Genomic DNA, 143,790 nt, shown 5'->3' on the forward strand with positions numbered 1-143,790 from the left:
GAGGAGAACAGCAGGACTAAGCCAAATATTCAGAGAAGGACCCTTTCAGAGATAATATAACTTTGAGCCTAATGAGGGATTAAGATATCTGGATGAGAGAGTAAGTAATTAAATTGTCAGGAAAAATCATATAGAAAATGGAGATCAAGAAGACTATAAAAATAGCTGACCTATATGGTTCCTATTTCTATAACATTTTTACAATAATAATCTATATGTGTATTGTGGGCATTCTTGATGAAATATATTTTATATATTTAGACAGGATATAAATTAACTATAAATTATAAATTTAGACAGAATATAAAATAAAAATAAGCATGCTTTTGTAAATGACTTTTATATTTTAAAAAAGCATTTGATTCTATAAAATGTAACTGTAAAAGCACATCTTCAATAGAGTGCAGCCCTTCCATAAATTAACAGGCTACAATGATTTTTCGAAAGAGATATTACTCAATAATCCCTTGCTTATTAATATCAATTGAGGAATAAAACAAGCAGCTATATGCTCAACAAGAGTATCCTGCACTGTCATGCATGGAAGATATGCAGTACAGTTCAACAGAGATTCATTGTAATGGAGCTTCTCTATTCTCCTAGAGATTACAATGTGCTGATTCCATCAAACTTTGAAACACTAGAGAGCCCCCTAAATATAAATCAGGACTACTCAGAAATGTTCAATGTAACAATCTACACAGGAAAACCAAGTGCTTGAAGAATACTTATTGTCTAGAATACAATATGAAGTTAAATTGGCCAAATCACCAATTTGGCCTGTAATAACACATATGTTGGACAAACACTAGAGATGGACAATGACCTGGGCAGAGAATTGAATAGGAGAAAGAGAGAGGACTGGCATGTATTTGGAAAACTATGACATGCTTCTAATCTCCAATTTATTCCTAATTCAAAAAAATTTATCATGTTATTTTATTTTATTTTATTTTTTCCTATTACATACAAAGACAGTTTTCAACACTCATCTTTTTTTGTAAGCTTTTGAGTTCCATATTTTTCTCACACCCTCCCTTCTCAATCTGATATGGATTGTACATGCACAATCATAAAAACCCATATTTTTAACACCATTATTCTTCTAATGATATGACCACAAATACGAGAACACTAAGGTCTCTTAAGAATCAAAATTAAAGCAATGAACATGATAGGTTGTAATTATTATATTATATAGACTTGTATGCAAGAAGTGCTATAGAAGATATCATTAAAGAAATGTATGTTCATAAAAAAGGGGAGCAGCTAAATGGTGCAGTGGATAGAGGATGGGTCCTGTAGTCAGGAGGACCTGAGTTCAAATGTGATCTCAGATTCTTAATAATTGCCTGTAGCTGTGTGACCTTGGGCAAGTCACTTAATCCCATTGCCTTGCAAAAAAAAAAAGAGTCAAAGAAATGTATGTCCAAAAATGTGACTGTCAAGTGAGAAGGAAGATGGAGAACTTATATACTCAGGCCAATATAGTGATTTAGGCATAGGACTGGAATAAAATGAGACATTTGTAGATAATATGACATTTATTATGAAAAGGATATCCACAACATAGACACAGTATTGATTCAATTTGGTTCACCTCTGCATTTGTTACTGTAGCACACCCAGGTAGGTCAAATCTGAGAGGCTCCTGGGAATCAACTGTTAGAGAGATTCAGTCCTGTCTAGACCAACTAAGTCTTTGGAATAGTTTCCTTGCCTCTTTTTTTTAGTTTTTTGCAAGACAATAGAGTTAAGTGACTTGCCCAAGGCCACACAGCTAGGTAATTATTAAGTGCCTCTGAGGTCGAATTTGAACTCAGGTACTCCTAACTCCAGAGCTGGTGCTCTATCCACTGAGCCACCTAGCCGCCCCACCTTTTTTTAAAGGAAAAATTAATTTAGGCTATCTGGAGGATCCTATGACATTAGCATTATCATTTTAGTCATGTCTGACTTTTCATGACTTTATTTGGAGTTTTCTTGGCAAAGATACTAAAGTGGTTTGCCATTTCCTTCTCCAGATCATTTTACAGATGAGAAGCTGCATTTAACTGCATTAAACTCAGGTTTAAATGACTTACCCAGAGTCACATAGATAGTAAGTGTCTGAGGTAGATTTTGACCTCAGGAAGATGAGCCCTCCCAACTACAGACCCTGCACTCTCACTCTTTCCATTTCACCGCCTAGCCCATGATCCTATGTAATGTTAAAAGACTTCGAGGAATGCCCCTCACTGAACTAGTTGGTAAGTTTATGGAAGATTTATGGGAAGTCATAAAGAAAATCTGTCCATTATAAGAAGGAATGGATGCACTGTACTCTACAGTGTTAAAGAGAGCACACACTTTGATGATATCGCTGATAGTAACAACTCATATTTTCAAGGGCTTGTTGGTTTGAAAAACACCTTCTTCATAACAAAAATGTGAGTAATATGAGTTCTATTATGCTCATTTTATGGTATAGGAAACAAAGACGAAAGCATAATGCAGAAGTTCTCTAAGAAAAATTCCAATCTAGGTCTGGAATCTGGAGACTCCAAATTCTATATCATGTAGATGTTAGCAAACTATAGTTCCAAGGGTCAAATCCTGCCTGCCCCCTGTTTCTGTGCAGCAAAGGAGATAAAAATAGTTTTTACAATATAAAATTGTAAAATTAAATAGATTTGGTCTTTAGGTTGTAGTTTGATGAATCTTGTAAAATCTCATCTGAGAATCTATTTGAATTATTGTTGTTGCTGATGTAATCCTTATCATCAAAAGCACCACCATCTGTCAATCCGTAAGCACTAAGTCAATCATATTTCCATAGCCCTGTCAATATCTTATTGTACATGGTTTATAGAATTCTGGTTATATGTGTAAGGCTGATATCTATAAGCCTATGGAAAGTAGATATAATATATGCCTAGGTATAGATAGATAGATAGATGATGATATAGATAGAGATAGAGATAGAGATGTAGATGTTTTTCCAATGAATTATAAACTAACTATATATAACTAAAATTCTATACTGTAATCAATAGACTATTAGAGCTAAGGCCATGGAAATGTGTTTCCATTGATTTATGATGATGAAACTAATCAAATTAACAAAAATTTAACAAACCTTACAAAAGATTCAGTGTTAGCCATTCCATCACTGCTTTCACCTTTTCTTTGTTGTCACTACCCCTATAACAAAGCAGCAGAGTGAAACTGCTTCAAAGTTTCAAGGAGAGTTTTATAATCTCTTTAGATAATGAATAATACTTTTTCAGAGACTAAGGAGTGCTTTTTTTTCTTTTCTTCATTCAAATATAGCAAATCATGTCCTGTATAGGGAATTTTTGCCTACTGATGAATTAAAGAGCTCTGTGAAGTTAAAGGATAGGTACTAAAAGGTTTCTTTTTACTCAGAAGTTCCTACACTTGGTTATTTTTCAGGAAATTCTCTCAGCAGGCCTAGCTGTATGAGATAACATGTTTCTATTTGCCTGAGATGGAAACCTGAAATATTTACAAAATAAGAAATAAGGTTTGGTTTCTAAGATACCAAACTGCTTTGGTAAAGAAATTCCTTCTAATCAGATGCTATATTCAAGTTGATGGAGACTGAATCCTTTAATTTCACTTGAAAATGGGCAAAAACCAAACCTAAGATGAAATAGAAAAGAGGAATCACACAGCTGGTTTTATGATGAGAAGGACTGAAGTCCTGGTTTTCATAGGTTTATAAGTATAACTACTCCAAGCAGCTCCAGAGATGTTATAGGACCCATGAAACAAAAGAGCTCTTCATGGAGAATGGTGAGAGACTTTCCTAAACTAATTGATTAAAGTTCTTATATAAATTTTAGAATTTTGACTTTAACTTTGGCTTGATAGAATGATCCACTGAATCCTTTCAGAAAAAAAGGAAAAGAAAAGCAGGTATGGCTAGACCACATCCCAATCAAAAGCAGTAAAAGGTCACTTTGAGAGAAGCAACCTAAATGGATGGGAATTGCTCTTTTTATTTGTTCTAAAAAAGAGGAAATGCAAACTTGCAGAGAGTCACTGAGAAGCAAGGAGGTTGATTCTTTCCATAAAAACTATTCATGGAAACCAAGTTTAAGTAATTTTTTCTTGAGTATTTAATATTGTACTTCCTAGGAAAATTTTATTAATAGAAACCAATTGTGCCCAACATTAAATTTTTACCTTAAGCATTTTCATTTAAGCCAATGTTATTTTCCCCCAGAAGGTTAAGAAGCAAGTATATCTTTCTCTCAACCTGTTCAAAACTTGTATGCCTAAAGACTGTGCATAGAAAAAGAGGAGGACTTCAAAAAATTACCACAGGATAGGGAAATTCAACTTCTTTTTATAATAATAAGAAAATAAAATAGGAGGTAAAAATGGTAAAACAGTAGTGCCAGTCAAAGTTTGCCTGGGACTGACTCCTTTCCCTCAGAAGAATATGAACCTTTTGAGCTTTTGACAGAAAACAAAATGCTACTGATAGTATGTGTAAAAACTTAGCAAAGTTTCAAGTGATCTGCTTCTAGAACAGATATGTTCAAGTTTGAAAGATCACTATAGACCATTACTTTTCTAATGTTTTAGATACTCTTAGAAAAATTGGATTATTCTAATTATGGGTTAGTACAGTCACTGCTAGTAAATCAACTTGCAATAAGCATTTATATGTCCAGGTAGAAAGGCTTTGCTTGTTTATTTGCATATCAAAAGACAAAAATGATGACTGAATATTTGCCCTTCATTCTAGAAGAGGCCTATGATATAAGGGAGGTGATGCCATAACATGCAAGTGAATTGTATTTAATTGAGGAAGCAATGTACAAGGATACCAATCTCACTTTCTTTTCCAATAGTGGTCCAATATAGAACAGGATGACTGGAGAAGGCCCCAGTTGCAATGGGAGACCTTGGTTTTTTAAGATGAGGGTTTTTTTTAACAGATCTCAATTTGACTGAGGCAACACCCATTCAATGATTAAGGCTAGGTAAGAAAGAAGTAAAGACCTATTGGGCTGGCTAAGGAAAAGGAAATGATCAATGTTGGAGGAGCTGTGGGAAAACTGGGACACTAATGCACTGTTGGTAAAATTTTGAAATGCTTTAAGGATTCTGAAGAGCAATTTGGAATTATACCCAAAGGGCAAAAAAACTGTGCATATGCCAGCAATACCACTACTAGGTCTATATCCCAAAGAGAGCATATAAAAGGAGAAAAGACCTACATTTACAGAATATTCATAGCCCCTCTTTTGTGGTGGCAAAGAAGAAATGGTATGCCTATTAATTGGGAAATGACTGAACAAGTTAGGATATATGACTATAATGGAATAATATTGCTCTATAAAAAATGATGAGCAGGTAGATTTCAGAAAAATCTGGTAAGACTTACCTGAACTGATGCTGACAGAAGTGACCAGAACCAGGAAAACATTGTATACCTTAACAACAACAATATGTGATCATCAGCTATGATAAACTTAGCTCTTCTCAGCAATACAGCAATCAAAGACAATTTTAAAAGATCATCAATTGAAAATGCCATTCATATCCAAGGAAAGAACTATGGAATTTGAATACTATTTTCACCTTTTTAAATTTGTTTTTTGCTTTTTTTCCTCTTCTTGGGTTTTCCTTTTTTGTTTTGTTTCTTCTTTCACAGTGTGACTAATATTGAAATATGTGTAATACAATTATAAATGTATAACCAAATCAGATTATTTGCTACCCTAGTGTGAGGAGAGGGAAGGAAGAAAACTTTACAGAAATGAATGTTGAAAAAAAGTTTTTTCATATAATCAGAAAAATAAAAAAATAGTAAAGAAAAATAAGGAAAGAAGTGAGGTAAAAAAAATGGCCTCTTTTGCCTAACCAACAATGGGATAAAGAAGAAGGGAAACAAGGGTCTTTGTCCTTTAGTTTTAGCTTTCTTCTGAAGTCTTTCTCCTGACCACTTATTAGAACAATAATAATAACAACAAGCATTTCTATGGCACCTACACCATGCCAAGTACTGTATAAACATTTTCTTGTTCAATCTTCACAACAGCCCTGTCAGGTAAGTGCTATTATTATCCCCATTTTACAGAGAAAGAAATTGAGGCGAACCTAGAAATTCAGTCATTTCCCAGGGTCACACAGCTAAATGTCTAAGGTCAGATTTGAATTCAAGTTAGAACTCAGATCTTCTTGACTTCAAGGCTCAGTACTCTAACCACTTCACCTTACCACCTCACCCCACCCTTCCCCTGCCAATTTCCTATCTGAATTGGAGTGTAAAATTTGGGTTGTAGAACTGAAAAACTGGGGCACCCCAGACAGAATAGCAATTTTCTTAAAGACGGTCACTTCAAGGGGGGGTGTGGATAGAGTGCTGAGTTCAAATCCAACCTCAGATACTAAACATTTAGCTGTGTGACCCAGGGCAAATTATTTTACCCTATTTGACTCTGTTTCCTTATCTGTGAAATGAGCTGGGGAAGGGAATGGCAAACCACTCCAATATCTCTGTCAAGAAAAATAACAAATAGAGTTGGCTAGGTGGCGTAGTGGATAAAGCACCAGCCCTGGAGTCAGGAGTACCTGGGTTCAAATCCGGTCTCAGACACTTAATAATTACCTAGCTGTGTGGCCTTGGGCAAGCCACTTAACCCCATTGCCTTGCAAAAAAAAAAAAAACCCTAAAAAAAAGAAAATAACAAATAGACTCATGAAGAGTCAGACATGACTAAAAAATTACTGAACAGTCACCACCTAAATGTTAAGAGATTGAAAGTAGTTTAGCATATAGAAATTAAGCTACAATTTATATAGATTTTCCTGACCCTAAGCTAAAAGGAGCACTATAAGGCTAGGGTTGCTTGCTCTGTGTTCCTAAAAGTTTGGTGCCTAAGACAAGGAATGTCTTCCTGGAAAATAAATGGTCAAGTTCATATCCTTTGATCCAGCAATTCCACTATTAGGTCTGTATCCCAAACAGATCACAAGAAAGTGTAAAACCTCACAGCTACACAAATATTTAAAGCACCTCCTTTTTGTAGTGCCAAAGAATTGGAAATTGAGGGGTTGCCCATCAATTGAGGAATAACTGAACAAACTATGGTATATGAATGTGATAAAGAACTATTGTTCTGCAAGAAATTATGAATGAGTGGTTCTCAGAAAAGACTGGAAAAACTTACATGAATTTATGCTGAGTGAAGTGAGCAGAACCAGAAAAACATTATACACATTAACAGCAACATTGTGAGATGATCAGTATGAAGAACTTGCTCATTTCAGCAGTACAATAATCAGAAACAATTCTAAAGGAATTGTGATAGAAAATGCTATCAACATCCAGAGAAGGAGTCTAAATGCAGGCCAAAGCTTACATTATCAATATTTAAATTTTGTTTTATGTTTTATGGATTTATTTTCCTCTCATGGTGTTTTTTTTTCTCATTTTTGTTCTGATTCTTCTTTCACAACATGATTAATATGAATATATGTTTAATACAGTTATAATATATAACCTATATTAGATTGCTCTTTGTCGGGGGGGGGAAGGGGGGAGAAAGAGAGAAAAAGGTAAAACTGAAAACCTTACCACAAAATGATTGTTGAAACCTATCTTTGCATGTAGTTGGAAAAATAAATTAAAAAAGAAAAGAAATAGTCAATAAAATGGGTCAAGACTCAGAAAAAAACAGGAAAAAACAAAAAAAGAGAGAACTACTAGGAAAAAAAGTAAGAACTTTCTTAGGAAGTATTTTTGTTTTGTAACCTAATGACTATATTAAATCTTCTACTTTTTAAAAGATATAGGGGAAAACTAAGAAACTATATACATTATCTCTAACTTCTGGACCCCCAAAGATCCTGAACTCCTATTAGTTAGATCTGATTCTGAGAACTTGAATCTAAAAGATTAATTTCTTAGTTCACTCTTCTACATCTAGAGTTGTCTCAGGAAAATATAGTATACTCATAAGTAGGTTATCATCTAATTATCCAGATATGGGTAAAAGAGTCCCCTGTTTCTAAAATGCAATATGATTAGTATGAGGAAGTCTTTATTTCACCCCATCAAAAACAAAAAACAAAAAAGAAAAAAGAATCCCAGAAGTTGATGAACAGATAGAGAAAACACAAAAGACCTAGTAGCATAACTACTCCCAGAACATGAGGAGGCCATTGGAGTAATACTATGATTCAAGCAAAATTCTTCTCTCCCAGTCACACAGTCCTCAAGACTTATAGTTACACCTGTTGTTTAGACTTGACTCATAATTTAAACATATCTGGGTGCTGCTGAACAAGCAAGTAATCCCCTTCCCTGAGGACCTGCACTATCCAAATAACTCACTGATTTTCTTCCCCAAGTAAGATGCACTAAAGAAACTGATTCTCTTCTTTTACATGCTAAACAAGAAAAGCCTCTTCTTCCTCATTCTGCCCCTGCCCCCACACTCTTCCCTCCTCTGTGGCCCTGCCTGGCATTCTACCTACACACTTGGGAGTGGCATCAACAGCATATAGGCTGGACTGGTTCTTTAAGTGGGTAGCAAGGCCATTTGGCTTCCTTTCCACCTGAGGAATGAAAGAGAATTGGGGTCAGGTTTTTCTGAAGTGCCTATTGGCCTGAGGAAATGTCTTCCTGACCAAGTTGCCATGGGGAGGAAAGTAATATTTTATGTGATTCAGTGCTATTTTTTAACTTTGGAAATTGTTTTCTTTTAATCTGTTATCAGTAAAATTGCTTTTTATTACAATTAAGGTCCTCAAAAGTGCTTCACAGCACTCTAATTCTTGAAGTTGAAACAAAGGATTGACTTAAATTAGGCCTTAATGAAAAAGTTTGGTGAGATCAGCACTGATGATTTTGCAGTGGCATTGTGGTTAAATAAATTTACATAGAGGAAGAATGTTGTAGAAGAAAAGGAGCATTAGGTGATGGGTTAGCCAGACAAACCTTTGGTCTCCTGTAGTTAAAATATTGGTTGGAGTACACTAGAAGCCCTCTCAATGGAACAAGGGAAAAGTTCTCATTTATCTTGTGAGATTGGCATAATTGTGACTAGAGGATCTTGGTAAGGAAAATAAAAAAAATAAAGTGGAATGGCATATTTCTTGACTTTTCATCACAGCTTTGAAGAAACTGAATTGCCTCTATAAAGATAATGAAGATAAATTGTCCTGATATACAGGTACACAGATCTTTTAAGATAAATGTAAGCATATTTAAGATAAATGTAGGCCTGGAAAAATGTTTTTATATGGAGAGATTTATATTATCAAAGAATATAAGATATTCTACTGTTTAAACATTTTCATAGTTTCATAGCTTTATTTTAATATACACTGTTAAGATATGTATGAAGAAACAGTTTTCAGAAAGGATTTGGATAATTTTTGACTGGAATGATCTGTAGTGCAAATGTGAAGTTCCAGAGAGCTTCATTAACAACATGTAGGAGGGGGCAGCTAGGTGGCACAGTGAATAGAGCACTGGCCTTGGAGTCAGGAGCACCTGGGTTCAAATCCCACCTCTGACATTTAATAATTACCTAGCTGTGTGGCCTTGGGCAAGCCACTTAACCCCATTACCTTGAAAAATCTAAAAAAAACCCAAACAAACAAAAAAAACCAGTATGTGGGAGGGCAGCTAGGTGGTACAATGGATAGAGCACCAGCCCTGAAATCAGGAGTATCTGAGTTCAAATCAGACTTCAGACCCTTAATAATTACCTAGCTGTGTGGCCTTGGGCAAGCTACTTATCCCCATTTGCCTTGAAAAAATCCTAAAAAAAAAAATATGTGGGAAGAGTTTGTTATAAAGTGATAAAGATCTTTAATTTATTAACTGGAGAAACAAATACAACTGTAAAGAGTTTCAAAAACACTAAAGAGCTGGAAGACCAGGTTGAAGCCTTCAAAAGTCGTAATGGGCACCTCAGCTAATTTGCATATACATGTTTTGTGACTGAAAGTAAAACTAAAAAAATAAGAAGTCATAAATATTTGAATTTTTATTAAAGATATTAAAAAAGGGATAGGGAAATTTGGAGATATGTGACTTTTTAAGTGAAACATATCACTGAAAGTCAAGAGGCTCTCAGTTGAGCCACTGAAAGGGAGGGGAACCAAGTTGTAGAAGACCATGACATGTAACCTGAGAAAATTAAGGGTAGGGGAAGGGCAGGAGTTGCTTAGTTAGAGCTGTGGCCAATCAGCAGCAGTCAACTGATAAAAGGCTTGAGCTGAGTGATCCCTGATTGGTCAGTGAGAATTGATTTCATTGCTTTAAGAGCTACAATAACAGTTATTGCCCTTTAGTGACATCTAGAACTAAAGATGAAGTTTTTCATTAAGGTGATTGCTCCCTACTGCCACATCTGGCTTGAGAAGGGAAAGCAAAGGAGCTTTAGAACCTTCCTATCTATTTGGGTATCCTAGACAGGTGGCTTAATGAGTCAACTTGATCACTGTGTTGATGAGCTCTGTTCAGACTGAATGATGTTTCATCTAGGTGAATTAATAACTAACTGGTTTGGATTGTTTCACCAAGAGATAACCAATTTGATAAACATTCAGTTCTCTAACTTAAATGCTATTTTTACTAAAAGCCACTATGGTTCTTCTCTGCCAGGTTCTACTAAATTATTCTTCATCTTAGCTACCAAACACATTGTTGGAAGATCAAGTTTATATATGTATTATGGTGCATTTTAACTAAAGTATTTGTTTTAATATTAGTATCTGAAATATTGTTTCTTTTGCCTTATTACTGAGAGATTATATTTAAGATCTAAAAGTAGCATTATTGTGAATGGCTGTTTATATAAAAATTACATACTTTGTGGATACAGTGCCTTTTTTGTATATATATATATATATATATGGAAAATTGGGTGAATAGAAGTTCAAGAGCTAGAGTGGCAAAATAGGGGAAATACCCTTTAAGAAAATTAGCCTAGGACCCTGCAAGAGTTTAAATATAACCATTTCACAGTCTCCTCTGGAAACTGAGACCTAATTAGTCTGAGAGTCTTAGAATTAGATCAAAATCTAGATGAAAGAAACTCATTTTTTTTTTGTTTTTGCTGACAATGGGGTTAAGTGATTTACCCAAGGTCACATAGCTAAGTATGAAGTTTCTGAGATAGGATTTGAATTCAAGTCCTCCTGACTCCAGAGCCAGCACTCTAACCACTGTACCACCTAGTTGCCCCAAAAGCCACTTTTCTAGATGTTTTGACACAAACAGCTAGAAAATTCTCAAGAAGTTTTCTACATTAGACATTTAATACTTTATATATTTTCTTAGATAACTCAGGAAGCAAAGTCTTTGTCCTAGTATTTAGGAAGTTCTTGTGAAGTAAAAGTTTTGTTCTTTTAAAAACCAAAGCCTAAAATAAAACTTTATTTTAGTTCTAATAAGGGACTTCAAGGTCACCTGACCAACATGAGAAAAAAAACTATACATTTTTTCCAATTCTCATGAACTCTCAAACCCTCCAACATGAGAATTTTGTGCAAGAGGTAAAGTAACTGAAGTAGATGCCTACAAGTCTAATGAAGTAACCACCTGATGAGTTAATTTCAAATAAGGATAATTTCTAATGCCAGCACTCATTCAGTATCGCCCTTCCCTAAACAGCTCCTGCACTCTGGAAGAATGACACAACAGGTCCCATAAGCTTGTGGGTCAATAGTTTCATTATTGTACCTGCAGCCTTTGCCAGAAAAACCCTATCCCTATACTCACAATTCTGGGGCCATAAGGAGTGGAACTCAATTCTTTCCACCTTCATCCCCAAAGAGAAGCTGAAAGTATAGAAAAAAGGAAGAGTGCTTTTGAGGGAGATGTAGATGTCAGCATGCCTTACACAGAAGCACTCATCCAGAATACTAAAGAACAGAGGGCAAAATGCCAATTTATGTAGAGGGATGCATCAGGCCTAAAGGAAAGGGAACTGAAATCCAGCTGAGGCCAATTCTGTCCTCCCCAAAGTCCCATGGAGAAGAAAATGGTGAAAAGGAAATTCCCTAATGTGGGAGGTTTAACATCCAGTCTTGAGGATCTGCTATCAAAGAAAGAGGAGTCAGGGGCAGCTAGGTGGCACAGTAGATAGAGCACTGGCCCTGGAGTCAGGAGGATCTGAGTTCAAAGCTGGCTTCAGAAACTTAATAATTGCCTGTGTGACCTTGGGCAAGTCACTTAGCCCCATTGCCTTAAATAAGTTAAAAAAATTTTTTTTAAAAAGAAAGAGGAGTCAAAGAATGATGATGGGGGAATATAAAAAACAAGTCCAAATACCTATAAATAAGTACTGCAAAACAAATGAAAAAGAATCAACAAATGATGGGATGAAAGGACTCAAGAGAACATGGAGTCACAGCAGAATGTTCCAAAATGGTTCAAGAAGAAATAAGAATCATGAAGACAGAATGTATGGCCTGCACAGAATTTTTTTTTTCAAATGGCAGAATAGAAAACCTGGAACTCACAGTGATAAGTCTCTCAAAAAACCAAGAGAACAATTTTTTTGGAATACATATATTCATGATCTTTATACAAGCAAAACATATCTATCTTGAAGATGGGATGCAGAGAGTTAATTTATTCAATAAAAAGCTGGCCTTGAAGGGAGGACAAGTGTTTAGCCTTGTGGGCTGTCTAATATTTTTATTAATGAGATAAATGGAAATGCAGAGATGTCACATTCATCAATTTTGTACAAAACTGGTACCAACATGAGCTAACCTACTAGATAATAGATCTTGACATATAAGATAAATGTAAAATATTGTACATGGGTTAAAAAAATCAATTCCACAAATTTGTTCCCAAAAGGGTCTGGAAATTTTAGGGGACTACAAGCTCAATATGAGTCAAGTGTGATATGGAAGTCAAAAAAGTTAATTAAATTTTGAGCTACATTGAAGGGTATGATTTTCAAGAACAGGAAGTTTTCATTGCATCAGATCTTGTATGGAGTACCATGTTCAGTTCTGGGTGTAACAGTTTAATGCAATTGATAAGCTGGCAAATGTCTAGAAGGCCACCAGGACACAAAGAGTTCAGGGACTGCTTTTGCCTTTCTCCATATCCCTGGTTCTTAGGACAGTGCTGGCAAACATTAAACCAGGAGTGGAGAAAGATCATTTGTATATTTATAACATCATTTGAGTACTATATTTGGCCAAACATTTAATTGACTCACCCCTAAAACCCTAGATTTATTAAATTTCCAGTCTTACCAATGGTTGCCTTGGTAATACCAGACCAATCAGGCCTGGGGGTGGAGGTTCCCCACCCTTGAATTAAACACTTAATAAATACTTGTTGACTGAAATAAAAGGATTAGTTGACAAGTATCTTCTGAAGAGCACTCCTGGAGAAGGGATCAGACTTGTTCTATTGGTATCAGAAGGCATAACTAGAAACAATTGGGTGGAGGTTACAAAGAAGTTCCAAATCTGCAGTCAGAGGTAGAGGCTTAATGTTAGTTTAAAAAAAATCCTAATAATTAGAATAGTCTCAAAGCAGAATATATTGCTTCAGAAGGTTTCCCTTTCTTGGAGATTTTCAAGCAGAAGTTGTTAGCTATTTTTCAGTGGGTATTCTTTTCGTGTATGATCGGTCCAGTGATATGAAGTATCTTCTAACTCTCAAGATTTAAGTAAAAACATCAAGTTAAGTGCAATAGGAAGAAACAGCTACATGTTATCCATCTTTTAAATGTCATAGCATAAATGTGGAAAATCAAAATTTGTTGGATTTACCAACTGACTCTCTGTGACCCCATTTAGGGTTTTCTTGGGAAAGATTTCCTTCTCTAGCTCATTTTACAGATGAGGAAAATGAAGGAAAGAGGGTTAAATAATTTGTCCAGGGTTCCTCCTTAATATGTGTATACAAGGCTATATTTGAACTCAGGTCCTCCTGATTACAGGCCTGGTGCTCTATCCACTGAACCGACTAGCTGTCCCAGAAAACCAAAATACTTTCATTTTTAACTAAGTAATAGTGTAGGAACCAAAATCACATGTAAAATTGTCCCTCATTTAAAAAAAAATTGTCTAGATCCATGGCAAATCCAGAAATGGTTTGGAGTCCTGAAAATCATGCTTAATAGAAGAATGCAGTCTGGAATAGATGTACAAAGAGGTACTATTATGCTTGTCTTTGTGATGGTGTATATTGTCACAGGATCTGAGAATTTTAAACTAGAAAGGCTCTTAAAGATCATATAGTTCATTCATATATATAAAAATTAAAAGACTTGGTTTCTTGTACCTGGCAATGACACCAGGAAACAAAGCTGTTAAATCTTAAAAAGCCATCACCTTGCTGGAAAGCCATTAAAACAAAAAGCTGGTCATTAGCATAGCCTTACAAAGAGAAAATGTCTCTTACTAAATTTTTAAGACTGGCATAAAACTGATCTCCCCTAGAGTTTGGAAACTGCTGAGGTCATGGGGGCTAAAGACAGTGAAGGATGACCAGAGCAACTAACAAAGCTAAACTGATGAAAGGTGAGCTGGGCAATTCAAAGTTCTCTGGCAGAATTTGCTAAGGTTGGGGTGTGCCTGGAACAATAGAACAGCAGTTACAGAGCCAAGTTCCTTGGCTTTGACTTTTCCTTTGCCCCAACTGGGCTAAGCCAACATTAAATCTGGCAACACTATTCTGGTATAAAATCCAAACCATACATAATCTGTGTGGTCTAATAGGAAAAGAAAAAAAGCAATACTGTAGAAGTAGAGGCTCCAGTTTTCTTAACCCCTTTGTGCCATAATTTCTTTATCTGCATATAAGGGGATTCAAAAAGATGCTGAGATTCCTTCCGGTTCTAAAAGAACTGTTTTATAAACATGTATAACAGTAAATTATTTGAATGCCACTCTCTCAATTATAAAAATTAGCCCATAACATATCTACTTGTTGGGTGGCACAGTAGATAAAAATGCCAGGCCTGGAGTCAGTAAAATTTAGCTTACTGAATTAAAATATAGTCTCAGACATTTATTAGCTTTAGTTCAAACCCAGTCTCAGATACTAGCTTTGCCTTAGTTTCCTCATCTGTAAAATGAGCTGGAGAAGGTAATGGCAAACTACTCCAGTATCTTTGTCAAGAGAATTCAAATAGGGTCATGAAGAATTGGACCCTACTGAAATAAATGAATAACATTCCAGAGCTATTTTGAGTTGATTACTATAAGTATTTATTAAAACAGAGCATCCTCTTCACTGGACAATGAGAAGATAACTTGGACAAATTCTTACCTTCCTTCTCCTTTGTCTATACTCCACAGAGACCACCACTCTTTCGTTATTGCCTTGTACTAAGTTCTTAGGATCTAGATCTATAATTGAAAGAGATCTTAGAGACCACCATCTAGTCTAACTCCTCATTTGATAGTGAGGAAAAATGAGATCAAGGAAGTTAACTGATTTGCCTAAGGCCACAACTTTGGCTATATTGCCTAATGAACCATGTGGTACTTGTTTATTTTCCATTGAATATATTTTAGATATATTTAGATATATTTTAGATATATTTGGAAATTTGGGAAGCATTTTAGCTTTTTATGATTTGGAAAATTCTAGTCTCAATAATTTATTATTAAGACCTTAAAGTAAATGAACTTAATTAAAAGTAATTAAAAGGTAGCTAATCTCATCTATGCTAAATCCATTTCAAAAGATTTTTTTTTGACCTTATCACTACATTCTGATGGTGCTCTATGAGCCCTCTCTGTACTGCCACAATTCACAACTTCCAAGGAACAGGTCTAAAACAATAGGCTCAGTTCAGTATTCTGACTAGTTCTAGTGACACATCCTTTATGCAGCCTTCTTGATTCCCTACTTCTCTAGCTATTAATTAGTTATCCCTGCCTGAAACTCTCATAACCAGAGTCAAAGACCCTGGATAAGCTTTACAAAAGTACAAAATTATATAGGGATATGCTCTCAACTTAACTTTTTAAGACAAATTCAGTTGAAGATAAATTGAGGTTAGTCTACCAAAGCAAGGTGGGAGTACAGTGTGAAGGGCACAAAGCTCACCTGTGACACATTAGAAGTCAGAGGTATGAATCACCTGACACTTTCCTATTTTAGCTCATAATGCAGACTAACTAATCAACAAAGCAAGTAAATAAGTATTTAAGTATGTTATAAGCCAAGCACTGTGCTAAGAGGTGCTAGGGAAATAAATGAAACAATCCATGCATTCAGGGTGCTTATATAGTAAGGGGGAGGTAAGTACATAAGTTTAAACAGAATGTAAGATAGAGAGGGAGAGTATTAGCAGTGGGGGAGTTCAGGAAGTTCATTTAAGCATAACCTATTTTTTTAATTGAAATTTTATTTTATTTTTCCAATTACATGCTATGTAGTTTTTCAACATTCATCCATTTGCAAATTTATGAGTTATACATTTTCTACTACCCTCCCTTTCCTGCCTCTTCCCCATGTCTGTGAACAATCTGGTGAAGCCGATTCTTTTTTTTTTACACAATATTTTTAAATTTCTAAAATGCATAGAATTACAATGGAAATTAATTATATTGAAAGTTAGCAAAAGGTACTTTTGTTTGATAAAAATACTTTAAGTTCACAGACCTTAGGTTAAGAACTCCTAATATTGGTGGCTGAACTGCCTTTTTTTTCTAAAACAGAATTTTATTTCTTTTGTTTTTTACATCACCTAAATTTCTTCTAGTATCCTTCCCTTTCCCAGAGGGTCATCCCATATACTAAAGAATATTTTTTTTAAAAGAAAAAGAAAATGAGGTAAACAAAAATAAAAACAAAAGCAATCTAGCAAAACCAATCAATACATTTTTTTTAAATCTGGAAATATATACAATGTTCTAAACCAGTGGACCTCCTATGTGTGCAAAGAAGTAAAAGGAGGTGTCTTCTCATTTCTCTTTTTTTTTTGAGGGCAAAGCTTATTCTTTGTAATTGTGCGATATTCACTTTTGATTATTTTATAGTGATTGCTCTACCTACATTGTCAAAATTACTGCTGTGTATTATTTTCTTGACTGTTTACTTCACTCTGCATCTGTTCATATAAGTCATTTCATGCTTCTTTGTAATCATAATTTTTGTCACTTTTTACAGTATATTAACTTCCATTACATTCATGCACTATAATTTTTTAGCAATTCCTAAAAGAATTACTGCTATAAAGCTCTGTGCATCAATGTAGGCCCATGGATATATGCCAAGAAATAGACATTTTAGTCATTTTACTTGCATAATTACCTTCCAAAATGATAATTGTGATTCAGTGTTCCACTAACAATGCACTAGAGTGTGCTTATCTTTCCACAACCCTTCCAACAGTAACTACTCTTTTGTATAAGTGATTTGGAATAAAAGTATCAAAAAACCTATGGGCCTACAACACTTCTGAGAATAGCCAGAACCAGATTAAAATGTAATTGGACAATATTTAACACATAAATAAAAATACAATAAAACAGATAATATTCATATGTGGCTTTCAAAGTCAATATGTCATCTTCTAGGGATCCACACGGTGGTTTAGTGGCCCTGTTTTTATGAGTTTAACAACACAAACTTTCAAGTGTTGGCAACTGTTGCAAATTTTTCATGTTAAAAATGTGATTATTTTGAAAACTGCTTGTGTATATTCTTTGATCTATTGAAAAATGGTTTTTGTTCTTAGCAGGGTTTCCCAAAAAGTCTTAGTGCAGTTTTAAGCTTTAGCAGTTTACAAACAGTTGCTATAGACTTGTGTATCTGGGGACTTTCTTCTTATCTTTGACTTCTATGAGATAAATGACTAGATTTGGATTTTGAAGTATGTGTTTAAAGCTGCACCAGGACTTTTGGGACATCTTACAACTCCCTAATCTGAAAAATGATACATTTTTTTCTCTCTTTTTTCCTATTAAGTCACTTCCCTTCTCCTAGATGCACTGAAGTTGAGCTTCATTTTGAAAGAAGAAAGGAGGCTATGAGATGAAAGTGAGGAAGAAGTGTATTTCAGTAAGGGAACATGGCCAGGGCAAAGACAGGGGTATTCAAGGAGAAAAGGCTAATTAGGCATGGATAACATAAATTATTAAATTAAATGAATATTAAATATTAAATTAAATAGGATAAATTATTTTTATTTATTTATTGGGGGGGCTTGGATAGTTTTAAAGTCCTGGGGGGGGGGAAAGCAGGATTTAAAGGAGAAGTTGAAGACAAGGAGATGACTCAAGTTATAATTTAAAAAGCATATAAACAGGGAACAATACAATCATCAAGTGCACACAGAGGTTAGCCTTGGCAAGAAGAATGACTCTCTCATTGACAGACTGCAGGAGAGAGTGGGATGAATCAAGAGATTTTCACATAAAGAGAGGGAAAGAGAGAACACACATCAAATAGCCTCAATCTTCTCAGTAAACAGTCAAAGTCCTTAACCGAGAGGTTTCTCAGTGTTCCTTCCAATTGAAGGTGTATAAGCACAGTTAATATCCTTAAAATTTTGGCACCCTGACCCAGGGCAAGGCCAGCTGCTCTAGCCTAGTTCTGCTCTGCTTTTTTTATTCTCTTACCATATAATCTGTACTTTGTATATTTGTCTTATCTCCCTCTGTTCCCTACTCCGTTAAATTTCTTGAAGGAAGAAACTATATTTTGTTTTGTCTTTATATCTCTAGGGGATGGTACACTGTATATGTCAGATACTTAATATATACTTATTGAATTTAATGTTCAATCAACGCCCTAATCAACCCCACCTAGGTGATTTTAGTGTACAGGAGCAAAATCGCAACTTAATTAATGGCATTAAAAGTGAACAAAGCAAGCTCCTACCCCAGAGGAACCACTGCACATCACTATAAAAAGGAAGAATAATGAGAGAAATCTAAAGTAGCAATGGAACCAATCCTGGGGTCAAAAGGTTTAAGTAATTTTAAGTCCTGCCTCTGACACAAACTGGAAATATGATCTCTGGTAATTTACTTAACCTCACAGTAAAAGAGACAACTCTCTAAAGTTGAAAGTATAGAAAAGATACAGATTTCCATTTGTCAAGAGAATTTCCTCAATAGAAATTCCTTGTACCAAAAAGGTCACATGTATGGATTGATTTATTGATTAAAACTCCTTTCCCACAAATTACATGTAAAAACAATTTTTAATATTCATTGCTTTGTTTTTAAAGTTTTGAGTTCCAAATTCTATCCCTCCTTCCCATATCTACCCCTCCCTGAGAAAGTAAGCAATCTAGTGTAGTTTATACATGTGCAATCATGCAAAACATTTCCATGTTAGTCATTTTGATCAAAAAGAAAGACAGAAGGAAAGAGGAAGGAAACAAGGGAGAAAAAGGAAGGGAAAAAGGGAGGAAAGGAGAAAGGGGAAAATAATATACTTCAGTCTGTATTCAGAAAACATTAATTCTTTCTCTGGAGGTAGACAGCATTTTCATCATCAGTCCTTTGGGATTGTTTTGGATCATTGTATTGCTGCGAATACCTAAGTCATTCACAGTTCTTCCTTGTACAGTACTGCTGTTTTTATGCACAATGGTCTCCTGGTTCTGCTTGCTTCACTTTGTATCAGCTCACGTAAGTTCTTTACAGGTTTTTCTGATATCACCCTGCTTGTCATTTTTTATAGCACACTACTCCCTTACCATCATATACCACAATTTGCTCTACAGTTCATAGATATCTCCCTCAATTTCTAATTCTTAGCCACAACAAGAAGAGGTTATATAAATTCTTTTGTTCAAATAGGTCCTTTTCCCTTTTAAAAAAAAAAAGTCTCTGAAATACAGAACTAGCAGTGTCGCATCAAAGGGTATGCAGTTTTATAGCCCTTTGGGCATAGTTCTAAAATACTCTACAGAATGATTGGAACAATTCATAACTCCACCAACAGTGTTTTAGTGTACCAGTTTTCCCACATTCTGTCCAATATTTATCATTTTCTTTTTTTGTCATATTAACCAATTTGATAGATAATGAGGTAATATAAAAATTATTTTAATTTGCATTTCTTCAATCAATAATGACTTAGAGCACTTTTTCATGACTGTGGTGGTTTTCAATTCCTTTGTCTGAGAACTGTCTGTTCATATCTTTTGATCATTATCAAATTGGGGAATGACTTGTGTTCTTATAAATCAGACTCTATTCTCCATATATTTGTGAAATGAGACTTCTATCATAGACAATTGTTGTAAAATGTTTTTACTTAGTTTTCAGCTTTCCTTTACAGGTGTGGTTTAAAAAAAAAAGAGAGAGCCACGATTTCATGAGTGGTATGAAGCAGCATAAATAGAGAGCAGGACTCAAACCCTATAAGACATGGATAAATCATAGACCCTGACAGGTCACTTAATTTCCCGATGCTTTTGCAACCTAAATCAACCAAGTAAGTTCCCCAAGGCAGTTAAATCACAGGTCCAGTTCCTAGTCCTATGAACAAAAAGTACTTCTCTAATGCTTTATCGTGAGGGTAGGGGGAGGTGAATGAATTCTTAAAGGTTGTTTCAGAGAAATGTATTTTCTGGAAGATTCTACCAAGCAGGAAAGGTTTTGGAAAAAGGTCCAATGATGGGCAGTATTTTCTGTCTCTGTGTGTGTGTGTGTGTGTGTGTATGACAGATTTCTTTTTTTTTAGGATTTTGAAAGGCAAATGGGGTTAAGTGGCTTGACCAAGGCTGGATGTGAACTCAGGTACTCCTGACTCCAGGGCCGGTGCTCTATCCAGTGTACCACCTAGCCACCCCTATATGACAGATTTCTAAGTACAATTTGTCTGTCTACCTCAAGTGTCTTCCCACTTTCATCCATCCTACACACTACTGCCAAAATAATTTTTCTTAGAAGCAGATTTGACCATGTTAATTGAGTAGCCACTCAATCAACTCCATCAAACATAAGCTCTCTCTTTAGCTTTTAAAGCTCTTCATAATCTTCCTCCCACCCTTTCTTTGGATATTGCTATTCTTTTCTCATACACTCTGTCTTGCAGCCTGATTTCTCAATTTCTCACACATAACCTCAAGGAGTAAATGCAAAATACTCTGCCATTCAAAGTCCTTTATAACTTAACTCCCTCCTACTTTTCCATTCTTCTTATACCTTACTCTTGGACATAGACTCCAATGACACTGGCTCTCCAGGCTGTCCCATACTCAAGACTTCTGGTTCTGGGGATTTTCTTTGGTTGATCCCTCTCCCTCCTCCACTCCAACCACTGAACTCCTTGGCTTTAAAGTCTCAACTATGATTCCACTTTCTACAGGAAGCCTTATCTAACTCACTTAATTTCATTTCTTTTTCCCCCCTCATTTAATTATCTCCTATTTATCCTGTACATAGCTTGCTTTGTATATATTTATCTTCATGTTGTCTCCTCCTCTAGATTGTAAACTACTTGAGAATAAATTCTGTCTTTTGCCTCTTTTTGTTTTTCTAGAACTTAGAACAGGTCCTTGCACTGTTTATTGATTGAATGCCATCATCTTCCCTGGGTACAATGAGTTCCCTCTATTCTCTGCCTTAAAGTCCCTTTTTTCTTCCTCTTCAGACAGTTCAAATGCTATCTCTGGCATGAAACTTTTTTCTCATGGAGTCTCTCCCAAATTATCTTGTATTTAATTAACTACTTAGTATAAATATTTGTATTTATTCATATTATACACATGGGGGGAAAGGGAGCAAGTCTTTTTTTTTAAGCTTCTGCTCTTTTTTAAGTACTATACTAAGTGCTGATATACACAACAACCCTTCAAGGTTAAGGTTGTTGAGGAAACTGAGGCAAAGAGCATTAGGTGACTTTCTTAGGGTCACACAGTTTATGAAGTTGGATTTGAACTCAGGTGTTCCTGACTCTCAGGCCTTAAGTGCTATTCATAGAGTCACCTAACTGTCTCACATATATAGTTGTATGTACTTCTTGTCTTATTCATTAGATGTAAGCCCTTTGGAAGTGGGAATTGTTTTTATTCTTTTATTTTATCCAATCCCCTAGTCTACAGGAGGTCCTTCATAATGCTTGCTAATTGACTGATAGACTAGCCAAACTAATTAGGTTCAGAGAGGCTTATTAGCAGATTGGTGGATAACAATGGATTTTTCAAGTACGACAACTCTCAAAGATTTTAGACTAAGACCAGGAGTTATCCACTGACAATATCACCAGTCCTTAAAGTATTGCAGTTGATTAAATGTACTTTAGTAAATCACTCTAAGGAAGAGCTCTGTTGTATATTTTACAACCCTTTCCAGATACTTCACACAATCACAATAAAAATAAAGAATTGAGAGAGGCCCTACCCCACCTCTACTTCTCATCTGCTTGTCTACTTCCTACTAGTTTTTCAAGGTTCTGCATGAAATCTTTTCCACCTGTGACAGGTCATATATACTTTTCCTTTCCTGAATCTTTCTACACTGACATAGTATTAAACAATTAAATAATTAAGTTCAGCATTTAATTGCTTTATATTTTATTCATATTTCTTCTAAATGTAAGTTGCTTGAGGCTAGAAACTATAGATGTATATTTATCTGATTACCCAAAGCATTTTGCACCTTGGAGATATCCAATAAACATCCCACAATATCTTGCACATTCAATAAATACTGATATGACAAACTGGATGAGCTATAAAAAACAAATAAAAATAGCAAACTTCAAAACTGTCTTCATCACTCCTGTCATAATCACCCTTATCAGCATCATCTTCATGTAAGCATGATGTACTGGGGGCCTATGAGGCATCAATAATGCCTGGCAGATCACTCAAATAGCATTTTTTCTTGATACATTGTCTTTATGAATATCGTCAATCACAGGAAATAAAATGCTTAGTTTAAAGGAAAAAGTAGAAATGTAAACATCACCTCCCTCATTAATATGTGTTCTAATATGTCAGAAAAAAATTCCAATATACCCCAAATTATAAAATGTGAAACTCCTAATAAGGGGTTTCCAAGCTACAGTGGCAATAAATATCACCAACTCCTTACCCAACCCCTTAAACAGTTACCAACTATGAGGAAAGCAAATTAAAATGATTTGTGGGTGGGAATTCATCAGAAACCCTACAAAAGAAAAAAAGTTTGGATGTAGATTATATTTGTTCTCTACCAACATACAAAGTAACAGACAACGTCCACAACTAGATGTTCACTGCCAAAGTAAAGAAAATAAGACAATAGTCTTAAGACAATGAAACAGACACAATTAATAATCACTAAGATGATGGAAAGTAAAGCAGATCATGGTCTGATTTGAGCAATTCTTTTACTTTGGATGCATACTGGAGATTTGGCTACTTCTCAGATGTTTATGAAAAGAGTGACCTCTGCAAGAAGATTCTAAAGGAATGTTAAAACACTTTAAATGAGACATTGTATATCTCCTTATGACCACAAATAATCTACATAAATAACCTGATATACAGAGAAATATGCTTATTTTTTTCTTTTATTTTTAAATTTATATTGATTAAATAGGAAAAGGGGGGGTGGGGGAACCAGCATTTATAAAGTACATACTAGTGATGAGGTACTGTGCTATAATAACTTTACAAACATCACTACTTCTGAACTAACCCAACTAGTTCAACTCTCAGGTCACTTCTGATGGTTTAATTGAAAAGAGGGATGGGCTAAAATAAGAAAGAAATCTTTTTAATTCTCACAGTGGTTTTATTATACATTATTCCCAACAATTCAGTTACTAATTTTCTGCATTCTATCTGTAAGATCTTAACACAGAAATAGGGAAAAAAAGGATTATTGGATATTTATTTGTGGCTCTTTAGCTAGATTCACAATACAGATAGGGTGTAACATAGCCTTGTTAAATGGGAAGTATAAGATGACTCCTATTTCCCCGCTATGCCTAGATTCTTGATGACTTCTGAACCTCCTCCCCCATTTTGCTATTTATAATGCTTTGAGGTGTTCTCACTTCCCTGTCAGCTATAGGTAAAGTACACACTTTTATTTAGAACTTAGGCCAAAGCCCCATCTCCTCATTAATAAGTCTTCTCAATTGAGTTATTTTCATTCCTCTGGAAGAATAATAGGCTAAATTTTAAATTCTAAATTATCTTTGGAACTCCTCCAAAAACTAGCAGTAAATGTGTGCACCCAACGATAGGCACTAACCATGCTCCCCAACCGACAGTGACCACTTGTATGTAATTAGGGATGGGAAAGGAATTTATCTCGGAATTGCATTTCAACAGTCCTGTTTCCATCACTGGATATGATGAAGTGGTTTCGAGGTACAAGGGTTTCCATAAAGACTTATTGTGGGATTACAGACTTGGGGCTAAAAGGGACCTTGGAGACTATTCAGTCCAACCCTTTCGATAATTAGATGAGGAAACAGGCCTGGAAAGGTTGAAGAATTTAATGCCAAAGTCACACAGTTAAAGAGCAGAATGGACCCCTGACTTAACATCCAGTTTCTTTCCAGATCAAAGAAATAAAACTTTTCGGATAAAATCTATAGCACTAATTCCAGGATGGAAGTTAGGATGGAAATAAACAGAGGTAGCAGATGCTAGCTCGAGAGGCCCGCAGAATTCGATTCTCTAGCGAGATTCCACTCCCCCTAGCCGCAGTGCCCCCTTCCTCAGCCTAGAGTCCCGCCCCCAGCCGTGGAGTCCCCGCCCCTAGTCGTAGAGTCCCCGCCCCAGCCGTGGAGTCCCCGCCCCCAGCCGTGGAGTCCCCGCCCCTAGTCGTAGAGTCCCCGCCCCCAGCCGTGGAGTCCCCGCCCCAGCCGTGGAGTCCCCGCCCCTAGTCGTGGAGTCCCCGCCCCCAGCCGTGGAGTCCCCGCCCCTAGTCGTGGAGTCCCCGCCCCCAGCCGTGGAGTCCCCGCCCCCAGCCGTGGAGTCCCCGCCCCCAGCCGTAGAGTCCCCGCCCCTAGTCGTAGAGTCCCCGCCCCAGCCGTGGAGTCCCCGCCCCTAGCCGTGGAGTCCCCGCCCCTAGTCGTAGAGTCCCCGCCCCCAGCCGTGGAGTCCCCGCCCCTAGTCGTAGAGTCCCCGCCCCAGCCGTGGAGTCCCCGCCCCCAGCCGTGGAGTCCCCGCCCCCAGCCGTAGAGTCCCCGCCCCCAGCCGTGGAATCCCCGCCCCTAGTCGTAGAGTCCCCGCCCCCAGCCGTGGAGTCCCCGCCCCTAGTCGTAGAGTCCCCGCCCCCAGCCTAGAGTCCGAGCTTCGGCAGGAGTTCCCACACTCGTGCCCGCAGGAGAGACCGGACATTCTCAACCTTAATCACTACTAACCCTTCGCCTCCCTCAGCCCGTCCCCTGACTCAGCCCTGGCTCCTCACGTCCCACAAGTCTGCAGAGAAGTTCAAGCATTCCACCGAAAAGGGGGAACACTCCAACCACTACCGGCAAGCCCCCTTCTCACTCCCTCCCTGGGCGGGGCTCCGGCTCCAGGTAACTAGAGCTCTGACCGGGCCATCCAATTAGACTGAGAGTCCCCGGCCAGGCTAGCCAATGGCAGCGGGCCGGCCGAGTCGTCCATGCGTGACATCAGAAATAATTAAGGAGCCGCGTCGCCTCTACGTCAATCCTTCGGCTCCCCGGCGTCCAGTCTCAGAAGCGAAACTGAGGCCACCAGAGGCTCCGCCCCACTCCGGGTGGAGCGCGGCCAATGGAGGAGGGCCTTGAAGTAGAGCGAACCAATGGGAGCGGGCGGGAGGCGGCGACCGTCCCGGAGGGGGCGGGGCGGGCCGAGGGGGCGGGCCGTGCGGCCGCGGGGCCGCGGGAGGGTTTAGTTGGGCTCGGTATATGACAGTACGTCAGCAGCGGGATGGCCGTAGCTGTGGTGGCGGCTGCAGGAGCCGGAGCAGCCGCGGCCGCAGTGGAGGCACCAGCAGCGGCGGCGGCGGCGGCGGCGGCGGCGCCCGGGGGAGTCTAAGATGGCGGCGGGGGGGCCGGCGGGTCTGCGGGAGGAGCGGCGCTACGGTCTGTCGTGCGGGAGGCTCGGGCAGGACAACGTCACCGTGCTGCATGTGAAGCTCACCGAGACGGCGATCCGGGCGCTGGAGACCTACCAGGCTCACAAGGTGAGAGTCCGGCCGGGCCGGGCCGGCGGGGCAGGGCAGGGCAGGCACGCGGCGGCCGGCCGGACCCGGGCCGATGCTCCTTCCCCGGGGCAAGAGAGGCAGAGACGGACCCCGGGCGCCGGCCGTCCGGGACGGAGTCGGGACCCACGCCACGCGCGCCTGGCACAGCCGCCACTCAGCACTCGTGGGGGCACACAAACCCAAGCCGGGGTCCCCCCGGGGCTCGAGTGCGGGGAGAATGAATGACACGCGCCCCCCCGGGACGGGGGTGTGGGCGGGGGGCGCATGGGCACCCCCAAACCTGGGCACGGCGGGCAGGCGGGGACCCCCGAACTCACCAGCGCAGAGGGGAGCCGCGTCTCCACGCCGCAAGGACGGTCAGAGGGAGAGCAGAGCCCCCCGCGGTGGGTGAAAAGGGGAGCAGGGCAGATGTGGGGGGCAGGAGAGGCGGGACGAGAACACAGCCTTGCCGGGGGGTGGCGGGGAGAGTGAGTCCAACAACAGGAAAAGTGGGGAGAGTAGGGATCGTGGGCGAGAAGGCTGTGGTGGGGAGACCTGACGGACACGCGTGAGTGAGTGGAGAGAAAGGCAGACAGGTGTGGCTGACGGGGGGAAGGCGGCCTCACAAGGAGAGACAGAGACGGGCACCCCGAAAGGCAGAAAGGGGCCGGAGACAGCGACAGACTGACTGACACTGGCTGCGGGAACAGCCCCGACACCCCGGGAGGGCAGCAGGATGATTAAGTGATTCCCGGCGCTGCCCTGCACCGCCTCCGAGGGTCACAGAAAGGAGACCGTCTATTCTCCCCACTTCTCTCCTGCTCTCGCTTACTTATCTTCCTACTTTCCAAGTCTTGGCTAGTCCGGGGTTAAGATCAAGCAAATTCGAACCCCACAGCTTTTAGCTCTGGGCGTGGAAAAGTCTCTCTTCCATCATCCTTGCTGAGAAGCGAAGGAAATCTTCTCCCATCACCCCGTCTTCGCGGTGACTTTATGGTGTGGGTTGGCTTTCCAGCATGAGTCCTTAGATCAGTCAGGGGGTTAATATTAGCCGTGCTAGCTTTGGGCTTTTTCCATAAAGTTACTTTCCTCTTCCATCTGCAAACTGGTGGAATATGTGTACTCTTTGTATAGGGACAGAGTGAGGTGTTAAGGAAAAAAATTTGTTTTTTCTTGTCCCTTTATTTCTCTCTGCATGGGAGCCAGGTGGAATGGGTTAGACATAAGATCCCTTTTCTCCCATCTACCAGGCTGGAGGAAAAACTGTTGCTGGTACTGTGCATAGTTCCTGGGTGCAGGAGAGGGGGGGAGGGGAATAGAAAAGGAGGGGAGGAAACCTGCTGACTTGGCATTTACCACAGGACAAGGCCCAGCTCGGGCTTAACCAGTTCCTATCCCAAGGCCAGACCCACGACTCAGGCCAGCACCAGCAGAACTTTTTAACATGCTTGGCAAAGCTATGAGTCAGGGTGAGGCTGCTAGGCACTATGGATCAGGAAGTGGGAAGAGCTTCAAGAGGTTGGGGAAGGATCAGAAACTAGGGAACTGCCACATTGACTTTTTTAGACCTGCTAATGGGAGGTTATTTTCCAATGCAACCTCTTCCCCGTGCAGTGTCTGACTGAATCAAACACAAATACATCTTAGAACTGATCCTGCATTACAGTGCTCTTTTCCTCCCAATAGTTTGATTCTAAGTCAGTCAAATGATTGCTGGGGAAGAAGCAGTTATAATCCCTAGCAGTAACCCCTCCCCCCCAAAAAAAAAGAAGTATACTGATATATAGAAATATACCAATCTGGTTTTTTCATTCTGAACCTTTCTTGGAATAAATTATAAAAACTTCAAACTGCAGCTGTAATTAGGGAACTATACATATGTATCTGAATATATGTAGTAGCAAAGAAGGTTTAGGCCTATGCTCACAGAAAATTTGCTTCAGTTTCCCATATAAAATTTCCCTTACCCTTCCTATGCTCCACTCTTCATTGTTAAAGACATTGGTGCCAGAACAGCAAGCATCCCCCAACTGACTTCAGGCTGGGCAAGGTTAAAGTTATTATTACTACTTCTCTCAGTCTGAGGACTTTAAAGGGACAATGCTTTCTAAGAGCCAGAAAGTTCAACATTACAATTAATAGAACTTTCCCAAATTAAGCTTCTTCTTTGTTCATTTGAATTACTCCTCCAAGATAATCCATTCTGGCTTGAAAATTGGGAGGCTTTGAGCCCACAAATTTAAGAACTTCTGAGAGCTGTGAAGTAGAAGAAATGAGAAGTTCTTTAGTAGTTGAGTGAACCTAAAAGAACTATAGAACATAAAGAGTTCATGAAAACACTTTGCTTTCATCAAAATTCTAAAGTCTCTTATTTCTCCAATCACAATTCCTTACTGCTTCAGAATACATGCTAAACTAATTGATTTTAGTTATTCAAGTGCCCTTCTTTTTGATGAAAGGAAGGATAATGTTGTATGATTGTCAAATGTTTTTTCCTATGTAGTGTGATGTTTAAGTATACCAGTTAAGTCTATGAGTAAAAAAGCTGCAATGAGAGATCATTTGTTTTATAAGACATTTTCCAGTCAATTTGAATCTGGAAACAGTTTGAAACAGGTTATGTATGTAAGTGTGTTAACTTAAAAGGTTTTCATGACTTGCATTAAGAAGCAAACATGTTTGAGCAGATGAGTATGTGGATAATTTGCTGACATTAGCAAAGCTGTCTTAACTGCAGGTAAATATAAAACTGGATAAGGAAAAGGGCAAGTGAGACATGAAATTTCAAAAAATTTGCTGTCTGAATGTGCCAATGTTTGGGGAAAAGAAAATTTTAACATAATTTTATCAATTTTTCCTAACTATATTCCCAGGAGCTCTAGTTAAATAGTTTTCCAGTTACCATCAGTAAAAATCATTTTGCAGTTTGAGTGCTTAAATTGAAGATATAAAATCTTAAGCAAAATTTACTTTTCATTTCATAAATTAAATTTCATCTTCATAATTTGAATATCATCTCCTTCTGGAAATTTTAAAGGTATTTGATACTCAGTGAATGAATGAATTTAAAAGCATCTATTAAGCTCTTACTATGTATAAGGCATTATTAATATCTTCTTCCTGTTAATTATGGTATTTATATTATAAATATATTTAATTTATATTTGATATGTTACTTATATAGGATATTAATAATTTAATTATACAAATAAATATTATATTATAAAATCTTTCAAAAATTTCCTAAGTTATTTAATGTATATGTATGTGTATATATATATATATATCTGAATGAAAGTTAGTATTCCATTAGCATATTCATTTATAAAATCAAATAATTTTACATTTGAACAAAACTCTAGTTATTTTAGTATGTGGTAGTAAATAATCTACAAATTCAAACATAAGTGTTTAAAAATTCCTGTTTTTAGGTTCTGCTCAGTATTAGGGCATAAATCAATATACCTAAGTACTAATACTTATTACCAAAGCAGAAATTCTCAGAACTTACACTAACAAAATGATTGCTTAGGGGCTTAATAAATGTTTGAATTCAACCCTACTTCACAATAGAACCATAAATAAAACATCATCATCTTTCCCCTTTATTAGTGATATACTGAATACTAGATTAAATAAAGCAAAACTTATGATGTAGATTTCCAAAATTGGATTAATAGTCATTTAAGTATTCTAGTTAAGAGTTAGGCAAAGCTAATATCTCACCTTTTGCCACCAGTTCCCCCTAAATGCTCTTCCCTATCAGATTACTTCCAATTTATCTTTTATGTCTTTTTTGAACATAGTTATTTGACTAATTATGAGTTTTTTTGTAGAAAAGTACTATTTTTGCCTTTCTTTGTATCCTTAAAACTATTCCAGGGACATAGTAGGATTGAATAAACTTGATAAATGCTTTTTAATTTGATTTAATGCTGTTTTTTAATTGCCATCTTTTCCTCCCAGTCCCATTATTTTTCTCATTCTAATTTTTGTTAACATTTCCCAGTCCACTATAAATACAGTTAGTCTTTAAATTCAAAATACTTTAAAACACAAACCTTTATCTCGAGCTTTTTGACTAGCAAATCTAATAATTTCATGTAGTAAAGGAATAGATTATTAGAAACAGATCATTCAGTGATAACAAAAAGTTGAAAGGTGATAATAAAGAAGATTGTTCTGAAAAGCAGTATCCTGATTGAAAAGTTAGAGAATCTGGAAGGTGAAATATTACACATGTGTATACACATATACATATATGCATACATATACATATATATTCATTCACATATCATTAGAAGGCAACATTTAAATCTTGAAATAATTATTTGCATGCTTAATTTTTGTCCCTAAGTGGTTACTGTCCACAGAATTGAGCCTTTACATCTCAATTTTTTTAACTTTCAAAAATTACAGAAATAGAGTTCATCCTGCTTGTTAGATTGTGATCAGAGTCCAAGTTCACAAAAATTCTAAAATATAATTTTCAACTGTTGAGTCATTGGTGTAATTTTGCAATAACCAGACCCTTCTTATTTTACAAAAGTACAAACTGACCATTTCTTAGTTTTGGCTGAATGTCTTTGGAAACTAGATTTTTTTAAAAAAAATGATGTCTGAAAGGGAATAGTATCCCAAGTGGTAATGCATTTAAATGAGCTAATCTTTTTTTTTTTGCATGTGTTGAAATTATTTTTCAGAAAATTTCAATGTGTTTTTTTAAAAAAAACTTCATACTCTGCTAAATTATTTTTGTCTAAATTTCACGTAACCTTGAGTTTTTTTTTAAGTTTTTGTTTAAAACAGGTAGCATTGTATCACAGTTCTAACTGGTTTTTCCACGTTAAAATCACTATTGGGAAATATGAAGCATAATCCAGGCCAGAGTTACATGGGAAGGCTGTAGCTCTCTATTTTGCTTGGCTATGGAGTTATTGCTATCAATGGGCTATGTTAAACCTTCAGGAAGAACTGGTTCTAAGGATTCCACTGACAGCCTGGAAAGTACATACCTGGAACCCAGTCGACAGAGTCTATGGTTGGCATTTAAGTATGGGGTAGAAGGGGGAAAAAAGACAGCATCTTAAATAATGAGTATATAAATGATTTAAAACTTTTATGTATCAAAGTCCAGGAACTTAAACCTAGAAGTAATTGATTAGTCCTGTTTGAATATAGAATATTTAGCCAGCATTTTTAAAACAAGAAGTTTATTCTACTGGTACTACAAGTAATTAATTATTATGGATAAATAGGGTCATGCTTCAGCTTTCTTTATTGCAGAACTGATCTGCTGTCAAATAGTAAATGACCTTTAGATGACTGAAAGCAAATTTACAGATCTTGACTCTAGATTTTTTTAAAATGTATTTATTTTTGAATTTTACAATTTTCCCCTAATCTCGCTTCCCTCCACAGAAGGCAGTCTATTAGTCTTTACATTGTTTCCATGCTATACATTGAAGTTGAATGTATTGAAAGAGGAATCATATCCTTAAGGGAAAAAAAAATAAAATATAAGAGATAGCAAAATTATATAACATAGCATTTTTTTTTAAATTAAAGGTAATAAATACTCTTTGGTCTTTGTTCAAACTCCACAATTCTTTCTCTGGATACAGATGGTATTCTCTATCACAGATACCCCCAAATTGTCCCTGATTGTTTCACTGATAGGATGAGAAATTAACTCTAGATTTTTAACAATCCTTTCAGTGGTTAGAGCTCAATGATTTATACTAAATTTTTTCAGCTAAGTTAAAGCATGATTAGATAAGTGGTTTGAAAAGTGATTTTTTTTTTCCATTGGAGAAAAAAATATCAGAATCTGAAATTAGGAATTTGTTATAAGACTAACTGAAGAGAAATCCTGGAAGTAATGGGTAATTTTTACTTTTGCCTTTTTTTTCTCATAGCCAAGAGGATTTAGATTTTAAGAAAGTGGTTCTTTTTGGCAGCCATAATTGTCTTTCCTCTATTAATTGTACTTAAGACTTTCAGAGATTTCTGTTATTAATTTTTTAATGTTAAATTATTCTGGTATATGCCCTTGTTTATATTTTGAAGCTCCATTTCTAAGTCTAATGATTAGTTCAACTATTGAAAAAAAAAGTTATTGGGTTTTTTTTTCCCCTTGCCCCTAATTCTCCCATGCCTTTTGATCGTCTCATTCCCTTTTAGTTTGAGAATTTCTTTAAGGAAATGTAAAAATACAGACTATCAAGTACATAATGCTTTTATTATGCATTTAAAAAGTTTTAAAGGTCTAGTTATCAACACTTGGTTCATGGTCTGTTGAGGTAACCTGCCAGCAAATTTTTCTAGTGAACAATGAATTTTATTCATTGGATAGGGTTTGACCTATCAAAGAGAATTTGACAACAGAAAATATAAACAAGAACAATCTAGTAGATTCAATTTTCCTCTAAGATTCACTTATTCACTTTGAAATCTAAATATTTATCTGGAAAAGACACTTCTACATGATTATCTCTTTAAAAAATTTTTTTCTTATTTCCACTGATGTTCCCTGATAGAATGTTGCATGATAGATGTTGCATGATAGAATATAAAATTACAGATTGAGTCCATAAAGTAAGAGAAACAGTGAAGTAAGAGGAGCTTCTGCCTTCCTTGAAGTCACAGCCTAAATCTCACTTTCTACCCGAAGCCTCTCCTGTCCCCCTTAATACTTATGACTTCCCTCTGTTGATTATTTTCTATTTATCCTCCAAAACAGTTATTTGTCTGTTGTCTTCCCTGTTAGCTCCTCCAGCCTTTCTTTGTATCCCCAGTGCTTAGTGATGTGTGCCTGTCACATAGTAGGCATTTAATAAATGTTTATTGGTTGACTGACTGTAAAAGGATTGTTGAGTAACTTAATAGGTATTTCTTGCTTCAATAAAAACATTAATAAGAAAGTACACTGGTATCATATCTATAAAATAATATACCCTGTATCTTAAAAAAAAACAAGAATGTTATTGAATTATAAATTTATTTCTTGTAAAGAACACTTTCTTTGTTGAAAGGTTTTGGGGTATCAGAATTATAAAATGGACTATTATTTGTGATTTTAATGGTGTAGGAATTGTTTGCAGTTTTAATTAGGAATATAGACCTCCCCCCACATACACACACCATCCCACTCCTTGACTGTTTATTCATAATATAAATTTGCTAAATAAGTGAACAAATCCTTTACAAATGAAAAAATCTAGTCTTGTAGTATCTGTATATATATATATATATATATATATATAGTGAGACTTTTCTTCTAAAATAGGGGTAGAAAAACATTTTGTTCCAGGTTAGTGTTGAGATAACCATGACTTAAGAACTCAGTGTTTTTAACTCTTTTTTTTTTTTTTTGCAAGGCAATGGGGTTAAGTGGCTTGCCCAAGGCCACACAGCTAGGTAATTATTAAGTGTCTGAGGTCGGATTTGAACTCATGTACTCCTGACTCCAGGGCCAGTGCTCTATCCGCTGTGCCACCTAGCCGCCCCTGTTTTAAACTCTTAAATATTCTCCATATGTTAAAATAATGCCAAGTTTTCTTTAACTATCAGCAAACCAACTCGGTACATTTTATGGTAACAATATGTGTATAATATCAGTGCAGGTGTGGTTTTAGAAGTTCCATGGACTCCCCTTCAAGTTATGGAAACTTTTTAAATTTTCAATATTAAACCATATACGCCCTTTGACAGACTCATAAACTGAGAGCTAGAGAAGGACTCAAGTTAACTATTATGGCCTCTACGTTTTGCAGATGAACCAAGACCCAGATAGGTTAAGTAATTTTGCCCAAAGTCACATGGGCAGTGAAGTCACTGAGCCAGAATTCAAACCCTAGGCACCTTCTGTCAGATTCAGATTACCTGAATGGCAAAGCTAATTTTGCTATTTTTCACCCTTAAATCTTCAGCTCAATCAGCTGAATTCCTTCCTTGATCACAAGAAACTGAACTGTTTTCCTTTATGTGGAACAGATAAATGTAATAGATAAAACTTATTAAACAAGTAAAAGGCCAAAGTGGATCTCTATTTTGAAGGGGGGAAAGAAAGACAAAAATACTATGTTCTAGCGAGATACAAAGTAGAAGGTAACTCACAAAAATTCAGGTTTAGTCACTGCTAACAGAAAAAATTTCTCTTAAATGCAGCCATTTAGATTCCTAACATTGAAACAGTGCTAAAATCTTTGATTCTGTTCTTCCCACAGTGTTCAACCTACAATAAATACTGTTTTTAATGCTAGTATTCCTCCTTGTCAAATGACAGTGTAATATAGAAAACTGATCTTGGAGTTAGAAAAGCCTGGATTTGTCTTGCCTCAAATATACATTAAACTATGTCCCCCTGGATCAGCCATTTAACCTCTGAGTGGTTCAGGCAACTCTTTAAAATTGTACATCTTGGATGGGGGATTAAAATCCTAATTCCCAAACAAACAAAAATCTTATTTTTACCCTCTTCTCCAATCTTCGTTTGCTATAATAACTAGAAATCAGCTTGTTCTTTACTGGACAAATTGCATAATATCTTTACTTAAGTTGCTGAGTGTGGTTCCTACACATCTGCAGAGGAGAGATATGATATATTTGGGTGGCATGATGGAATGAGCAGAAAGACTTGAATTGAAAATCTAGCTTCATACACTTAACTAGCTGTGTGATCCTAGGCAAATCATATCATCTTTGACTCAGTTTTCCTCATTCATAAAATGAGAATTAAAATAGAACCTACTGCCCAGAATTGTTAATATCTTTAATAGTTTAATAGATTCCTTAGAGAAGGGAATATGATCTATTTTACTAAAATGTGGGAAACTCTGTATCCTAACTCTTTATCCTAATAGCCAGTGCAGCAGTGAAAAGCATCATTAGACTTTAAATTTAGGTTCTTTTCTGTGTTGCAAAAGAAAGAAGTTCTTTGCCATCAAATTTTAGTCTTTTGGATGGAGAAAAAGGAAAGGACTAGCCAATGATATTGTTGGTTCATGTAGACAGTACCTCCTTTAAAAATATATAAAATGATACTGTTAATACAGTAGAGAGAAAATGGCATGAATGGTCCGCAAATAGCAGCTTACATTCCTTTTTTTTATGAAAGTGAAATGGGGGAGAAACAACAAATCAACACATTGGTCATGCCTCAATATTAGCTCTTAATTCAGCTCTTAAAATTCATCTCCTAGGGGGTGGCTAGGTGGTACAGTGGATGGAGCGCTGGCCTTGTAATCAAGAGTACTTGACTTCAAATCTGGCCTCAGACACTTAATTATTTTGCTGTATGGCCTTGCGCAAGTTGCTTAACCCCATTGCCTTGCAAAAAAAAAAAAACCACCTAAAAAAGAAAAATTCATCTCTTCTACTGAGAAGAGGAAAACCTGCTGAATTCATCATCAGTTCTCAAACACCAGATTTCTATAGACAAAGTCTGGGAAATACAGTTGTAGAGTTGAATTTAAGGACCACACTTGCCCACAAAATTTCTGTTACTGTCTGTTAGAGCAACAGCATTGAGATGGAAGAGATGGAAGAACCAAGCCCTAAATCATTATGAAGTTTCTTACATACATAAAAATCATGCTAGCTGGAGGCAATCTAGAAACTTGCTGATTAGCAAGGTAAAACTTGCAGGGAACTCTCAACAACATAGAATCAAACTCTTCCAGAGTTGGAAGGAGCTTTCTAATCCAAATTCTGCTGAGCAAGAATGCCCTCAAATCATCCTAGACAAATAGGAATTAGATGCTATATGAAGACTCCCAGAAACATGGAATCTAATATCTACTATGACAATCCTTTCCACTTTTGTGTAGTCACAAAAAGCCCACAAATTTTTTTCATACAAGCTATCATCTAACTTAGGGGCAGTTAGATGACAGAGTAGATAGAACTCCAGACCTGGTGTCAGGAGTTCAAATCTTAACTGAGTTCAAATCTTAACAAGATCTGTGATCTTGGGCAGGTCACTTAGCCCTGTTTGCCTCAGTTTTTTCATCTGTAAAATGTGCTGGAGAAGGAAATGGCAAATTACTCTAGTATCTTTGTCACCAATAAAAACACCCCAAAGTGGTGTCAGAGCTGAACAACAAAAATTGCCTAGTTTTGTATCCTCTATCATGTACCTGTGTGGTTTTTAAAAATCCAAATACAGAACCTATACTTAGTAATTTTCATCTTATTTCAGATGAACTCTAGTCATCTAGCTAGTCATCAGTACAAACAAATGAATATATATAAAACAGAGGGGCAGTATTTTATAAGTATACAATATCTATGCCTCAGGTTTTTAATAAAAATATCTAACAACTTAGAATTGAGGATAGCTCTAGGGCATAGCACTAGAGAATTTCCAAGTTGGAATCAATCCAATTTAATATTAAATTTTGAATTTCCATTTCATATCACTTAAGTATTTTTCTAAGAATATAAATTCCACATATCACTTTCAAACTTGTCCTGAATATCATTGCCTTCTCCTGAAGATCCTCTGATTCTAGTAGGAAAAAAAAATATTTCATTGATTCTATATTGAAAGGGACCTGACTCCCCTCTTCTCTCCTAACCTCAGTCAACTGAATACCCAAGAAAGGGTAGGAAACAAACCTATTTTGCTTGCATAGTCAAGTAAAAACAAATCTACGTAGTAATGCCATCTCAGAAAATGTTATGTCTCATGTCAGAAGGTGGGTAACAATTTTAACTATAGTTCCTCTGAATTAATAAATTCTTAAATTCAAAGTTATTTTCCTTTACAGTGTTGCCAGGCTTGCTTAATCTCTTAGTTCTGCTTACTTCCCTCTGCATGAGTTCATACTACCTATGATTCTCAGAAATCATCTCTTTCATCATTTCTTGTGACTCAATAATATTCCATTGAATTCATATACAATTTGTTCAGACATTTCCCAACTGATGAACAGCCCTTCAGATTCTAGTTCTTTACTTTTCTTCTATTTTAATTTCCCCTTCAGGATCAAAGAGGTTTGTTCTTCTCTTGACTTACAAAAAAAAAGTGTTAACTTTATTCAAGTAATGAACTCCCTGAAAACTAGAATAGATTAAAGAGACTCTATAAAGACATACAATCACATGTTCCAGTTCTTTGTTTCATAGCTTTTATTTGATTTTTTTTTCCTCTTAATTTCTTCTAAGTATGTAGCTACTGCAGAACATCACCCCCACTTAAGTGGGGAGGTCAGCCTAGTTTAGTCTTGCCCTGGGTCACCTGGGTTCCTGGGCTGATATCCTCTTTCCTGGGATAGGCTTTCCCATTCCTTTATCTTTGAGTTTTAAAACTTTGAATCTTCAGAGCCCTCTTGGGTCTGTCAGGACAGTGATAAGGAACCTCTTAATTGTCCTGCTCAGACCTGTGTTCTCTGTTGCACACCTCCCCCGGCCCCAGGGCTCTTAAAATCCCCATGGGAGGTTATTAACCACCTTGGAGCTTTCTGGGGGAGTCCTCTCTTTCTGCCTCAGGATAGAAAGCCCTGCAGGCTGCGACTATTTCTGACCTTTTTCTGGTCTGCTGGGAAGCTACAAGCTTATTTGTCTTATGGCACTGGCTTTGCAGCTAGTCCCCTCTAATGCCCATGGGTTGACATTTTATGTAATTTCTGAATGGAAGAAGTCAATTACCATCCTGTAATTTTTCATCAGTTTTCTTGATTATTGTTCAGCCTAGTGAAAATTTTGAGGTTTTGCTGAAGTAAATAGGGAAGCTGGGTAACCTGCCTCTACTCAGGCAGCTCTTGTGACCAGAAGTCTTCCTGTCTATTAATAACTAACTTTTGAATCTGATCATTTCAACCAGTTCATGTCATTTCATTTTATTTTTTTATAAATTTTGTTCTTACAACACTTTAATTTACAAATATATCACTCCTCCCTTGCCACCCCTAAAGAATTATCCCTTATAAGAAGGAAAAAGGATCAGAAGAGCTCAGCAAATCTATTAAAACCCATCAGCCATATCTGATAGTATTTGAGGGGTGCCATGCCCTCAGCTCTCCATCTCTACAAAGAAGGGAGGAGAGTGATTTTTTCTCTGGATCCAGATTCAACAAGCATTATTAAATGTCATGGATTTGTGAACTTTGTGGCTGTGGTTAGCCTCCAGGAGAGCAGATCTCCATCATCCAATCTATGCAACTCTTGTCAGTATCTTACAGACAGTAAGTATTTGTTAAAACACCTGCTGTATACCAAATATTTTGCTAATTGCTAGGAATACAAAGTAAAACCAAAGATAGCCCCTCCTCCCAAAGAGCATGGACAAAGAAGGATATCATCAATAAAAGGAATAGGGCTAACATTAAAAGAGATTTAAAAAGTCTTAGAGAAGGTGGGATTTGTCTGGGACTTTGTGGAAGCTAGAGAAACTAGACAGGAGAGGTGAGAAGGAAGAGGATTCCAATGAAAATGTGTTTTGCTTAGAGGGCAAGGAACTCCTTGGAAGCTAGTGTGCTCCTAGAAGTTTACCACAGGGGTTCAGCCACCATGTCTTCTTACTATTATAAGGCTACCAGGAAAACACAGAGGAGGCCCATCAGGTGCTCTTGCTGTTTCATCAGCCAAATCATCTTTTTTGCTCGAAATTCTATTTGATAAAAGCCTTTACAAGACTTAATCATTTATAGTACTTAATAATTCATGGCCCATTGACATGCACCACAAGCCTCTTCACTGTCCCTTCAGTCCTGTGACTTTACTGTCATCTATCTATGCAGATGACTCAGCTTCTGATACATGACCCTAGTCTTTTCTCAGAGCTTCAGTCCTGCATTACCACTTAAGTACTGGGCATTTCTTTCTTCTTATTAATTTGGGGGGGGGTGGGTTGCAAGGCAATGGGGTTAAGTGACTTGCCCAAGCTCACACAGCTAGGTAATTACTAAGTATCTGAGGTCAGATTTGAACTCGGGTCCTCCTGACTCCAGGGCCAGTGCTCTATCCAATGTGCCACCTATTTGCCCCCCTACTGGACATTTCAAACTGAATGTCCCAAAGACATTTTATCAACATGTCCTAAACTGAACTCTATTAGTTTTCCCAAAATCCCTTCCTCTGTGATTTTTGTTGAAGGCATCACTATCCTTGGAGTTTGTCAGGTTAGTAACTTCAGCATTAATTTAGGCTCCTCACTCTTCATTCCATATCCAGTCAGTTGCCAAATCTATTTTTTTAGGTCTTGCATCCCCCCTTCCCTCCACTGACACACACAGCTCACATCATAATTTAAGCTTGTATTTCCTCTTATTACAATAGTCTCTGAATTAGTCGTTCTGCCTCAACTCTCTTCCTCCTCTAATCCATTCTACACAGAACTGCCAAGATGATTTTCCTTAAACACAGATGTTACCATATGTCTCCCCTACTCAAGTCAATTCCATTGATTTCTTATTGCCTCTATGATCAAATGAAAAACTCCTCTTTAGCTTTCAAAACCCTATACAATCTGGCCCCCAGGCACCCTATTTTTCCTATGGTACTGGATATTACTTCCCTATCTTGACAGTGAAAGAGCCACACTGGTATTCTCTCTCTGTTCCTTACTCATAATATTTCCATCTCCGACTTCTATGTATGCTGTGACTCTTTCTCCTTGCCTATCCCTCATAAAATCTTTCTCTTGTGTCAGTTAAGTACCAAACCTTTCCTAATTCTCCCTAATATCTTTTAAAGTCATCTTGGTTTTTTGTAAATGTATATGTGTATATAAAAATACATGGCTACTATATGTATTTGTATACAAACTTGTCTCCCTTAAAATAGAAGCTCTTTGAATATATAGGAATTCTTTTTGTTTGTTTGTTTATACCCCTAACACCTAAAACATTGTGTAGATCATACTAGAAACTTCATTAATACTTATTGATTAATTTTCACTTTCAGTTCTTTGGAACTTGTCTCTGTAGAAAGATAAAGCTATGGTTTAATTTCTGTTTAATATTTGAAAAGATTTTAAATTCAGTTTGAAATGGGTTAGTACCAGACCTGTGATTGCCCTGGAATTTTCTTTGAGGAAACTGCCTCTCCCAGTGTAAATTAGCACTTTGCAATTTATAGCTTTTGAGTAACCTGGGACAAGGAATTTAAGTGACTTAACTTCATACAGGTATGTGTTAGAAGTGTGACTTGAACACACGTCTTCCTGATTCCAAAGTAGGCTTTCTGGGCTCCCCCTCCCCCAGCAATGTTCCCCATTGCTTTTGATTGTATGAGTTTGAGGAACAGTTTAGGAACATAAATAGCAAGTCCATAACATTTCAATTATGGCATAATTGCAACATTTGGCAATAGGAACTTCCTTAGGTCCAATTTGCAACTCAGTTTCTTCTTTGACTTATAGATTTAAATAAGATAAATATTTTTTACTTCAGATGCTTAATCCGGCAAAATGACTTTTACCTTTGAAAATATAACTTGAAACAGATTTTTAGAAATAATTGAACAGGTGAAATTGTTTTATTAACATTTAATTTTCAGGGTAAATTTCTTTTGTGGCTTCATCATTTTGAAATCTGCCATTTCCTTCTGTTCAACTAAATCTGCATAAAATTAATTTGTTTTCTTTCTCTTTATAGCCACCAAAGTCAAGTCATGGTTGTTTAGATTTAGACTAAAAATCTAAAAATATTCTTACCTGAAGAGTTTACATAATGGTTTTCATTTTCAAGACTTCACTAATCTTAATATCATCTGTCCCTTGAGCACAGAGCTTTTGAATATAGAAAATTTTGTCATATAGGGTTCACCTATATCTTCCTATTACATTTTTTTTTTATTTTTCAGGAGCTATAGCCCAGGATTGTATAAGAGTTTGGAATCAGAATTTAAAACAGTGCAATATTTGAAGCTTTTTAAAGTCATTCTGCTTGACAACATTTTCTGTGTTTGCTTTTAAGTAAAGAAATTTTATTCTGGCATACTTGAATTTGTGTTCAAGGCTCCTTTATTAATTGTGAGATTTTAAATTTTTCAGTGAAAATTGAGAATTACAATCCCTTAGTAGTATATTCCATTTGCAGTAGTTCATTTATTTTTGCTAAAATTATATTGAGTGAAAGATATGTGCTTCTTGGAGCTTCCTCTTTTTTTCTATGTCAAAGTGTTAGCTACACAAGAAAAAAACTATAATGATTATAAAAAAGTCATCTTTCCTTAGAATCAAAATACCAAAATGATGATGAAAAGCTTCTTTTCTACATCTTTCTATTTCTGTATGGAGCTATTCTGGAAAGATAATTGCCTTTTTTACAAATTTCTAGGCAAAGCATTCTGTTGGTTCACAACCCTAAAATTCATGTATTCAGCAAGTATATTTTAAGCAACTGCTGTGCATTCTGAGGACAATATATTAGGTAACCATAGAAATGGAAGATTAAGTCCCTGCCTTCTAGGAGCTTACATTATCACTAGAGAGTCAAATCACACATCATGGAAGAAATAAGAATGCAATAATAATGAGCAGTAATAATAGCTGATGTTTGTATAGCACTTCAAGATTTTGTCAAATGTTTTTCATGCATTACCTAATTTGATTCTCATAATCAACCTTTAAGAACAAGATTATTTTACATATGAAGGAACTTCACTTAAATAAGAGGAGTCAAATGACTTGTTAGGCAAATAACTTGTGAATGTAAAAGGAAAGATTTCTAATTCTTCTGACTCAGAAGTCCTGGTCTCATTCTACTTCACCACTCTGTCTGTCTAATGGTTAGCATAGCAATATAGTTAAAAGAGTACAGGAATTAGATACTAGGAAGTGAACAACATGGGATGGGTATAGCCTAGGAAATTTTCTTAAAAGGCTAAATATTGAGTTGAGTTATAAGGGAATTGGATTATAAACCTGGATTGACTAAGAGAACTCAGGAGCTCTTCTGGTGAAGGGAAATAGTCTGAGTCAAACGTTCCTTCCAGTTCTAAAATATATGAACCTATGAATCTGCTTCTTCATTTTTTCCCCCTTTATAATGTGTAGGTATTACCCTTCTTCTTTATCACATCATCCATCACTGCAACAGTAATCCAAAAGATAGACAATTTCTTCTGCAACCCAGTCAATCCAGTTTCAGTTTATTTTCTGAAAGCATCCTGTTAAAAACCTACAGATTCTCTCTTGTCTGCATCATTTAATTTATATTTCCCTACTCAGTTTTTAGAGCTTTCCATAATTTCATCTCCTTTCTATTTTTATAATTGGTACATAGTTTAATACATCATTGTTCTATATCATAAACTATTCAGGACCAGGAAGAAGTTATTTAAAGGAAGTAGCTAAAACTGTAAGAGTAATGAATTTCCTAATGGAACAAATATAGAATGAGGAAGAAGGGATCAAGGATGGAGGTTTTGAGATAATCACAATTAGGTTTTGGAGAAAGAAGGAGAGGCTGAGACAGAGGCAGAAGAAAAGCTGCATGAGGATCTAGGGCCAAATGCCAAGAGACAAGGTAGTTTCAAAAAGAAAGTCACGTCTATTAGTGTCAAGAGCTCCTAATGACAATAGTTAACATTTATATAGGTTTGCAAAGCATTTTACATGTTACCTTATTTGATTTTTAATCTTAACATTGTAAGAGAAGTTCTCTAATTATCATTCCTATTTTATATATGAAGAAACTGAGACAGAGAGCAAATGACTTATCTAGGGTCATATATAACTAGTAAGTATCTGAGGCAGAATTTGAACTCAGGTCTTCCCAACTCCCAAATCCCAGCACTATGCACTGAACCACCTAGGTATCCATGAAGATTACAAATAGTAATCTCTCTACATGGAAGATTAAGAATATGAGAAATATCAAAAAAAATTTTAAAGAATATAAAAAATAAAGAGGTCATTGGGTGACCTTAGAGCAGTTCTAATGGAGTGATTTTAATCAGGGCAGTCAGTGGAAAGAGCACTGGCCCTTGAATATGTTAAATCTGACTCTTGATAGTAACTGTATGACCTTGGGCAAGTCACTTAATCCTGACTGCCTTGCATCCAGGGCCATCTCCATATTTATATCTGGCTACTAGATAAACTGGCTACTAGACCCAGAAGCTTCAGAGAAGAAAATGAGACTGGTGACTTAGCACAGTGCCCCCTCACTCAAATTCAGATCACGTACTTCTCATGGACTTCGAGAAGAAAGCACAAATATCATCACCAATGAAATGATGAAGTCAGAGGTAGATGGCGTAGACCACATCAGTTTTAGCAGTTTTGATTGTGAAAGACATTAGGAGAATAGGATGGATGAAGAATGACAGAGACAGAGAGAGAGAGAGAGAGAGAGAGAGAGAGAGAGAGAGAGAGAGAGAGGTGGATAATCTGAATTTAATATCTGAACACCTATAGCTCTTAAACCAAAAATGAATTTGGTTTTAGTTTATTACATTAACTGTTAAGTCTTTATTTTTTATTTTCATGTTATTTGCAGCCTCAGACACTGACAAGCTGTGTGACTCTGAGCAGGTCACTTATCCTCTTTTTGCCTCAGTTTCCTCATTTGTAAAAAGTATATTTATCTTTTCAAGGTAGTTATGAGGGTCAAATGAGATAATTGTAAAATGCTTAGCTTAGAGACTGGCACAGGTAACATATGAATGTTCCCTGTTATTAGTATTATTCTTATCATTCCTAGTAATATAACAATATTTCAAAAAGCTTTTTGTCCATTTTCATGAATTATAGATCTGTTTCCCTTAGTTTTTAAAAAAAGATAGCATCTCTTTGAAACATTTCACTATTAATTTGCCTATGTTTATTTGACTGTCACTCCCATATTAATTGTTAAGACTTCAATTAATGTGAAAAAAATTTTGTAAACTGTAAATAAAAAATTACCAAATATTTGTCAATGAGAAAGACCATAGAAGTGTTTGTGTATACTTGTGTATTTTTATCTGTACCAGGTAAGAAATTGTATTTAGTATTCTTCAGTCTTGTTTGCAGAAATCTTATTTTATTGAGTATGAGGTATAGATTCACTTCATGGAATAGATATGTTCAATTCAACAGACACCAATTGGGTACAACCTTCTTAATGTTTAACAAATGTTCAATGAATATATGAAGAAATTGTTCAATGAATACTCCTAGATACTAAAAGACAATTCCTGACTTTAAATTTACAACTTTATTAGGGGATATGGGGAAATACAAAAAAAAAGTGGAAGGAAAGTAATTTTTTAAAACTAAAATTTTGGAAAATGCAATTTTTCCCCTCCCCTAGAAATGGTCCAAAGATAGATCATATTTAAGAATGACACAAATATTTCAAGATTTCATAAGTAAAATTGCTTTCTGATTAACTATTCAACACAAACAAGTTTTATTATAAAAACTGAAAATAATGTACCATAAAAGAGACTCTCTTGGAACCAGATCCTTGGGAAGAGGAACTTAAGTACACCATATATTATTCAGGCCCATGCATCCCTGATGAAATGGGAAAGAGTCTTCACCAAATGTTCTGAAGCATTTTAATAACTGAATTTATACCAACCAGCTACATTTCAGTATTTGTTTGGTTTCTTTTTTTCCCCACAGTCTTAAAAATTTTGAGAAACTAAGCAAGAATATATATTCTTATGGCATGTTACTGACAGACTCAGTATGGGGAGAAAAATTAGTTAAAAACAGAATCATTTTTAGGTTTTATAATTCAGAAAATGCTGAATCTAATGATTTGAAATTTTTAAGAGATTAATACTATGTTACTATAAAACAGGTTAGGTGATTTATATGTTTTTTTGCTTTTTTTTAAAAATAGAATTTAACTCCTTCCAGACCTTCAATTCAGTTTCAAGGACTCCAAGGGGTGAGTATTCTTTTCCTTTCATAATTTTTCAAGGAAGAAGTTTTTTGTGTGTGTTTTCTTTTTTTCACCTATTCCTCTTAGAATCCATGAGAGCTAAGGGATCTAGGCATCCTTTGCTCATGGGTTGGTTTGATAAGCACCAGGCTGTTAATGTTTTGTGAACTTAAAGTGAGAAGTAGATATATGTAAATAAACCATAAATTTCTAAAATGGTTTTAATATTAAAATCAAAGCTATAGATTACTTTTTCTTTACCATTTTTAAAGGCTATATAACTGATCATTTAATCAGGTCCATTTGATTATATCCTAAGCAGGAATTAATGATTATAAGAACCTAAATATAAATATTTTCAAATGAAAAAATACCAATTTATCATTAAATATTGGAAGAATTTTTTAGCACTTGGAGATGTGTGAAATGGAATTGTTTCTTTTCTAAGTAGTCAGATCACTTTCACTGGAATTATTTGTGCAGAGGTTGGTTGATCAATCACTTTTGGGGAATGTTGAAGGTGTTCTTACAGTGAGAGACAGTTGATCTATATCACAAGAAATTAAAAACAATTATAATTAACTTATGGCTCTCTAATTGCCATTAGTGTTGAGTATAATATGGAAAAATTTCAAAATTCATTTAAAATATAATATATGAATGGAAAATTAAAATTTTTCTTATAGACCTGGTAGTAGTAGGTTTAAAGAATATAGCAATTTTCTGTGGGACAAAAAGATCTAGATTTAGAATATTCATTACAGAGAAGCTCATAATTAAAATTTATGACCTATAGTAAATATTAAAGATATAAAATATAAATATTAATTTTATGTAAAGGCAGATAGGTTCATTCTCTGTATACATTTCATGCAAATTAAAATTCCTTTTTTTATGTTTGTCTTAAGCATTTGTTTCTGTTACGTGTTTTTAAAATTTTTTCTGGAAATTGATTTTCTTGCCTAAGAGGAGAAGAAGTTGAAGGGAAAACTTTCAGTTTGATAATACTTGTACATATTTTTTATTTTCAGTTTGAAAAACGAAAGCTCTATACACCTTTTTATAATTTTAATAATTCTAGGAAGCAAGGAATATCATACCCATATCCATTCAGTTTTTAAGAAATAAGTCCAAGAAATCTCCCCCAATCTGTGGTATAGGACATTTTTATATTCCTCTTTAATAAAAAAACAACTTCAAAAATGAAAGAGCTGAGCCTATGTGCATAGGAGCCTTAGAATTCCCTTTGGCGTTTCTGTAATTGACACCCCATAAATGAGATGCTTGAAGAAGCAGGTTTATAGGTTGGATTTTGCTCTGGAAGAAGCATTGTTATAACTGGAACCTATTGTATAATGATAATGTAGCAGTTTAAAAGGTTTAAGGAATGTTGTTTTACTTATGATCAAGGGGTTTAGAGCTTGAAAATGACCTTTGAGATATAGGCCAATTCCCTCATTTTGCAAATGTGAGAACCAAAGGATTTGTCAGAGGTAACACGAGGTAGTTAGCATAAGGAGAATTCAAACCTTGCTTCTTTGACTGTGAATTTGGAACTTTTTAAAACTATTGGTTGACCTAGAAGAATTTCTTTAATTTTGAATCTTTATGGCATTCTTTATCTAACCCAAGGCACTTATAGGTAAAATTCTGGACTTTCCGGGGATTTTCACCAGCATCATAGGGAGGAGAAGGTGGGAAGAGAATAATGCTAAAGTCAGTCTAATCTACTTGTCCCTCCTTTGCAGGACATCTCAGACCTCTGCTCATTTTCTCTTTTCCTCTCTCCTCCTAGTTGTGGAGAGGACGGAATTGGTCAGGGAGATACAAAGCTAGAGTCAACCATGCTGGCCTAACCTGGGGGAGATGGGGGAAGACTGAGGTTTGCAGCATTGCAAATGACTTTTAGTTTAATTTAAGCACTAGTTACTCAGGCATTGTGAAGGAGGTTGACTATTTGTGAAACACTGGCTACCTCCAGGACCCTGGGCAGAATTACAGAGTTTCTCTTTCCACAGCTATCTTTCAGAATTTTTTTCCCCTGGTTGTGGGGATTAGAGAGTTAAGAATAAGGAAGAGAGACAAACAGGTGGATCTGACTGGTGCTCTTGCTTAATCCAAGCATACACCTTCTCTGCCTTCTTCTTTACTTCTACCACGCCCCCCAGCTCCCCCACATACATTTTAACTAGTTCAGCTGGTAACAATGTGAATTCAGAATTGTTTAGTAACATGTACCCACTCACCCCTTCCTCCCTTTTTGCCTAGCTTCTCTGTATAAAACTTTAGGGGCTCAATAAAAATAGATTCATTGCTGGGAAGGTAAAACTTAGCAATTTATTTGTGATACAATAAATGTGAGTCTCTTGCATTTTATTTTTATCTCAGACACTGGTAATAAAAAACTAATAAACTCTCCTGAAGGAATATCTGCTTATGAAGCTTTCATGTGTTCTAAGCAGATCTATTTGGGTGGGGGAGGGACATTCAAGTCCCTCATTTCATCCATATAAAAAATTCCCAATCTGAAAACAACATCCACCAATGAAGAATTACAATTTGTCTCAGCCACAGAAAAGCTAAGTGACTAGTCTAAGGACTTAAGTATTATGTAGACTTGAAACCTAGGTCTTCTTGACCACTTGTATGGCTGATTATCTTCCATGTTGTGCTATGTAAAACTTTATGGTTTCCATAAATGTAATTTTCTTCCTGTGCTTTTCTTCTGAGAGAAATTTTCAGTACTTATTTCAGTAGGAGTGGTTGAGATATTTCTGAGATATTCACGCCTCTTTCTTGTAGGGATTGGCAATATTATTTAACAATGTTACTTTCTTACCTTAGGTGTTAGCCTTGGTTTGAAAATCTATATTAATTGTCATGCCTATTCAAATGAATTGAAATGTTAAAATTCCAATGGCATTTTAAAATTGAATGCTTACCTTTTCTGTTTTAATTACTAAGAACAGTACTGAAGCTGTCATGGTATAGATTTTCTCTTTTACTTATCACGCCATTATTTTTAGTACTATCTTTAGAAGAACATTTTCCATTTTGTACAAATGAACCTTCAGTTTAGTTCTTAAGTAGATTTCATTTTTGTGTCTGAACATGTTCATGTTTAAATTTTCCTCTAAATGTGTGCAAACTGGAATGTTAAGCAAGTTGTTTATCTAGCAACTCATTTTAAGCAAATTGTGAAAATTCTGAATAATTTCATTTCCCGGTCTTCTATACTAGAGTTCCTGCAGCTATCTTTTTAGAGTGTACAAAGTATAAATAGATTTTAATATTCTCTTTTTCAATAATGCCACATAATTGGATTGTCCTATTTATAAAGCACCAAGTGCTACAATAAGGAGAAATAGAAATATTGCAATGGATAAGGAATTCTATTTTCTAAAATGGATACTGAAAAATTCATTATTCACATTCTGATTGATTAAACAAATCATCTTTGTAGTTCTTAAAACCACATTCAGAATGCTCATATCTAAAGTTTTTACAGCATTTTAATTTGAAACGATTTAATTTTCTTTATATATATTCTCTATATATTGAATGGTAAAGAATAGTTATTTTTTGCTAGAACCCTTATTTGTACTATTTTATTGTCATGCTAAAATTTTCATTCGAAGGACTGCAATGGTAATGTCCTGAGCCTCTTGGATTTCATGATCATTTCTTTTTAAGTTTATTTAAGTGCAAAACACAATTCCTTTGGATACCAAAAACTTATATAACTTATATAGCAAGAACTTTCTATTCTTTTTTTTCTTTTTTTAATTTAATTTAATTTAATTTTTAATTTATTTTTATTCTCATTTTGTACAAATGTTTTTCTTTACATTAATAAAATATACTTGTTTACAAGTAAACAAAATACCCCTCCCCCCCTGAATATGGATAGACTTGCTTGGGCAAAAAAGTAAAGGGGGGAGAAAAAAAATTAAAATTAAAAAAAAATAATAGTAATAATTGTAGGTATGGCCAGGTGGTGCAATGGACGAAGCACCAGCCCTGGAGCCACGAGCACCTGAGTCCATATCCAGCCTCAAAAACCCAATAATCACCCAGTCATGTGACATGCAAGCCACCCGATCCCCACTGCCCTGCAAAAACCAAAAAGAAGAAAAAAAAAGACCCAAAATAAAATAAAATAGTAATAATAGTAGGGGTGGCTGGGTGGCAGACAGAGCACTGGCCCTTGAGCCAGGAGCACCTGGGTCCGAATCTGGCCCCAGACACCCAATGATCACCCTGCTATGTGGCCCCAGGCAGGCCACCCAGCCCCACTTGCCCTGCACCCTCCCCCAAATAATAATAACAAATGTGTTTCAGTCTTTGTTCCAACACCATCAACTCTGTCGTGAGTGGATCACATTCTTTATGATAAGTCCATCACAAAAGTTACTTCCATATTTTTCCAACGTTGCCATTGCTGATCACAACTCCCTCCTTTCTTATTTCTCCACTACCATGTACTCTATTTTCTCTCTCCTTTCACTCTGACTCTGCTTTCGGGTCGCTGAGTGGCGCAGCAAACAGATCCCTGGTCCTGGGGCCAAGAAGCCCTGAGCCCCCATACCACCCCTTAGGCCCAGAATCCACCTGGCCCTATGGTCCTGGGCAGGCCATCCAATCCTAGCCCCTTGCAAGAAGTAAAAAAAGAAAATGTGTTATATCAGAACACTGTCCCCCCATGGTCCATCCTCTCCTCCTTTATTCACATCCCCACCCCTTCCCCCTGCTCCCCCCTCCTTCTTACTCCAGTTGTCTATACCTCATTGAGTGTATTTGCTGTTTCCTCTCCTAGCCATCTCTGATGAGAGCAAAGGTTCCCTCATTCCCCCTTGCCTCCCCCCTTCCATATCATTGCAATAGCTCATTGTAATAAAAAAAAATCTTATTATGTGAAATATCTTGGACTATTCCCCCTCTCCTTTTTCTTTCTCCCATTCCATTTCCCTTTTTTTCTTATTGACTCCATTTTTTTACACCATATTTTATCTTCGAATTCAGCTTTCTCCTGTGCTTCAACTATAAAAGCTCTCTCTACCTGCTCTATTAACTGAGATGGTTCATATGAATATTATCAGTATCATTTTTCTATACATGCAGTTCATCCTCATTAAGTCCCTCATATTTCCCCCCTCTCCTCCAATCTCCATGCTTCACCTGAGTCCTGTATCTGAAGATCAAACCTTCTGTTCAGCTCTGGCCATTCCAAAAGGAACCTTTGAAATTCCCCTGGTTCATTGAAAGTCCATCTTTTTCCCTGGAAGAGGACATTCAGCCTTGCTGGGTAGTTCATTTTTGGCTGCATCATTCTAAGCTCTTTTGCCTTCCTGTATATTGTATTCCAAGCCCTACGAGCTTCCAATGTAGCTGCTGCTAAGCCCTGTGTGATCCTGACTGCAGCTCCACGATATTTGAACTGTGTCCTTCTGGCTACTTGTAATATTTTTCTCTTTGACTTGGGAGTTCTGGAACTTGGCTATAATATTCCTGGGGGTTGGTTTTTTGGGATCTCTTTTGGGGGGGGGGGAATTGGTGGATTCTCTCCATTTCTATTTTGCCTTCTGCTTCTAGAATATCAGGGCCATTTTCCTGTAGTAATTCTTTGAAAATGATGTCAAGCCTCTTTTCCTGATCATGACTTTCAGGTATTCCAATAATTTTCAAATTATCTTTCCTAAGTCTGTTTTCCATATCAGTTGTTTTTTCAATGAGATATTTCACATTTTCTTCTAATTTTTCATTTTTTTGGTTTTGAAGTATTGATTCCTGATTTCTGGTAAATTCATCAATCTCCCTGAATTCTATTCTTTGTCTGAAGGATTTATTCTCCTCAGAGAGTTTTCTTATCTCTTTTTCCATCTGGCCAATTTTGCTTTTTAAAGCATTCTTCTCAATAACTTTTTGAACTGTTTTATCCATGTGACCTAAGCTGTTTTTTAGCATGCTATTTTCTTCAGCATTTTTTTGGATTTCCTTGACTAAGCTGCTGACTTCATTTTCATGTTTTTCCTGCATCTCTCTCCTTTCTTTTCCCAGTTTTTCTTCTAACTCCCTCATTTGATTTTCAAAGTCTTTTTTGAGCTCTATCATAGCCTGAGCCCAATTTCTGTTTTTCTTGGAGTCTTTAGATGCAGGAGCTTGTGCTTCCTCATCTTCAGACTGAGTATTTTGATCCTTCTTGGGCTCATTTGCAAAATATTTCTCAATGGTCTTCCTCTTGTTTCTTTGTTTGTTCATTTTCCCAGCCTAAGCCTGTTTTTTGGGGTGCTTCCTGAGCTTTTGGGACACTCCCACAAGGGTCTCAATGTGTGAGGCTCTGTCCTCCCTCCTGGTCTGTGAATGACCATAAGCGCCCCCCTCTGCCACAGGGCTGAGGTGGGGGGCTGCTGTTCTATGGGGGGGCCTAGACTGAGATCAGGATCTGAATGTGGTCAGAGCCCCAGAGTCCTGTTCCAGGGGCAGAGGACAGAGCTCTGCAGTCTCTCTTCACTCCCCTCATTCAGCTCAAAGGGCTCATGCCCTGGGGGCTCCTGCTTACTGGCTCCACCTGCTTCTGTTTCCGGGTCTAGGCTGCGGAAAGAACCGGCTGCTGGCTGCGTGTCCTGAGGGCTGGGCTCCACGTGCTTGCTCTGGCAGAGGTCCCCCGCTGTTCCCCCACTTTGTGGCGGTGCTCCCCGGCGTGCAGCTCAGGTGACTCCCCCGCTGCTGTGAGCTGAGGCTCCCAGCGCCCTGGTGCTGCCTCCGGCCCCGGGGGACAGAGCCTTTCTGCTCTTTTCCAGGTTACCTTGAGTAGGAGAACTGCCTCACTGGGTCCCTTTGTGGGTTCTGTCTCTCGAAAGTTTAGTTGGAGTCCTTAGTTTATGAGTTTTTATCAGAGAGCTCCTAAGACTCATCCCTTCATGTCGCCATCTTTGCTCCGCCCCAGGAACTTTCTATTCTTGATGTACTTTTTTTTAAAATGACTATCTGACATTTTTCTCATCTTTGGATATGTATAAGTATTTATTAAGTGCTTACTATATGCTAGGCATTGTTTTGGTCTACAAATACTAGAAATGAAACAGTCTCTTCCTGCAAGGAATTTACATTCTAATGAGAAAGACCAGTTGGAAAAAAAGGCATAACATATATATATAAAAGTATATAGCATAAATATGTAGTTAATAAATACAGTCCCTTCCTGCAAGGAATTTATATTCTAATGAGAAAGACTGGAGGGAAAAAAAAGGCATAATATATATCTAAAAGTATATACAGCATAAATATGAAGTTAATAAATACCTGTGTTTACATATCCATAGGCAATGCAAAGTAGTTTGGAAGAGGGAGCATTTTGGGAGGAAGTGAGAAAAGATTTCATTCAAATGATAATTAATCTGTATCTTAAGGGAAGTTCCCTGTGAGAATTAGTTAAGAAGAGAATACATTGGAGCAATTAGAGACAACAACCCATGCATTAGTACAGAGATGAGAGATGGAATGTTTGAGTGTTGAACAAAGAAGGTTTGATTAGTCTACAGTGTGGGAAGGGAAGTAATATCCATGAAGACTAGAAATATAGATTGGAGCTAGGTTTCATTGGGCTTTAAACAGGAGTTTTTAAGTTGATTTTTAGTAGAGAAGTCATATGGTCTGTGCATAAGGAAACTTACTTGGGCAACATCATAGGATGGACTAAAATAGGAAGAGAATTGAGCCGAGACCAATTAAGCGGTTCTTACGGTACTATAAATGAGAGGAGATGAAGGCCTGAGCTAAGTTATAGTTCTATGTAGTGATGGGGTCAAATATAAGAGCTGTCATAAAAGAAGAAACAGCCATAGCTGACACTAGATTAGATATGTGGAATGAGGAAAAATGAGAATAGTGCCATAAGTTATGAACTTGGGAGGATGGGTAGTACCTTCTACAGGAATAAGAAAGTCTGGAGGAAGGGGAGGGATTTGAAGGAAAGTTCTTGTTCTATTTTGGCCTCATTGAGTTTAAGCTTTCTCTGGGACTTCTAGTTTGAAATATAGGATAGGCAAGTGGCAATGTGGAACTAAAGATTAGGAGGGAAATTTAGGTTTTGGAATCATTTGCCTAGAGATATGATAGTTAAATCCATGGGAGCTAATGACCTTACCAAGAGAGAGAAGAATATGGGGTGGGGGTGAAAAGGACCCAAGACAGAATCTTGGGGAAAAACCAGTTAGGAAATGTGATTTCTATAGTGAATGAGCAAAGGAGACCAAGATAAAGTGATCTTCACTTCCTCCTGTTTAGATGTGGTGTAGGGAATGAAGCATGAAAAACTAGGAGAAAGTTTCCATCCATTTTTGGACTGAGAAAAGATCAGAATTGATGAATTCATATTATTGATAACCTTAGAGCAATCTCAAAATGAGTCATGAGGTCAAAAGCCAGATAAAGAGAGAGTTAAGAAAGTTAAAGGCAGTATGTGCAGACTTTTTCAGGGAATATTCAGCCATATGACTGACAAAGGAAGAAATACTGTTATCACTGTAAAGCACTATCCCTTTTGAGTAAAGGTTAGGTAGAATGTGAAATTAGAATTACCAAGAAGGAGAAGGAATTGTTGGTCTGCTCATTTGTTAGGAACATGCTTTGGTCAATCTTATTTAAGTTCTTCTTAGTTAACTATAGTTAATATTTTAGTATCATTTTACCAGAGTTAATCAGAGTTAGCAATCTTAGATTTCATTCATGTGTGCATTTATTTTATTCTTAAATTTCTTAGCAACAAATTCAATTCAGAAACCAAGAAAATGATTCATAGTTGAGTCACCATAATAGAAAATAGAGATACAAAAGATACAAACAAACTTCTGTGCAAGGTTCAAGGTTTAACTAAGGAAAGATTATTTCTGACTGGAAGGAGGAAGATCAGGGAAGGTTTTATAACATTTGATATGTGTCCTTAAGAATTTTAATAGACTTGGAAGTGGAAATGGGAGGTGGAGAAAGAAGACAGATACTCAAAGGAAAGGCGAATACCCTGAGCAAAGTTGTGGAAACAGAAAAACATAGGGTATGTATAAAGAAAGGATAGTAAAGGTCCTTTTGTTCTCAAAACTTTATCTCAGAAGGACCCCAAAGAACTTTTATGTGTTATATCTATCAATAATTACCATATAAGAAAATATATCTTTTTTTTTTTAGTTTTTGCAAGGCAATGGGGTTAAGTGACTTGCCCAAGGCCACACAGCTAGGCAATTATTAAGTGTCTGAGACTGGATTTGAACTCAGGTACTCCTGACTCCAGGGCTGGTGCTCTATCCACTGCACCACCTAGCCGCCCCTAGAAAATATATCTTAGTAGTATTATCAAAAAGTTTGAATTCAAAGACCCCACTCTCCCAAAGGGTCTTGTAGACCACACTTGGAGAATCTGTGGGCTATTATAAAGAGTAAATGGGAAATTTAGAGAAAAATGAGAGAAGGCTGTAGTGGTAGAATTGTATCAGTTTGTGGAGAGCCCTCAATGCCAATCTTTAAACTATCTGACTACATTGAAGCCTTTTGAAAAATGAATGTTACCAGATTTGTATATGATGAAAATTAATCTGGCAGCAATATGAAATAGATTAGAATGGGGAAATCAGTTCTGAAGTTAGTGTAATAGTCCAGGTAGGTGGTTAATAATGAGATAGTCTGTACTGGTATGATGGCAGTGGGAACTGAAGAAAGATCTACCATTGTTTGCTCCTTTTAGGCACTTAATAAATGTTTGACTGACTGACTTGACTTCCTTCCCAAGCTGATGTTTTTCAACACTATGCTTCCTCAAAAAAAAAAGATTCAGTTTACAGTCTCACTTAGTATTTTTTCACAGTAGTTATAAACAGGAATGTAATTACTCCAATGAATCTGGAATCTTATTCCCTCTATGATGCAGATAGCAACCCAACCATGTCTGTCCATACTGTACAGTTCTTATCTAAGTCCTCCCATAAATTCACTGCTTCAGAGGACCCACCCAATTATTCTAGAGGCCTTCTTAATGTTTTCTTGACATTGTAGGGATACTGATGAAGCCCAAAGTCTGTCAGTTATCTCTCCTTTTCACCATGTGAGTAGCCCATCTTTTTTGAGTCACATGCTTTGGGGACACCCTTTATTCTACTTCTCCTATCTTTTTGCACAGACTTATCATGGGTAAGAGATAACCATATATCACATAAAATTTTATGTCTTGCTGGCCTTTGGCTACACAGGAAAATTATCTTTGCCAATTACTCCTGAATTTCTGTATGTCTTATGGTTTAATTTGATAGTAAGAAATAGTAATAATAATGATATAGTACTATATATAATTATTTGCGTACAATTTATAATTATGATGCTAATAATATAGTGAGTCAAAATTAGTACAATTCTGTTTTCTATATAAATTCCTCTTGAATAATGTGTTGGCTACCTGATCAGGCTCATCATGGACCTTTCTGATGCCCTTTGGGCTGTGATCCTTAACTTCATTTTCTGGATGTTAGTATTCCAGATCTTAAAGTCATACAACATCACTGGAAGAATATTGACATAAAAAATACAAGACTTTGTTTCAGGGAGAAACTTGGGAATTTAAGAACCTTACACCCTCACAGAGACAATCCAACCTACTTTCTTGATCCCTGGGGTCCAGCCTAGTATGCATTTTCTAGTGTTTGTTCAAGATAAATTGATGCATTCCGGGTTCTATACAACTGCACATCTCTAATAGTTTGTACAATAGATTTTCTTCATCCACTTGTATTTTCTTTTGTGAATAGTTAGGCCAAAACTATTTTGAGTTTTTATGGATCTCATTTAGGAGAGTGCCAGCTTCTAGCAAACAAAATGATAGTATCTGTCCATAGGAATATCTAGTGTACCTCATAGTCAATAGGGGATCTTTTCGTGATTTGGTTTCTGTACTAGATCTCTTCCCATATGACCATGGCAGACTCCTTTGAATAAGCCAACATGTTCTTTTACACCTTGCCTGATTTTACTGATCAAACATCTAAGCCTTAAAAGAATCTTGTAATAGTTTGACTTACTTAAGACCTTGTTGTATAAAACTTTTTAAGCTAGCCCTTAGCTCTCCTGTATTTTCTCCTTTTTTTTTAAATAATCAGTAAATACAGAGGGATCAGACATTTACTTAACTGTATGATTGGGCAAGTGACTTTTTTCCATTGAAATTTTATTTAATTTTTCCAATTACATACAGAAGTATGTAATTTTCAACATTCATTCATTCATTAGCAAGCTTGAGTTCCACATTTTCCTGCCACCCTCCCTTTCCCTCCCCCCCACCCATGGAGGCAAACAATCTTCTAAAAGTTGTACCTGTACAATTGTGATTAACATATTTCCATATTAGTTATGTTGTAAAAAGAGGAATTAAAACTAAGGGAAAAAACATGGAAAAGAAAGGAAAAACAAAAAAGTTCTAAAAAAGTAATCGTAGTTTTTTTCTCTGGAAGTGAAGGGCATTTTTCTTAATAGGTTTCTCAGAATTGCCCTTGATCACTGAACTACTGAGAGGAGCTATGTCCATCCAAATTGATCATCCATGCTTCTCTAAAGTCCAACTGCCCATGATTTCTTACAGAACAATAATACTCCATAACATTCATATACCATAACTTTAATTGGAGGCATCAAGTATCAGAGTATATTTTGATTTAATTTGGAAGGTTCAGTGCATTAGTTGCAGTTACTTAGGGGGTCTCTTTGCATATGTTTATACTGGGGATTATATAAGAGATGTTCGAATGTCCTTGAATTTTACAACTTGTTACCTTTGGCTGAACAGTAAAATCACCTTTATCAGTTTCTTTGTTTGCATTTTTTAAGAACTATGCCCCACCTTTTTATTTAGTTGTAATTTCTTTCTGTCTTTTAGTTTCATTTATATCAAGCATGTCAATATTTATACAGTGCATTTTCTCTAATGTCTCCACTACCTACTGGATAAATAGTCAGTTTGTTAGAGTTTAGTAAGTGCCTGTTAGACTCTTATGTGCAGGACACTGTGCTAAGTTCTGGGGATACAAAAACAAAAAAAAAAATAGTGCCTATTTTCAAGCAACTTGTAGTCTAATCCATATAAGCAAGTATGAACAGAGAGTAAATATACAAGATAAAGTGGGAATATTCTCAGAAGGCACTAAGATTAAAGAGGCCTCTTGCAGAAGGAGGTGGGACTTTAGCTGGGACTTAAAGGCCAGAGAAGAGGTGATGAGGATGGAAGTCATTGAAGGCACAAATGAAAATGACCAGAGTTGGGAAAAGGATTTTGGAAGGAACAGCAAAGGAGATCAGTGTCGTTGTATCACTGAATATATGTGCAGGGGACTAAGGTCTAAGAAGATTAAAAAGGTAGGAAGGGATTAAGTTATGAATGGATTTCAATGCTAAACAGATTTTATAACTGATCATAAAACTGATAGGGAATAATTGGAATTTAATGAATGAGGAGTAACACTGTCCTAACTTCTTTAATAAGATCCCAGTTAGATAGTTGATTGGAGCATGTATGGTAGTTGAGAGAGACTTGAAGCAAGGAGACAAAAAGCCAAGTTTATATTTTTAAATCATCCAAAACCTATGTGATAGCACCTCTCTGCTCCCTCCTCCAGCTACCTAATGCACATGACCACCAGCCATTTTGTACTGTTCTTTGTTTTATGAGTTGCCATGGGCAAAGAATTCCTCACCAAGTGGTCAGCCTATAGGTGATAAATCCTCTCAGTACATAGGTCTTAGGAAAAATAGACATACTCTGTTATAGGGAATGTATTTAAAGTCTTTCCAGTGCTATAGTACCTGCCAGAGCTTGTAGTCTACCTGCTTGCCATGATGATTCATCATTAGCCTAGGACTTTGTGTAGATACCCTCCCTGACATTCCTCTTAAAACACATCCACTCAAAAAAAATAAAAAAGGAAAAATTCATAATAGACTACTTCTGTCAGAATGCCCTAGCCCATTATTTCACTGTACTATAGAAGCAACCCAGAGTTCAGAATCCTTGGAAGTATATCCAAAACTGTCCATGTAGAACTTCTGTTGTACTGAGATGTGTGACCTGAAGATTTGATTTCCTTGGGAATTTTTGTTCAGACCTATAATGTGATTAATATAGGAAATTCCAGATGTGCAAAATCCCTCTACCAATGTAAATCAATATATTTTATTCAACTTTTCTCTTAACAAGTTTCCTGGAGCACTGAGAGGTCGAGTTACTTGCCCAATATGTTTAAGAATTGGGACTTGAATTCAGGTCTTCCCTGACTCCCAACACCATCTCTTTATCCACTGAGTTAACACACTATTACAGAGGCATGTACTAAATGGATGAGTAAAATATCCTAAGGAATATTAAGAAATCTAAACAGCTGACATGCCTCTAGAACATTTGTATTTTTAGATGAATTATGAAATACTAAGATCTTCATCTTGGTGATTATGCAGCCATGTGGTGTCCTCCTAAGGTGGAGTTAAATCCTAGATAGAATGATTACACTAAGTGATAGGATTATAAAAGGCAATTTTAATTTTCATGCTAAATACATTTAAAGTCCCAACAGTTTAACCCAGTATTTTTTTTAGGTTTTTTTTTCAAGTCAATGGGGTTAAGTGGCTTGCCCGAGGCCACACAGCTAGGTAATTACTAAGTGTCTGAGGTCCAGTTTGAACTCAGGTACTCCTGATTCCAAGGTTGGTGCTCTATCCACTGCGCCACCTAGCCACCCCTTAACCCAGTATTTTTAAGGGAATAAAATTCCTCTGCTTATATTTGCTGTATAATAATTTGGAATACAACATTTAGTTACTGTAGCCCAGTAATCTTCTTCATTCCCTTCCCCACCCTCTATTGTCTTTTTTTTAAAAGAAAATTTATTTTAAAAGGAGAAGGTTGAACACAGGTGAGCAAATAAGTATGACATATACATTTATAAGAATATATATAAAGACACAACCAACCTAAAAAATTTTAAATAAATGTTTTGCAGAGGCACTCAGTGATCTTCAGAAGATTAAAACTCGGGTCAAACAGATGACTGAATGTTAATATAACTGTGCTTCATATAACAATCTAGAAATTTATAAGAGTAAACAATTTTCTTTTCATTCAAAACTCCAGCCAGGTATTTAGAAATGCTTTACTAATTATCCATTTCAAGTTATTTGGAGATGGGTGGAGGTCTTCGGGTTTGAAAAACCAAATTATATATTGTTCCAAATTAGCAGGCAATTTTAGCCCACTTGAAACCAGCACCTATGCCTTAGACCCTAAAAGTGCTTCCTGCCTACTGCCATTCTTTCCTTATGTATTTTAAAGGCATAATTAACTACAGTCTTGAATCAAGCAATGCAGATAAAAATAAATCCTTAAGGCTTCTTTTCCTTCCTGGATGATATCCCCTTGTCTTCTTCCATTTTTGGTTTGACTTGTTTAGTTAGCACTGACTATAGATGACAATTAAGGAATTAGCTGCACTATTATATTTGTGTGTGTGTGTGTGTGAGAGAGAGAGAGAGAGAGAGAGAGAGAGAGAGAGAGAGAGAGAGAGAGAGAGATTTGCCCAAATTTAAATTTTGGTCATTTTATTCTTAATTCTGTATCCTTTCCATTGACCAAAGATTTTCCTGTGCCTTTCTATATATCCCCTAGTTTTAGTACGGTACCTGGCATATAATTTAATATTTAATAAATGCTAATTGACTTGATTAAGTTGTAAATTTCTTGAAGGGCCTAAGTGCCTAATGTAATAGGTACAAAATAAATGCTTTTTGACTTGACATGTATATCATTTGTTACAAACTGAGATGTAGATGGCACCACTTCTCAACCAGTTCAGAGAAGGCTTAACTTTTTTGAAGTGGGAAGAAGGAATATGTAAACATAAGTAAGAGGTCTAAAGAGAGATAATTTCACATATTATTGACTTCTCAATTCAAACTATAGGCATCCTTAGTGTCCAGATTCTTTGGGATTATAAATTGTATGCAGAAGTTAAATCAGCAAACCTATTAAGCATCTTTTATATATTTAGCACTGTGCTAAATGATGGGGATACAGAGAAAGGCAGAAAACTGACCCTGGTCAGTTCCTAAAAGAAACAACTAACTGGAGTTGAAAATATGGTAGCATTGTCTTTCCCACAATAATCTGTAATTATCTGTGAAGAATAGTAGAGAGAAGGTCTTATTTTTATTTGGAATAAAAAACTACACAATTATGCATGATTATTAGGAGTTTAATACAATTACAAAGGGGTTCAAAATAATTTCTTTTCCTTGGAGATACTTTTTTTCCTAAACACAGGCTAGTGCTTAGATCATCTGCAAACAATAATGCTAAATTTACAATTCTCCAAGAAAGATCATTAAATCTGGAAATACATTCTCTATTAAAGATTTGAAAAATTTTTTTTCTCCAGGATTCTTTCTACTTAAGTTCTAGAGACATTTATGCCAATGATAAAAATAGTTCTCCATTCCATAATATGAAAGTATACATTTTCAACTCTCTGAAAAGCTGCTTTTGTGAAATTTTTATATTTTTTTCTAATTTCATTTACACTTGTTATTAGTTACCTTATCATTTTTCTGGAAACTACTTGAGAACCCCAAATTACAAAAAGTAGAAAAGTTATTTTTCTTCATTGTGAGCTCCTTGAGGATAAGGATTTGTGTCATTTTTATTTTTTATTTCCCAGTATTTTCAATATTGTAGGTGCTTAATAAATACTTGCTAAGTGAAGTATCAATTCATTTACATATCCAGCAAGAATTATTCATTCTGACACATTCTAAAGACACTACTTTGCTTTTTTTTCAATAGCATTCTCCAAATTTAAGTCATCAATGTTATTGAAGAAAAGATACATATTAATTTTAACAGATATAGCTGAATCAAATACCTCAATATAAGCCAAGCATTACCTAGTTCATGAAGCAGTTGATTCCACAAAGTAACAGTAAACAGATGTACCTTTGGAGTATATTTTAAGAAGATTTTTGCTTGACTAAAATTCTATCATTTTGTTTTGTTTTACAAGTAAATGTGAATGTTATATGTGTGATGTATTTATCTAAAAAAAAAGTTGCATTTATCCAAATGTATGAGAGTGAGTGAGTGAGTGTGTGTGTGTGTGTGTGTGTGTGTGTAACACTTTACAAACCCATGTGCTTTGCGAATAACTAGTATTATTGCAACTAGGAATATTGCTTTTAGTTCCTATTTCCCTTGAGGAAAATTGCCTCTCATAAAAGCTTAAGTAATTAACCAAGGTTAAACCTGATGTAGTTGAGTACTCTATCCGTTTTGTCATACTTACCTTTTTTTGAAAACTGTAGTAAATTTATATGGGAGCTATTCTTTTTCAGTCATATGCAGAAATTTTCAGGAAATAAAAACTTAATGGAAACTTAAATATTAATCATGGCCTAAAACACCTTCAAACAAATGTATAAATAGATATAACAAATAGAATTCCCATTTCAAGGAGACAAGTTTGATATCAGTAGTTCTTGATGATACTTGGTGGGACTAAACTGCCTCTACAAAGGTATACCTTATAGGAAAACTGAAGGGAAATTGTGGAAGGGAGAGAGGAACATTATAACATTATATATTAAGAATATATATATATATATATATATATATATATATATATATATATATATATATATACATACTCAGGGGCGGCTAGGTGGCGTAGTGGATAAAGCAATGGCCTTGGAGTCAGGAGTACCTGGGTTCAAATCTGGTCTCAGATACTTAATAATTACCTAGCTGTGTGGCCTTGGGCAAGCCACTTTACTCAAGTGAGAGAAACCAGAATCAGGGGGTTGGAAAAGAGAGAGAAGACTGAAACCAAGTGTGAATATTAACACACAAAGTAAAATAGAGGTCAGTGCTGTCATGGGAGTATTCTTCAGCTCACCTGGACAGAAGGTGAAACTAGATGGTGTATTTAAGAAACAAATCTCAAACCTGGCATGAAAATATAAAATGATGAGAGGTTTTAGTTATAAGTTATGAATTATAGAACTTTTCATACTCCCTGCTAAAAATGGAACAATTAGTAATTTCTTATTTTGACTTTATTCCATTCTTATAAGATAGAGGAGCCACTGAAAGCTATTTCTACTCTGTATCTGATAGTGACCAGAAAAGAGGAATTGATCATGGGAGGAGGGTGGAACAGGATTGGCAGGAATTAACATTTCACCAAAGAAAAAACTCTCTTCATGATCTGGCATATCCCCTAAATTTAGGAAGATCACGTTTAGGAAGAATTTATAAAAGAGAAGATTGCTTCCCCATTCTGCAGAGGAAGTCAGTCTTCAAAGGATGATATACTCTCAGTGAAACTGCACACAGAGAATTACAATAAAGAAGAAAATAGGGTTTGTATTGACTGAAAAGACCCTGGATTCACAGAGAATTCATCAATCACTTTAGATTTTTTCAAAAGACATGTACATTTGTCTGAAGGATTTTGGAGATGTTTTTGTGTCACAAAGATAGAAGTGAGCATAGGTAGCAGAATTAATGTAAAAGTGTGGTCTAGACTTCTAGAACTGGGTCAAGAGCACTACTCAGAATCAACTGAAGCTCCTAAAGAAAGTTAGAAATAATATTTGGGGTTTCTTTTTCTTTGTTTTTCCAAAGAGGAAAAAAAAGTGAGAAGAGTCAAAGAAGGAATAAGACATTTGAGGAAGATAAGATACTAACTAGTGAGAGAGCCTGCTTAGTCCTTATTTTGCTTCTATTTTCTCCACCAAGGGGAATGATGTTTAGAAAGAGTGCAAAACAAAAATGTAAATTAGTTGATCCCAAAGTAGACAGATAGTAAAAGTACTTAGTTTTCCTTAAATAGTTCAAGTTAACAGACTTACATGAACCAGAGTATTGAAAGAACTAGCAGTTATAATTGCAGAGCCACAGTTATTGATACTTGAAATATTTCAGAAAAGGACTAGTGCAGTTTTCCAAAATGGAACTAGAATCTGTAAACTATAAGCTAGTGAACTGAACTTTGATTCCTGGGAAAATTCTCTAACATATTGTCACATAGGTTTAGAACTGAAAGGCACTTTAGAAGTCACTTCATCCAGCCCCTTTATTTTATAGATCAGGGTTGTCCAACCTTACTTTTAGAAGTTTTTATTGAAACAATAGACAATATATTTTGATTTGCCATTTTAGTGAGAGCTTGGCAGTAGCTGGGTTTTGTTTACTCAAGCATTTAGTAAACCCATAGTGGGGATGCATAAAATGGGATGCATTGTGGGCTGCAATTTTGGGTAGCCCTGTTTATAGATGGATGATGAAGTGGGGACCTGGGGATTACCCATAGTCCCATGGTATTAAGTAAAGAACTAGGATTCACACCCAGGCCCTCTGACTCCTAATATAGTTTTCACTCTACCACAGTGAATGATGAATTCACTTGCTTTATCCACTGCGCCACCTAGCCACCCTGAACATTTTTTTCAAAGAAAGAGATGATCATTCATAGAAGCAATATACCTTCATCAGAAATAGTTTAGACCAGATAATATTCATTTTTATAGGATAAATAATCTTATTGCTAAATTGTTAGGCAAGTTCTCAAATTAAATATTCCTCCTACAATATTTAGAATTTAGACAAATCATTTACTAAGTCTCATTTTCTTCATTTTTAACATGGAAATAATACCTGAGGTATCCCTTTCACAAGGATGTTGTGAGTTTCAAATGAAATAATGAAATAATGTATGTAAATATTTTTTAAAAGTGCTAAGTAAGAATGATAATTATTATATCTGGGGTATTTTACTTAGATTTTTGCAAGGCATCTGATTTGCACCACCTAACTGCCTTGTGATTGGCTAGGCAATTAGATATATTCAAGCTGCTTGAATTACCAAATCCAAAGAGTCAGTCATAAATGATTCAGTGTCAATTTGGAAAAAGATCTTTGAGAGGAAGGTTTGAGGGATCCATGCTTAGACCTTTGAGGCTTAATTTAAGTTTTGCCTCAATAAAGGCATAGATGGAATGTTTATCAAATTTGCACATGACTCAAAACTCTAGGGATGGCTCACACATTGAATGACAGAGCCAAAATTTGAACAGTTTTCCAAATAGTAGAATAGTGGATCAAATTGGATCATTAGAGATTTATTAGGGATAAATATGAGATTGTTCTTTGGGTGGGTGGAAGGGTGTCTTCTTGGACTAAATTGGGTTTCAGTTCCAAAAAAATCAATTAGTGCTGTTTTTCAACCAGAGAAAATTTGACTAGACAGTAGTGAAGGCGGGAGGGTGGAAGAAAACACCTGGAGATTTTAATGACTGCAAGCTGAATATGAGTTAACAATGTTAAATGGCAGACAAAAAATTTCTGATTTGGGGGTATATTAAGTGAGACATAGTTTGTGGGGGGAAAGAATATCAATAAAACATCTTTTAAATTCACAAAGGATTAATAAAAAATGCAAAGGGTAAACAAAAAGCAGTTTTTGTCACCAAAATTCCTAATAGAAGACCTCAAGTTCTTTTTTGGTTCATTTGAAATATTTGCATCACTTGAGGGTTGTTGATCCACAATCAAAGGGGAAAAAATAGAGAATTTTAGTCTTACAATGCTCTGCTCTGATCAGACACAGTGGTATCTGGAATATTGTATTCAGTTTATTTGGTAGGTGTTATTCGGATAGGGGATGAATTAATGACCTTTGAGATTCTAGAATTCCTGAGCCATAATTTCAATTAGAAGCAGGTTTGAGAGTACTAAATATAAATGTTATTGGAATTATCATGTGTACACTTGCTAAGTGAATTACTACTTAGAAAGTGACAAGTTTTAATGATTAAATTTAGTTACAAGGTTTGATTTAAACCTAATGTCTCACTTTGGAACATGTATTGCTGCTATTCAAGCTAGAATTTCTTAATTCCCTGTAGCTAAGATCTTTTCAATAAATTTTACTATATGCAGCATAAAATATCTCCTGATTTTTTCTTATGCTGTGTATATCAACAAGTATCTTTAATTTTATATTATATATTGAGTCTTGAAATATGAACATTTTATACTTTCATAACTCAAGGAGCTATAATTTTATTGATATGAGTATAGTGTTCCACCTATCCTTAGTAGATAGTATTCAGGAGCCAAGGTAGAAAAACGTCTTCTAACTACTGAAAGTTTTTGCCAGTTCAGGAAGTTTAATATTCTTTTATTATATTCTCTTATAAAACCAAACTAGAAAATGGTATTAAAAGCATATTTGGAGAATAAATCAGGTAAATATAGTTATTATAGGGAATGAGTAGAATTTCTAAGCACTTACAATGTATGTTATATTAGTTTTAAAGCTAATAGTGAACCACAAGCTGAATAAATCAGTAATGAAAAATGAGATTTTACAGAGAAATATGATAATAGACTCTATAATTAGATGGTCATCCCCTTGTGGTTTTAGCATTGGTTAGGAAGCTTAAAAGTCCTAAGAAGAGCAATGGGAAATGACTGAAAGTTTGAAAAACAAGAGTCTATAAGGAAAAGTTATTTGAGTGGGAAGAACTTGAAAATTTATCCAAAGCTAGCCAAATATCTCGTGAGCCAACTATTTAAAATGTTGCTTTGTCACCTATTGGCTGAGTAGGAGAACTCAATCCCTGCCCTCAGATCACTGTTTGGAATGGAAAGCACAGACTATGTTACTGGCTGTTATAAGGCATGTGGGAGGAGAGGCCACTTTCCTACAAGTCAGCACTAACATTTCTGGGCTGGTATAATGAAAGAGAAGTGAAAGGTGTCCCAGATAGAAAGACCCAGAGATTAGACAAATAAACAATTTATGGGAACCAAAAGAAAAAAAGACAGAGAGCTCTACAAATTCAAGAACATGCTTTGGGATGAAGGCATTCTAAAAAACTGATTGGTTTCTTCCTTCCTTTACCCTTATTATTAATCATGAACTTCATTGTGAAATGTTAACTCAAATAAATTAATAAGGGAAAAAACTGAGCAAATAAAACCTCAATAGAAAATAAATGACTGAAATTATAATCAAAACAATATTAATTTGGAGTTCCTGAGGGACAGAAAAAAAATAAGAAAGAGGAAAAAGATCCCTTAATCCCAGTATTTGATTTTGAGATTGCTTGACATGGAGAGTCAATTCTTGGAGAAGGAACTGCCTTGGATTACAGCAAACACCTCTATGTCCTTGTTAGTTGCCCAACCCTTATATGCCTGGCATATAATAGTAGATTTAGTAAATGCTTATTGGTTGGTTATCTCATTTGATCTTCATAATAATCCCATAAATGAATACTATAAATATCGTTCTCATTTTTAAAATGAGAAAATTGAGATTCAGATAAATTAAAGAATGTGCTTTAATTTATGTGGAAGAACTTATCCTGAATTTAGGTCTTCTGATTGTTGTATCACCTTCATTATAATACATTTAGAAAAAATTTTACAGCTGCCACATGCTTCATTCACAATCTATATTATTGCAGAGAAAAAATATTTTACTCCTTTGGGATAACTGAGTCAGTCCCTTGAGCATATCCTGCAAAGGGGTAGCAGGTTTTTAGAGAGGGATCAGGAAGCAAGACCAATAAGACCAGTTTTGACATTATAGTTTGTAAGAGGAATATATTGGCAGTAAAGTGGCAAATCCAATATGTTCATATAGGTCTAGAGTCTAGAGATTCTGATTCAGTAATCCAACAAAGCTGGTCTTTGAAATCTATTTTAAAAATCCTCTACAAAATGAGGATTAAAGAGCTAAAGGTTATTCAGTTCTAAACTGAAAATTTTATTATAAAATTTCATTATTCTCACAATAGATGTGTCAAATCTTTAAGAACCAAGACTGACTTATATTTTGAATTGGAAAACAAATTATACAAAGTTAATTATTGTTAACAACATGAGCTCTGTTTTTTTGGCTTTGGTTTGCCCTCCCTCACAGGGGTATTGTGAAAATAGGTATTCATGTAGCCTCTTGAGAACCATCAATGAAAGTAAATACAAAATTCTTTGCAACTTTTTACTGTCAATTTGAATATTGTATTTTTAGGACTGGTTAAATACAAGGCAAAAAATATCAACCTAAAAACATTGGCAGCATTTACCAAGACAATGTTTTAAGGTATCAACATTGTCATTCCCCTGAGAACTCTTAATTTTATTTCCTCTTGTCTTTGTTGTGCTGTAACTAGTTTGTGGGGCTCTCTGGGGCTCTGAAGGCTGAATATTTTTTTCTGGATAGAGCACTTGGGAAGCAGTGTTTGCTAATCTCCTAGAGAAACAGCACTCATCTATAGTTTTTCATCATTACCAGTATTTGTGTTGTTAGTTGAATATTTAAAATTGCACCCTTTTCACTCATAATTAAGTTTTAGAACAATTGGATATACTATGGGTAAATTTTGTGAAAGAACATACTAAGATCTAAATCTAACCTTGAATCCATGATTCAGAGTTCTTAGCTGCTTAATTTCTATAAACCAAGACAGTGGGGAGAGGGGGAGGGGAAGGAGGGTGGGGAGTAGAAATGGGGGGAACTCTTCATTATCTACCGGAGATTTATGACCAGTCTTCAACCCTTGGGAAAGAACTTTAAACACTTCATTACCTCCCATTCTCCTAAGGAAAGTATATGGATGACTCAAATAGAATTCAAAAAGAGAGCAGCCCCTTCTTAGGCTCACCTTTTAAGCCACTGTGGGAAGACCTAAAAAAAGTTGTTAGTTTTGTTTCTTTAGGATAAGGTGTATAAACAAAAGAGATCAACCACAAAAAGAAATTTTCAGCAAATTAAATGCTATAACTTTTTCCTCACCTGAAAAAAATCAATTATTCAAAATTAAAAAAATCCAAACTCTCTTAAACATTTGTAATAAAAATATCCCTAGAATGGAAGTGAGTCTTGAGAGAAAATGACCAAGGGAGCAATAAGAAACCTGTATCACTTTTCTAGTTTTTTTCTGAATCAAATCTTTGCAATGTGTAGCATTAAACAAATAGTGAAGAAAATCTCCATCTCCTATGTATCTGTAAAAACATAGGCACAGAAATGCATTCTAAACCCACTACTATTTAAAGTATAAATGAGTGTTTCTTTTAAATAAAAAAATAAGACATCTTTGAGGAACTCACCTTGGCAGTTTACATGATCCTTCAAGTTGGTTTATATTTTCAGCAAAACTTTGGAAGGTCAAAACTTGTAGATTTTTTCAAAAATGATGATGAGATTTTTAAAAAAGAAAAATGCAGAACATAGATCTGTGCCCTACAAACCCAGGAAGTAATATAACCTAGGGAGATAAATGTAGCACAGCAGAAAGAGGTCACAAACTAATTCTCATCCTGATTCTTTAACTTAAAAACTAAATGCTGTCCATAAGACAAACTCAATAAAATGCTCACCTTTCTCTTTGTTTTGAGTTTCTTTTTTCCCAAACCATCAGCTTGATTTTCCATAAATTCTTAAAAACCTGCAATTACCTGTAATCGCAATTTTATATGTTTGGCTTATGTTTTATCAAGCTTTCCTTTCATCCCCAAATTTTGTTTTTATATAAGCATTGATTTTATGGGATTTTGAGGCTTTTAAAATAAAACTTATATACCACCTTATTATGTTTGTCTTGTGAACATTATTTAGCTTTTTTGTATTTATTATATCATTAACTACTGAATCAATATCATCCAAGACTGGTTTAACAAACTACAAAAGATCCTCATTTATCTGAGGATTGATACCATAAAAGGTTACTTAAAGCAAATTCACTTAAAATTAAAATAAATAACTGTAGCAAAAAAATGTGATTAGAAATTTATCTTGAAAAAATGAAAGTAAAATTCTGATAATTATTTTATTTTATATTTAACAAAATTTAGCTTAAAATTTTTAGCTACTAATTCTTAAAATAAGCAAAGGATTATTAATGTTAATTTTTTGATACCATTTTTCTGACATATTAAAGTACAAATCCCTTCAGTTCACTCTTGACTTTCCTCTTCAATTTCCTATTAAGGAGCATCACTGTTGTAAAAATATCCTTGTATAATCCTTTGATATGTAAATTATTGCCTAAAACAATAATTTTCTGATTGGTTCATGGGGTGAAAATATATTCACATTAAAACAGGAAGGCATACTTGAGTTGGAACTAATTTCATATGTGGCCAGTTCCTTGATGAATACTTTAGTATTATAAAGACTTGCTTCCCTCTGCAACATTTCTCATGGAGATTACTTAGAAAAAGATCTGTAAGACCTGGATTCAGAGTTTTGCCTTGTTACATGCTGGCAGTTACAGCACCTCTGGCAGGTCTCTAAACTAAGTTGCAGAATATCTGCAAGTTTAAATTAGAAGAGAAAATTTCTTCACCAAAAGTTCCCTTTACCAATAAAATAGTAGATAATGGAATAAAAGGAAATAAAAACAAACATGCCACTAAGGGAACTGGCATAATACTCATATATTGAAAACTTCATATACACATACACTCATTTTGAAGTCAATATTAATTTTTTTCTTTCATTTCCTAAAAACTTCCAGCACCTTTTTCTTTCAAAGCAGTAATTCTTACCTTTTTGTCACAGTACTCTTTGACTCTCCAGTGAAGTCTATGGATCCCATCTCAGAAATATTCACAAAAACACAAGATGCATAGGATTACAGAGGAAAGAGATATTGAAACACAGTTTTCAAAATATTTTTTTAAAAAGTTCATGGGGTAGTTAGGTGACACAGTGGATAGAACACCAGCCCTGGAGTCAGGAGGACCTGAGTTCAAATTTTGCCTCAGAGACTTAATAATTACCTAGTTGTTTGACCTTAGACAAGTCACTTAACCCCATTGCCTTAAATAAATAGAATTTTTAAAAAAAGTTTTATAAAAACAAGTTCATAGAACCCTATCCTATAGTATCTTCTTTAGCTTCTTTAGCCAACTATATCAAAATGTTTTCCAACTGGTTTTTAATAATCATTGCTGAGCAATACCAGAACCTGCTTTGGAAAACACTGACTTAGCTCATGAAAATAAAATTGATTTATTGCATGTAACAATAAAAATAAATGCATCTGTGTTAAGACCATCTTGATCACTTCTCAGCAATGTAATAGGAAAGGAGGAAATGATCTAAAGCTAATTATTTCATTTTCCATTCCTGTGTATTTGAACTGAAAAGCTTACTACCCTTCATTACAGCAGAATGTAATTCTCATTTGAAATTTGTTTCAATTGCTTTTGAAACTTGACTTCCATTTTTAATGATCATGCCTGGTAAAGGATACACTGTTACTTAGACTGAGTTTCCTTAATAAAATACTGAGTAATAGATTTAGAAAGTGAGCTGTCAATAGAGAGATACTGTTTAAGAGCTGTTGAAGAAATTCTAAAGATGTGGAACATTATTACTAATATCATCCTTTTCTTAAATACATGTGTTACCTAAAGCAATAAGAATGCCACAAAAATGTAGATTCATTTTTGTATTGAAGGATTTAATGAAATTGACAGGCTAATTGCTTATCTCAAGGTCTCATTTTCCAGATAGCTCATCTTGCCATCAGTACTCTGGGCATTTATACCATTTCCCCTCCTTACCCCCAAGAAGCTTAGATTCTGATCCTGGTACTCTAGGCTCTGATAGATCAGCATCTGCCTTATCTTGCCCAGAATCAGCTTTCTATGTTGTTTCTCAGCTATCTTTTCATGCCACCAGGTGACTTGAGTTCCCTCCTCTACCAGTTTCAATTCACCATTCCATATTGATACATATTGTCTTCCTGGTTAGTATGCAAGTTCATCAGCAGTTACAGTGTTACACCTTGTTTTGTTTTCTCTCGTTCTCATAAATCTAACTCTTGCCTGAGGTCATTAAGTCTCAGTCCAACCCCCCAAACTCCTGATTCTTCCTCCAAGCCTACTACCAGAGGAGTCTAAAGAAACACATTTTCTATTTTAAAAATTCTTTATAGTAAATCATTGAATCATGGAATTAGAGGGGACTTGAGTCATCTATATCATTATTCACTAAATGCAATGCTTTCCTAGAAGTATTGCATCAAATCTTGCAAAGAGTCATTAAGCTTCCAAGAACAGTAAATCTGTTTGGACCATTGTGGTAGAGTATAAAAATGTACCATAAAAGTGTACCATATGTACATTAAGTGGCAATGTGGTATAGTAGATTGAGCACTATATCAGTGACTCAGGAATCCTGGGTTTATCTGTTCCTAACCAGCATGTGAACTAAGGCAATGAGAAACAAGTAACATAGTGGCATAATGGAAATGCAACTAGATTTGGTAGGAAAAGTCCTTGAGTGTTCATCTCAGTGATTCTCTGTAATTATATATTCTCTTAATTGATGTGAGTCCTTTCAAACCTTCCTGACTGACTTAGTTTCTTTTTTGATAAAACAAAGCAGATTCATTGGGAATTTTCTAAGCTTCCTCCAAACTGTTAAATGCTAATGATTAGATGAGTCCAGTGAGGTCTTATCTCACAAATATGGACTTGTGAGATAATGAGAATTTACCATTTACCTCAAAAATAGTTTGGGGTGTTAATATTGATAGACAATTATTTTTCCAAAAGCGTCCTCAAATAGAATTGAGCTGAAAATAGCGAATTTTTTTTTACCAAAATGTTGGCGGGCTTCTACTGTAGAGATACTAGTGGTACTTTAAGCCAATATTAAAACAGTTGTGGTAGTAACTTTTACTATGTATTGTGCCTTCAGTCTTTACAGAAATGAAAGACGCAAAACTGGTCAAATGACAATTCACACAGTATTCTGTCCCACTGCCACATGCCTGAGCATGAAAGTAAAAATAATTAGAAGCTTCAACATATATATACCATGGTATACTATGTTTATGTTAATTATAAATGTCTGAAAGTCCTCTGAAACTTTTTTATTCATGGCTTTTATCAGAGACAGACTGGAGTTTGGGATAAGGATTGTGGATTGTGGTCCTTAACCTTTGATTTGCAGTCTCTCATTTTTGGAACAAAAATAAAAATTTGCTTTGCCAGTTTTTCCAGTACAGAATGGAATATTATTATAGCTTTCATCTTGATAAAAAAAAATTACTTAGACTTATTCCTTATTACTTTTGAAATATTTTAAAATTTAAATTAAATGTTGATTGTGCTCTGAAAGAAGTCCTCAAAAACCACTTACATTATGAATTAAATGGACTTCTGTTTAACCATTGTTGCATAGGGATTATTCTGTACCATATAATAAGGAAACTTGCCACTACTAGGAACTCTTCTCTCCCCCCCCCCAATCCATGTACAGGACAGCAACCTTTTAGTCCAGCCATTATCTAGCTAGACTGACATGAGAGAGAGTCATCCAAATGTGACCTACCAGAATTGTTGTCCTATATAAACCAAATGGGAATATAAAGAGTAGACAGATACCTCAGGAGAACATTCATGAGTTGAGGAATGCTTTATAGTTTTCAGAACTTTTTTTTCTGTACTTCCTACCCCGCCGGTAGCAATCTACTATTTCCTGACATTATCACATAAAATCATTGTCAGAGCTAGGAACCAAATCTAGGTCTCCTTTTCTAGGACATTCTTCAGCAAAATACAAGCCTAACAAATTGCTAACCAACCTGTTCATTGATCTGCCACCTTTGTTGGTCAGTGGATGATACTAATCCAAATAACCCTTTTCGTATAATAAATACAATGTCTGAAAGCACTGGGTAATTTGGGATGAAGCATTAACAATTAGCAACTTTGCCCCAAAAGATATACCATCAACTAAGAGCAGTTCCAGGATCTGAAAGTAGGAAAGATGTATACTGATTAATAAATTTATGGAGTGAGGTCCTGCTCTGGATAGCTAGTTAGCTAACTAGCTATCCAGAGATAACTAACTAGCTATCCAGAGATAACTATCTCTATAGCATTGGTCTACAGTGAGAGCCACAGCATGAATGTAAGGGTATGGGATAAATTAAGAAATAGAAAGACAAGTTTCATCCCATCCTGCCTAGAATAGCACTTCACACTTTCTTACCTACAGCATAATACCCCAGTCCCTTTTATCTATTATTACTCAAAATTCCCCTCCTCATTTTCCTTATACTATTGACCTTTAGTATTTGGTTCTTCTGGGTAGTTCCCTACCTAGGTACCCACAGCTATTGAACAGCTATTCTCTCCACATCACCTCATAGTTGTGGCAGATACCTATCAATACACAGCCAACAAGTATTCATTAAGCACTAATATTGTGCTCTGGACTGGGAATACAAATGCAGGGAGAAGGAAAAACAACCCCTCCCTTCAAAGGAAGTTTACATCCCAAAGAAGTAAGACATGTGTAAATAATAGAGAGCTGACGGGGGGGGGGGGGGGGGGGGGGGGGGGGGGGGGGCAGGGAAAGGGTCTGGGGAGGAGGAAACCTGAAGGTCCCCAAACTGGGGAGGGCAGAGCATGGTAGGGAATTCTTAAGTGGGAAAGAAATGCTTCTAGAGTCTGTCCTCCTAAACTTCTCACTTCATTTACATAGCCAATCCATTATCAATTCTTGGCTTGCCTACCTCTACATCTCTCCCATCTTCCCCTCATCTCCACACTCTATTCTGGTTTGGCCCTTCAAAACCTCTTTCCTGAACTATTGAAATGGCTTCCTAATGAGTATACTTGAACCAGATCTCTTCCTTCTCACCCCTCCACACACCTATACATGTGATTCCCTTAACTCACTAAACTCCAAGGACTCCCTGTGGACTCCAGGATCAAATATTATTTCATCTTTATCTCATCATTTTTATATTTTTTGTATAATATACACAATTGTGTATGTATAGTAGCATGTATAATTGTGTATATATATATAATATCCATAATTATATAATTTATAAATAAGAACACATACACACATTGGCATGTAATATTTTTTAAAAAACTGAAGTGCAGAATTTTGGGGCAGCTAGGTGACACAGGGATAGAGCACCAGCCCTGGAGTCAGGAGTACCTGGGTTCAAATCCAGCCTCAGACATTTAATAATTACCTAGCTGTGCAGCCTTGGGCAAGTCACATAATTCTAACCCTCCTTGGGTATTCTGGTGTGTGTGTGTAAAAGAATAGGTATTAGTTAGATCTAATACTAGATGTTTCTTTTCCTTCCTAAAGTAAACTTAGACAGTTAAAAGGAAATATGACTATCTAAAATAGAAAATTCTAACTCAGTAAGTTCTCTAAGACCCTCAACTCTTATTAGTGACTACATATCAAAGTCTGCCAATGTGACCTCATTTTCAACTTTTAATATCATAGTAACCTTGATATCTCTGATCTAACTAAGAGATCAAGAAGTTTAACTAAGCAGCATCCTTCATGTTAGAAAGATTTGCTTAATGACTATGTGTATGCACCAGTCTTAACTTTTCTGACTTTCTGTCCTACCTGTATGTCAAAATAGACTGTCACCAGTTGCCTAATAGTAAATATTAAAAAGGTGGGGGGGGGGATTTACAAAGACCATTTTAAAACTGTTATATCTATTTTAATCTTAGCTCAGTGGGTATTTACTATCTGCTATTTGTGGAAATAAAATATTACAAATTTGAATAATTTCCCCCACTCACTTTGACCTTTCTATAGCTGGTATAGCAAATAGATGGTGTAATGTAGTTATAGCTGGTTGTGAGGCACCATATTTAACTCACAGCAGAATCATAACTTGCCTGGGTAAGCAGGACTTTGTCTCAAACTGCCAGTATCTAAGGGGCATTCTTTCTTTGACAACCTCCTTTTCTATTCATTCTAATGTTATTGAAAGTTAATGTTCAGTATTATTCAAATTCTAATAAAGTAGTGACTTTTTAAGAATGAGAATTCTAAAGTAGCAAGGTGCTACTGTTTCTGTGAAATGGTAATGATTGATTGTCCTTTAGAGTGTTCAAACATGTACACTAGTGCTGACACCATAAAAGAAATTACAATAATTTGATCTGCTACCTTTGTTGGTCAGTGGATAATACTAATCCAGAGCATCAAGTTATGTTCTTAATACATGTTCTTTTAAAGGATTTTCATTTATTAAAATGTCACAGAACCAGATTTTTTATTTTTAAGATTTTTTTAGGGTAAGAGAAAAAAAGTATTCAGGAAATTCTCAATTTCAATAATATTCATTTTTAAGGATTTTTTTCAGTCTAACAGATTTACTAAGAAGATGTGGATTCAAATTCCACCCAGCCCCCACCCACCCCACCCCTGCTTACTTTTTGTGTGATCTTGGACAAATTAAATTAGTTTCCTCTTATGGAAGATGAAAAGTGTTTAACTAGATCATCCCTTTGGTCCCTTCCAGCTCTGAATCTTTCATCCTCTGTGATCTTGTGATTTGGCAAAAGTTTATAGCTTTAGGATAATTGAACCTATCTTATTCTCCCCAAAACACATCTGTAACACCAATATTCTCCTAGTAATGCTGTAGGCCAAGTCACAGAATACTATGATCAATAAGTAAACGTATTAGGCACCTCGTATATGCCAAGTACTATCCTAGACACAGGGGAGAGAGAGAGAGAGAGAGAGAGAGAGAGAGACAGACAGACAGACAGACAGACAGACAGACAGACAGACAGACAGACAAAAGAATACCTACCCTAAAGAAGCTTACATTTTAACTCAAAATCAAATTATATTTAATGCAGAGAATGAAGGAAAGATATAATGGGCACAAGCCCACCACAGATTGTTGCAAACTCCTGTTGCATGATTGTTCCCCAGGCTTGGAACTCTCTTGCTCCTCATCTCTGCCTCCTAGCTTCCCTGGCTTCCTTCATGTCTCAGCTAAAGTCCTTCCTTCTACAAGAAATTTTTCTTGGTCCTTTTTAATCTGATTATCTTCCCTCTGAGATTATCCCCAATTTATCTTATATTTTATCTGGTTTATCCATAGTTTACATGTTATGTTGTCTCCTCCAATAGGCAGTGAACTCCTTGAAAGTTGGGATTTTTTCTTGCCTTCTTTATATCTTTGGTCAATTCCTGGCACATAAAGGGAACTGGGGGAGGGGAGAGAAAGGAGCAAGATTTATTAAGTTCCTGCTAAGTGTTTTACAAATGTTAACCCATTTGATCCTCACAACAACCCTGTGAGGTGGAAGCTATTGTGATTCTGACTTCTTTACATTAGGAAAAACAGTCAGGAAACTGTTATGTGACTTGTCCAGGGCCACACACAGGGTCACACAGAGGCTTGACCGAAGACCCAGTATTCTTTCTACTGTGTCTAGACACTTAATAAATGCTAGTTGGTTGACTATGATTTGTAAGTCAGAGAGCATAAAAAAAGTTGACATGTACAACAAGAAAAGTTATCATTTGTTAAGTTTTGTCATTTAGCAACAAAGAGAAAAGATGACCATCCATAGTTCTGCATTGCTAAACCTAAGATACTAAAGATACAGAGGAAGCATCTGATTCTTTAGGTATATCCGCTATGGAGAATTTAGGAAAGAAAATGGACAAAAATTATAGAATAAGATGTACAGGAATTTCATCTGGATTAGTATCTATTCTGATAAAAATCATGAACCTCCTAAAGTATCAGACAAGTCACCCTATCCCTCTCTGAGCCTCATTTTTGTTTGTAAAATGAGAGTTCTTCTTTAAGTTTGTATGGTTTTTAATCATACTTTGGTTCTGACAAATAAACAAATTCAATGTGTGTATTGTGTGTGTGTGTGTGTGTGTGTGTGTGTGTGTGTGTATTCATATGAGCTTAAAAGTTGGGCCATGTAGCATTATCTGATTAAGAATACTGTTGCCCTTGCTTAATGCTTGATTTTTCAATTCAATAAATATTTATTAAGTGCTTACTATGTGCCAGACACTGTATTAAATTTAGCTAGTGATACAAAACAAGTCGAAAGACAGTCCTTACCCTCTAGGAGTTTATAAGATAATTGGGGAGGGATGCATTACAAACATACACTAATGAAAATGAAATTAAACTAATTAGGAATTATTTTACCCAAGTATATGCCAGTAAAATGAATATTTATAGAAAATAGAAATTGCCTAGATTAAAAGAAGAGAAATAAAATACTTAAATAACCTTATACACATGTGCACATGCACACACACACACACACACACGCACACACGTTATAGTCAGTATAAATAGGAAATGATTACTGTGGGAAAGGACCAGAATTAAGAAAAGTTGTGGGTGGTCGAATTACAGGAAGGTTAGTAGTTATATTGGAGGAGGAGGAGCATTCCAGATATAGGAGATAGCCAGAGATGATGCTCAGAGCCAAGAGATGGAGTATCTGGGACAGCCAAGAGATCAGTGTCACTAGATCAAAGAAGAAAAATGGCATAAGAAGCTGGAAAGATAGGAGGAGGTTTGGTTATGAAGGGCTTCTGAATGTCAAGCAGAATATTTTTTATCTGATCCTGGAGGCAATAGGGAGCCACTGGAGTTTATTGAGATGAAGAGGTGACATGATAGTGATTGAATGGATTTGTAGTTTTGTTTTTCCTAAATTTTGCAACATGACTATTTATTAAACATGTATTATCCACATAAAACTGCATTGGGTATTGACAGACCTCAAAAGTTTACATAATATACCATCCCTGCCTCTCACATACCTTACAGTCCAGGACTGTAAGGCTAAACCAGACCAAATTCAAATTCCATTTAAGACAGGAATGCAGACTGTGACCCTGGGCTAAAAAAATGTTAATTTCTCTGTGTTCGGGGAACCCCTCTAAGATTCTTAATGCAAATTAAAACAGAGTTTCAGCATTACAATTCACCACACTGGCAAAGATGACAAAGGAAAAAAATGACAATTTAAAACTAACCATTTTTGAAGAGACTGTGGAAAGACAGACATACTGATGCACTGCTAGTGGAGCTATGAAGATATCCACCTGTTCAGAAAGATATCTGGTATTGATCCTGTCATTTGGTCCTGTGTGTGACCTTTAATATACAATATACAACTATTAGTACATACTCCCAAGAGATCAAATAAGGAGGAAAAGAATTCCCATGTACAAAAATATCTATAGCTATACTTTTTATTGTAGCAAAGAACTAGAAACTAAGGGAGTACTCATTGATTACAGAGTGCCTAAACAAATTATAGTCTACGGATATGGTAGAATATTATTGCACAATAATAATGAAAGATAAATTCAGAACAACAAACCTCTTTGAATTGATGTAGAATGAAGGAACCTGAACCAAAAGATATAATCAATATAATATTGTAAAGGAAAATAGCTATGAAAGACATAAGAACTTTAATCAATGAAATGACATTCCAATCATGAACTCTAGAAGACTCTATAACAGTGCATTATCCTTCTCACACCTTCTGACAGAGAGAGGTAATCATTTGAAAATGCAGAATGAGACATATTTTCAAACTCAACTAATTCATCTGTTTCTTTTACCTGACTATATATTCACTTATTGGGTATTAGGTAGCTCAGTGGATAATGTACCAGACCTGGAGTCAGGAAGATTTCAAATCCAGCATCAGAAACTTAGTAGCTGTGTGACCCTGGGCACACTTCATCTCATTTGCCTCAGTTTCCTTATCTGTAAAATGAGCTGGAGAAAGCAAATGACTGAACAACAAATAATTCGCTTGTCATGCAGGGGAACACTTGGGGGTGGGGGAGATGTCATGACAACAGAGTTAAGTTATATAGAAAGTGCTACCAAAAGAAATAGAAAAAATAATCAGTGAGTCACTAAAAATGAATACTCTAACCATTCTTGTAAAGATTCTCCTTATATCATGTTTTCAAGTTGTCCCCTCCTTAAATTATAAATTGACGTTTTTGCTTCTTTTGTATCCCAGGGTTCAACTCTGTGTCAGAATCTTTTCTGTTTGATTGATTTGGATCAAAATGAAATAGAAGAAAATTCAGAAGAGAACCCAGCTCTATTTAAGAAGTAGCTAGGTGGTAGAGTGTATAGAGCACCTTAACCCCGTGTCACTTAACCCTATGGCTCCACAAAAAAAATGCAGAAGTAGAAAAGTTGTTTTTTAATTTTTATTTATTTAAGGCAATGGGGTTAAGTGACTTGCCCAAGGTCACACAGCTAGGCAATTATTAAGTGTCTGAGGTCACATTTGAACTCAGGACCTCCTGACTCCAGGGCCAGTGCTCTATCTACTGTGCCACCTAGCTGCCCCTAGAAAAGAAGTTTTAAAAAAAATCACTTTAGTGCTATCTGGCACATAGTAGGTGCTTATTGACAGTGCTTATAAAGCATATTGTTATAATTCAGGCAGATAGTAATGGCTTATATTTGTGGAGGTAGTTGCAGGAATAGAGATATTTATCCTCATCATAACTCTAGAAGGTAAGTGCTATTGTTATCTTCATTTATTGTTGAGAAAACTGAGGAAGAGAAAGTTTAAGGGATTTGCCATAAATAATAAATGTCTCAGTTCAATTTGAATGTTCTTGACTTGAACTCTCAAGTCCCATACTCTATCTACTATGCCACTTAACTGCCTGTAAACCCTACAGTGCAATCCTGAGAACTACAGGAATATATACATTTCTGGTATTGTTTTCCAGAGGAGAGGGACAGATAAGCATAGGAAATTTCTCTCCTTGGAGTGAAGGAAACTTTACTCCTACCAAACTAATAGTGTTCACAGAAAAAAACTAGAACAAAGAGAAATTATTATACCAGTATAAAGGAATAGCTTTTTTTAAGTCTCATTATCAAAAATCTCAGTTTCCTTATCTATGAAGGGCTAGGCTAGACTAGACTATCCTGTTAGCCTGTTTTCAAAAATATAGAATTAGAGTTTAAATTCATAATTGATAGTTTCTTTTTTTTGATGGTTGAAACCTGTTTCTTTTTTTTTAATTTATTTAGTTTTTTGGGGTTTTTTTTATAGGTTTTTGCAAGGTAAATGGGGTTAAGTGGCTTGCCCAAGGCCACAGGGCTAGGTAATTATTAAGTGTCTGAGACTGGATTTGAACCCAGGTACTCTTGACTCCAGGGCTGGTGCTTTTTTTTTCCACTGCGCCACCTAGCCATCCCCCTTAATTTATTTTTATTAAAGATGTTGTTTGAGTTTTATAATTTTCCCCCCAATGTTACTTCCCTCCCCCACCCCACCCCCCACGGAAAGGAATCTGTCAGTCTTTACTTTGTTTCCATGTTGTACCTTGATCCAAATTGAGAGAGAAATCATATCCTTAAAGAAGAAACAAGAAGTCTGAGGTAACAAGATCAGACAATAAGATATCTGTTTTTTTTCCTAAATTAAAGGGAATAGTCCTTGAACTTTATTCAAACTCCACATCTCCTTATCTGGATACAGATGGCGCATTCCTTTGCAGATAGCCCAAAATTGTTCCGATTGTTGCACTGATGGAATGAGCAAGTCCTTCAAGGTTGAACATCACCCCCATGTTGCTGTTAGGGTATACAGTGTTTTTCTGGTTCTGTTCATCTCACTCAGCATCAGTTCATGCAAATCCCTCCAGGCTTCCCTGAAATCCCATCCCTCCTGGTTTCTAATAGAACAATAGTGTTCCATGACATACCTGGGTCAAAGGGTATTGCACATTTTTGTTGCCCTTTGGGTGTAGTTCCAAATAGCTCTCCAGAAGGGTTAGATGAGTTCACAGCTCCACCAACAGTGTAATAGTGTCCCAGATTTCCTACATCCCTTCCAACAATGACCTTTCTGGTCATATTGGCCAATATGAGAGGTGTGAGGTGGTACCTCAGAGAAGCTTTAATTTGCATTTCTCTAATAGTTAATGATTTAGAGAAATTTTTCATATGGCTATGGATTGCTTTGATCTCCTCATCTGTAAATTGCCTTTGTATATCCTCAGTTCTCTGTATATTTTAGAAATGAGTCCTTTGTCAGAATCATTAGTTGTAAAGATTGTTTCCCAGTTTACTACATTTCTTTTGATCTTGGTTACAGTGGTTTTATCTGTGCAAAAGCTTTTTAATTTAATGTAATCGAAATCATCTAATTGGTTTTTGGTGATGTTCTTCAACTCTTCCTTAGTGATAAACTGCTCCCCTTTCCATAGATCTGACAGGTAAACTAGTCCTTGATCCTCTAATTTGCTTATAGTATTGTTTTTTATGTCTAAGTCCTATAACCATTTGGATCTTATCTTGCTAAAGGGTGTTAGGTGTTGATCTAATCTAAGTTTCTTCCATGCTAACTTCCAATTATCCCAGCAGTTTTTATCAGAGGGAGTTTTTATCCCAATGGCTGGACTCTTTGGGTTTATCAAACAGCAGATTACTATAATCGTTTCCTGCTATGGTACCTAGGATATTCCACTGGTCCACCACTCTATTTCTTAGCCAATACCAAACAGTTTTGATGACTGATGCTTTATAATATAATTTTCGATCGGGTAGGGCTAAGCCACCTTCTTTTGCACTTTTTTTTCATTAAGCTCCTGGAAATTCCTGACTTTATTTCTCCATATGAATTTACTTACAATTTTTTCTAACTCATTAAAGTAATTTTTTGGAATTTTGATTGGTAGGGCACTAAACAGTTTAGTTTTGGTAGAATTGTCATTTTTATTATATTAGCTCTACCTATCCATGAGCAGTTGATATTTGCCCAGTTATTTAAATCTGATTTAATTTGTGTGAGAAGTGTTTTATAATTGTTTTCAAAAAAGATTATGAGTCCGTCTTAGCAAATAGACTCCCAAGTATTTTATGTAGTCTGAGGTTACTTTGAATAGGATTTCTCTTTCTAGCTTTTCCTGCTGTATCTTGCTAGACATATATAGAAAAGTTGAGGATTTATGGGGGTTTTTTTATAACCTGCAACTTCGCTAAAATTGCTAATTGTTTCCAGTAGTTTTTTGGATGATTTCTTGGGATTCTCTAGGTAGACCATCATGTCATCTGCAGAGAGTGAGAGTTTTGTCTCTTCCTTCCCAATTCTAATTCCTTCAGTTTCTTTTTGGGTGCTGTATTTTGTCAAAAGCTTTTTCAGCATCTATTGATATGATCATATGATTTCTGATAGGGTTGTTGTTGATATAATTGCATATAATAACAGTTTTCCTAATATTGAACCAACCCTGCATTCCTGGAATAAATCCTACTTGACCATAATGTATTATCCTAGTGATAACTTGTTGTAATTGTTTTCCTAAAATTTTAAGCTTTTTGCATCTATATTCATCAGGGAGATAGGTCTATAATTTTCTTTCTCTGTTTTAACTCTTCCTGGTTTAGGTAACAGCACCATATTGGTTTCATAGAAAAAGTTAGACAGAGGTCCATCTTTCCCTATTTTTCCAAAGAGTTTATATAGAATTGGAACCAATTGTTCCTTAAATGTTTGTAGAATTCGTTTGTGAATCCATCAGGCCCTGGAGATTTTTCTTAGGGAGTTCAATGATGGCTTGTTGAATTACTTTTTCTGACATAGGGTTGTTTAGGTATTTAATCTCCTCTTCATTTAACCTGGGCAACTTATATTTTTGTAAATATTCATCCATTTTACTTAGATTATCAAATTTATTGGCATAGAGTTGGGCCAAATAATTTCAAATTATTACTTTAATTTCCTCATTGGTAGTGAGTTCACCTTTTTTCATTTATGATATTAGCAATTTGGTTTTCTTTTTTTTAATCAAATTGACCAGAGGTTTATCAATTTTATTGGTCATAGTTGATAGTTTCAAAGTAAATTATCTAAATCTTAACAGCCCTTGTTAAATTGCTTAGCAGCTATAAATAAAAAGCCATATTTCTAAGCTATTATATTATAAAATTTAATTCATTTAACATCCATTTTTCCTTGTCTCCATCTTTTTTTTCCCACATTCATTTTGTTTTCATTTTGTCTGAAAAGAGACCTGTAAATTTTATTGGACTTCAAATTCCATGAGTCAACAATGTGATATGTCAGCCAAAACCACTAATAATAAATTTAAACTATATTAAGAGGAACCTAGAGTACATGACAAGGGAAGGTGAAAATCTTACCATCAGACTACAGCTGGGCACCATGTTTTAGGGAGAAGATTGATATGCTAGAGAACATCTGACATGGGGACTAGAGTGATGAAGGACCTCAAATTAATAAAATGAGGATCAATTGAACAAAATGGGTTTGCTTGTCCTAGGCAAGAAGATTTAGGAGTTTTTCACCCCTCAGCGAATCAGTTTCCTCATGTATAAAGTAGATCCTTTAAAGGGTTGTTGCAAGGAAAACATTTTGTCTGCCTTGAAACATAATACTTAATAATATTTATAAACTTTAGGAAAACCCCTTCCCCCAAAAGGAAAGACTTTGAGAGAATGTGGTGGCTGTCTGAAAATGTTTGGGAAACTGTCATGTGAAAAGGGGATTTGATTTGTTCTTCTTGGTTCCAAAGGTCAAAACTGAGAGGAATCAATAGAAATGCCAGAGACAACAACAGGCTTAGTGAAAGAAAAAAGCTTCCAAGAATTAAGACCTTCTCCAGAGATCTTCACCAGTGTTAAATGACCACTCATCAGGAACAGGATGTTCAGGAACAGGGAATATTCCTTCCAAGCATGTTGGACTCTATGGCTCTTGAGGTTCCTTCCAGGGCTGAGATTCTGTGATTTTTTGAACATGCTTCATATAATCCAAGCACCATGCTAACCATTAGCCTGGAGCGGAGAGAGATAATAGTCCCTTCAAGGATGGGAAATTATCCTGGGATAGAGCATGTGTCAAGAAACAGCTGGATCATGGCACAGAAAGAATTTTAGCTCTAGTAAAGGATTGAGGCAGAATTGAAGGAACATGGAAGAGTCAAGTATGTTTGAAATTTGGGACTAGGAAAACCTGAATAACTGGAAGGATGATGGGGCCCCCATAGATAAAGGAAAGCTTTGAGGGGGAGGGATTTGTTAAAGTGTGGAAGTAGATACTGGATGATGATTGAGTTTGTGATAATGATGGGGACATCCAGGTGGATATGTCCAGAAGGCAACTGGTGATGAAGGACAGGATTTGAGAGAGATTAGGGCTTGATTAGATTACAGAAATGTAGAAACAAGAGTTCTCTTGAATAGGGATAATTGAATGGTCACCACTTACCTTTGGGATTAAAGGTAAACTTTTCTCTTTGGCATTTAAAGCCTTATACAAAATGACTCCTGCCTGCTATTTTTGGCTTAATTAATGCTCCTCTCTACCCTTGGTGCTCCAGACTGATCTGCTCTTGTTTATACATGGCTTTCCTGCACTTTCATCCAGGTGGGGATCCTCAGGATGTTCTCTATGCCAGCAATGAATTCTGCTGCTGCTTAGAAGCCCTACTTCTTCAGATTTCAACTCTGGTGTCACAATTCTTTTACATTTATTTTGCACTATTTTACATTGACTTATGTGTGTATGTATTGTGTTCCCCCAACAAAACATAAGTTCCTAGAAATCAGGAAGTATTTGACATTTTTTTTATCCCCATTGCCCAACACAGTTGTCTGACTGTTGTAGGGATTTAATTAAATTGCTTAGAAATTAAAATGATTCAATCTTGGCTCCTTTGACTACCTCTTTGTAGAAGTAGGGGATTGTAGATGTTGATCACCTCCCTCCCATAGTTTTTATGAGGATTGAACAGATTAATTTACTGCTATACAAACAATAGCTACATAAATGTTAGCTATTATTATTATAGCTGACATTTATCTTTATTATAAAAACACTGACTGGGAGTGGGGAATATAAATTTTGGTGAAATGAAGGAAATAAACTGTCCATAAAATGTATTTTTTTCAAAATAACTTCATTGAGAGGCAGCCAAATTAACTTTATTTCCTTTTTTAAATAAGCATGCACTAAGCATTAATCCCATATTACATTCTAGACACCAAGGATACAAAACAAAAATGAAACAGCCTCTACCCTCAAAGAACTTAGAGTTTGGGGGGAGGAGTAAAAATTTGGTTAAGACAACAGTGGCTTTTTAGAGTCAGAGAAGTCCTAAAGAGTTGACACTGTTTGAAAAAAAGTTCTAAGTATTCTAAGTGGCAGAGATGAAATGTCATTATGGAAAGCCAATTTTGCTGGAACCTAGAACATTTGAAGAGAAGCCATGTGAAATGAAGTTTGGAAAAATACATTAGAGTCAGATTAGGGCTTTAAATGCCAAAGTAAAGTTTGTGTTTGATCCTAGAGGCTATAGGGTGAATCATTGAGACTTTTCCAGTAGAAAATTACATGATCAGACTTGTCCAGGAGGAGTATCATTTTAATAGCTAGGTGGAAGATGATTTTAGAAAAGGGGAAAGATTGGAAATGGAATAGATAGATTTGAGTGACAATAATAGTTTTGGGAGTGCAGAGTTAAGAGATTTTGTTTTTTACAAGGCAGTAAGGTTAAGTGACTTTCCCAAGGTCCCGTGCCACTTAGCTTCCCCAGAATTAAGAGATTTTTATAGAGCTTGAATGCCAAAAATTTTGCAAAATGATTGGATGTGAGTGGAACCTACAAAATCTGGCTAATGATACCCTTTTAGACATGGGAAAGCTAGGATGGGGAGCTGGCTTGAGGGAAAAGATAATGAATTCTGTGGATTTTGAGATGCCTACAGGATAACCAGCAAAATGGTGTTGGAATTTAGAAAGGTACATCTGATATATAGATCTGAAAGCTGTCTATCTGCATAAAGATGATAATTGAACCTATTGAGAATTAATGAATTCATTTAGCATATATAAAAAGAGAAGAAGAGGCCAGTATTATTGGCACATACTAAGGACTTAATAAACATCTGTTGATTGCTTGATTGGGACCTTTGGTATGCTAGCAAAGGGGACTGAGGAGTAGCAGAGAAACCAGACAAGAGCATAAGATTTTCAAAATAGTTATTATACTATTTATTTCCTCCTTTAGGCTAATATGAAGTTAATGTACCAAATCTTATGAAAATAGTTATACTTTACAGAAAAGGATACAAGTAAAAATCTTTAGAGAATGCTAAAGGTCTTATTTTCAAATGACAAATGCCTTAAACTTTCCAATTTTGTGATTTGAACATAGCTCTCAGGGGGCTTCAACTTAATATGTTAATAGGCTTTAGCAAACTTTGTTAAGAAGTACTATGCTGAAATTATAATTTGAGATATTTCTCTTCTCCTTCTTTTAGCTTGTCAAAATTCCCAAAAATGACCCTCCAAATGAAGTGCATAACTTTAACTTCTATTTGTCAAACGTTGGCAAAGATAACCCTCAGGGAAGTTTTGACTGCATCCAGCAAACTGTTTCGAGGTAAGTACGTTTTAAGTCATGATCAGAGAAAAATATTGGTATTTATGTCTGAAACTTTGATTAAGATACTTAAAAAAACCAAATCAATGATATTTATATATACCTCTTTTTCAAAGCAAATAAATTGACTTTCTAATATTTCTTAACATTGTAGTTCTAGATGACAAAGAGACCTCTGGAGAATTTATACCTTTTTTTAATTGATAAATTAGCTTTTGTACTTCCTAAAATCTCAACTGACACTCCTTAGTAGATAGCTTCTGGCATTTGCCCAGCTGTCTAGTTCAAGCCCTGATATTCTCATGAAGTATTTAGTGAACATTTTGAATGTTTTACTTTTTGTGGAGAGAAAAATAGCATTAGGGATTATGAATCAATGAAAAGAAATAGTCCACATAATTGTATTTTTACTGTAAAGCATGAGAAGAAAAGTAAAAAGGATTTATTTCTCATTTATATGTAAAACTCTAGAGATAAAGATGCTAGCAAAAAAAAGACAACACCTGAATCCAAAGAACTTATATTGTGACAGGGGAAGATAACACACACCAGGGAGAGGTGGAAAAGGACAAGGGAAGGAAATGGCAGGGATAAAGAGATCCAGGATAGGGACATGGTTGTGAAAGCCAGAAAGAGAATGAAGTCTGGAGACTCCAAAATGGAAACTCCAAAAGAAAGTCACCAGTAGGAGAAGGTGGGGGCAGGCCTTGATGAGTGGCATTCCTTGATAATAATAATAATAATAATCCAGAACAATATCCTCATTTTTTTCAGATGGGGAAACTGAAAGCTATAGGCTTTGATCAACTTGTCCAACATCATACAATTAATTATTAGAAGATTCCTGATCCCCATCCCAAAACACATTCTATCAGTTAACTGATTTCTTAATTTTTTTATTATAAACAATTATAATAAAATTTCTATTTTAATTTCAGTAAAGGACTCAGAATCATCTTATAAAGAAGTGATAATTGTGCAATTAATTACCCTGTGAGTTTCAACTTTTGAAAACTGGAATTGTTATATTACAGTATATTACAGACATAAATTGTTATATTGCAGTATTCCATTACCATTATCATTGATGTTGTATTCTTAGTGCCTCTCACTGTAGTTAGTACTTACTAAGATGGTCAATATGAAATTAAGAGAATTTTGTCTCTTGTCTTTCATCAGATCTCTGTAATTTGTCCCATCTTGCCCAATCAACCCAAACATCTAAAATATTCATCACTAAGAACTTTGCAATATTTATAGTTGCTATAACTCTTCTCATGAACAAGATTGTAAACTTAGAAAGAGACTGCCTTATATTTGCTGTCTCTCATGATCTGACCTCCATAGATAACTAGTTGACTGGATTCCTTTATTAACTTTCTGACTGGTTCTTCTTTCTTTTCAAGTTCCCCTTTGTAGGGTAGTCATTCCATGGCCTTGAACCAAGAGAAGCTATTTGGAATTTCACGAAGAAAAAAGCCATTCTGAATTGTTATTATGTACTTTGAAAGACCTAAAGTGATTTTATATTAGGGAAGTCTGTCTCTGAACAATCAGTGATTAAGAAAAATGTTTAAGAGCAATGATTGTCATTTATTTATCGTGATCTTTCACTAATGCTAAGTCTGACTTCCAACTTTCTTCCAGATATGCTACCTTAGCTTTCTAGTTGACAATTTCCTTCTTTGCAGCTGACATTTTTGATGTAAATAAATGACATTATTTGGCTAATTATTAATAGAAATTAGTCAATAGATATACTTTGACCATTCCATTAGTACTGGGAAAGAAATCTCAAGACCCTGCTGTTTATCATAATGAAAATAATTTTACCTTTCTTTCACCATTCTCTGGAATGTGCTAGACTAGGTACCTAGTCTCCTCTAACTCCTCAGCTCTAGTTCTCTTCTGAACTAAATTAAACAACATGAAAAGACTATATCTTTTACCAGAAATTCCATGGGACTAACTAAAGTGGGGTTTTTTTTGTATTGAATTATAGCCACTGGAATTTGGAAGAATTTTTTATTTATTTGTTTTGTATAGGGATTTTTTTCCCCTTAGTATCCCATGTTTGTATTGTTTTTTTTCTCCTCACTTCAACCTCCTGGATTATGTGGATTTTTCTATAGACTGCCCTTCTTCCCCATCCAGTGTGTCCAATCCTGGCCCAAGGATCACATGAAACCCTTAAAGCCCATTCCTGTGAACATTATTACATTTTGCTATTGTACTAATTAATAATATGGGATATATTGTAATCAAAAATAAATATTAAGTTCTGTATGCAGCCCTTGATAGAAGGACTAAAAAGTTGGACAGTCATGCAGTTGCTCCTGCCTTCACTTTTAAATTACCTTGCATTAGAATGTGAGTTTCTTGAGAAAGTATTTTTGTAATTTTTTGTATCTCTAGTACTTGGCTTACTTCCTGACTTGCTGAAAGTCCTTAACAAATACTGATTATTAATGATCAATGTTGTGTTATTAGTAGGAGTAGGAGTAGTAGTAGTAGTAGTAGTAGTAGTAGTAGTAGTAGTAGTAGTAGTAGTAGTAATACCCAACATTTATGTAGTTTATGTTCCAGGCATTGTGCTAATTACTTTACAAATATTATCTCATTTGATCCTTACAACAACCCCTGGGAATGAGTTACTATCCTTCTCCCCATTTAATAAATGAAGAAACTGAGGCAAATAGCAGTTAAATGACTTGCCACAAAATATCAAAACTATATATTCTTTTTTAAAAATTTTATTTCCCCCAAATTTCATGTAAAAATAATTTTAACCTTCTTTTTTTAAATTGTCTTAAGTTCCAAATTCTTTCCCTCCCTCCTTCCTGTCCTTCAGTAAGCAATCCTATATATGATATACATTTGCATTCTTGTAAAACATGTTTTTTCTATATTAGTCCTTTTGTGGAAGAAAATTTGAACCAAAGAAAATGAAAATAGCATGCTTTTGTATATATTCAGTTCTTTCTCTGGAGAATGATAGAATTCTTCATTACAAGTTCACTGCAAGGGTCAGCTATGTGGTGCAGTGGATAGAACACTGGTCCTGGGGTTAGGAGGACCTGAGTTCAAAGCTGGCCTCAGACACTTAATAATACTCAGCTGTGTGACTTTGGTCAAGTCACTTAATTCCATTGCCTTACAAAAAAACTGAACAGAAAGAAGTTAACTTCAGAATAAAGGTGCTTTTTCCTTTAAAATGTTAAATTGCTGCCAATTATGGATCACTGACTTTGAAGTCTGAACCTTGCCTCAGACCCTTGACACTTATTAGCAGTGTGACCTTGGGCAAGTCACTTAACCCTGATTGCCTCCCATCTAGAGTCATCTCCAGTCCTCCTGATTCATATCTGGGTACTGGATCCAGGTGACTCTGTAGGAAAAAGTGAGGCTGTTGACAGCATAGCTCCCCCTTTACTAAAATCCAGTTCATGTGCTTGAGCATCACCTCCTGTTAGTAGTCTTCTTTGTGAGTAAAGGACAAACTTCATCATCATCCCACAAGTGAGTTTTAAAATAGAAGGGAAAATGTAAGTTCTAAGATGCTTGAGGATTGTAGGGTAATAAAGCAGGCTTGGACTTGCCAGAATTTTGTCACCAGCTAGAAGTATTTGCCAATTATTCAATTCAGTGCTAAAGATCTATCATGTAAAGAGAGAGTTTATTAAAAGTCATTTTTAAGCATAGTCCTCATTTCATGTCTACTAAGAATAAGGAGTAGAGGAATCTTAACATGTGATACTCATGTGTTGCTATAGAACTAGAGTAACCCTATATGGCTCTACTTCTCTAGAAATACTTTACCAGCAGTTATCTTACCCATTCTAATCAGAGTACAAAAGAAGAAAATATTAGAAATTAGAGGAAGATGGAAACCTTTAGCTTGCATCTCCTGATGAAAAAAAAATAAGTTTTAAATGCTCATCTCTTACAAAGTTACTTTGTTATTCTGCAGTTCTGGTGCCTCACAGCTCAATTGCCTGGGATTTATACAAGATAAAATTACAGTTTGTGCAACAAATGACTCCTATCAAATGACAAGAGAACGAATGACCCAGGCAGAAGAGGAATCCCGTAACCGAAGTGCAAAGGTTATAAAACCTGGTGGACCATTTGTAGGTGTGTATAAGCTTCCTTTTTTAACCCCTCCCACAAAGAGTATTTGAAGTAACTTAGGTTGTCAGGCATAAATTGCACTTCCATTATTAGCTTGCTAAATCAAAGAAGATCATTGTCAGGAAAAATGGGTGTGCAAATGTGAAATAGTTTTATACTATCTTATAAAAATTATTCCATAAGAATACCATGTTGTTTTTTTAATTATTTAATTGTTGAAAGTGATTTTTTCTATAGTTTATTTTCCAAACTATTCCTAGTGGAGCTAGTTGCTTTAGTTCCTGAGATCTGAGAAAGTGACATAGGAGGTAGGAACTATGTAATTTTAATAATAAAAAATTTGGGATGGTTCGGGTTTTACAGTTTGATAATTATTTTTAAAATAAAAAATTTCTCTTAATAGATTGGGGGATGTGGTTTAATGACTCATCATTGCAGACTTTTTGTTGCATTTTCAGAGGACACTTAGAAAGGAATTTTTATCTCTAAGAGCTACCTATTACAAAGCCTCAGGGTACAGGCACTAAAGGATTGAAATCTAATTACTCTTTGGAACTATCATCTAGTGTTCTGGTGCATTTTTCTATCTGTCAAGCAAGAGAATGGCTAAAAATTCAAACTTTCTCAATTCCATTCAACATAATCACCAGAACAAGGGGCTGTGAGAGGGGCTTTGTCTTGACATAGAGAAAGGAGTAGATATCAGACATGATGGTATATTAATTTTTATGACTATTAATACTTCAAGGAGTTAGGATGTCAATTTTAAACAGCACAAGTGTACTTTTTTAAAAAGTGAAGCATTATTAATTTCAAAACTTAAATTCTAGCAGTGACAGTCTCTCTGAGGACCAAGCCCCTTAATCTTCATCTTTCCATGGCTGAGTATAATTCTGCTTCTGTGTTTTTCCTTCTATGTGTGAACCAGCTACAATGCAATCAGTGTTTAGTAACTACACTTCTGTCATTAATAGGCATTTTTTTGGAACAAGGCCAATGCTCCTGGGAACTAGTGCTTAGCTTAGATACACTAGTTTGGTTTAACAACAATTTATAACTTCCCCAGGTGTCTGTACACATAGGACCAAGTTCTCTCTTCAGCAGGCAGCCACCAAAGAGCATTTTTTCCCCTCTTCTAATGAGTGAAATAATTTTTATCACCTTACTCCTTTATCCCTAAAATTGACTTAATTAAATTTATGTACCAATTGTCAGTCTACACAGATTATTTTTAAGATTCACAATATAGTATTTATTTCATTTTATCTCCCCTGCCCTTTTAACTTGATGGAACACTAGAGTCAAGATATTGTAGATCACTTTATTCAACATGTCCTAAAATTTTTATTATTAAAGTTCAAGTGAAATATATTTTAATTTTGTAAGGGGCTCTGGAACAGGAATGGAGGTAGATAGAAATGGAAATGTAGGGGGAGGAAGGGAAACAGAGCCAGTTGAAAATGCTTTGAAAAATTTTTTTGATTATAAAACAGAAATTCACTGGGACTAGAGGGGAGGAGTGAGTGAAGAAGGCTCAAAAGGAATATAATTGCTAATCAGAGATGATTTCCCAATTAGAATCTTTGACTTCACATTGAAATGTTTTGGAGGTTTTTAAATAGACTTCAACTGCTAAAGACTTCTTGTTTGTCCAAAAGTGCTTTGTGTTTAGCATGCAAGGGAGGTTTGAAACATCTAGGTTCCTACAAATACAATGCAAGTTCCATACTATGTAATGGTATTAAAAAGCAACTGAGTTTCTTCAGCCTTCAAACAAAAAGGACATTGTAGCTTGGTGTCATCTTAAGGACTCAGGAGATTTAAGGTTTTTGAATATGATGTTTCCATGAAGATCAACAAACACTGTGTCTGCTATTTTTAATTATGACTGCACTCAACCATTCCAAAGTTAAGAGCTGTTATCTACCTTGCTATTAACAATATCCCTTGGAAACATTTTCTAGGACCTTTGGTTAGACCATTCTTCTATTAGAGCTAGAAATCAGTAGCATCTTCATAACATCTCTCATATCCCCAGCACTCCCACCTCCCTAACACTGCCACCACCCTGGTGCAAGCTCTTATCATTTCAGACCAGAATATTGTGAGAACTTGCTTGTTGGTCTCCCTGCCCTAAACCCATCCTCCACCCAGCCCAGGATCTAACTATTCAGTAAACTCCAGTGCTCCCAACACTGGTAGGATCAAATATAAAGTTCCTTGTTTGACCTTCAGAGTTGCTTGTCCCCTGCCAGTTTTCTAACACCTTCTGCCACCCTTCTCTCCATACTCTGTTCCTCTCCATATTCTTCCTTTGCTGTTCCTCAATCAAAACTTTCCAACTCCTATTTTTGTGGACTGTCCCCCATTCACAAAGTGCTCCTCCCTCCTCTTCAAGTCCCAGCTACAATCTCACTTCCTTCAATGCTAATACATTCCTTCTATGGAGTATCTTTAATTTACCCTGAATATGTCTTGTTTGTTCATAATCATTTTCCTATTGTCTTCCTTATTAGAACATCAGCTCCTGGACTGTCTTTTGTCTTTGTTAACAGAACAGGTGTTTTAATAAATGCTTATAGACTATTAACTTCTCAAACTTTTTCCTCATCCTCACTGAACCTAACTCCTTACAATTACCCATTCAATATTCTTTCATGTCTTTAAATACTGTTGTTAGAGCTTTTCTCAGCTTCTCTTCTCCAGGCTAAATGACCTGAAGTCCTTTTAACCTTTCTTTGTAAGGCATGTATGCCAACCCTCTAATCATTTTCATTGCTCTCTTCTGAATCCTCTCCAGTTCTTCTCATCTCTGAGTTCAAAACTGGACAGACTATTTTTATCATAATGCTTTTTAAGAGGTCCATATTACTATCTCATTTATATTCAATCCTCATGCCATCACATCTCTTTCAGTCATATTTCTAATTATCTTTTCTGCATCATCCTATTTCAACCAATTTATCAAGTTATTTCAGATTCCTGTCTCTTCTTAAATGCTAGCTAACCACCCAAATTTTGTCATCAGCAAATAGTCCTTGAAACAGTTGTGCAGTCTTCATAAAACTGAATGTTCCTCAACTATTTTGCCAGGGAGAACCAAGTTCAAAGTCAATACAATGATACCACAAAAACCAAAAGTTTTTTTTTTCACAGAAAATCTATCAGGAAATGAAGTGGATTTGAGAAAGTTCTGATCTCAGGTGACAGTACCCAGGGATTCAGTCTCCAATAGAGGATTCTAAAAAGTGAACCAAGGCTTATAGAACAGTAGCTCCTGGGAGCCAAGAGAAACACACTTCCATATCACTGAGTAGAGGCTTATCCCACAAAGACAGGAATGACCTATCTAGATTGAAAGGTCTGAGAATCCACAGCATGAATGGGAGAGGATAGAGATATTAGAAGGCAATCCATGTTCTTATTCCTTCTATAGTATTTCTGCTTTTAATAACAAAATTTCCCACAAGGGCATCTTTGTTATTTAGACATATACTCTTTGTAAAAAGAATTTTGTGCAAAGCTCTTTTTGCCAGTCTATCAAATTTCTAAATATTTTAAGAGGAAAATAATATGTTGATTTTTTTAGCCTTATCCATGTGATCTGATTAATGCTTATAATATATTTTATATAGTTATATTTTCTAAGTGTGCATTTTATTGACCATTAATTTTTTAGATAAGTAAATATAACCAATATAATGTTCAAGTTTATGCCTTCCTATTTTCTCCCTTTTAAAAATGTGCCATCAGTGTTTGTTTATATGTATTTGTTGCCTTTCAAAAAATTAACGTCATTTAGTTGTACTGAATAACCTAAGTGCTTATATGTTTATTGAGCCATCTTATGTTATGCTGTTTACAGCAACTCCATACTGTTCTAGTCATTGTTTTTAATAGAACATTGGTTCTATATTGCCAAAGCGCGAGCACACACACACACACAAAATTTCAAAAAGCCATTTGGCAGTATCTAATGTATCTAATCTCTTTCTGGAACATGGTTCTTTGTCTCTGTTTCATCTTGCCTATTTGATAATTGTTAGACCTGGAATGAATCTCTTACTCTCCATCCCATATTGAGTGGAAGGTCAGTAAACTCTTGGATACCTGGTTTATGTATCCATCTTAATTTAGTAAAATATGGATTCAGATGAGTAGTTCCCAGGTCACACAATACAGTTAGATCCACTGCTACAGAGCTCTAGGGATTGATTAGAAGTTGGATCTGGAAAGAGAATTGGGTTCTCCCACAGGTTTCATTAAAGGGACTTTTCTGAGGTTAAAAAAAATTGTTTTTCACCGCTACCACCATTACTCCATCCCTTGTCCTTAATACTTTATTTTTTGATTGTCTTGTAAATTATAATGTTTTCTTTCTTCCATTATTTTTCTTAAATTGAATAAGAAACTTAGGAGTGTATGAAAGGATATGCAAATATTCTTTGAATATAACTCACAATTTTTACATGATAGGTTATGATTTCAGATTAGACAACTGGTTGTAACAACTAGATTAAGAAGTGTAAAATTATTCTAAGGAAAAGGGACCAGGGTGCCTGGTCAGCACTAGACACCTGCCTAGACCTTTCTACTTTGTCAATACTACCCTGACTATCACTCCTGTACCCTCTTAACCAAACTCCACTGCCTGTCCTCAGTGAAGATAGTGCCATGAAGAAAGTTAAAGCTAAACCAGGACCCTGGCCTCCATTACTACCTTGAGGAGAAAGAAGCATGTGTATTAAGAGTGGATGGAACTCTTATCATGCAATGAAGTCTTGGCAATTTTTATGCTTGTTAACATTTATCTTCCTCTCAACCATGAAGCTGTACCTATTTACTTTGGTAGGATGTGCTTAGCTAAGATTAGGGATAGAAAGGTTTGCTTTTGTCATTGTTAGAAATTTATTGTTTATTTCCAAACACTCTGATGATCTCTAAAATTGCAAGGGAAAGTAAAAAAAGATTTTAAAAACACATAGTTCTTTCCCACAATCAGTCCTTAAGACCTTTCCACCTTTCTGTTGAGGGTCTTTGTTGTGTACCTTGTGGAATGATTTTTTGTCATTAATCATGACCAGATGCTAAAATGAAAAGCAGTTATAGAAAGAGATTCTTTGATCATGCAAACTTAACTTTGGTCAAGATAATTTAAAAAAGGCCATCTCTCTACACCAGTTCTCCTCCTTACCCTTCATACTCTAACCACAATTAGAAAGAACATACTGACAAGATCATTAGAGATTTCATTGAAGACTCCAGCATTTACTTTTCCTTCTGAAATATTTGAAGCCAGTTAGTCTTATTTGTAACTCAGAGGTCCAATATGTTGGACTGTTATTTAAAAATCCAAACAGCTAGTTAGCTAACAGCATAGGCATGGCTGTTCTCCAGGCAGTTTGGGGGACAGGGAATCAAAGTTGGATAAGCCCCAGATACACAAAAATCACAGTGAGGAAATTTTTTTCCCCAAAAAACTTTTGCTCAGTAAATTGTGATAGTATACAATACCTATATTCAGTCAAGCCTGCTCTATTTTTTCAATATATATTTGATACTGGATCTGGGGACATCTCCTGTCATTCTGATTTGTATCTTGCCACTGGCCCAAGACCCAGATGACTCCCAAAGAGAAAATGAGACTGGTGACTTTGCACACAGCCTTCCCTCACTTAAATGCAATTCATGGCACCACCTTTTAGAACAGAGGACAAACATCAACACCAATAAATAATTATTGAATAACTAGAAATAAATCAGAATTTAGTGAGATGTAGGTTCTTATATTTTATGTGATCTACATAAAGATATTAGGAAATATCTCCTTTTTCTTTTTGTTGAGGCATAAACTATTTACTATCCTTCCATTGCTGAAGAATGGAGATTTTCTTATTTGGCTATTTATGAAATTTTTATTTGAGCTTCCAGAATTTCCAGCTCTATCATTAAGAATATATAATTAGTAGATAGTAGTCCTATAGTTTGTGCCTTTAATAAAGAGGTTAATTTAACATATACATAACAATTTTAAGTAATTTTACTATGGGATTTTTCTAGATTTATGTACATTACAGAGAAAAACAACTACATTATAGAAGTTGATATTTTCATATGCAGTCTTTTTTGTGGTTTTTATTTGTATATTCTTCTATTGATAATTATGTTCTTTTTTAAAAAAAAGGATATTGAACTGGGAGTAAAGAATTTTGGACAAAACACATTAATTCTCTGGACCTCAAAAATTGAACTAATATGATCTCATTAGATATAATCTAATGAATGAGTCCAACTGAACCTGAACTGACAGAGAAATTCTTGAAATTTTTTCTTTTTTGCCTCAAAACTGAAAAATAAACAAACAACACTAATTCAGACCCTTGTCCAGCAAATTCATGCTCTGTCATGTTCCAAATGCTTCTTCACCTTTTTTTTAGGGTAATCAGGTTCTAGATAAAACACTGAACTGTGTTTTATGAAAATACCTCAGAATAGATGCTCATCCTCACATTCAGAAACTGACTACTGTCTTTTCCACTGGACCTAGGTAAAAGAGTGCAAATTCGGAAAGCACCTCAAGTTGTTCCCGATGCCGTACCTGAGAGGAAAAGATCAACTCCTATTAACCCTGCTAATACAATACGAAAGATCCATTTAAACAACAATGTTTCTCAGCGGCCCTATCGAGACAGGGTGATTCACCTCCTGGCACTGAAGACATACAAGAAACCAGAACTCCTTGCTCGATTACAGAAAGATGGCGTTAATCAAAAAGACAAGAACTCCCTTGGAGCCATCCTTCAACAGGTGAGACCAGTTTAATCTGTGGTCATGCCTTTACCTTCTCATCTTCTAGAGAAATCCTCAACTTCAGTTAACATGGCATGTTCCTCTTTAAAATAGAGAATTGTCAGGCTCAATATATTAAAATGGGTCAGTTCAGAAAATATAACTTATTTATGTAAATTTGAACTGGGGGGGTAGTCATTTAATTCATAAATGAAATAGAAAACATGTAGTTATTGTCCTGGACAGTCTAGACTAAAAGAATAAACAGGCCTCACATTTCAGTGAGGTGCTGGGAAAATGGGTCCCTGGGGCAGCTTCAGTTTTCTGATCTGTAAAATGGAAGTGGTGAACCTAAATGACCTCAAAGTCCCATCTATCTCTAAATTATATTCTAGAAAATGTAAGCAAGAAAGTATTTTGTACTTAATTGCTTGAATAATTGTCCCAGTTTCCATTGACACAAAATATATTATTAAAATTACAAATCAGTTTGGAATATGGATTATTCTCTATTGCTATTTTTATCTCCCTTTCTATTAACAACATGTACTAGGCTTCATTTTTCTGCAAATAAAACAGATTTAGATTGTGAATTTGGAGGGAGCTTGAAGTGACCATTAGTGTTATAATATTATAACATCATAATCCTAAATTTGAATCTAGTATTAAAATGTTTTCTTAAATTGATAGTATTTATTAACCTCTTAATTTATGAAACTATTCAAGTTTGAATAGCAGTCAGACCTTTCATTATGGTTATGGGTGTGGGACTTGTTACCCTCTAAAAGCAATTTCACTTTAGGAGTAGCTATTAAATTTCTCTAAAAATTTTTTAACAGGTTTTAATCTATTACTCTGAAGATTAAAAACTTTTTATTCTCTCATTCGATGTTTAATATGTTTGTGGAGTTAGCTATGAAATGATAAGCAGAATTAGAGAAGAGCATGTTGAACCCTCACTTTGTTCCATCCTAACTTATATTAAATCATTGAGGTGTTAGATGATTTGAGTATTTTTAAAGACAATCCAAGAAACAAGATCAGTTTAAATTCATAGGCCGAAGAGTTCTTTGGGGTTAAGATGTGTACTACAGGCAGTTTACAAATCAAACAGATAAAATAATTGCATTTGGAGTACAGAGGTAGTGATAATATGAGTAACAAGATGGATAAACATGGTATTGATAAGCCCCAAGTATGGTACATGTGCATATTTATATACAAAGATCTCTAAAACCTTGAGTATGCATTAAAACTTGGATGAATGGATCATTGAGGGAGTTGTTTGGGGATTTCTAATAAATGGAGACCCCACGCGTTGTGATTTTTGACTCTATTTGAATTAAATTGAAACCATAAAGAGTAATAATATTATGAGAGCCTAGGCAAAACAGAAATGGAAGAAATTAATAGGAAATGAATTTCCTTTAAATTAGCCATGTAAGCCTCCCATCCTCTTTCTCCTAGCCTCCAATACACAGCAGTGTTGATTTCCTCTCAGTATCTTTCCTAAGAAGACTAGAAGTTCCCTAAGCATAGCCAGATTCACTTTTGTCTTTTTTGTCCTTCAGTGCTTTACATTGAATGGACACTTAAATACTTACATATCACATTACATTTTGTTGAATTAAACCTGCCTGTCTATGCTGCCCATAACTATATTGGTTAAAATTTCACTACTTTTCCTTTTTCTCTGATATCCATGGAAATGGATACTAAGCTTTCTCCAAAAGATATGTAAAAGGTGGGGTGCCTAGGTGGCACAGTGGATAGAGCACCAGCCCTGGAGTACCTGGGTTCAAATCCGGTCTCAGACACTTAATAATTACCTAGCTGTGTGGCCTTGGGCAAGCCACTTAACCCCATTTGCCTTGCAAAAAAACCTAAAAAAAAAAACCAACCAAAAGATATGTAAAAGATCCAAGAGAAAAAGATCAAGGGATTGTCCACAAACAGGTTAATCATCTCCTGAGTAAAAAGAAAGTTGAAAAATTGCCTAAACTAATCCTGTTCCTCCTCTGCCAATAGGGATGTTTGCTGATTTGTTGCTCAACCTGATTATTACATTCATCCTTTGAAAAGTTGTTAATTCAGTGAGTTGATAGCTCTTCAAGATAAACTTGCAGCTGAGAAGATTTATGCCTAAATTTAAAATTAGCTTAATATTTTGAGGAATTTTGATACTTTATTCCTGATTCAAAAAACATGGATTACTTTGTTCTTAATTTTTCCTTATAACTCTTTAGAAAATATTCTTATGTGACTATATTCCATATGTTAAAGTCCAAGCTTATAATTAGGAAAGAAATAACTGAAGCAATTTATCTTATAATCCAACAGTAAAGCAATCTTTGATAGCTAGATAATCAAAGCCAAAAGAAAATCATTAGATTTACCTACTCAAAATCCCTGAGCATTCAGCTTAGGTTTTCATTTTGCTTTACTAGAATAAACTCAGATTTACCCCCCCCTTTTTTTAACCTTTTTAAGCTTGTGATTTTATTTTTGTAATGTGGGAACTCTTTCTTACCAATAGCAGCAGATCTTCTGTAACTTCCACTCTTAGGAAGTTGTCTATGGTAATGAAAGATTAAATGACTTTTCAACAGGGAAGATCCTGGAATGATTGAAAGGCAAAACTTGAATCCAGGTCCTCCAGAGTCCAAGTTCTATCTTCTCTTTAAAGTTAAAATAACTGATGTTGTTTTCAAAAGAGAATATCAAAAATTATGATACTCTTCAATAAAATTTTAAAACAAAAAATACAAATAAAGAAATAATATTTTGTCAATTTTTTAGAACAATATCTTTTCCTGTACCTGAAAATAAAATTTCTTTTTTTAATAACCTAAGGTTTGTTGACCATTCAATAGAGGCATGATATTCCAACTTGTAAATCATACTTGAACTTTGATCATGACCTGAATGATTTTGGCACTGTATTTCCCTGTTTCTGTATTCAGGGTAACCAGAGATTCAGCTACAGACACTTATGGAGGATGGAAGTCATAAATTTCATAAAGGATAGTAGAAAGCCTGAAAATTTCCTAATGGAAAACAGGAATTGCATTGTAAAAATCTGGTGACCTTGCATACAAATATTGTAGATGTAACTTAATGTAAACATGGATTTTCTACCACAATTAGTAGTTTACATCAGTTTTCATATTATCATATACAAATGACATAATAAGGTCATGTGCTGAACTTGGAATTGGGAAGGTCTGTATTCAGAAAATGCCTCTGAGAACAGGTATACGATCCTGAACAAGTCTTTAACCTCTGTGCCTTAGTAATCTCCTTAAGTCTAATCTTCCAAGTCAAAAATGGGTTGCAGTTTGCTTTGGTGAAGGGAGTTCCTCCACCGGGCATTCTACCCAATATGCAAATAACAGATCATTCTTTGTATTCATTTCCTTGTCATCAGTACATAAACTATATAAATTTCAACTGTTAGAATGAGAGTTAAGGATATTTGATAGGTGACTTGAAAATTACAATCTACCCCCCCCCAAAATAGGGATTTCATTGTAAAATGACAGTAAGCTATACCTAATTCAATCTAGAAAAAATAACTTCTGGTAATTAATTAATTCTGTAAGTCATGCGTTTGTACAGATAATGGAATCAAGGGATTGTGAAAATAAGCAGGTAGAAGCAAAAAAGGTTTTAAAAATTGATAAATTTACATCTCTATACTAACTTTTACCTGTTCATTATTATATTGTACCTATAGTGCTCCTGGAATGATTCCATTAACTACTGGAGGAAAGGAGGTAGTTATTTCAAATCCATTTAAATATCTATGGAAGCTTGAGTAGTATATAGCAAACAAGTTTTCAGGCTTGGTAAAATATAGACATTAACACTGTAGCATTGATTCTTCTAGGGTGAGGTTATTCCTGGACTATGGCCAAAGGAATATTTCTTAATGTGAAAGTTTAATGAGCTTTAATTTAATTCAAATTTTGAATTGTTTTGTGTCCTTATAAGGTATATGTCTGTGGGGGGAACATAGATAATTTGAGAATTAACTCTCTTTGGAGAGTACTACTACTACTATAGCTAGACATTTAGAGAAATATCGCTAAACATAACTGCTGCCTGTGGTTCAAAAAATGAAAATAAATGTATCTAAGAAATACATCCTAATGATATTTTCCTACATATCTCTGTAAATCATAATAATATAAGAGAAAAAGCCTTTCAGGAAGAAAATATTTAGATGCCCACAAAAGGAAAAAAATGAGTTTCTAAAAGAAAATAAATGGGTATCAAGTACCAAATTAGCCATCTCGTATATGGCTTTTAAGTGTAAATCTTAAAAATTGCTACTGGTTCTATTCTTTCTTGATCAGTTCATTCTTTGTGACTCCATTTGGAGTTTTCTTGGCAAAAATACTAGAGTGGTTTGCCATTTCCTTCTCCAGCTCGTTTTACTGATGAGGAACTAAAGCAAACAGGGTCACACAGCTAGATTCTCAGGTTAGATTTGAGCCGGGATCTTTCTGACTCCAGGTTGAGCATTCACTGCACCACTTAGCTGCCTCTAAAATTAACTAGAATAAACTTAGGTTTTTGAATGCCAAATAGAGAACTTTATAATTAATCCTGGAGATGACAGGAAACCGGTGGAGTTTCTTTTACAAATCTAATATTATTTTTCTTCTTTTCTCTGCTGTAGGTAGCTAACCTGAATCCTAAGGACCTCTCTTATACCTTAAAGGATTATGTATTTAAAGAGCTCCAAAAAGATTGGCCGGGATACAATGAAATAGACAGACAGTCTTTGGAGTTAGTATTATCTCGGTAAGTTATTTTGTTGCTTTTTAAGGGGAAGAATAAAATTATAACAACAAGCAGTGTCAATATTGTTTTGATTTGGGGAATGGGGAGAAGAAATAGGGGGTAAGCTTGCTCTTTCAAATCTTGGTTAAATCTTTAGTGTAACCTGAAACATGTATGTCCTTTACAGAAAATTAAATCCATCTCCTCAGAATGCTACCAGCACCAGCGGTTCAGAATCTCCTATATGTTCTAGTAAAGATGCTGCATCTTCTCCTTCTCAGGTATTTCATAAAATCATAGAATCATAGAATGTTTGAGCTGAAAAGGACCTTGGAGATCATCAAGTCTAACTCATATTTGTAGAAAATGAAGGCTTTTACAGGAAGTGATTGCTGGAGGAGGAACCAGAACTAGGACTAAAACCCAGTTCCTTGGCTCCCAGTCCAGGCCTCTTTCCACTCCCAATAGTGTCTTAACAGAAATACTTCACTTTGACCCTCTAGTGCAACAAACAGATTTTTATGGTGGTTGTTCTAAAGCCTATTATAATAGGATTTTCTTCTATTCCATTTAATAACTGACTAGATGACTCCTAAGTCCCTTCCAGTCCCATGATTCTGTGATTTACTCTAGGAAATTCAGGAAATTTTATCTTAACTAGAAATGTGTATGACCTTAATTTTCTTGAAACCCTTTTAGTGATTTTCTTAAAAGCCCTAAATTAAGGATCATAAAGAAAAAGTGGTTAAAAAAATATTGTATGCTGCTGCCTTAAAGAAAGCTAAATGATGTAAATCTAAGAAGGTGACTATATTACAGAATAGCTTGTTTTGTAAAAGCATGTACCTGAAAATACTTTTTAAAAATGAACTTCCCTTGAATATGTAAATGAAGCTATACTCCCCTTGGGTGGGCTGATCTCTGGTGCAAATTGCCACCCCTTAACACCTCACCCTGATTCTTTGTCATTTCTTGCTAATAAATATTCTGTAGATAATGCACTAAAACTGCTGGAAACCTTCCTTTATACATTTAAAGCATAATTAACTTTTTGTTGAGCTTTATTTTCATATTCTTTTTTTAGGAAAGAAAAATAATATCAAGTAAGTTGTTTTTAATATGCTGGCAGGTTCAAAGAAAATATTTTCCCATATGTTCCAGGATGGAGAAAAATGTTGAGCCTGAATTACAAGACAATAAAAAATTTTTTTCTTTTTTCATTTTTCTTTTTGTTTTTGTCTTAGAAGCATTGAGGATCACTGTTATTAGAAGTCTGACACTGAACAGAAGGTCACAAATAACCATTTGCCATGCCTTTCCACTCCCAGAGGCCAGTCAGGCTGTCACCTCTCTGAACTGGGGTATCCCAGAGGATCCCCTCTAGCTGGAATTACACTCCAGTGAAGTAGACCTAATCCAGAAGGAGGAAGATCAGAGCAATTCTGGGTTAAATCAGAACCAATTTTCCTGAGGCTGAACATAATTTGTTTCTGTTCAAGTCTTGTGAACAAATTTGAGTGTTTATTCTTGGCAGTTGACCCAGATCCTTGGTGATACTGATGACCAGAATATACCTCCCACTCTCAGCACACATGCCCAGAACTGGGAATAGAAGTGACCTGTGGTAAAGAGTAATGAAGCATGCCTTGGTAAATGGCAGCTATCAATTCATCTTCATCATTCTCCCAGGAGCATAACTTCTCCATCTTCTTATTGAGAAATTTATCCTAAACTAGGAGCATAGGAGAAAAGAAAACTTTTGATTTCTGGCTTTGTTTCTGATTTAGAGTTTTAACCAGATAGCAAATAACTTTATGATACTACTTATACTCTAATCTAATTATATACTGAGAATGATTTGATACTTCATGGTGGCAAATAAATGGTGTTAAATTCTATGAGAGTAGGTGAATGAATTTGTTATTTGTATCACACATGAGCCTCACAGTATCATATTACATTTAATTTTAAACCTATAAATTGTACTTTGAACCTTCTTGCTTCCTTTTTTATTTAAAAGCCCCTCTTTTTTTATATAGTATTTTTCTGAGTTATGGACCCCTTTGGCAGACTGGTGAATCCTGCAGATTCCTTCTCAAAAAGTTATTTTTAAGTACCTGAAAGAAATGCTCACTTTCTCTTAGAGGTTAATCAAAATGGAGGTATAATTTTTATTCCATTCAGCTTCACCAACCCTTTGAAATCTGCCTGTGATCAGTGGACCCTAGGTTAAGAACCCCTAGTATATATAAATGAATCAATCTTTGTGACAGATATTCTCCTGGTTTGAGTCAAAAGGATTTCCTTTCATTTTTCTGATGTCACTTAGATATCTCTTATAGCCTAAAAGCAGCTTTATGGTGCCATGAATAAAGCACTATGCTTATGCATAAGTCCCTGAATTCAAATATATTCTTAGATATTTAGTAGTTATGTGGGCACATCTTTTAACTGCTTACCTATAAAGTAAGGATGATAATAGCAGCTATTTGTGAGACTTGTGAGAATAATGTTGTGAATAAAATAATATTTATAAAGCTCTTTCTAAACCTTGAAGTACTATAAAAATGCTAGCTATTATTACTATTATAATTTAGTAAGGGGCAGCTAAGTGGCATAGTAGACAACACTGGAGTTAGGAAACTTTGAGTTCAAATTTGGGCTCAGACACTTAATAATTACTATTGTGACCTTGGGCAAGTCACTTAACCCCATTGCCTTGCAAAAAAAAACTTAGTGACAAAATATTTGAGTAAAAAAAGCAGTAGTTTCAATAAAGATGAGAACTTAAGAAATTACTATTACAATCATTTCCTTTTCCAAAATAGGTAAAATAATAAATAAGAGCTATAATCTTTATTTTAAAGCTGGAACCTTTTCATACTAGGGGAGAGACTAAGTAGGTGCTGGTATTACCTTTTGTCAGTTCTTACTAGTTCTCACAGGGAGAAATGGTATAAATTTCTTCCTCTTCATACTGTCTAAAACTGGGTCAACCACGTCTAGCAGTACTGGACTCCTTGCTTTATTTAGTGCTATTACTGTTCCCTAAGATCTCTGTGACAGAGGCATTTACAGAGAGGTGGTGGTCTAATCAGATGGATCTGAATATAATCACCTAAGAAAAATGTTCATGAGCCAAACTGCTAAATGATATTGACATTTATTTTTCATTGCTGGTGATGCTTGAGAAAAAGTTACAGTTTCATCCTTAGTATTAAGGTGTGAGCAAGGCTTTTCTACTGAATCTATTATTTCAATTTTGTGTTCCATTTTTGTGCCAACTAACCTGTTTGTTTTTCCTTCCTATTAAATTTTTTCAGAAACGCCTCTTGGATTCAGATTTCATAGATCCTTTAATGAGTAAAAAAACTCGGATATCTCACCTAACAAATAGAGTTCATCCAACATTAAACGGTCATTTGAATTCCAGCCATGAAAAAATTGCTGTGGCTCCACCACCACCACCACCACCACCACCACCACCACCTCCTCCTCCTCCTCCTCCTCCTGCAGCTGCCGCCACCCCAACTCTTCCACCTCTTCCTTCAACCCACCTTCCAGTTTCAAATCCTCCTCAGACTGTAAATTCTAACTCCAATTCCCCTAGCACTCCAGAAGGCCGGGGGACTCAAGACCTACCTATTGACAGTTTTAGTCAAAATGGTAGTATCTTTGAGGACCAGCAGGACAAATATACCTCTAGGACTTCTTTGGAAATCCTACCACCTGATTCAATCCTGTTGAAGTGTCCAAAGCCCATGGAAGAGAAACATTCAATGTCACATAAAAAATCTAAAAAGAAATCTAAAAAACATAAGGAAAAGGACCAAATTAGAAAACAGGACATTGAGGAAAAGGAGAAAGACCTTCAGACAAAAGAAGAAATTGCCAAGCTAAATAACTCCAATCTTGATTCAAGTGAAGGTATTAGAAGTTTCTGAAAAGATTGCTGTTTTAAAACATTAATATGGGCAGTGCTGGTGGGACTTTCAGAATTACTGGTTCCAACTATTGGGGTAGGGGTGTTTCTTGTTTTTTCCAAGTCATCTCTATTTCTTTAGTTTTAAGTATTTATCTTGACCACATTTTTCTTTATGGTAAATTGTCATTTTTTTTTTTGCATTGCTTTTCTACAGTTTCTACAGTTTCCTTTGAAAATACTTTTAGGGGCAGCTAGGTAGCTCAGTGGACAGAGTACCCTGGAGTCAGGAGGACCTGAGTTCAAACCTCAGATTCAGATGCTTAATTACCTAGCTGAGTGATCATTAAGTTAAGTCACTTAATCCCATTGCCTTGTGAAAATCAAAAAAAAATACTTTTAAAACTGTAATTAAATATGATTTTACATGTGAAGTATTTGATAATAAAATAATAAGGTTGACTCTGTCAGTCCTCCCAAGAATGTCTTTTAGGCCTCTTGTAGAAAGTAGTCTTACTGAAAATTTAAGACATTTTTACAGCTATAAATGCCATTTATTTAACAAGAAACATTTTAACTATAAGAAATGTTTATTAACTATTCTTCCTCTAAAAAAGGATATTAGCTTACTAGAATTAGCATTACAGGTGAGAAACTTTTTTTTAATTCTTTTGAACTTGCAAATAAAATAAATTTGAAGATTCAGAATGTTACCTTCACTCAGAATCTTGCTAATTTTCCACAAGATGTTATTTTATTAGTTTGATTTGAATATTTTATATTATTGATTATATTATATTATTGATATATTGATTGAATGTTTTATATTAAACAACAGTATTGCATATCAGTAAAGTAATATAATTAAGAAAATTCTGGATTACTACTAACCCAGATGTTCAGGGATAACAGAAATTCAAGGGATGATATGCCTAGGTTTCTTTTATCCAAACCTAGATCAAATGCCCTCTTTTTCTAAGAACCATAACCATAAAAAGTCTGCATGATCTGGCAGTAGCTAAACATTATAAAGGGAATAAAAAAGAAAAAGTAGGTGGGCTAAGAAAGCCCCATTATGATGGGGAGGCTAGGTGGCACAGTGAATAAAGCACTGGCCTAGGAGTCAGGAATACATGGGTTCAAATGTGACCTCAGACACTTAATAATTACCTAGCTGTGTGGCCTTGGGCAAGCCACTTAACCCCATTGCCCTGAAAAAAAAAATCTAATGAATAAATAAATAGATGAGAGCCCCATTATATATTAAGCTAAATGCATTAAGCTAAATAATGCAATTCTCACAATAGAGCCTTCCTAGGTTGCATTGAACTTAAAATCTGATAATATAATTCCCTTTTTTTGCTTTTCAAAGAGAAATACTTGCCTTTTGAAATTACTTTTTTAAAATTGAGGTCAGGTTCACCAAAATCATGGAAAAATCCAAGCCCATCTTTGTCTTTTTAACTAATTATAAGTGCAGGAGATTGGGGGCTACTAGGTGGCACAGTGGATAGAGCACTGGCCCTGAAGTGAGGAGTACCTGAGTTCAAATCCAGCCTCAGACACTTAATAATTACCTACCTGTGTGGCCTTGGGCAAGCCACTTAACCCCATTTGTCTTGCAAAAACCTAAAACAAAAGTGCAGAAGGTGATTAAGCAAAATTTTCCCCAAAAATACAATTTTTTCAAATGTATGAATAAAGTTTCAAGGAGTTTCATGTTTTACTTTATTTGTGTATAGAATTGAAATGATGATAAGGTGAATTTGGATATAATAGCATGCCAATGTATGTATATTTTTCTTACATAGATTCACAGCATGGTAAGTCTAAGGCAGAAGTTGTCTTCCCCTGCCCCCAAACCCACAATACTTAACTTAGGCAAATAAAAAGAGTGCATAATTCAATGACCTCAGAAATATAGGATTCAGAATTCATCAGTCAAATTTCTAAATATATACTGTCTTGTAACCTCTCTCCTTGTCTGCAAGCTCAAATTCTTTTTCTGCCTTAATCTTGGTGTTGGGGTTCAAAGCAATTTAAAACTTCAGGGCCCTGTGATATTTCAACACTTATGAGATGGTCAAGTCAACTCTTCACCAGGCTCAGTGAGGAATTCAGTCAGTCAGACTCCTTTGCCTTGACAGACTCTAACTTCCTTGTCAGTCTCAAGCTTCCTGGAGTTTTTCAATCAAAGTCTGGAACCTCCCAGAGCTAATCCTGAGTGGAGAAAGAAAATTCAAAACCATAATACCTAAATCTGATTCGAAATCAGTCTCCTTTTAGTGAGCAGAGAAAGGGACCAAATGACATATACTTATATATCCATAAAGGTGTGTTCTCCTTTGGCTCACACCAACATGAACAGGATAATAGATATGGGTTGGTCTGTGTGTGTATGTGTTTTAAATCCAAACTTTGCTCAAATATCCTTAAGAATCATAGCATGCTCTGGGTTAAAAGAGGGAATGGGGAGAGGGAAAAAAATGGATAGGAAATTTGCAGTGTTCACTTTTATCATGCAAAGATTTAAGTTTTGCCAACAGTGGTAGAGCTTTAGTTTATTAGCCTCACTTTACTTTGGACAGCACAAATTTACTCTAATTAACAGAATCACTTGCCATGCTCTTTGAAGATAGTTTACTCAAATGGAATACTGTGGGGATTTTATACACTTTCCCAACAGTCCTCAGGGAATTGTGTTCTTTTTTTTTTAAGCTGTCTTTAGCATTAAGAGGCCAGGTCAATGTGCATTAGAATTTAGCACTGCCTTATTTTAAGTGTCTGAAAACTGATGGGAAAACTTCCGGCACAATTCAGCAGTCCTTCCCCAAAAACGGATGGCAGTAAAAATACAGTGACTAAAGCAGTCTGCTATCTCACATTATTGTCTTGTCTGTCTTGTTCAAAGCCCATGAAAGTTAGATGTTGATGTAAAACTTGTATCTCCAATTGTTTGACTGCATCTGCCACCACAGTGCTTGAATGCTGTGCAGATGCCACAACTTTTCTTGAAATAATAGAAGACTGACCTTGGGTTAAGATTGGATTCCTTTATTGTGCAGACGCTGCAGTAGCCAATGCACTTTCAACGCCTGGTATTGGCCATGGTAGAGCTAGTCATATGGCCTCTATTGTTCATGTTCAATTGTATTCCTTGCTCACTGTTGCTTATTGAAGTGGCAAAATAGTTTCTAGGAAGAGTGTTCTCGGTGCTTCTGATCTGGATTTGAGGTTTATTATAACCATGTTAAGTGATAAACATTAAAATTCTGTTTCTTCCTAGGAGTTAAAGAGGTTTGTACTGCCTCCACAGATCCTTCATCAACTATCGAACTACCGGATTACTTGATGTAAGTAGGAATGTCTGCCACCAAAAAAAGATAGTGTGGGTCTTAAAAGTCTACAAATTCTCTCTGCATGACATCAAAATTAGAAAATTTAAAATTTAAATTTAAAATTTAAAAATTTAAAAAGAAAAAATAAATATTTGAACAATTTTTCCCCCTAAAAAGCTACCTCTAAAAAACTGATTTTTCTAAATTTAGTCCTGCCAACTAGCTTTTCCTTGGTTAGGAATATAGTACCGCCCCATCCTTCTTCTGTTCAATGGCCTTTAAGTGTACAAGAATCCTGTTCTTTGTTCCCATGGGCAGATGAAGCATTTGAATATGGAAGAGTTCAGCTCTCCAATACTTCAAAGCTGACAAGCCTGACTTAGTCAGGGGTAATCACTTTCTAGGCTCCCAAAGGGAGGCTTAGTTATTGGGGAATGTGCAATCACTAGGATTTACAGCATGCTTTTGAATTCTATAAAGGACAACAATACACTGTTTTCTTCAAATACTAGAACAAATTCTTAAAGTCTGTTTTTCCTTGAGGATAGAGGAAATACTGAAATTTGATCAATGTCTATGTTCCTAATCCCTCGGGGGGGGGTGATGTACATGTATATACATATATATTTATGATATCCACATTAAAATGCTGAGTTGAGAATTTTATCCTCAGCATAAATTATGACTTGAATAGCTCTTTCTGCTTCCTCAAGGATCCTAGATTCTTTTGGAGTAGGAAATAATCAGACACTATAGTGGGATGGAGAAATTGAGTCAGGCAAACCATATTCCAAATGCATTATGAATGAATGTGCAATATTTATGAAACCTGAAAAGCTAAATGGAAGGTAGGCTTGTGTTTGAATGAACCTTTGCCATTGTTAGAATCTTATGTTAAATCAGGTCAGACTTTTTATGCTATCCTGATTTTCTAAAAACTCTCTTCAAAATAAAATATCCTTAGAGCACTTTAATGAAGTAATTGAATCATTATGAGGAATAAAATTATGAACAACAATTCCCTAAAACATAGGATAATATATTTAGTAGCTAAAAGGGATGCATAGGTCACCTAGTCCAGAGGCATCAAATTCATGGCCCCCTGGGTTCAGCCAGGACCAGATAAAAATTGGGAAATACTTAACCATTAAATAAAAATACAATCAAACAGACACTATCTTAATATGTGGTTTTCTAAGATAATATGCAACCCACAGGAATCCTCATGTACAATTTAGTGGTCCCCATTTCTATTTAACACCTTTGATCTAGTCCAATCCCCTTATTAAATGGATTTTAAAAAATTAAAGTAATATGACTTGTAAGTAACAACCTGAAATTTGAATCTAGTTCCTTTGACTCCAGATGCTAATTATTACAAAAGGAATGGAAGGAATAGTGCTAAACAATCCCTTTCATTTGATTTAGTGGATGATTTAAGAGCTCTGTAGAGAAGCCTAAAAATCAGTAGCAGGCAGGGCCAAATCAGCTACTTGGCAGTGTCTGCTGAGTTGGCACTCCAGGATCTGACAGTCAGCAGTGCTCTCTGGCGAGGCAGCACCTACTCCATGGCTGAAGAGGACACTTTTCCATAACTACAAAAATGTCACTGTCCTTTAAAAGTTGGCCACTGTCTTATGATAAGTAGCTTGGACCATATTGTATCCTAAATTATTTTCTTGTAGACACTAGATTTATCATGATGGAATAGTAAAATGTTATTTGTCATACATTGGCTATTGATATGTCGAACCAAATCCTGTCTGAATGGACCTTTGCCATTGTTAGAATCTTATGTTAGATCAGGTCAAACTTTTTTCTGCTATCCAGATTTTCTGGATAACTAGTCCACATATAACTAGTGATGACAGATTCATTGTAAAAGAATGGAAATTTAGGGACATTTGTAACTGCATCTTTTTCCTAAAAGAAATCACAATTTAAATAAGCTCTTTTATAATCCCTTATACATAAGTTTATGTTTGAGTTTAACAGACTGGTAGCTTTTTACATACACATTCAAAAATGAGTGTGAGGGGTGAATGAGAAACTTTGTTCACATCCTTTGGGTTTATATATTTTTAAGTTTGCCACCCTAGTCACTTAAATATTTTTCACTATGAATCAGTAAAACTTTAATGAAGTACTTAAAATTTCACAAGCATCATACTAGACACTGAAAATAAAAATCCAAAAGTGAGATACTCCCTGCCCTTAGAAAGTTATATTTCATGAGGGCAAGAAGGTAGGGATAAGGAAAAGAATGCAATGTTTCACAGACAAGTTAATTAAAAATATCTACAAAATAGCTACTAGGTGACAACATGGGGTTAGAGGGTACTACAAACAAAGAATGAAGAAAGGCTTCTTGAAGAGACCTCACTTGATCATCAGAAGATTGAAGGGAGCAAGAAGCCATAGGGTAATCAACCTAGAACTGCCAAGTGAGAAGGGATGGTATTTAAGGCATGGGAGGAGTTGGGTGAGGCTATTCATAGGTACAGAAGTGAGAACCATATAAAATGTCATATAAAGAATATGATAAAAGCAGCCAGATTGGCTAGAGACTAAATGAAGGAAGGTAATATATAATCAATCAACCTGGAAAGGTATAATAACAAGTAGAAAAGTTTGTATTTTATCTTAATAGGACAGACAGGGAGTCATTAGCAGTTCTTAAGGAGTGCCAGAGTCTAGCCTATGCTTTGGAAATATCAACATGACAACTTTGTGAAGGAAAAAAGACTGGACTAGAGAACCAGAAAATCAGTTTGTCTAAATAAGAAGTGTTAAGAACCTGAGTTATCATAATTGTGATATGAGAGTGTAGGCAATGGCTATGAAAAATATTCCTGAGATAGAATTAATAATACTGGCAGTAATACTTGGGATGTGGGGGAGGAGAGGGATAAATGAGAGTAGAGTAAAGTGAAGAGTAGTGGCTCCCTAAACAGAAGTACAGGCATAAAAGAAAAGAATAATGACTTAAGAGAGATAATGAATTTCAGGTGCCTTTGGGACCCCCAGGTAGAGATGGTCAAGTAGTTTGTAGGAGATGTCTGACTAGAACTCAGGGGGAAAAAATGAGAGATGGATTCTTGTTGGTATGAGAGAAGAAACTCAGGACAGAGACTTTCAAGTAAATTGATACAATGGGGATGGAACTGAAAGATTATCATTCTACAAAGAAAACTTGGAAGACTATCATGCAAGTGTGACTAGAACCAACACAGATCACCATCATGAGAAAAGAATATTATTCATAAGGATATAGTGATCAGCCATATCGATGACAATTTTTCTTATTTCTAGTTTCCCTAGATAAAGTTAGTGGACAAATATTTTCCCATAATTCTAAACTTCATCCTAGCTGGAAATTTTAGCCCAATTTTTAGAAGAATGCATAACAATTATCAAAGTGGATATGGGTTAAATGGCCTTTCTTTTCTACTGTCCCACTTCCCTAATCTTGCCTAACTTAAGAATAGCAAATGTTACCTCAGGCTGATCATCAAAGAAAAGATGGCAAAATAGAAACAAAGTTGATCATCCCCTAAAAATCTGGGAATTGACCACAAGAAGCATAATTTATTATGCATGTCTCCTTGCTGTTTTATTGTCTGCTTTAGAACCAATTTAAATGTCATTTTTTTGACAAGATGAGCCAGTTTTCTTTTTTAAAAAAAATTTAAGGAAATTTTTTTGAATGTTTAAATAAATTGTAAAACCAAACATATTGCCACAACAGAAACACAAAAATACAATCAAGTTTTGGGACTTTTTCCTAATGGTTTGAAATCACTAAATTAAAATAATACTAACTTTGGCTGGAAAGCATGACTCTGACAAGGGATAAATATTTTAAGTGATAAAATAAAACTAAAACCTAATGTTCTGGTAGCCATTTTGTCTATTCTTGATATTCCCAGTAAATTCTCCATTTTTTATGGGCTCCCTCTGGTGTGCAGTCAAGGTAATCCACTTGCAATAAAGATTAATTTGCCCTTCCTTTGGCAATTCTAGCCAACAGAATGGCTTGAAATTGGAATGGCTGTGCTATCTCAGTTATACTGAAATTAAACTTGCATACCAACTCAGCATGAATAAAAACACTAAGTGAAGCATTAAAACAGTTTCCTGTAGCAGCTATAGTATATCCATTTCTAGAAAATCGATAAGATCATGTAATAAATGGAATTGAATGTAAATCAAGATGTTTTCCTAGGAAAGCAAATTAAAGTAATCTTATGTTAGGGAGTATAATAACCTCATTTTAAAATGTATACTACTGGCTTTCAGGTACCCTCCATACAGTGTAACATTAAGTGTTTTTAAAAAACTAAATTTAACAACCAGTAAGACCTAGTTCTTATCCCTCACCATCTTTATTATCTCTGAATTTGTCTACCTCTCTGCCTAGGAAAATAGACTTTGTTCTGTTTTATTATTGTGATTGTTATATGAATAACTTCTTTTATATCCTATGGATAAGTCTGCAAAAGGTATGATAAAATTAAGATTCAAATTTACAACTTATGAAATACTTCTAAAGCCAACAATTCTTAAAGAACTAAAGTGAGAATTTCTTTTATGAGAATCAACTTTTTGTGAGTGTCATAGATCCTTTGGCATTCTAGTGAAATCTATGAACCTCTTCTCAGAATAGTTTTTTAAATGCATATAACATGTACAAGGATAAAAAAGCAACTAATTACACAGAACTTCAGTTATCAAAAAAATTTTTAATTAGGTTAAGAACCTCTTCTCTATTGTAAAATATAATAATATTCTTTGGTTATACTAACACTCAAATTTCTTATGACTTTTTTCTTTTAAATTTTAGAAAGGTTTTATTTTGAGTTTTCAATTTTTTCCCCCAATCTCACTTCCCTCCCCCCCCACTCCACCCCCATGGAAGGCAGTTTGCTAGTCTTTACATCATTCCCATAGTATGGATTGATTGAAGTTGAATGTGATCAGAGAGAAATCATATCCTTAAGGAAGAAACATATAGTAGGAGATACAGCAGAATTACATAAAAAGACAACATTTTTTTTAAATTAAAGGTAATAGTCAGGGCGGCTAGGTGGTACAGTGGATAGAGCATTGGCCCTGGAGTTAGGAGTACCTGAGTTCAAATCTGGCCTCAGACACTTTATAATTACCTAGCTGTGTGGCCTTGGGCAAGCCACTTAACCCCATTGCCTTGCAAAAAAAAAAAAGTAATAGTCCTTGAACTTTGTTCAAACTCCACAATTCTTTCTCAAGATACAAAATGGCATTCTCTGTCACAGACACCCCAAAATTGTGCCTGATTGCTGCCCTATTGGTATGAGCAAGTCCATTAAGGTTGATCATCACTCCCATGTTGCTGTTAGAGTGTAAAATGTTCTTCTAGTTCTGCTCATCTCACTCAGCATCAGTTCATGCAAATCCTTCCAGGCTTCCCTGAATTACCATTCCTCTTGGTTTCTAATAGAACAATAGTGTCCCATCACATACATATACCACAGTTTGTTAAGCCATTCCCCAATTGATGGACATTCCCTCAGTTTCCATTTCTTTGCCACCACAAACAGAGCTGCTATGAACATTTTTGTACAAATGATGTTTTACTCTTTTTCATAATCTCTTCAGGGTATAGACCAGTAGTGGTATTGCTGGATCAAAGGGTATACACACTTTTATTGGCCTTTGGGCATAATTCCAAATTGCTCTCCAGAAAGGTTGGATGAGTTCACAGCTCCACCAACAATGTATTAGTGTCCCAGATTTCCCACATCCCTTCAAACATTGGTTATTGTCCTTTCTGGTCATATTGGCCAGTCTGAGAGGTATGAAGTGGTACCTCAGAAATGTTTTAATTTTCATTTCTCTAATAATGATTTAGAGCAATTTTTCATATTATTATAGATTGCTTTGATTTTTCATCTGTAAATGCCTTTGCATATCCTTTGACCATTTGTCAACTGGGGAATGGCTTGTCTTTTTAAAAAAAATTTAACTCAGTTCTCTATATATTTTAGAGATGAGTCCTTTGTCAGAATCATTAGTTGTAAAGATTGTTTCCCAATTTACTACATTTCTTTTGATCTTGGTTACAATGGTTTTGTCTGTGCAAAAGCTTTTTAATTTAATGTAATCAAAATTATCTAGTTTGTTTTTAATGATATTCTCCATCTCTGCCTTGGTCATAAACTGCTTCCCTTTCCATAGATCTGACAAGTAAACTACTCCTTGATCTTCTAGTTTGCTTATAGTATTGTTTTTTTATGTCTAGAAGAACTGATTCCAAATTTTATGACTTTTTTAAAATAAGTTTTTATTAATATCTTTTGTTTCTTACATCATCATAATTATTACCAAGTATCCTTTTCCTCCCAGAGAACTATTCCAAATAATAAATAATACTTTCTGAGAGGGGGAAAAAATCCCAAATAATCAATACATTGAAAAGGTTCAAAAGCATATAAAATTTGTAACAGCTTTGCATTCATGAAGGAGTGTAAAGAGTGTCTTCTTATTTTTTCAATCAAGTTTTACTTGACCTTTATAATTTTGTTAGATTTACTTTTAATTTTTTGGAGTGCAGTTTTTCCTATTTCTTCATTGTTGTAGTTATTATGTACATTGTTTTCTTGGCTCTGCTTACTTCACTCTGCATTAGTTCAAATAGATCTTTTCCATGCTTCCCTGCATTCATCATACACATCATTTCTTACAGCATAGTAATATCCCATTATATTCACGTAACACAATTTTTTAGCTATTTCCCAGCCAATAAGTATCTACTGTGTTTCCAATTTTTAACTATCCCAAAGAGTGCTGCTATAAATATCTTCGTGTTTATGGGGAGTTTCTTCTAATTGATGGTTTCAGTGGGGCATAAAAACCAGTCTTTGGTTCAAAGAGTATGGACATTTTAAGTCCATGTGATTCTAAAATGCTTTCCAAATTGGTTGAACCATCTCAAAATTCCACCAACAATGAATTAGTGTGCCTATTATTCCATGACCCCTCCAATAAGTGTTGCAATTTTTGTAGGGTGTGAGGGTAAAATCTTAGTGTTGTTTTGATTTGTGTGTCTCTTATTATTAATGATTTGGAGCTTTCTTTCCTGTGGATGGAAATACTTTGCAGTTCTTCTTAATTGCTTAAGTCTCAATATGTCAAATGATTATCTGTGATTAGTGTAATGCTATGTAGCTTGTTTTGGGGAAAAAAGTAGTTTAAGAAAATAAATCTTCCATAATTATTCTTTTTTGACCTGAAGATATTTAAATTCTATCACCAAGTTGTTGATACTGATATTGCTGTTTTATATTTTCTCGGATTTCATTTAAACCCTTAAGCTTTTGATAGCTTGTTTATGATAACTCAGCAAAGAGAATTTTTGTAGTTTTTTTCTTGCATTTGATAACAAAAGTTATCAAAGATGTTTTTTCCAAATATTTAAATAAAATCTTTGGTTTATGTCAGCTTAAATTTTAAAAAATATTTTGTTTTGTAATCATAATCTTCAAATATTTTTATTAGAAAATATATTGCTATTGTCTCACATGAGCAACGCCAGAATTATAAAGATGACTTCAATGCAGAGTATGATGAGTACAGAACTTTGCATGCCAGGATGGAGACTGTCGCTAGAAGGTTTATTAAACTTGATGCACAACGTAAGCGCCTTTCTCCAGGCTCCAAGGAATATCAGGTAATAAATAGGTGGATTTGACTACCACTTGCACATGAGTGACCTTTTCTGTCCCCATCTTCTATCTCTAACCAGACAGTGTAAGCCCACTATCTGAGATTCTTGGCCTTTTAGCAGGGCTTAGACGGTGACTGATCATTCCATTCCCAAGCACAAACATGTGGTGTTTGATGTGAAATTAGAGAGGCAATATGAAATTCAAAGAGCTATTTAATAGGGAAAAAAACTACTGATAGAGATGTTGAATTTCATCCAATGAGTGGAATAAATGTGTCCTTTTTGGAAGTGGTTTATTCTTTGAACCCATAATGTTTAGACCCATGAAAGAAGTACCACCTTGACATAAGAGAGAAATGAGGACCTATTCCCTAGCTCATATATAGTATGTATTCTCTGTGCCCAGAACCTATGGGGCTTGAAGAAAACATTTGCTATTAGTAATTTTTTTTACCATTTTTTTAACCCAAAAGAAAATTTTAAATTATTACAATAGTCACATTATTAAAAAGTTGCCTTGGGGGGCGGCTAGGTGGCGTAGTGGATAAAGCACCAGCTCTGGAGTCACGAGTACCTGAGTTTAAATCCGTGTCTCAGACACTTAATAATTGCCTAGCTGTGTGGCCTTGGGCAAGCCACTTAACCCTGTTTGCCTTGCAAAAAAAAAAAAAACCTAAAAAAAAAGTTGCCTTGGAGGGGCAGCTAGGTGGCACAGTGGATAGAGTACTGGCCCTGGAGTCAGGAGAACCTAAGATCAAATCCAGCCTCAGACACTTAATTACCTAGTTGTGTGACCTTGGGCAAGTCACTTGACTCCATTGCCTTGCCAAAAACAAAAAACTACTTGCCTCTGTGAATTATTTAGCCTTTCCCACATTCTAACTTAATTGCTCAAATATTCATTTGGGCTTTAATTCTTAACCTCCTCTCCTACTGTGTGCTGAGGGGAATATTTGAACTATGCCATATCAGAAATTTGCTCATGTAGTGAAAGTGTATGTATCTGACTGATGATTATGTGCTCATGACTTACTTTTGCTTTTTTTCTTCAATAAGTGTTTTTCATATATGAGTTTATTACATAATTTTATTAAATGTTTATCCTTATTTTCTCTTTTCTTACCAGCCAGTTCTAATAAAGTGAGAAATGGCTTTCTAATTTACCATCTTGACTCTTCTTTTCTATCATTTACATGAATTTTAATGCATTGATCAAACAATGTCATTACTGTATTTTTTAAATTCCTGACTTAACAATTAGTATAAAATGTCTTATCTTGCTGTTCAAGTTCCTTCACAATTCGACACTAATCTATGTTTTCTCCCTTTTATCTCATACACTTATTCAGTGTTCTATCCAATTTGGACTGTCCCATTTTCATCCTGCTCTCTCCTTGCCTTTGTGCATGCTAGTGCCCATAGAGAAAATGCATCCACCATTTCTATTTTTCCCTCTTTGAAATAATTCCTTTTCTGAGTCACTCATCAATTATTGTTTCCTGATCGTCCCTATAACAGATAGTCCTAGATTTCTCATAGTACTATGTCTGGATCTCTCCTTTGCACTTACTTACTTCTTCGTTGTATCACATTTTGCATATCTCATTCTCCTCCTCATTAGATATTAAGTTATTGTACCTTTGCATCCTTAATACTTGGTATATTAGCTTATAAGTATTTAATAAACATTTGTTTACTAACTATTGAGACTCATGTATATGTACCCTTAATATATATATTATATCCTTACAAAATCCATAATATATCCTTAAAGCTATGTGGAATTACTTTTCCCTCCTTTCAGCCCTATTGAAATAAACATTCATGACAATATATAAGCAGATGGTATAAGTTTGTCACCCCAGTTTGAGATTTAACCTTCCCAAACCTTGTTCAAACTACCCAAGTCATTAAACTCTAGCTTTCACTTCAAGCAAAACTGTTACTATTATCACTCCAAGGAAACATAGAATAGAAATATTTAAAGTGTTTCCCAGCTCTTGTTAAGAGAATTGTTCCTAGTTCATAAAAACTTACCTCCTCCCTCCCTAAGTAAGGCAGATATTATTTGCTCTGTGGGGAAGCAATAAAATGCATATAAAATGGAATACATAAAAATAGTGAGAGATTGGTATACATCCATCCTCCTATATCCCTATGGAATAACAACCTGAAGGCTCACTGTGTGATAGGTTTAACAGGGTTAAAACTTTATTACATATACTTTATGGAGCTGTACCATTTTTATAGGATTATTCAGTGAATTAGAATATAAGCAATGGAGAAGGATTCATTTTTATTTTTCTACATTTTTACTTAATAGCAAACTTCATAATAAAATTCAACTATTAATGAGATCAACTTTTCATTTTTCCCAAAGAATTCTGCCTTATGTTCTTACTTTAAACCTTTTGTTTTATAGACTATTCATGAAGAAGTCCTAGAAGAATATAAGAAGATCAATCAGGTAGGAATTGTCAGTATTTTGTTTTCTGTTCTGATGAAAGAAGCAGTAAATATGTTTCTAAAACCTACTTTTTTCCCTTCTACAGTCTAGTCCCAATTACCATGAAGAAAAATACAGATGTGAATATCTTCATAACAAGTTGGCTCACATCAAAAGACTAATAGGTGAATTCGACCAACAGCAAGCAGGGTCCTGGCACTAAACCTCTGCTTAGACCAGAAGATGTGAATAAACTTAAGATTATTTATTTAAAATTCCAAATGAGTTGCTCTAAGATTCTAAAAAGTTGAAACTTTGTCAGTTAAAAGTTTCAGTATTAGCAAACTTTGAGTTACTTTTTTTATTATTTTTTTTATTTTATTTTGCTTCCCTGCATATTTGAAGCTGCTTTTTCTGGTCCCTTCCCTGCCCCCCCCTCAAGACTTTAGTTTGTCCATGGAGATCACTTTTAGATATTGGGGGGTCCAGTGTCTATACTTAAAGGTTGTGAACATTTTCAAGGAAATAACAATGTAGCAAGTTGAGATGCTTTTGGATAAATATAGGCCAGGTTTTTGACCTTTATTAATGCGAACTCTTTGCCTTAATTGGTAGAAGGTTTAGAAATTTGCACAAAATACAAAAAAAAAGTTAAAACATTGTTTTGGAGGGTTAAGAAATAGAGAGGTGTGTGTGTGTGTGTGTGTGTGTGTGTGTGTGTGTGTGTGTGTGTGTGTAAATTATATAATCCTGACTTGATCTCAAACAGTCATTTATCCCTACAAAATTAAACCCTCCCCCCCCCCCCATTGCAATGGTTGCCTTAAGGTGTTTGCTTGTTGTATACATAGTGTAGTTAATCATTAGCTACACTGCTTCCCATTTTATTAAAGCAATGGAGAAGCACATTGTGGTCTACCAGCGTCTGTAAGAGTGTGATTGTACTTAACTGTATGTGTGGAGAGGTTGTATGGATGTGAGCATGCACGAAGAAAAAAAGCTGCTACTCTTAGTAGGCCAAAACGCTCAGGTTAAAACAACTGACGAGTGTTACTGTAGGTTTTTTCCTATAAAACTGCTACTTCTATTGTGGAAGACAAGCATTTCCATTTCAACAGTTTGTCAGCTTTATTAATGTTGGAAAAAATCAATGTTATGAAAATGAAACTGATCTATAGTTTTGGGGCAAAATTATAAAATTAAACATGTAGGTGACCTATTTATATACTGCTATAAAGTATTTTTTTGAAGAGAGATATGCAAAGAAGCTATTGCCTACATGAAATGTATATTTAAAGATTTTTTTTTCTCCTGGGTTTCAGGAATATAACAAAGAACAGATATATTTAACTATAAAATACTGTGATTCATCAAACAGCACAAACTTTCATTTCATGCAGTTTTATCTGTTTACTTTGATTTAAACTATCGCTTGTTTTATCATGTGGGAACATAAGTTATTTGGTCAAGCATGTAAGGATTTTGAACTAACGTTGGCTTAAATTGTGTTGTCTCACCATATTGTCTTTTCAAAGTGCTGCCAATTGAAAAGGGAAGCATTATGTTTACAAATCTGATTTTTTGGAATGTTTGCCAAAATTTTGGTAGTGTCTTTAATAAATGTCTCCAGCATCCAAAAAAAAAAAAAACCTAACCTAACCAAATTTGTTGTGTATCGCTGTAAACCAGAATATGTTTAGTGTCTAGGATCCTTGAGGTACTATGTCATCATCCAGTAGTCAGGGATGGGAGGGAAACTGTCTCCAATGTCCTTTCTTGACATTTACCAAAAAGATTAGGCCCTTTGAGAGAAATGTGCAAAGGCTCAATAGGTCTGTCTTTGACTCAAACTCTTTTTTCATAATACTATAAACAACAGTCTTATTATGTAGAAAAGAATTCATGGTATTTTACAACTCATCATTGAAACTCTTGGTGCTCTTTCTCTTACCTCATAATTGATACAATCATGATTTCCAAATTAAAAAAATACATATACCAAGGGGAATATATTCAGGGAGAAGAAAGAATTTGGTCTGTATATTATGATTTTATTAATATATATCAAGCATTTTAGCTATAAATAATGCAGTTCATCCCAGAAGGGATTCATTGGTATAACTACTTGGATGATGATGAAGTGGTAAGTTAACAAAAAATTATTGGCTTTAAGACAAGAATATATATGCTTCTAAAAGCTTGGGTGCAACTCCAAATTTTTAAGTCTGTAAGTCATAGTACTTTAGAGTTGAAAGGGACCCTTGAGATCATCTTTCAGTTTAAATAACAGAAAAAGAAAGAAAAAGGCTACTATGTGTGTCTGCCCATCACAAGTCATTTCTCCCCAGTTGTGATTCAAGAGTCCCTATATAATTGTTTCCATGCCAATTCCTATTTAAATATATGTTTACAAATAAGACTCTCCCTGTAGCCAAAATTTTATCCTCCTTAAAACTACTATCACAAATGTGAGCACATTTTCTGGTTTACAGGTTGGGTAATGACTTAAGCTGGAGATCACTTGTATAGTCCAGCGTTGCACATCCTTAGGCTTCACCACCTACTGTAAAAGCCTTAATGTAGATGACATCCTTTGCATTGGGCATATCCTTGCAAAATGTATGTTCATCTATTGATTGCAAAATATAGTTCTTTAAATCTACATATCTGCTCTTACTCTAGTCTCCATCTGTTGAATAAGTGTATGAACTTATCAAAGTGATATTTTTTAACAATATTAATCTCTCACAAGATTTATAGATTCTCTCAATTGAAAGCCAAATGAAACTTTTCAGGTGATGGTAATGGTGCAATTCAATTACACTATTCTCTGTATACAGTTTGATTCATTTGAGAGAAACAGTAATAGTAAAGTAGCATCAGTCAAGGGTGTCATATGTCTTTCATTGCAGTTAGTCTAAATCAGTTGGAAACACTTTCTTGAATTAACTCTTATGAAATTGAATGAACAGTTGATTTGAATCAAACCAAACTTATTCTAGTTTTTATAAAAGCAAAAATAAACCACAGATTTTTTTCCCTCATTTTGTTGTTTTTCTGTTTCTCAAGTGATGAATTAGGAAGAGCCATCAAACCTTTTGAATAGACAGTCCTGATTCTTGCAAAGTAATTGGTTAAAACAAGTTTAGATCATTGCTGACTACTTTCACTTTTTAAAAATTCAGTGTTACTTTCCAGATATATGTAAATCATCTTATAATCTTTACAAGAATTTCCTTTTGAAGTATTTAACTGTATTATGTAAAGCAAAATTCAAACTCACATGGTAAAAACAAGATTCTGAAATGAGATTTAAACAAAAATGATCCATCATTTGAGACACTGTAACTAAATAGTTCTACTCATTCCATCTTTTATTTTTAAAACTTTACTGAGACATTTTAGCCAGTTCTTTGCCTTTCTGGCAGTTTTGACTCACCACATATGTTTGGCATATGCCTTCACTACTTTTGAAGTTGTCACAGCTAGCTGTCTGCCTAAGTGTTACTAAATCTTTTCCTTCCATATACCCAATGGGAAAGAGTTAATCTAGCCAGCACTGTGAAGGGAACATTTTGGGGGGGGGGGGGGAGAGAATATTAAACTGACACTACTAAAGGAAAACAACAGGAGATCTTTACAAAGCATTTTGTAACATGAAGACTAAACAAACAAGGCAGTGAGACTCCTTTCTGAATTTTTTGAAGTGTTTAAAAAAAATACCTACCCACCCTATTTCATGGTTCCACACAACCTATATTAGGACTCTCAAAGGTAAAATGCCACAGGGGCATTTTGTTTAGTTATGAATACTTGAGCCATTGTTGCCCCCACTGTTCTACACCAATTTTAGTTCAATAAAAATGTTAACTTTGCAATCCTGTCTTTCTTGTCTTATTTAAAAATATTTATTTAATTTTTTAAGTTTTTGCATATATGTTATGAAGGCACACAAATATATTCCTGATAAGATATTTGGATAACATACACAAGAATTGTTTACTGTAAGCCCTTGTTACATTCATTCAAGTGTAACATTCACTGAGGAGGGGATATTTGTCCAGCTAATGTAAATTTGTGAATTGTTGAGCATGTACAATTAGGTTCAGAAAATGGCAATCTCAGTTCTGAGGAGATAAGGTGGCACAGTGGATAGAGTGATGAACTTGGAGGGAAGAAGGTATATATGAGTTCAGAATAGATATTTACTGTCTGTTATAATCCCGGGCATTATTTCTACAGCTATCAAATAAGGTGAACTTGGATTTAGTGGCCTCCAAGATTCTTCCAGCTCTGATTCTATAACCTTAATTTGCTTAGGACATTTCTGAATCAATGGATCCAGGGTAGTGGAAAAGATAAGCCATAAAATATGAGTTACCAACAAGAGTTAGAATTCCATGCTGGAAGAAAATAGGAAATGGGCAATGGAGGATAATCTCAATTGATAGATTTTTATCCGAGAAGTACAGAAAATAAAGTTGATGTTCAATTTTAAAGCAAGAATATTTAACCTTTTTTGTGTTAGAGAACTGGAAAAACCTATGGAAGAATACCTTGTCAGAACAATGTCTTTAAGTGGGTAAATTAAAATACATATAGTTGTACCTCATTCCATCCTTTTTAAAAGGATTAAAGGGTTAAAAAGGAAACTAATCATGTTGAAATACAGTTATCAAAATATCATTTTGTAAAAGTTCAGAGATCCAAGGTTAGGAACTTCTGCTATAAAAATATTTTCTGTTCCTAATTGTCCACTATTTTTACAATATGTATATTAATTGTGGAAAAGAGGTACCTTTGGGAAAAGGAAAAGTTTGGAATAAGGAAATTTAATCACTTTTTAATATTACTTATTTAAAAATTATCTAAAGTTGCAAAGTGTGTAATACATTAGTCACTGATGTCATAGTAATTTTCCTAAATTCATAGTGAATAAATCAACAATGGATGATTTCTGGAATGACATGGATGATAATCTTCAACACTAATATTTAAGTGCCTCCCATGTAGTAAGTGCTAAGAATATAAAAAAATGAACTCGCCTCTACTTTCTAGGAGCTCACATATAAGGAAAATAAAGACAACAAACACAAAGTAGTTTAGGGAGAAGGGCGTTATCAGGTAAAAGATCAGGAAAGGCTTTGCATAGCAAGTCAAACTTGAGCTGTGTCTGGAAGAAAGAGGAAGATTATATGAGGCAGAGATGAGAAGAGGTGCATTGCAGGTGTGCAGGATGATTGATTGATTGATGTTTGTCCTTCATTCCCAAACATGTCATCAGGGAGGTAATGTCATGACATTCAAGTGATTTGGATTTGAGTTGCAGGGAGGGGAATGCTATACAAAGTCACCAACCTGAGAGCCAACTGGGTCCAGTGGCCAGATATGGATCAGGCCTACTGGAGATGGCTACAGTGGAACATTGGACAGGAGTTGGGAGTGTCATAGTAAGAGATATGGAGAAGGCCGGTATGGCTGGATGGCAGAATGTGGGAGGGAGAGTATTGTGCAATAAACTGGATAGATAGGTTGGAATCCAGTTGTGAAAGGTTTTAAAAGCTAAGCAAATGGAGTTAGTAATAGAGATTCACTAGAAATTGAGTAGGGAAGACTTGATAGCAGTGTGAAGGCTGATCAATTAAGAAATTTTTGCAAAGTTCACCCTTTTCCAGCTTTCTTGGCTCCTTGGTCATTGCTCTTATCTCTTGGGCCACCTGCTGCTCCCTTGAACAGCCACTGCTATCACCATGCCCCCCAAAAATTGAGGAAATAAAAGACTTCCTGCTCACAGCCAGATGAAATGATGCTAAATCTGTCAAGATCAAGAAAAACAAGGACAACATGAAGTTTAAGGTCCAGTGCAGCAGGTATCTGAATACATTGGTCGTCACAGACAAAGAGAAACAGTCCCTGCCTCCTGGTTTGGCTGTGAAGGAATCAACTTGCTCAAATGTTCATCATCTCCATTAAAATGCAGGGGGGGGGGGATATTTTAAAAGAAAAAAAAATTATTGCAGTAATCAAAGAAAGAAAAATTGAAGTCCTGAACCAAGGTGGTATAAATAGAGAAAAGGAGTCAGGTTAAAGATGTGGAAGTAAAAATAGCAAGATTTGGAAACTGATTGAATATATAGAGGTTAATGTTAAGATGACTAACCTAGGAAACCTAAAGAATCCTGGTGCTTTCTTGACAGAAATAAAATTTTGAAGAGCTGGGTTTCAGATGGGGAAAAATGAATTATGTTTTGAATATGTTGAGTCTGAAATAGCCAGTAGACAATAAGTGATGTGAGACTGAAGCTCATAGCTCAGTATTGAGATGATAATTAATCCTTGACAACTAAATGGACTGAATTGAGTCAGGAAGGACCTTAGTTCAAATCCAGTCTCAGACACTAGATAGTTCTAGCTCAGTTGTAATTAACTCAACTGTAAAATGGGGGAAAGAATAGTACCTACCTTCCAAGACTTGTGAAAATCAAATGAGATAATATTTGTGAAGTACTTAGCACAATGCTTTATACACTTAACAGATGCCTTGTTTCTTCCCTCTCCATGGGAACTGAGGAGGACTCAAGAAAGGAAGTAGGAGGAGATGGACCCCTGGAAAATACAGGTAGGGAGCATGTTGAGGATGGTGATTCAGCAAAGAAGACAGAGAAGGGAGATTAAACAAGGAAAAAAGACAATTTGGAGACAGTAGTGTAGCAAAAGTTTTAAGAGGAGAGAGAGTATCCAGAATGAAAGAACGATCAATGGTGACAAATCCAGGGAATAGTCAGGAAGATATGACACCACCTATTATGTACCAACTGCTATGGTTGAGGTTGAAGGACTAAGGATCATCAGATTTGACAATTGACAAGAGATCATTCAAAGACAGCTGGGAGCTCAGTGGTTAGAGCACAGGTCTACACAGGTTGACCTGGAGCTAGGAGGACCCAAGTTCAAATACAACCTTGGATCCTTAATAGCTGTGTGACCTTGGGCAAATCACTTAACCCCAATTGCCTCCCTCACCCCTTCAAAAAAAAGACTCATTGGTAACTTTGGAGAGTATATTTTCACTTAACTGATGTGGTTAAAAATGAGATGGAAAGAGTTAAATGAATATGAGAAGAGAAAACCTTTTTCTAGGAGTGGTGAGAGGAGAAACATAGTTGGAGTAATTGGGAAGATCTAGTGAAGGTTATTTAATCATGGAAGAGTGTTTGCTGGCAAGGAAGGCACTAGTAGATAAGGAGAAGTTGGATATTAGCCAGGGTGTGATTGAGTTTGCAATATGATAGATAAAAATCTAATCACATCACAAAGTATAATCAAGGGCAGATGTAGAGGGATTGGCCTTGGCAGGGAGAAGGACCACTTCTAAAAAAAACTGAAAGAAAGGAGGAGGGAGGGGATAATGTCAAAGAGTTTTGAGATGAAAGAAGAGAGCACTCATTGAATAATTTCAATTTCTCAGTAAAGAAAAAGACAAAATCCTCTTGTGGGGGGAGGGAGGGAGGGGGGAGGAGAAAAGAATGGTATCTGTGGGAGTAAGATGAATCAAGAAGAGGATATTTACTATAAAAGGACTGCCTTATTGTAGGGAGGGCCCTGGATTCCCTGAATTTATAATGTTTCTGGTCAATCAGCAATCAGAAGGCTAGTTAAGTAAACTGAATTGCTGAAGGACTTCTGTACTGTCTTTATGCAGTTTTTCAGGTGTGGGATGAATGGCCATACAGAATTTAAATTCCAACTATAGAACTACATATCAGATGTGTGCATCTGATGACACAGTAACTTGGGAAGAGGAAGTTGTGAATTGGGACTTCATCCATGGAATGCTTTATGACCAGTCTCTTCAGCTTATCTCTCTTCTGAAAATAAAAATAATACCTACTCCACAGGACAAATGGAAAGATTAATTGTTTGGAAAACTTGCTGTTGAATGGATGAAAAGTATTTAAAGTACAAATCATGTTCTTAGAGTGTCAAAGAGTCTTAAAGATCTATGGGGCCACTGGTTTTAAGGTGAATCTTCTGATGAATCACTTTTAAATGAAATACAAAGGTGGAGAGAGGCTTGATCTTTTGGGGTGGAGTGTTTGGGGGTTTGTTTTATTAAAGGTTGGGGCTTGCCCTGCAATTTTAAGTTAACCAGAAAGATAGGGAGGAAAGCAATGGTAGACAGTAGCCCTGACATGCTAAATGTAAGGTTGGAGTCAAATGCCTCTGTCATATATGACTTGAATGGAGAATGAGGTCTGAGAGCATGAACATGAACTATTTGCATTTCTTGCCTAGCTGATTCAGCTGGGCTGCTCATGCTTGTGAATTTACTGTGATTGAATCTTTGGTACAATATAGCCATTTGTAGAAAGACAATGAGCTATACATCTTAGTCTCTGAAATGTAGGAGAGATATCTTTATCTAAAGTTGCTAAAGGGCCCAGGACTCAGGACCTTCCTTTTGTTCTATGTCAATAGTAAACCAAAGAGTTAGCCAGCCTTTAACCTACAAAACCTGATTTTTGACAGTGAGATACTGAGACAGAGAAAGGGAGGGAGAGGGTAAGAGAGAGAGAATAATTCAGAATCCTAAGAGATGCTGTGAATTCTACAGACAAATCTGGAGAAATCTTCAGTGAAATATACAGACCTGATTCATAAGTAAAAATTCATATGACTAAAACTAAATAGCAGGTGCAGTGTGCAAAATAGCAGCTAGTATTTAATGCAGTTTTACAGTCAGGATACTGAAACACCTCTCAGTTCTTTGGATTTAGTATTATTAAAAAAAATTCAAGGGCTATTTCATTCTTTTTACTTGTTTCCCTAGTGGTTAGCACAGAATTTAATACATAATTTGTGCTTAATCAATGTGTTGATTGACTGATACCATACCTATTTTAAAATTATTTATTATATTCATTTTTTAAAATTTGAGTTCCACATTCTCTCCCTTTCTTGACCTCTATCTATTAAGACAAGTGATGGTCCTGTACCCTTCCTAAAGAAATTGAAGAAATACTCTTGCTAAAAGCACATTCCCCCTTTTTATATGTTCAGAGACCTGGACTTTTGATGTAGGTATCACCTTTCCTTGGCATCTAACTCGATCTTGCATTGTCAGTGATTTTATGGATAGAAATAATATTAAAGATGCATTACCATCTACTTTGCCTCTGCACCACAAGTACCATGGGTCCTTTCCACCTGACTTAACAGGTGAAACCCCTATCAGAATGTGATCTCCCTAAGAGCATGGTCAGTATGGCATTTATATTTGTCATTGTAGCATATGTATCACTATTCAAACATTTTGGTCTCATTATCCTATTGCACTTTTTCAAATTATTGAGGACCCCCAAAAGAGCTTTGATTTACATGAGTTACATGTATTGCTATTTGTCATATTAGAAATTAAAACATCTCAGTATTATTATAAAAACATTTTTTTTTCACCTCATAGATCCTCTGAAAGAACCTCTAGGATCCCCAGATCACACTTTGAGAAGCAATGTTGTTGTAAAATGTTCACTTCATGAGAACAAGCACTGTCATTTTTTTTTTGATTTTTGAATATCCTTGGGACCTAAACTATGACCTGGTCTTGCATAGGATAAACCCTTAGTAAAGGAAAATTGATTTAGTTATCCAAAGCATTCAAATTCATTTGGAATATTCTTAATAGTCTAGCCATTTTCCCAGTCTTCCTGAGCTCTACTAGAATTATTGAATTTCAACAGTGTATTACCTCAGAAAGCTAGCTGATACCATGGATAGAGTGCTAGTCCTGGAGTCAAAAAGAATCCTCTTTGTGAGTTCAAATCTGACCTTAGACACTTCCTAATTGTGTGACCCTGGGCAAGTCACTTTAACACTTGCCTCATTTTCCTTATCTATAAAATGAACTGAAGAAGAAAATGCCAAACCATTCCAATATCTTTGACAAGAAAACTTCAAATGGGGTCACAAAGAGTTGGACATGACTGAACAGCAACATTGTATCGCCCTAAAGCTTTTATTGATGCTAATTTACAGTCTCCCAATGCCCATCAGATCAAATTTCTGACCCCCAATACTTTCTCTTTTTTTTTTCGCTATTCCAAATATTTTAATAAGAGTTCTCTGCAAGGCATTTAGAACACCAATTTGTGAGGATAAACTCCATTGGAGAGAGAGAATACAGAACGCAGGTAACCGCGGAGCTGAGGAATTTTCTTGATTTGGGGCAGGAGCTGAGAGTCCACTGCTTTCTGATCATCCTTGCGCTGCTCTGTAATCTCATATTTCTCTTTCTCTGTGTCAAAAATCTCTCCTTCTTGGTGTCTGGGTTTACGGAGCCTCTTCTTCTTAAAGTAAGCATCAGTAAGATGATTTGGAATTTTTACACCAGAAAGGTTAGCCCTAGTAGAGGTGGCAATTACAAATTTCTGATGGGTCCTTCGTAGAGGAACCCGATTGATGGTCAGAGGTCCAGTCACCAGTAGCAAACCACTAGCCAGCTGCTTCAGGAAAACCACGCGCTTGCCCCTTTGGCGGCCAGTGAGCATAATCAGAACTGTGCCTGGGGTGATGCTAGAGCGAAGTTTCCTCACATGCTGGCTGAAGGGTTTTTTGCCATGACTTAGGAGTTTTCTGGGCACATCTTCAGTAGGGTAATACCTGGGCATTTTGCGAATCTTTACCGCTCGGTTTCCTCCATTTTTATCACCACCAACTGGCTTTGAGATAGTAGCAGGCACCCTGTCTTTCTTTTTCCTTTCAATCCGGGTTTTTGGTGCAGCATATTTCTGCCTATACATGGCTCTCTGCGGGAATACATTGCAGACATGGAGTATCTGCCGATCCCTCGAGCCAAGACTGGGTTTCTACTGCAATGCTTTCGAGGTTTTTTCACCACCTTTTCAGCCCCATCTTCCTTTTTGGCCTTCCTTTCCTTTTTTTCCTTTCTGACCTTTTTCTTTGGAGGCTTTGGGGGGGGGGGGGTTTGTCCGCCATCTTGAGAGAAGGGGAAAGAGCCCCTCAATACTTTCAAAGCAGTAAATAAATGCTTATTAATAAGCATAACATAATAGGTATAAAACAGGTCCTATACTAAAAAGACTTTACAGTCTAATTGGGGAGATAAGAATGCACATAAAGATGTAGCTAAAAATAAAGGACTGTAAATAAAGATCAATGGGTAAGACAAGTATCAAAGAAGGGAGGCTCCCTGGGAAGACTTCCAAGGAGATATAGGATTGGATCTGTGCCTTCAAGGATAGGCTTTGATTAGGGAAGGGAAGGGAGAAAGAATTCTACAGAGGGGAAGAGAGGAAAGTTTTAATTTAAAGAGAGAAGTAGTTAGACTAGTCTGGTTAGGAAAAGTCCAATTGGCTCTAGGTTGTGGAGAAGTCCCTAAGCGTAAGTACAAGGCATTGAACAATAAACCTCTGGATGATGAGGAGCTGTGGAAAACTTTGAACAAAAAAATTGAGATAATGTGAAAAAGTTGGAAGAATTTAATGGGTTGCCGTGAAATACTAAGATTCTACAAGTGATATTCTCTAGCTGCAAATAACAGACTACCATGATTTCAGAAGTATCAATGTTACACATTGAAAGCAGTAACAAGATAAATGGCATGCCCAAGTAGGCTGAAGCATACTACAGGGATTTGCATGAGTTGAAAATTATGTTTATCTCTAGAAAAGGAAATGAGCTGGTCATGTAGTGAAAATTTTTTTCTTGCTGAAGGAATTTGATCACCATTCCCATGCCCTGCCCTTACACGGGGGGGGGGGGGGGGGGGGGGGGGGGGGGGGGGAACTTCAGCTTCATGTTGATGCCCTTTCAAAAGACCCTAGCTGGGGCAGCTAAGTGGCTCATTGGATAGAGCACAGGTTCTGGAGTCAGAAGGACCAGAGTTCAAATCCACACTCAGACCCTTAATAATTACCTATCTGTATGACCTTGGATAAGTCATTTAACCCCATTGCCTTCCAAAAAAAATAGACCCTAGCTTTATCAATTTCCTTAGCTTCTATCATCTGCACTGTCACTCTACTTTAGCCATGCACAAGGAAGATCATATCCTTGATAGTATCACTTTCAACCCTTCTCCCTAACAGTCCATAACTGAAATTCTTTTATCTGATCATAATCTTCTGATCTTTCTTCATTGATGTGCTGGAGCTAGGCCCTATCAACTAAAGCTGATTTTTTTTTTAATTTTAGAGAATTTACACCCAGAAATCAGTAAATACTACAAATCAGAGCTTGAGTTATGGTGTGGAATGGACAAGAAAGCAATTGTGAAAATTACAATAATGCAAATTAAACTCAAGTTTGTCAAGGTGATTTTTTTTTCCAAAGAAGCAGTTATTGAGCATTTAACAGCATTCCCCTGACTTCCGCTTCGCCCTTTGACTCACTGCTTCTAAACCTATTCCTTATTTTCCCGTCAATCCTCAAGCATTCCACCCCCACCTCCCAGCTTTCCTTGGCTATCACCCCCAACACTCTCTTCACTTATAATCTTGATCCCATGTCACCCACCCTTGAATCTCTGTTCCCCTCATCCTGGCCCCATCAATCCTTTTCCAAATTCTAATCTTAGGTTATTCTAACCATCTAACTTCTCCAAGTTTTTCTGAGTACTGATAATCCATTACTATAGGAAGTCATAAAACTATGATGACTGGGTCTACTGCAAATTTTTAAAATATCGTATATCTTCTTTTCTGCACCCATATCGAGTTCAGGCTCTTATCATCTCTTGTCTGAATTATTGCAATATTTATTTCCCCATCTCCAGTCTCTCCCTTTCTAAGCCATCCTTCACATAGCTGCTATATTGGTATTTCTAAAGTACAAGTGTGACTATGTCCTTCTGCTTAGGAAGTTTTAGAAATTTACTATTTCCTCTAGAATAAAACACAAACTTCTCTTTTTATAATTTAAAACCCTTATCTATCTAGCTCTAGCCAGCTATCCAGATTATTGATTGTACATTACTCTCCTTGCGATACTCTATATCCCAAGCAAATGGACCTATTTTCTACTCCTAGAAGACTACCCCACATCTCCTATGACCAAGTTTTTTCTGAGACTATTCCCCATGCCCACAACATTCTCCTTTCTCACCTGTACCTCTTAGGACCCCTTCTCAGATTAAGTGAATGACACCTACTTCAAGAAGCTTTTTACTTATTTTCTCAATTTTACCAGTGAATAGTGCAGTGAATAGGCCTTGGAGTCAGGACTGGAGTTTGAATCCAGCCTTCAGATATTTGCCACTTACTAGCTGTGTGACCTTGTGCAAATCATGTAACCCTGATTATCTGCTATCCAGTCAACCTGATTCATATCTGGCCACTGGACCCATATGTCTCTGGAGGAGAAAGGGAGGCTGGTGACTTGGCAAAGCCCCCCCCCACACTCAAATCCAATTCATGTGCTTGTTATGGTCTTTTCTGAGAATTGATTATTACTGAGAAATTATTTTGTATTCCCATAGTACATATTTTGTGTTTACATTTTGCTTCCTCCCAGTAGATTATCAGCTCCTCAAGGGCAGGCAGCACAGTACCTGGCACATAATAATAACATAACAACACAATAATAGCATTTCTGTAGTGCTTTAATATTTGTAAAATGCTTTTCTTATGTAAATATTATCTTATTTGATCCTCACAAACACTCTGTGGGAGATACTGGTATTATCCCCATTTTATAGATGTAGAAACTGAGGCAGAGAGAGAGGTTAAGTAACTCTCCTGAAGTCCCACATCTAGTGACCAAGGTGTAGGGAAATTTGGTCTTCCTGCCTCCAAGTCTAATACTCTCTATCTGCTAAAGCACCTAGCAATAGGTACTTAATGAATGCTTGTTGAGTAGAATTGCTGGATCAGAAACAATAGATGTTTAGCCAAAGGGGAGTACCAGTATCCCTGAGATATGAAAAGAATTAGAGTAAGGCCTCTAATACACAGAATAGAAATTTACAGACTACCAGGGAGAAGAATTGCACAAGATAACAAGAGCCAGGGATGGGAATATTTTTCCCTGCAGAAATGGAAGAAGTTCCTGCACCAATAAATTCATAGCTTCCAAAGTGCTGAGATGGTTTGGAAGCATCCAGCTTTGGATGCTGAAGTTTTTGTAAAGATCTCCATATTCTTCCTCTTCATCCTCAATATCATGAATTTTGGATTAGCCAACTACAGAACCTATGTCAAGATGGTAGAATTGAAGCTTCTTCTCTTTGACATAGTTAGCTATCAGCCTTCTCTTCTCCAGCACTGAATCCATATCCTGATGACTATTGGGATTTTAATGTCACAGTCTCCAGTTATTTAACAGGATTGGCAAATAAATTCTAAAGTCTAGTTCAAAATGTTGGCCATCTTGCATAGTTTTTAAATACTTTAGTTTTCCCTGCTGATGAGGATCATACCTTGGATTAATCTGGCAATGAATTTCAGTAACATGAAAACTAGACTAGTGAAGCATATTTTTTCATGTTTGTTTTAACACTGACATTATTAATTTAACTGAATTCAACAAGTATTTAGCATCTTGCAAAATGTTTGACATTGTAGAAGAGATACAAAGGAAACATAGCCATTAATTTGTAGATTAATCTAGCTGAGATCTTTGAGTTCATCTAATCCAGGGATTTCTAATCTCTTTTTGTGTCCCAGGTGGTCTGTGGATACTGTCTCATAGCAGTGAAATACATAGAATTACAAAGGAAACCAATTATATTGAAATATGCTTATCAAAATATCAAAAGTTAACTCACTCTTTGGAATCTATCCACAGTTAAGAACCCCCTTTTTCCTTTTTTTATTTATTTTTAATTTTTTTCCACTTATATGTAGTTTTCAACATTCCATCCTTTTACAAGCTTTTGATTTCTAGATTTTTCTATCACCCTACTTTTATTCTCCCTCCCCATGGCAGTGAGCAATCTGATATAATTGCACATGTACAATTATGTTTTACATCTTTCCATATTAGTCATATTGCCGAAGAAAAATTAGAATTTAAGGGACAGCTTGGTGGTGCAGTGGATAGAGCACCAGCCCTGGAGTCAGGAATACCTGAGTTCAGATCTGACCTCAGACACTTAATAATTACCTAGCTGTGTGGCCTCGGGCAAGCTGCTTAACCCCATTTGCCTTGCAGAAACCTAAAAAAAACCTTAGAATTTAAGAGAAAAAAAAAGCAAAAAAACCCCATAAGTTTTAAAAAGTGAACATAGTATGTTTTGTTCTGCATTCAAGACTCCATAGTTTTTTCCTCTGGATGTGGATAGCATTGGAATCCCTTTTTTTAATCCAACTCATTATATAAACCAGACCCAGAAAGATGAAGGGTCTTAAGCAAGATCACACAACTAGTTAGGAAAGGTGACAGACAAACAGACAACTAAACCAGACTCTAGGTCATAGGACTTGATCCTCCCCTTCAAAGAGCTTATAGTTTTATTATTGCAGAGATAGCATATGAAGCAATTCAAGGTAAATGTCAGGCAATAAATTATATAAGGCTAAGTGAATCAAGCCAGTTGCTAAAACTAGATCTGTTTTTCCCCAAGTCATAAAGGGGGCCCCGGGCAAACTGACCTAGCAAAATGCATACCAACATGAAACCAGCCAACAAATTGTATTGTTATGGCTTTGAGCTGAATGTTTACACAAAGAATTGCATATAATCTATTTGAGACAGCCATGGTATACTAAGCACATATGAGACACACAGTAAACACTGACCCTATCTTCTAAGATATCAGCTTTCAATATTAATGTTTTCAAGAACTCAGCTTAGTCACGTAGCAGCAGGGAAGCTACTCCCTAATACTACAAAAATACTACTTCAGGTATTTTGACAGATGCATCTCTCAGAATTCTCTCTCCAGATAAACTTGACAGCTTCTCTATTTTAATTAAGTCTCAGTGGTCCTAAAGGGGTGGGGTTTTTGTAATAAATATTCACACACCCAAGTAACAGGCCACCTGGTTGTTTTCAGGAGTTGCTGGGGGTGGATGGAAGTAGTTAATCATGGATCAAATGCTTCTGGTCTGAGACTGCTGTGAAACAACTCCACCCTGGGCTCTGTAAACTTTCTCTGCCCTTCAAATGGAAAGAATCCATTTAGTTCAATGTTCCCTTAAGTGGGCTCAAAGAACTTCCAGCATGATCTCCAAGGAAGTCAGGGCCACCTGAGCTAACCAAAGCCCCAAACTGGGAACAGCTGTGGGGTAGATGGTGGCTCCAGGGGCTGTTAGCTCAGCCTCCTGCTTCCCCCCTTAACCCTCCCTTTTGTTGACAAATCTTTACTGTCCTGTGGGGAGTGCTGTGGAAGCCAATTATCACCTCCCCACCTGCTCCTTGCTCATATCCTTTCCTGTCCTAGGATAAGTAAAAGCAAGCCATGGTCACCCCTTCAGTCAATATAGAACTCTGGGCCCCATTTTGTTTGGGGTGTAGGGGCAAAAAGGAATCATAGTGATGGGGGGCCTGGGTCACAGAGTATAGTTCTAGTATTTCCTTCCCATAGTTCGACATCAGCCTTCACTAATCCTTGTTTTGTTTAGAATAAAGCAAGATTTAGGTGATGTGATTTTTCTCTTATGTATGTATTAAGTACTCTCAATGGGGAACTCTTCAGAATTGAAAAATGCCCCTTTGTTCCATCTCTGAGCCTTGACACAGGCCAGTTTGAGACTGACCTTAATGCTAGACTGGTGGGTTGATCCAGGCTATGTACTATATCCCACTGCCAAACTCAAGACAACAAACCTGAAATTAAGACTCTTGATTCAGATACATTAGAAATGTTAAATAAATTCACTGCCTAAAATAAGGCAATAGTGTAAATCTTTGGAAGATGTAATGACTGCCTTCCCCAAGAGCCCCAGAATGATCACTAAATCCCTGAGGTTAGAGGTTGGTGTGTAATGAGTGCATAGGGGATTAAGATTCATGGGTAGACTGAATTTAGAATGCCTCCCTAGGCTATACTAGGAAGTCTAGGCCAAGTTATAAGGGCCTGTTGACCACTGGCAGTTTTGTGAAGAAAAAAGTAATGGCATTCAGAAAACGTTTCTAGCTCAGTCAGCAGGATATAATATAGAAAAGTCAGAATTTGGAACCTGAAGTTATGGGGTTTCAATCCCAACACTCACCCACTCACTACCTGCATAAATTTAGGCAAGTCACTTTAGAGGGTCCTCAGTTTCCTCAAATATAAAATGAAGAGATTGAATTGGCTGATCCAAAAGGCCCTGCCCAATTCAAAATCTGTTTTCCTAGTAGAGAGGAATATTTATTTCATCCCTCTGGGCACATCCTCCACTGATGCAAATGACAAATTTTCTGCTCCTACTTTCTTCTCAGATAGTCTGCCTAAACTGCATTAGCCATTAAACAAACAAATAAAAATTTAGCATCTAGAGACTTACAAAGGAATAAAAAAAATAGGTAAATGTCTGAATAGATAAATAAATTGACTTAATCAAATGGCTAATAGCCAATCTATCAGGCCCATATTTGAAAATTTCAACTTAGGGGCCTACAGTTTAGTGACTCAGCAGATCGAGCTCTGTGCCTAGTCAAGAAAATTTAAGTTCAAGTCTAGCCTCACTTATTAACTATGTGGCCCTGGGCAAGTCACTAAGCATCAGTTTACTTCAGTTTCCTCATCTATGAGATGGGGATATTAATAGCACTTACTTCAGGGTTTTTGTGGGGATCAAATGAAATCATATTTCTAAAGTAATTTGTAAATCTTAAAGCATCACATAAATAATTACATTATTATTTTTATCTACCAGAGTTTGATTTCCACTGGCATATCTTCCTAAAAAACAACAGCAACAAAACAGACTTTCCAATAATACTTAAGACATTGAATAGAATTTTGGTGAAGAAAATAACTTATTTATTAAAGGGAAGAGGTGGTGAGGCAATCAGTTAAGTGTCACACAGCAAGTAAGTATCAAGTATCTGAGGTCAAATTTGAACACAGGTCTTCCTGATTCCAGGACTGATTTCTATCCACTTTGTCATCTAACTGCCCCTAACTTATTTTTAAAAGCTAAAGTCAGTAATTAAATTTGGCACCAAAATGTGTATGGGCATTAAATTTGGTGATATAACAGGAAACAAAAAAAAGTCACCATTGCAAAGTCATTCATTGGAGTCAAGAAGGCCTGGGTTCCAATGCTGCCAGTGACTGGTACTGGTTGTTTCACTCAATTTCTAAGTGCCCCAGGCAACTTTTTAAGATTGTGTTTCAGAACAAGTGGCAACCTGCATTGGTTAAGAGGAGTGTTCTCACTAAAAGACTCCTATGCAATGAAATCCCAGGTTTGGTTTTAGGAAAAGAGAGACAGGACAGCTAGGTGGTGCAGTGGATAGAGCACTGGCCCTGGAGTCAGGAGGACTTAAGTTCAAATCAGATCTCAGACACATAAATAATTGCCTAGCTGTATGACCTTGATAAATCACTTAATCCCACTGCCCTGTAAAAACTAAAAACTAAAACAAAAACAAACAAACAAAAGACAGGAAGAGCAATAGAAAGATTGCTGCAGAACTCAGAGAGACCCAATACAGCTGAAAAAGGGAGACTCAAGAACACTTCTGGACAAAGATGCATTCAGAAGATATGCAGAATTTTTTTTAAACATTCATTTTTTAAAATGTTGAGTTCCTAACCTCCTTCCTCCTTCCAATCCCTTTCCCCTCTCTGAGAAGACATGCAAACATGAGACCTTTGGAACTGTCTTGGATTACTGTCTTGATTAGAGTAGCTTACCTCCACAGTTGATCATCAATACTGCTATTACTATAGCATGTTGTCCTTGTCCTGCTCACTTCACTCAGCATCAGTTCATGTAAGTCTTTCCAGGTTTTTCTGAAATTTACCTTTTCATGATTTCTTACAGAACAATAAAATTCCATCACAATCATATACCACAATTCATTCAGTTATTTCCTAGTTGGTGGGCATCTCCTCAGTTTCCATTTTTTTGCCACTACAAAAGATTTAGAGCATTTTTTCAAGTGCTTATTGATAATTTTGATTTCTTCTTCTGAAAGCTGTCTATTCTTATTGTTTGACCATATATTAATTGGGGAATGCCTCTAATTTTTGCAAATTTGGTTCTGTTCCCTATATTTTTGAGAAATGATGTCTTTGAGAGAGAAATTTGCTATAAATTTTCCCATTTCCTGTTTTTCTTCTAATATTGGCTACATTCATTTTGTTTGTGCAAAAACTTTTTAATTTTATATAATCAAAATTATTTTATTTCTTGTAATAATTTTTGTCTCTTGTTTCTGTCTCTTCCCATATCTATAGAGCTAACAAGTACATTTTTCTTTGGTCCCCTAATTTACATATGATAACAACTTTTATGTCTGAATTATATTTAACCATTTTAACATTAACATGGTATATGGTATGAGATATTGGTCTATGCCTAGTTTCTGCCAAATTGCTTTAAATTTTCCTAGCAATTTTTGTCAAATGATGAGTTCTTACCCCAAAATCTTAGATCTTTGAGTTTAACAAAAATTAGATTATTATTATCATTTACTAATGTATATCTACCTCTCTTTTCCTTAACAGTACCAGATTGTTTTGATGATTACCACTTTGTAATATAGTTCAAAGTCTGGAACTATTGAACCATCTTTCTTTATATTTTTTTCACTGACTCCCTTGATATTTTTATCCTATGTTCTTCCAGGTGAATTTTGTCACTATTTTTCTCTAGCTCTATAAAATAATTCTTTTATAGAACTATAAAACAGCTCTATAAAATCATTCTTTGAATGGTAAGGCACTAAATATGTAAAGAAACACAGTAGAATGTCATTTTTATTATACTGGCTCAGCCTACCTATAAAGTTGTTTAGATTTGTCTTCATTTGTGTGAAAAAGTTTTGTAATTATGTTCATTTGATCCTTAGGTTTGTCTTAGCAGGTAGGTTTATTGTCTGTGGTTATTTTAAATGGAATTTCTTTTTCTAACTTTACTGAGGACTTTGTTGGTAGTATATAGAAATGCTGATTTGTTTGAGTTTATTTTCTATCCTGCAGCTATTTACTAACCTAATCAAACTTTTAGTTGACTCTCTAGGGTTTTCTCAGTATGCCATCATATCATCTGCAAAGGGCTGTAGTTTTGTTTCCTCATTGCTGCTTTTTATTCCTTCAATCACTTTTTCTTGTTTTATTGCTATAGCTAGCAATTCTATTACAATAATGAATAATAGTGATAATAATAAACAGCCTTGCTTCACTCCTGATCTTATTGGAAAAACTTCAAGATTATACTCATTATTGATCATGCTTGTTCTTGGTTCTAAATATTAATTATTTTTAATAAACATTTCATTAACTAGGCCCAAAGGACTTTATAGTGCTAAATATATCCTTTGGTCCAGCAATACCACTACTAGGTCTGTATACCAAAGGGATCAAAAAAAAACAAAAGAGAGAGAGAGAAAGAACATATTAAACAAAAGCATTTATAGTGGTTCTTTGTTTTATAGTGACTAAGAATTGAAAATTGAGGGGATGTTCTCAGTGATTGTAATGGAATATTACTGTGCTATGATAAATGATGAGCAGAATGATTTCAGAAAAACTGGAAAGATTTACATGAACTGATACAGAGTGAAAGGAGGAGAATCAGGAGAACTGTATTGTTCTGTACACAGTATTTGGAATTGTCACAGTAACAGCAATACTGTATGATAAACAACTGTGAAGGACAGCTTTTCTCAGCAATACAATGCAAGACAAAATCCCAAAAGATTTATGAAAAAAAATTGGGCAGCTAGATGGTACAGTAGATAGAATACATATCCTGAAGTCAGGAAGACTTGAGTTCAATTTTGACCTCAGATACTTATTAGCTGTATGACCTTGGACAAGTCACTTAATCCTGATTGCCTCTAATCTAGGGCTATCTCCAGTTGTTCTGATTCGTATCTGACCTCTGGACCCAGAAGGTTCTGGAAGAGAAAGTGAGGCTGATGACTTATCACAGCACTCCTTCAACTCAAATCCAAATCATGTGCTTGCCATTGTATCATCTCCCTGATGTTATGGTCTCCTTCAAAAATGAAAGACAAACATCACCATCATCATCATCATTGTTATTATTATTATCATGAAAAATACTATCTGCCTCCAGAGAAAGAAGTAATACCATCTGAATACAGAAAGAAGCAAACTATTTTATACTTTCTTTTTTAAATATTGTTTGTTTTCATCTACAAAAATGACTAATATGGAAATATTTTACATGATTGCACATGTCTAACCTATATCAGATTGCTTACTATTTCAGAGAAGAGAAAGGGAAAGCAGGGAGGAATAGAATTTGGAACTCAAAACTTAAGAAATAAAGCAATGTTAAAAATTACTTTTATTTGTAATTGAGGAAAAAATAAAATATTAAAAATAAAAAACAAGAGTAAGGTTCCATTAATTCCTATGCTTTCTAGTGTTTTAAATAAGAATTGTATTTTGACAGACTTTTTCTTCATCTAGTGAGATAATCATGTGAGTTTTATTTTTGTTATGAAAATGATCAATTGCGCTAACATTTTTCCTGATGTTGAACCAGCCCTGCATTCCCAGTATAAAGCCCTTCTGGTCAGAGTGTAAAAGCTTTGTGATATACTTCTGTAATCTCCTTTCTAGTGTTTTATTTAAAAAATTTTTGCATCAATATTCATTAAGGAAATTGGACTGTAGTTTTCTTTTTCTGATTTTACTTTCCTTGTTGTGAGTGTCAAAATCATATTTATGTCATAAAAGGAATTTGGTAGAACTCTATCTTGTTTTTTTAGGTTTCTGGCGAGGCAAATGGGGTTAAGTGACTTGCCCAAGGCCACACAGCTAGGTAATTATTAAGTGTCTGAGACCAGATTTGAACACAGGTACTCCTGACTCCAAGGCCGGTGCTTTATCCACTACGCCACCTAGCCACCCCTAGAACTCTATCTTAAAAAATAATTTATATTGTATTGTATTGAGATTATTTATTCCTTAAATGTTTATTAGAAATCACTTGTAAAGCCATATAGTTCTGTGTGTCTGTTTGTGTGTGTGTGTGTGTGTGTGTGTGTGTGTGTGTGTGTGTGTGTGTGTGTGTGTGTGTGTAGGGGGTTCATTGATTGTAGGGTTATTGAGGTGTTGTAGTTCCTCTTCTTTTAATCTAGGCAATTTCTATTTCTATCAATACTCATATATTTCTCTTAGATTGTTCATTTTACTGGCATATAATTCCTAATAATTGGTTTAATTTAATTTTCATTAGTGTTAATTCATCTTTTTCATTTTTGATGCTAGTAATTTGGACTTTTTCTTTCTTTTATAGTCTTTAACAGTGGTTTATCTATTTTTATTGGAGTTTTTTTAAATCATAAAACCAGTTCCTAAAAGTATTACTTCAATAGTTTTCATACTTTCAGTTTTATTAATCTCTCCTTTGTTATTCGGGATTTCAATTTTGGTATTTAATTGAGGATTTAAAATTTTTTTTCTAGTTTTTTTAGCCAATTCATTGATCTGCTCTTTCTTTGTTTTACTGATGTATTAAGAGATATATATATTTTTTTAAAAGACAACTTCACAGATATAGAAATTTTGTCTCACTGTCATTCTCTTTAATGAAATAATTGTGTTTCTATGATTTTTTCTTTGACTCACTCATTTCTTAAGATTAGATTATTTAGTTTAAAATTAACTAATTACATTTAATAATGTATTTTTTTACATTAGGTCTAAAAAGGATACATTATTTTTGCTTTTCTGTATCTGGTGTGAAGTTTTTACGCCCTAATACATGGTCAATTTTTGTGAAGGTGTCTTATATAGCTGAGAAATAAGGAGCTTCTTTTATATTTCCATTCAGTTTTTTCACAGGTCAAACATATCTAACTTTTCTAATCTTCTATTCATCTCTTTGACTTTTTTGATGTCTCCAACTTAATATAATTTTACTGTCTCTTTCTTCCTTTTGCTCAAAAATTAAAAAAAAAGAATTTGGATGCTATGCATTTGGTACATATAACTTTAATATTGATTTTACTTCACTGTTTATGGTTTCTTTTAGCAAGATAAAGTTTTCCTGCATAATAGCTTCTGTTTCAGCCTCTTGTTTTGATTCCATATCTGTATCTCTTTCAGCTTTATTTCTTCTTAACAAGATACTGATAGATTCTGGTTTCTTATCCATCCTACTATCTGCTTCTGTTTTATGGGCAAATTCATTCCATTCACATTAACAGTTATTATTGCTAACTGTATTTCCCTTCATTCAATTTTTCTTCTATATCCTCCTCTCTCTCTCTCTCTCTCTTTTATCCTGTCCCTCCTCTAATGTTTATTTTGCTTCAGACCACTGCCTTTTATTTTCCCTCCCATTTATCATTCTCTCTCTTAACCCTTTCTCCTTCTACACCCCTGTTGGGTAAGATAAATTATGTCTATAAGATAAAATATGTCTATTGTCAATTGAGTATATATATATATATATATATATATATATATATATATATATATATATTATCCCTCTTTGAACCAATTTATATGTAAGGTTCAAACATTGCCTGCCTTCCCCACACACACCATTTCCCCTTCAACTATAATAGTGTTTCCTCATGCATATCTTTTTGGTAAGATCATTTTCCCTGTTCTGCTTTCCCCTTCATCCTTTTCCTAGGAATCCTTTTTCCCATTTTTAATACCATCCTAACATAAAATAAACCCACTTCTGCATCTTCTTTCTATGTAAAAATACTTCTAACTATCCTAATAATGATAAAATTCGTAGAAGATACATGTATCATCTTCCCATATAGAAAGATAAATGGTTAAACCCATTGAATCTCTTATAAATTCTCTTTCTTGTTTATGCTTCTCTTGAGCCTTGTATTTGAAATTTTCTGTTCAGTGCTATCTTTTCATCAAAATGCTTGAAAATGGGGCAGCACCAGCCCTGGAACCAGGAGGTCCTGAGTTCAAATCCAGTCTCAGACACATAATAACCTAGTTATGTGATCTTGGGCAAGTCACTTAACCCCACTGCCTTGCAAAAACTAAAAAAAAATGCTTGAAAATCTTCCATTTCATTAAATGTCCATTTTTATCTTGAAGAATTATATTCACTTCTGCTCTCTTGCCTTCTAGAATATCATATTCCAAGGTCTCTTCTCCTTTGATATGGTAGCTACTAAATCTTGTGTGTTACTATGATTTGGAAGTATTTGAGTGGTTTCTTTCTGACTGCTTGAAGCATTTTCTCTTTCACTTAAAAATTTTGTAACTTCACTATAATATTCCTAGGAGCTTTCATTTTGGAATTGCTCAGTCTTTGAATTTCTATTTTTGTGCTCAGATTCTGG

General features: G+C 35.6%; 2 protein-coding genes across 2 annotated transcripts; one reads left to right on the plus strand and one right to left on the minus strand.

Annotated features, from left to right (window-relative positions):
* The first annotated feature begins 25,923 nt into the window (after positions 1-25,923).
* ELL2 (elongation factor for RNA polymerase II 2) lies at positions 25,924-121,022 on the plus strand. Its single transcript, XM_074202729.1, has 12 exons — positions 25,924-26,085; positions 44,871-44,918; positions 86,133-86,254; positions 90,225-90,388; positions 96,933-97,192; positions 101,859-101,983; positions 102,150-102,243; positions 105,286-105,889; positions 109,171-109,237; positions 116,759-116,930; positions 119,350-119,394; positions 119,480-121,022. The coding sequence occupies exons 1-12, from the start codon at positions 25,939-25,941 to the stop codon at positions 119,594-119,596; spliced, it is 1,965 nt and encodes a 654-aa protein (XP_074058830.1). The 5' UTR covers positions 25,924-25,938; the 3' UTR covers positions 119,597-121,022.
* An 8,440-nt stretch (positions 121,023-129,462) lies between these two features.
* LOC141500337 (large ribosomal subunit protein eL6-like) lies at positions 129,463-130,172 on the minus strand. The gene has a single exon (XM_074203446.1). The coding sequence runs from the start codon at positions 130,170-130,172 to the stop codon at positions 129,507-129,509; it is 666 nt and encodes a 221-aa protein (XP_074059547.1). The 3' UTR covers positions 129,463-129,506.
* Positions 130,173-143,790: the final 13,618 nt, after the last annotated feature.

Source organism: Macrotis lagotis, chromosome X (assembly GCF_037893015.1).
Source record: "Macrotis lagotis isolate mMagLag1 chromosome X, bilby.v1.9.chrom.fasta, whole genome shotgun sequence".
In the NCBI taxonomy this organism is placed as follows: domain Eukaryota; kingdom Metazoa; phylum Chordata; class Mammalia; order Peramelemorphia; family Peramelidae; genus Macrotis; species Macrotis lagotis.

Coding starts and splice junctions, on each gene's coding strand:
- ELL2 (XM_074202729.1), top strand. CDS start 25,939: ATGGCGGCGGGGGGGCCGGCGGGTCTGCGGGAGGAGCGGCGCTACGGT. Junction 101,984..102,149: donor TTGGAGTTAGTATTATCTCG/GTAAGTTATTTT, acceptor TGTCCTTTACAG/AAAATTAAATCCATCTCCTC. Junction 109,238..116,758: donor GAACTACCGGATTACTTGAT/GTAAGTAGGAAT, acceptor TATTTTTATTAG/AAAATATATTGCTATTGTCT.
- LOC141500337 (XM_074203446.1), bottom strand. CDS start 130,172: ATGTATAGGCAGAAATATGCTGCACCAAAAACCCGGATTGAAAGGAAA.